Below are 144,179 nucleotides of genomic sequence, written 5' to 3'. Positions count from 1 at the left end.
TAGGCCTTTGACTGGATTCATAAAGGGCTTTCAATCAGCCAAATCCAGCCTAACTGCCTCCTACAACACCCCAGAGAGATAATCTATGCACCTGGTAGTAAAACTGATAAAAACCAAATAGAAAGAGAATAAGACAAGCCTCAGGGGAGTAAAAAGGATTTATTACCTTCAAAGGAACAACAATAAGGCTTACAGATGACTTCTCAACTGAAATAATAGAAGTGAGAAAGCAAAGGAATAATATCTCCTCAGTGCTGTGGAAAAAATACTGCCAATCCAGACTTCTATGCCTTTGAAAACATCCTTCAAAAAATGAAAGTAAAATAATTTGTACTCAAAAAAAAAAAAAGAAAAAAAACCTGAGCTAGCCACAAGAAGACCCACACTAAAGGAAATAAGAGAGTTCTTTGGGCAAATGAAAATGATCCTATATGAAAACATAAAAATACTAAGGAATGAAGAGGTAAATATGCCTGTAAATTTAAATTAATATTGACTACATGTGGCAATAACTAAAGTGTGTTGTGAGGTGATAAATACATGGAGAATTAAATATACATGAAAACAGTACTACAAAATGTGAGAGGGTAACAAATGAATTTAAAGTGTTATGTAGCACTTTCATTATCTTGGAAGTAGTAAAAAAAATATGTATCTTATACTTTAAGAAGACAATTCCTTGTTAGTATAGTGGTGAGAAAAAAAAAAAAAAAGGAAGGCAAGAATGTATAGTGTAATTCCTAGGGAAACCCCTAAAAGAATAACAGAAAACAATACCAAAAAGATTTAAAAAATAATAGAAAATGGGCCGGGCACGGTGGCTCACACCTGTAATCCTAGCACTTTGGGAGGCCGAGGCGGGTGGATTGCTCGAGGTCAGGAGTTCGAGACCAGCCTGAGCAAGAGTGAGACCTCATCTCTACTAAAAATAGAAAGAAATGATTTGGACAGGTAAAAATCTATATAGGAAAAATTAGCTGGGCATGGTGGCGCATGCCTGTAGTCCCAGCTACTCGGGAAGCTGAGGCAGTAGGATCGCTTAAGCCCAGGAGTTTGAGGTTGCTGTGAGCTAGGCTGATGCCATGGCACTCACTCTAGCCTGGGCAACAAAGTGAGACTCTGTCTCAAAAAAAAAAAAAAAGATTTAAAATAAAAAATAATAATAATAATAGAAAACAATTTTACAAACAAGCTAATGAGGGATAGTGAATAAAAATATTTTACAAATCTAAAAGCAAGGACAAAAGAAGAAAAAGAAGAGCATCATAGAACAAATGCAGTAAGTAGAATATAAATGGTAAAATGGTAGACTTACAGATTAAATGCAAATAGGTCAAATATTTCTTTTTTTGATTATTTGTTTTTTGTTTTTTGAGACAGGCTCTCACTCTGTTGCCTGGGCTAGAGTGCCGTGGCATCAGCCTAGCTCATAGCAACCTCAAACTCCTGGGCTCAAGTGATCCTCCTGCCTCAACTTCCTGAGTGGTTGGGACTACAGGCGCGTGCCACCACACCCGGCTAATTTTTTCTATTTTTAGTGGACACAGGGTCTCACTCTTGCTCAGTCTGGTCTCGAGCTCCGGATCTCAAGGAATCCTCCCGCCTCAGCTTCCCAGAGTGCTAGGATTACAGGTGTGAACCACCACACCCAGCCAAACATTTCAATTAAAGATAAAAAATTGTTAGACTGCATTTTTCAACTGGAATAATGTGGACTCTTTGCAAAGGGTTAAATTCGAGGAAATGGCAAAAAATTAGGTGGGAATTAAGTCTAGGAAGAATGCTAGGATATGGTAGACTATGAGAATGAACATACTATTCTAAGGAATTTTAATTTCCTTCTGCTAATGAGAACTAATTCTAGAGGTAAATGCTGCTGTTCCAGGTCTCTATATTGGGAGGTGATGAATAGAAGTATGAAGGAGTAAGAACCAGCCCAGCTGTTGCATAGGCTCTCATTTACTTAATTACCTTGATTAACGTCCTACAACATACTCCTCTCCCCACACATGCCACCTCTGACTTTGTCTGATGCAGTGATTAGAAGCTCGTCCTGTATAATTAGATGACCTGGATTCAAAACCCTCCTTCTGTGTGATTTTCAGCATTTTACTCAGTTCTTCTATGTATCAACTTTCTCAATAACAAGATTTACTGTCTCATAAGGTTGTGGTAACAATCAAGCAAGTTAATTCAGGTAAAACTTAGACAATGCCTGGTAAATAATAAGTAATACAAAAATGATAGAGATTACGGAGCCTCTCACAGCCTCCACTGATAAGAATGCCTCCTGTCTCTGCTCCAGGCTTCTCCCATCTGTTCTGAGCCATGGATCCTACTCTGGTTTGCGAAGATGATCTCATGCAAATTCTATCTTTCAGAAATTTTCCTCAAAATCTATTCTACAGATGGGCAAAGACTGCTTAGATATGATGCCAAAAGTACAAACAAAAGAAAAAATAGATAAATTATATTTTATCAAAATTAAAACTTTTGTGCTTCAAAGCACATCATCAAGAAAGTTAAAAGATAAACCCCAGAAGGAGAAAAAATAATTTCAAATATTGTATCTGATAAAGGACTTATATCTAGAATATATAAAGAACTCTCACAACTCAACAATTAGAAGACAAAATGGGCACAGAATCTGAATAGTCATTCCCAAAGAAGATATACAAATGGCCAACAGGTGTATTAGAAGATGCTCAACATCATTAACCATTAGGAAAATGCAAATCAAGACCACTATGCAATACCACTTCACATCCACTGGGATGACTATAACAAAAAAGGCAGATAATAACAAACGTTGGAGATGTTACGGAGAAATTAGAATTCTCATATATTGTTGCTGGGAATGTAAAATATTACAGCTGCTTTGGAAACAGCTTGGCAGTTCCTCAAAACGCTAAACATAGAGTTACCATATGACCCAGCAATTTCACTCCTAGATATTTATCCAGGAGAAATGAAAACCCATGTCCATACTAACACCTAAACATGAATATAGATAGCAGCATTATTCATGATAGCCAAAAAGTAGAAACAACCCCAAATGTCTATCAACTGACAGATGGATAAATAAAATATGATATCCATACAATGAAATATTATTCAACAATAAAAAGAAACAAAACACTGATATAGATAGATAGATAGATGATAGATAGATAGATAGATAGATAGATAGATAGATGATAGATAGATGATAGATAGATAGATGCTACAATATGGATGAACCTTGAAAATGTTATGCTAAATAAAAGAAGTCAGTCACCAAAAAACCATATGTTTAAATGAAAGTTCAGAATAGGCAGATCTATAAAAATGGAAAGTAAATTAGTGGTTGCATAGGGCTGAGGGTAGGGAAAGATTGAAGGGAAGTGGGGAGTAATAGCTAATACACACAGGAATCTTTGTGGGGCTGGTGAAAATTTTCTAAAATTTATTGTGGTGATGGTTGCACAACTCTGTGACTATACTAAAAATCACTGAATTTCATACTTCAAATAGGTACATTTTATAGTATATGAATTATGTCTCAATAAAACTACTTTTTAAAAATCCAGTCCATGTAACATTTCACTTTCTCAGTGCTATCATGGATTTATTCCTTTTGTGTGACTTTCTTACCATTTTGATGAGAGTTTGGAAAGGGTAGTAAACGTGCTTTCTCAGTTAACTCTCTTGATTAAGACGCCCCGGAGGGATTATTTTTAAAAAGAACTGCCCCAGAAAATATCAGGCACATAGAAGTGATGGAACTATATACATCATACAGGAGCTAGAAATGAGTTCATCCAAACAGAAAAACTCGAGTCATGATGAAGGGATTTATGGAGACCAGCGTGGATTTTCATTTGTCTAAGTTCTAACGCAACTTAATCAGAGAACTTGTCTTCATGGCTCTGCGTTCCTCAGACAGTGTGACACAGTCTTAAGAAGTTTTCTGTTGAAATGTGTAACAGAAAGTTAAAAAAAGAGCAGGGAGATACCAGGGCTGATGTGTACTCTGTTCTCAGGGAAGTATCCATCCACAGTTAAAGGAGCTTGGACTCTTCCAAGAATGGGTCAGGGGGTGACTATAGGACCCCTAACCATGTGAATAGGTGAAGAGGATCAACAGCCTCATAGTAACCAGGGTACTTTCAAATTCAATCCAAAGTCTTCTCAGCATCTTTGCACCTATCTTAAAACTATAACTGATAGTATTCCATGATGTGCACATTAAAAAATTGTTTTAATTGATGATAGGATTTCAGATCTCAGACCCAAAACTCTTGCAGTTAGTGACATTACTCCACTCTCACATGCTGCCTCAATCTGTTTATTATCTGCTAACAAGTGGTGATCCAACCTCTATTTGAGCACTTACAACAGTTCACTACCTTACAAAACACCTTGCTCTATATTTGTACAGCATTGTTGGCTAAAAAGTTCTTCCTTATATTGAGGAAAATTCAGTTTTTCTGTAACATTCACATATGTGGTCCTAAATAGACTTTTTTTTGTTTCCAAAACAGCCTTGTATGACCTTTTCCATATAGTATCCTTCTTGAAGGCAATTATTATGCACTTTTCAACATGTATCCTCTAGGCTAAACATCAAAAGTCTCTTCAGTGGCTCTTTATGTGACAAGGTTTTAAGAAGCTCATTGCCATGTTGGTTATTCTTAAACTCTCTGATAGTCAAGCCAACCTTGTTTTCACATCCATAAAATAGAGATGGGTAGTATTGTCTATGGTCCTGAACTAGTAAAATGAATTTATGTATGTGAAAGTATTTTTACAGTTTAACACACTTTGTAAAATTAAATGCAATTAAAATGTATCTGCTTCCTAGAAGACAATTTGGCAAAGCATATTAGAAACTTGCAACTCAAAAGGTGGTCTAAGGACACACCTGGCATTTCTTGGAAGTTTGTTAGAAATAAAGTATCTCAGGTCCACCCCATATCTATGAAGTCTCCACCTGCACTTTAACAAGATCTCCAAGTGTTTCGTATGCCCGTTAGAGTTCGAGGAGCACTGTAGACTTAAAAATGTGCAAATACTTTCTCTCAGCAATTCCTGCTTTAGATATTTACTCTGAGAAAATTATTAGCTAAGCATGGAAGAAATTTACATAAAGTACACAGCATTTTTATAGTAGCAAAATCTTTGCAAGAACTTAAAGGTTTACTAATGGAAAATAGGCCAGGTGTTTTATGGTTCATTTGTGCATGTACTCAGGTATGCCAAGGACCAACAAGCTTAGGAAACCATCAACTACATGAAATTCTTTTGGGAAGCTTGTTGGTCCTCGGCGTACACCTAGGTACCATTTGCCAGCCAGGGCTAACTCTGTAAAGCAAGCTTCTCAGCTAGTACTGGTGCCAAAAAGATGTCTGCTCCTCATCTGATGGATGCTGCTGTGGACATAGATGTGTTAGACATAACACATGTTTGGGACAAGAGGGCATTAATACTTCCACATAGGTTATCTCTGGGGGAGAACCAGGCCACCTGCCTCTGTCATTTCCCATCGATTCAGTTAAAAAATTTGCTAGCATATCTAGGTATCTTGCTTTCTCTATATGATGGTCAGGTATAGTTATTTCCAACAGGCTCCCACTGATATCATAACTAATTAGAGAAGAGATAGTGAAGATATAGTTGGATAATTTTTCACAGGCTATTTGCAAAATTTGTGACCCAACTGTCAACACAGTAGCTTGCTTGTTTTTTCTTTTTAACTGAGAAATGTTAAAAAGCTCTTTTGTTCCTTAGTCATTGATCATCACTTTTTTTGTGGTTACTCTTGTCATAGAGTTGCTCTATTTATTAAACAGAGAAAGCCTTTTATCACCACCAAATTCAGTTTGAGAAATTTCAGGGAAAATGATGTTTCCTGAACACCTTATTTAACATCATAAAACAACCCTTCACTCCTACACTCCAGAGCTCCCTTCCCTGCTTCCTTTTTCTGCATACCTCTCATTATTTTATTTGATTCATTGATTATCTGGCTCCCTCCACGATAAAGCAAGCTCCACAAGGGCAGAGAGTTTTGTCTTTTGTTCATTACCTAGAAAGTTGCAGGACTTAGAAAGTCCTAGTCTGGCACCTAGGAAGTTTTCAATAAATATTTGTTGAACAAATGTATATAAAACATCTCAGGGTCTTTAGAGCCACTGGCCCTGTTGGGTTGGGGAATGGAGTCCTTCACCTCCATCATTTAGATTATGTCTAAGGTATACAAGGGCTTTATAGTCTCCTAATTTAGTCTTCTAATAAATGTTAATGCTAATAACTGAGATTGTAAGCAAAGGTAAGTTATCCAGTTCTATATCAAACCAAAAATAAGGCAGTGGATAGGAAGATCTTAGAAGTTCCACTAGGGTCATCCAAGCCAGTATACGTACAAGCAGAAAAATCAAGATAAGATATAAGCCTGGGCAGGATAAGCAATCTAGGAACAGGTAACCACAGGACGCTGGAACCCAGAAATCACCAAGTCTGAGACAGCCAGGCCAGAACACAATCTGCCTTGTTCATCCAGGCACAGTGCTAAGCCAGAAATAGTGCCTGCCACGTAGAAATGAATATTTGTTAGACGGATGACTAAACCATCTACTAAGTGAAGTCCATGCAACCTTGAAAAATGATGCTATGCATACAAAGGTATTTATATACTGGAAAGTGAAAAATCAAGTTGGCAATTATATTTACACTACGATTCCATTTTTGTTTGTGTATGTGTATATATATATCAGTTAGGTGAAAGGATATACAAAAAAATATCAACAGTAGTTATTTCTGGGTGGTGAGATTAGCGGTAATCTTCACTTCTTTTTATTTATGTGTATTTGCTCATTTGTTAATGAACATTTATTACATCATTATAAAAAGGGTTTTTAAACTATCTGTGTGCTGTATGAATCTGTTGTTACTATAGACATTCCATTGTTACTCTTGACCTCAGAGCATGGGTCTCTTTCTTTATTTTAGGATTCCTGGCAGTCTTTGGCGTTCCAGCTGGCATAATGCTAAAGGAGTGAGAAGCTCCTCCCAATCTCGCAGCCACCTCCAACTCTTAAAAACATTTCTGCCCGCCTCCCAGCACACAGCCCAGGGAGAAAACCATCCTGTCAAAGGGACGGTGCCAAAAGGCAGAAACAAAGGTAAGGATGACAGCTGAGGAAAGAAGCTGGAAAGAAAAAGCTTAGAACTCTGACCGGGGATTTGGCTCACATCCCTAGCATACTTTTTTATTAAATAGTTTGGCTTTGTTAAATGCGTTGCTTTTAAATATTAAACCAAGATGTTGTAAACAAGGTTTGCAGCAAAGTCCATAAGACAACTTGGCTTTTCTCAAGGGGAAGAAGAGACTGGGATTTGTCTGGCATTTCATTCAATGAGTGCTGCTAATTAAATTACCACTCCTGCCGTGTTTAAAAGCAATTACCTGATCATTCCATAAGGATTCTCTTACCTTTTGTCCCAGTTAAGCAGTATTGATTGATCAACTGCTTGGCAGAAGCCAATGGCTAAAAAGGTAGCAGTGATCGGAGCAGGGGTCAGTGGCCTGATCTCTCTGAAGTGCTGTGTGGACGAGGGTCTGGAGCCCACTTGTTTTGAGAGGACGGAAGACATCGGAGGGCTGTGGAGGTTCAAAGTAAGTGAAATTTTTTTTATGTCTTGACAGGTGGTGCTGCTGTTTCAGGGTGAATCATAGCTATTGATGAGCCTTTTTGAGGGATTTTTTTAAGCAACTTTGATCAGATTTTATTTTTATTTACTTACACAGCCATATAGGAACTGGAGTCTTAGGCTGGCCTGTCTCCCCAGGTCACTGCCATCCCAACCCAGGTGGCCAACCAGGATGTGGAAAGGACTACCTCTTTTGGGTGCAGTAATTGTCCTGCAGCTCATATTTTTGTCATTCTCTAATATATGACTTAAGGAATATACAGACATTAGAGAACATTTTGCAAAATAGAAGTAACAGGGATTATTTTCAAGACGCCATTTCTATTTCAATCATTGAGCCAAATGCTTCTTCAGAGAGTGTGCCCTCAGCACTACTAACTATTTTTCCCTGACAAATGAACCCTGTTTGTTTGCTAAGCTTTAGTCATCAGTAACACTTTGGCATAACTGCTATGAAACTCTTCATCAAATATGTTTTATTAATTAAATTCATTCTAGTAGTCAAACCCAAAGATTGATAATGCTAGCTGTCCTTCACAATTTGCATAAAAATTAGAAAGACAGATACATAGACAGCTATAAAGATTTATAATTATTCCTTCCCACAACATTTGAATGAGTACTAGTTTGCCACCTTCCTACCCATGAGGTCTTGGGCAAGTCACTTATATCCCTGTGTCTCAATTTAGTGAGTTACATGTGGGGATAATAATAGAGAAGTACAATTATCTTATAGTGCTGTTTTGAAGATTAAGGGAGGTAATTCATGTAAAGAACTTAGGGCTTATAATAGAGTTCAATAAATGTTAGCTACTAATAATAACTATATATTTTATACCTGAGCCAACAGAAAATGAGAGAGGTTAAGTGAGCTGGCTGTGATCACACAACTAGAGGAACTGCCATTCAAACCTAGGTATACAGGACCCCAAAACAGCTAAATCCCTCCTTCTAATTATGCCCTAACTTGCACTGTTGCTCAAAAATATTCAACAGAAGTTTAAGTTCAGAACTCAAGAGCAATGACTTTAGGATTATGTATCAGGTGTATCTAAGTGAGATAGTAAAACACCTGAGGATAATCAGATGGGAGCAAAAGATTTGAATACATGAAAAGCAAACTCTCATTTCAGCAGAGACCATCCAAAGGGCTCTCCCTACAGACTGACCAGTTAGAGGGATAGCAAGGTCATCTAGCGCATATGCTTTGCCAATACAAACTAAATCTCATGCCAAAAGGGATGTTTTTAACATTAGGTTTCTAAAATGCCTATGACCATAAAACACACATAGAGAGTTTCTTAAGATGTTAATTCCTGGGCACCAGCCCAGACCTACTGAATCAAAATCTTCTGAGCATTTTTAATGAGTCTCAAATGAATCCTGTGATGATGCAAGTTTGGCAAACATTGCACAAATGCCAAATAAAAAATCTATTCATTCAAGCATCCAAACACACTCAGAGTTGAAGGAGATCCTTGTATGAAACAGGTAGCTTTGCAGAAAGGAAAACTGAAAAAAAATGGCTTGAATCAAGATCATTTCTTACTAACAACTGTTCATTAGAATCATTATAGTTTTCCTGAAAGGGCAATATAATATGGTGGAGGATGGTCATTCTTGTCTTAACCAAAGATATTTTTGTCCACTCTAGGTTCACACATAGATTTAAACCAGGATTTCTTTTGCCCCAGATAGATTTTTAACCTAAGGAAGAAATGTAGAAATAATAGTTGTTCCTCAGCATACACGGGACATTGGTTCCAGGACCCCTTCCCCACCGCCACCCCAGTATACTAAAATCCATGCAGACTCAAGTGCCTGAAATTGGCCCTAGGGAACTGACCTATATGAAAAGTTGGCCCTCTGTATACATGGGTTTTGCATCCCAAAAATACTGTATTTTTCAAAATACTTGTGGTTGAAAAAAGTCTGCCTATAAGAGGACCCATGCAATTCAAACCCATGTTGTTTGTACATTACAAATTTCTATTTAATAATAAATTTATCCCTGTCTTGTTTTATTACCTGATGTGCAATTTAATGTCTGAGAGCCAAATATCCCTTACTTAGTTATGCTTATTGTCAGCAAAAGAAGTGAGAGTTATTTTGAACGGTCTGTCAACAATATGGTTTGATGAATTTCAGGAAGGTATTAATACTTTCTTCCACAAAATATTTCTCCTACTATCCTATTGCCAGTGTTTAAAATTTCAGAATTAGACAGATGCCATCCTATGGAACAGAAAAGGTAGATTAAAATCTGTATTAATTATGCCTTATTGGATATTAAGGGTTAAGTGTGTAACTCTAGAACCTGTAACAACATTACATTTCAAGCCTCTCTTAAAACTATATCAAATAGAGAAATGCAAACAATTTTCTCCACCCAAAGGAGACAAACCATCTCCCTGAAGAGTGAAACATACAAACATGCAGTAAGCAAAATTTCACAGGCACCCACTGGGGCCATGTGAGGGATTTAGTTACCAGGAGACTGGACTGCTGAGAAGAGGACTTTTGAGTCTCACCCCGTTTCCCTGGGCTAGAGTGCAGTGGTATCATTATAGCTCAAAGCAACCTCAAACTCCTGGGCTCAAGCAATCGTCCTGCTTCAGCCTTCCAAGTAGCTGGGACTACAGGTGTGTGCTACGACACTTGGCTAATTTTTCTATTCTTATAATAGTAGAGGCACAGGATCTCATTCTTGCTTAGGCTGGTCTTGAACTCCTGAGCTCAAGGGATCCTCCTGCCTTTGCCTCCCAGAGTGCTAGGATTACAGGCATAAGCCACCACTCCTGGCTGAGAAGAGGAGTTTCTAAAAACATGTTGATGGCCTACACGCTCATCCCTGCCGGGAGTTAGCTACTTTCCCAGCAAAACAGGTCCCAGGCAGAGATTTGGAAATAATAGAGACAGAGAAATAACAGAGACAGAGACAAAGTGTAGTTTAAAGTGATGGGGGAGTCAGGGGTCCTCCAGCATTCCCGTGAGCTGTGAGGCACTGAGTGAAATCCCATCTCAGTATTTATTGTTACAGCAAATAGTTGCCCTTGGTTAAAGAATTATGTGTACAGCTCATTCGTTGAGGTTTCAAGGCTCCCCAAAACTTTCAAGGGACCCTTACCTAATTCTGTCTACAAGAACAGACGGTTACAAAATTTTTCTAAGATAAACATTCTAAGCCCTAAGTTAAGAAAAGACTTAGCTGAGCATACAAATTAAAGATAAAAATGTATAAAGTAGGAACACTGAGTTTGTGTACTAATCTAATCTATTTCTCTAAATACAGAGACATGTGGTCAGAAGTGAAACAGGAATAGCCTTGAAGTTTAAGATAGTTCCAGCTGCACATAGTCTTCTGGGCAGGCATTTCAATCAGCTTCTCAGCCCTGGGCCCAAACCAAGCTAGGCCTTGCAATAAGCTTTAAGCGATAGCTTGCAGCTTCGAAGAAACGTTGCTTTCCAAATGTGTTCTGACAATGCCTCTCTTTTTTGGGAGCAGCTTCTAGTCTGTGAACTAACACACCCACAGATTCCTTCAAGGCAAAGCCCTACAAAACTCCTGGAATCTTTTATGTCTCTTATCCTTATTTCCCAACACACCCCAGAGAAACTTGGTCTCTTCACAACTCTGCCATCAAGAATCAATTTTTTACATGGGTTATTCATTAATTTCTATATTTACAATCCTTCTGAGATCACTTAATACATTTAGTGGGGACAAGCTAATAATCAATAAATAAATTTGACAATTTTGTCCCATACCCAACCCAGACACTGCCAAATTCTTTCAAATTCTCCAATAGCCCTTGGAAGCATTTATGGAACATGGAAAGGGTAGGCATTACATATATGTTTTTAACACTTTTTCCAGCAAAGGGAAGCACTCATTTTCTCTACTCATTTTCTGCACAATACCTGTAGGATGTAGGTATTATGATTATGATTACTTACATATTAAGAAGAAACTCAAGCTGGAAGCGGTGGCTCATGCCTGTAATCCTAGCACTTTGGGAGGAGGATCACTTGAGGCCAGGAGTTCAAGAACAGCCTGGACAACAGTAAGACCCTGTCTCTACAGAAAAAGAAATTACCCTGACATGGTAGCTCATACCTATAGTCCCAGATACTCAGGAGGTTGAGGCAAGAGGATCACTTGAGCCCAGAAGGTTGATGAGCTATGATGACGCCACTGCACTCTAGCCCCAGCAACAGAGTGAGACCCTGTCTCGAAGAAGGAAGAAGGAGGAGGAGGAGGAGGAGGAGGAGGAGGAAGGAAGAAGGAGAAGGAGAAGGGGAAGGGGAAGGGGAAGGGAAGGGGAAGAAGAAGAAAGAAGAAGAAGGAGGAGGAGGAGGAGGAGGAGGAGGAGGAGGAGGAGGAGGAGGAGGAGGAAGAAGAAGAAGAAGAAGAAGAAGAAGAAGAAGAAGAAGAAGAAGAAGAAGAAGAAGAAGAAGAAGAAGAAGAAGAAGAAGAAGAAGAAGAAGAGAAGAAGAAGAAGGAAGAAGAAGAAGAGAAGAAGAAAAGAAAGAAAGAAGAAGAAGAAGGAAGAAGAAGAAGAAGAAGAAGAAGAAGAAGAAGAAGAAGAAGAAGAAGAAGAAGAAGAAGAAGAAGAAGAAGAAGAAGGAAGAAGAAGAAGAGAAGAAGAAAAGAAAGAAAGAAGAAGAAGAAGAAGGAAGAAGAAGGAAGAAGAAGAAGAAGAAGAAGAGGAAGAAGAAGAAGGAAGAAGAAGAAGAAGAAGAAGAGAAGAAGAGGAAGAGGAAGAAGAAAGAAGAAGAACAAAAGAAAGAAGAAGAAGAAGAAGAAGAAGAAGAAGAAGAAGAAGAAGAAGAAGAAGAAGAAGAAGAAGAAGAAGAAGAAGAAGAAGAAGAAGAAGAAGAAGAAGAAGAAGAAGGAAGAAGAAGAAGAAGAGGAGGAGGAGGAGGAAGAAGAAGAAAAGAAGAAGAAAAGAAGAAAGAAAGAAAAGAAGAAGAAGAAGAAGCTGAGGTTTGGGATAAACAATTTTCCCAGGGAAACATAGGTGGGAAGAAAGGAACAAAAATGAAGGTCTGCATGATTCCTGAGCCCTCACACTTAATAACCTTACTGAATTATTGTGAGAGGAAAACTTGATCTTCCTTCAGACACTAACCTGCTCTGCTTCCTTTATTATTCCTAATACCTTATATTCACAAGAAAGTCACCAATGTACATTGCTTTTTTGTTCTGTCTTTTATATTTAGATCCTCTCTTTCGCCAGCTATATCTGCTCAGCTACTGTAATTAATTTTCATATAATAGTCTCTAGACATATCTCTATCTTGGTTTCCTTCCTCTAGATTCAATCTGAAATATCACTTTCTCTCTTAAAATGTGACTTCCCCAAGAACCAACATCCCAAACAAATTTATTTTCTTATGTTCCATGAAAAGATCATATATGAAAAGTGACTCCCCTCAAATGCTGAATGAGTCAAGAAACCAAAGAACAAAGCAAACAAATCCAGTTTTTTGGTATAGGATGATTTACTGGGGGGACCTATGAACAGAAGCATGGTCTTGAGTGGCCACAAGACAGATAGATCTCTGAACTCTCCTGGACCATGAAAGTTAAACACGCTACTCATGGAAAAAGTCCTACAATAGGCATGAGTGAATAAAGGAATAAGTGATGAATGAATAAATAAATGAAAAAAGAAGAAAGAGAAGAGAGTGAGGGAAGAAGATAATTTAGCAAAGATTCTACGTATTGCTATTAAGTGACATGATCTGGGAGCAAACATCATATTAGCTTTGTGACTCATATTGGTGCTAATAAGACCTGAAATTAGGACACAGTGAGGTCTAATACATATAAAGAGCTTTTCTTATAAAAGAGACAAGATACCACAAGTTTATTCTTTTTTAACTCTTTAAAATCAAGTATAAACTCATACATAAAATGTCAGAAAACTCAGGTCTAATAATCATAAGTGTGCCTTTGCCAGGTTAGTTTGGCCTCAAAGAAGCTCCCTAGGTGCCTTTTGACTGCAGTGAACAGGAAGCTATAACTGACAGCTTTGGTGAAGTTTATAGCTTCCTCAATAACAATAAACCCTACTACTGAATACCTAGTACATCCTTATTTTATAGATGAGAGGACTGCAATTCAGGGGCACCACATGGTCCAGGCTCACACAGTCTGAATAAGAAAGATTTAAACTCACATCTAACTCTGAAGACCAACCTCCTTCTGCTAGTCTAGGCTGCCTTGTTCAACATGGTCAAAAATCTAAGGAGCCTTTCTCTAAAGATTCGGCAGGAAAGTAATGATTTTCCATGAATAATGAGAAATGAACATGCATGATTGATTTATTGTGGTGGCTAGATTAGAGGTGAATGTTTACTTTCCTTATTTTACCACTCTATAGAAGAGACTATGGTCTTGATAATGTAAGACTAAGTAATTTATTTCAATTAATGCATTCCTACAAGCTTTCCATCTCTTTACATCCACCCTAATTCTGAGTTAAAAAAGCAACTGCTATTTACTTGGATTATGCCTTAGTCTCTGTATATGCAGAAGCATCTATAGAAGAGTTCTGGAGTAGCATTGTTTAAATATTCTCATACAAGCCTATTTGGTAGTATGCTGATTTCAGAGACACCAAATCACCATACTTGGCTCTTTTTGTGGTTTAATATAAACACATTACACACAGCACTACTTGCAGAGAAAATTATAAACTCATCTATAGCATGCACTGCCTCAAGTTTTACCAATGCACATTCGCTAACAATTAGAATCAAGTTTAAGATTTGATTGGTATGTGCCATTCACCCTTATCGCTTGAAGAAGATTGATTTGTGTAAAGCATAAAGTGAAGACAGAGGGACTCAAGTCAAGATGTGAAAACTCTCGGCCCCCAAAAGTACTCATTTTCCTTGGGATTCTCTATTATGTTGTCTGTCCAGTGTGCCAGAGTTTATGGGTTCCTAAAGAGGTACAGGTAAGAGGTCTCCCCTGGGGAAATTTAGGAGAGGAACTGATTGTCACAAAGACTGACATTAAATAGGTAGAGACCTGGATGCTAAATATAATGTGCCAAAAGAATTGTCCCCACCCCCACCAATGCCAGCATCACCCCCAGTGAGCAACACAGGTAGGCAATAAACAGGTCCCATCACACGGAATGACGGAGTCCACAGGCTGCACCTCATCACCCAAACATTACAGTCTTACTACAGCAATGAAAGACAATCACATTACTCAGGGTTAGATGTAGGAAACCAGGGAATTTTTTTCATGCATAATCATCACTAATTACTTTATTTGATCCTTTAGGAAAATGTGGAAGATGGCCGAGCAAGTATCTATCAATCTGTCATCACCAACACCAGCAAAGAAATGTCCTGTTTCAGTGACTTTCCAATGCCTGAAGATTTTCCAAACTTCCTGCACAATTCTAAACTTCTGGAATATTTCAGGATTTTTGCCAAAAATTTTGATCTTTTAAAATATATTCGGTTCCAGGTATTGTATTTTGGGGGCAAATGGGTTTCTCTACATTAGTTCAGCTCACATTTAAACAGAGAGTTACTCTGATAATGAAAGAAATTGTGAATAAAGTATCCCACTCCAATTCTCTGTCGAAAGATAAGAGCATGATATAAAACCCAAAAACTAGTGTCATTATCCCCAATATTATAGATTGTACACATTAACCAAAGAGGTAAATCGTATGTTCAAATTAAGTTTGAATGATGATAATATTGATGACAAAACCGCATTTAAATTAATGTCTATTACCATTGAATATTCCTCGCCTCATTTCCCCTGAAAAGACATATAAAAATTTTAAACTGCTGTTACATTTTCTTAAATTCTCTATAGAAATAGGATTTCTTAGAAACATGCTGAATAGACTCACTGTTTTCCGTTCATCTTAGAAACCTGTGAAAACTATTTTTTGCTTATAATTTTTTTTCTGGATGCAATCTCTAGCAACATAAAGATGGCCAGATCATTCTGAAATATATTTGGAATTACCTTTTCTTGTGCTTCCTAAATAACAAATAATCAACAAAAAAAAACCACAATAGTCTCATTAAACATGCTGAATTTTTATCAATAACCTATACTCTCAGAACTAGAAACCGCTTAGAAAATAAAATATTAAATTATATTTCTGGATAAATAACTGTTAGTGAGGCTTATTTTTTAAACACATCTCATTTTCTCAGTAAGTCCAGTTGTGTGTATACCAGGCTCATATTATATTAATTTGTAATAGTTTATTTTGATGAATGTCTACATTTGTAAATACCATTACAATGTCTAGTTCTACCTAATGTAGTTTTCCCCAGTTCCTGGTAGATCCATCCTATGATTAACACGTTATTTATACCAGAAGCATTTGTAGCTTTGTCCACTTGGCTATCAATCTACTAAACAAATATATCGCCCTCTTATTATACATAATTTATATTATCTGTTTTTTTAAAGATCATGTTAGAGTTACAAGGGGGTTATTTCTCTTGGTTATTGTGTTACTGCTGTTATTGTTTTCTGGAGGGTGGAGAGGAGTTGGGAAGACATTTCTGTTTATTGCTTTCTGAGTTGGTATAAGTTAGAGATGTTAGGGCTCAACTCAAGAAGCAGGCAAACTGTAAAATCCCTTATTGCCCCTGATTGCCAATGTAATCTACATCCGTGCTTCTCACCCTTTAATGTGCACAGGAATCCTCGGGAGATCTTGTTAAACTGTGGGTTCTGGTTTAACAGGTACAGGATGAGGTCTGAGATTTTGCATTTCTAACAAGCTCCCTGGTGATACCAAAGGTCCTTGTCCTCAAATCATATTTGAGTGCAAAATCTATAGTACTTTAGTTAATATACTGCTCTGAACTACAAATACGAAATTTTTGCTCTCAGCTGAAAAGTGCCCAGACATTTAAAGCCCTTTCTCAACCTTTCTACTAATAGTTCACATATACATTATTTTTTTTATTTCAGCATATTATGGGGGTACAAAAGTTTAGGTTATGTATATTGCCCTTGCCCCCCCCAAATCAGAGCTTCAAGCATGTCCATTCCCTAGATGGTGTGCATCGCACTCATACATACATTATTAAGTTGAGACAGCTTCAAAAATTGCCAGCATTTTGAAAAATATCTGAAAATTTGGAAGCATGTGGAAAATACTCAAATACTTGCAAAGGGGAAGCATGTCATTCTTCTAAAAGTATGACAAAGTTTGCTTCCATTTGACATTATTTCTTATATACAGCAACATGAAACATTTATGTACACTTTTAAAAATTAATAGACCTCCAATAAACTACATTTTTAAAAATCAATGAAACAAGAAATTATTTCATTCAAATGAGATCACGAACTGTATTGCTAACATGATGTACTCCGTTTTAAAAATAATAAATGTTAACAACTACCATTCAGTGGAGTGCTGGCCATGTGCCAGGCACTCTGCCAAGTGCCTTGCATGAAATACCTTCTCTAATACAGAGTCTGCACAGGCGGACACATAAAAGGTTCTTGGTAAATGCTGATTGGTCACTTGAATGATTAGTTGTGTTTTGTATCCTTATCCAGACTGTCAGCCTAAATAACAATCAGAGACCAGCTATCTAAAAGAAAAGGTATTTATTTGGGAATAAGACATTGTAATGGGAACACACGTGCCATAATAAACCATGTGTGTATTCAGGGAGATAAAAGAGGACAAAGATTTTTAAAGGACAAAAATCAGGAGGACTACATGATCATTTTGATATAGTTATCTTTGGCTCTAAAGATCAATGGCAAGGGAGATGGCAGTCTGGGATTGGAGAGGCAGTTGCTGGGCAGATGTCCTTGCAGAAGTATTTTTTGTGAAAATGGCTTGGCTTTCTGCCATGGCTTTTTGTGCAAGGTTGCGGTTTTTATAGGCTATTTTGTTATCAGGCATCTAAGTGTGAGACCCCTCTCTTTCTGGCCTTCCCTGGCTCTATTGGTCAGGGTTTTCTTAACATTAGTGACTCCATTTTTATTCTGGCAACTTTCATAAGACCTTCTTTCCTTTTCTTTTCTCTCTCATTATTCAGTACTTGACACTCTTAACGGACTGGTCCCCCCTGCTGAGGCAGGCCTCTTGCACAAAGCAGCCACGGGAAAGGCACCCTTGGCAGTCTTTGCCTTGAGTGGCTTGAAATCGGACTCAGATGAAACCCAAATGGAGTTATTCATCACATTCTACCCATCCCTACTGCAGTGCCCCGAACAAGGCCCCTGTTATGCCAGAATAATTCTCAATGATACCTTCTCTGTGTTTGTTCAAGACAACCGTCATTAGTGTGAAAAAATGCCCAGATTTTTCATCCTCTGGCCAATGGAAGGTTGTCACCCAGAGCCACGGCAAGGAGCAAAGTGCTGTTTTTGACGCAGTTATGGTTTGCAGTGGCCACCACATCCTACCTCACATCCCACTGAAGTCATTTCCAGGTGAGACCTGTGTGGATTCCCAGGTTTTTGGAGTAGGTTTCCAGGTCCTTTACATGCAGTTTGGATTGACAGGCAGGATTCACTGCTGCAACTGGGCATAATAATAAGATTGGGAGAGAGCTGGAAAGTTGAAAGGCTCCAAACACCATCTTTGTTTCTACTGACCTCTTTGGGTCTTCATTACAGGGACAGTTCAGCCAATATCCTCCAAGGTCACTAAGTCTTCTGCAGAATTTCAGAGAATTCTCATCCAAGCTGGTTCTCTGTTGGAGAGGCCCTTTTAGCCATGTGTCTGCCTTGGCCTTTTTCTATCCTGCCAAATACCTGTGACTTTGTTGCATCCTTACAGCGTTTTCCTCAGAGACATGCTCATGGACAGGGGTTCCTCGGTAAAGTTCTTAGAAAGAAATGCTCCTACAGGTTAGTGGTGGGTAGAGGAGAGCAAGAAAAGAACCTTGCATCCATCTATCTGGTGCCTCCCAGCCCTTCCCACAGAGAACACACTTCCTTCCCAAGGCCTCAGGAAAACAACTAACACAGTGCTTCATAGTGCAGGCCTCACATTACAGTCACCTGTGGAGCTTCTAAAGTCCTAGTACCTGCAGCCCCACCCCCAGAGATTCAAATGCTATGGGGTAGGGCTAGATCAATTAAATTTTGTTCAAGTGATTTAATATACAGTCAGGATTGAGACCTGCTAAGCTAAAGCAGTGGTTCCCAGATAGAATCACCCAGAGAGCCTTTCAAAACACAAACCACTGGGCCCCAGCCCCAGTATTTCTAATGTAATAGGTGCTATGCTTTAAATGTCCCCTCCAAAATTCATGTTGAAATTAATTCCCAATGTGGCAGTATGGAGAGGTAGAGCCTTTAAGAGGGGATTGGGTCATAAAAGTTCTACCCTCGAATGGATTAATCCATTCATGGATTAATGGATTAAAGGGTTGATGGATTAATGAGTTACCATGGAGTGGAACTGGCAGTTTTATAAGAAAAGGAAGAGAGGCCTGAGCATAGCACGTTAGCACATCAGCCCCCTCACCATGTGATGCCCTGCATGGCCTCGGGACCCTTCAGGGCATCCCCACCAGCAAGAAGGCTCTCACCAGATGCAGCCTTTCGACCCTGGACTTCTCAGCTTCCATAACCGTAAGAAGTAAATTCCTTTCCTTATAAAACACCCAGTTTCAGATATTCTGTTAAAAGCAATAGAAAATGGACTAAGAGAGTAGGTCTGGCTGAGGCTGAAAATTTGCATTTCTAACAAGTTCCTAGATGCTGCTGGCCAAGGGACTACACTTTAAAAACTGATAATTTAAAGATTCTTTCAAGCAACTGCATCATCAATGGCAAATACTTTAACATGAAGTCATGTGTTCCTGGGAAATATAAAAGTAGTAACTAGGAACGGACACACAGAGGCTTGTCTGCAATTAACTACCAGCAAGTCACTGACTTACTGCAACATGGAAACCATCCCTCAACTCCTATATGTCTGGTTTTTAGTTTATTTTAGTTTTTGCTTGCTATTGCAAAATAAGAATGCTAAATATTATTCTAATTATTATACAATTACAATAATAGCATTTCATAATGTAGTTAAGAAATATTTAAAAGGATATCTGCTATGTGATATTAAAGTGTCATTGTACAGTCCAAAGTAGTACAATGGGTAGTCAGAAGCCAGCATGTGACTCTGCTGTATTCATCACCATTCATTTGTCTCTGATAAATATGTGAGCTGCAGCCTCTGAAATCACCTCCTTTGGTCCTGTTCTATATGTACAGTACCTCACCTTTCTTATCTGCTTTATACTTTGAGTTTGCCAATTGGCCTTGTTACTGTGACTTTTATAAGAGGAGAAGAGGCAAAACAAATGATTGACTCCAGAGAGGAAAAACTGACAATGCAGTTTTATTTAAATTAGTTTGACATAGTTGCTCAGATGTTCATAGCCTTCTCTCGTCTTCTTCCTGCAGGTATTGAGAGGTTCAAAGGCCAATATTTCCACAGCCGCCAATACAAGCACCCAGATGGATTTGAGGGGAAACGTATCCTGGTGATTGGAATAGGAAACTCGGCCTCAGATATTGCTGTTGAGCTGTGTAAGAAGGCTGCTCAGGTACAATGCTCTCTGCTTAACTTGTACCGTGGGGTAGAGGAAAGAGGGAGGGCATATTGGAGAACCCCAGCTGCAAAATTGCGGATCCATTACTCACTAACTGATTGGTTGGTGGCCCAGTATGCTATCTTAGAAAATCTGGAAGTCAAGAAGCCAAAGTTTACCTCCCAACTGTGTCACTAACAAGCTATGTCCCCTAGAGTGAGTCATCTCATTTCTCTGGGTGATGGTTCCCTCATTTTTTAACAGGGAAGTTTTGACCAGATGATTTTCAGTACAAAAAGCCTTGTTTGTGCCCAGGAGGCTTAATGAGAAGTTGACTTGTTCATATTTTGGGGAGTGCCTTTTAGTAATTTAGTGCATATTTCAATTACATTTGAAACATAGATGATCCTCAGTTACCCAAGTATCATGAAAAGAAAGATTAAACAGAAGGTAAAAGTCTCAGGTAAGATCATAGATACTTAGGTGTTCCCCAAGGCCTTCCAACCACTGTTGTCTTTGCACCTATTCAGGAATGAGGTCAGCTGAGCTGCCGAAGAGTCAAACATTACAAGACACAGATGCTGATAAGGTGGTCAGGAATGGCAGAAAATACATCCTTCTGGAAAGACAGACCTAGGCAACGACGGGAACATAGCTAAGAGTCCCTCTCAACAGGGCTGCACCAAATGGCCTATTATACCTACATGAGCCCCGTCAGCCTGGGATCTCTGGCTACATGGGACTCACCATGGCCACGTCCACACCAGCAAACATTTCCTGTCCTGAGTCTTGCACGTTCAGGACTTGAGATGCCCAGGAGCAAACGTGATAAGCAAGCATGGTGCCTGTCGGCAGCTGAATGAAGGGACTACACTGGGAGGTGTCAGAGTCACCTCTCAGTCAGTGTGACTCAGTACTAGCCTGGGGACAGAGCAGGACACTAACACTAGAAAGAGATTTATAAGACCTGAGAAGCCTTCACATTTTTTTTAATGAAAAGAAACCACTTTTCACTTTTCAAAGCTTTAAGACCTTACTGTGAATAACGAGTGAGGAGGCACTAACTCTAAAAGCTTGGAGCAGAGCAGAGCAGGAAAGTGGGAGCCAGCAGTTGCAGGCTCCTTCGTGCTGGGAATACCTGCAAAGCTTCAGGAAGGGACTACGACAGGGCAGGATGAGAGGAGCTGACATAGCAGTCACCCACGTGAAGACCCATCCTAGACCACTGCCTTTTCTCAGGTCAGTAACTCAGACTTAGAACAGATGTTCCAAAGATATCAAATCTTGGATTGCAAGAGCCAATTCCTTTTATGGATCTTGCTATGTCAAAAGCCTGCTTACAGTGCCAGCTTCATGATTAAAAAACTAACATGGCTATATTTGTGTGCCTTATGGCTCCTTTAAACAATCTTTTGCATAGAGTGTCTCTTCAGTATTTATTAGAGTACTAACATAAATCTATATTATGATAACACCTTTTACACAGAGTAATATACTCTCAAACCTTCTGTGAAAAGACTCTGGTTTTGACCAGAGACGTTACAGGAGCTATGTATGTGAGGGACAGAGCTAGGTGTGTGGGTAGTGCTTGAAATTACAACCTGGACTCACCAAAATCCTGAGTGTGCCCTGCTTTGTTAAATGAAGTTCACCTTCATAAGGATACGGCACCCTCTGCCACAGTCCAAAAGCACCACTCAAGATACTCTGGGTCATCCACACCCTTCCCACCAAAAACCAAATCTCTGGCCCTTGGCCTAAAGCATGCATCTCAGAGAAAGCAGCCTGAGCCTAAATCCCCACCTGTATCTCACTGTTGCAGCTAGTGGAGCCAACCAGGTTAGACTCCCCTGCTGAGGAAAGGGTCACAGCAGGAGAGTAAATAAAATAGGCAGAGAATTCAATTTGCAACATGGATTGATCCTAAGGAAGAAGGGGAGACAGTAAGTAAAGGAAAGAGACACTAATGTAAGTATCTATGTAAGTATAGTCTCTCATACCTAACCAACTTATGGCCATGCCAGCATAAGGCAACAGCAGGAGAAATTCAGAACATAAGTGTATGCCACACACAGACCAGCAATACAAGAATGTCTGGTGCAGGTGCTCCTTCACATGCTAAGGAGCTGAGGCCCTTCCCCACAAAATTATCTTCAAATCCTGGCTCATTCCAGATGTGAAGCATTGTGTGAAACCTCTCTCCTCCAGCCTAGATTTACAAAATAATAACAGCTAGCAGCACTTATCACTTGCCAGGCAATATTGTAAATATTTTATATATATCACCTCATTTAATCTACACAATAATGTCGTGAGGTAGGTACGAGGCATAGAGAGATTGAAATAATTCACCCAAGGCAACACATCTGGTAAGTAGTGGGACTGGGATTCAAACCCAGGCAGTCTGGATCCAAAGTACATGATCTTAACCTCTTAAGTGAATTGGTTTCCTTGTAAGTGTTGTATCAAGTACAGCCTTAAACAACAAAACTCATATTAATATAATCATATGTAAAAATTGAAAAATAGTTCAAATATGCATTTGGATAATGGGAGAATAACAGTACCCAAGGTAAAAAATATTTTTGAGAAGAGATTAAAATATATATTTTGAAGACAAGGGAGATCTTAGTAAACAAGGTAAACGATACATCTGAAAAGGGATTTAGATGTGCACTTTAAGAGAAAGGAAATCACAGTATAAGGTCAGAGTTTTCAACTTTTAAAATATATAACAAAGTTCTTGTAAGTATGGAAGGAAGGTGACTTCCCTTGTTATTCTCTCTCCAGGATTATACAGATGCATACATTTATGCTTACGTAGTCATTAGGCTATTATCATACATTTCCAAGGGTTATAATATTTCACCTGCACTATGAAAGAAACTTATCAGTGTAAATGTCACTGCGTACAGCCTTTTTAGGAGGTACTTCACTTTGAGATCAATCATCTTTAAAGTAGAACCTCAGTAAATTCTGGGGCCACACGCGTGATACATCACACACAAAGGGGACAATGCCCTAATTTAAACTGCACTCCTTTTTGTTTACCAGGTTTTCGTCAGCACCAGGCATGGTTCCTGGGTTATGAGCCGTATCTCTGAAGATGGCTATCCTTGGGACATGGTGTTCCACACCCGATTTAACTCTATGCTCCGAAACGTCCTGCCACGAACAGTTCTAAAATGGATGATGGAACAACAGATGAATAAGTGGTTCAACCATGAAAATTATGGTCTTGAGCCTCAAAACAAGTAGAGTTATTTTGCTTTTTTGTGGTACACTCATTGATAAGCAAGGTTGTCTGAAGGCAGCTCTCTTCACAAAGGTCCAAATTGCTAACATGGCAGTTCAAACTGCAACCTAACAGTATGAGTATCATACTGGATCTTGAATTCCAAATTTGTTTGGTATGCCTTTTAAAAAATACTTACAAAAATGAAGCAGAAGTGTTATAAGCTACTCCAGAAAGCAGAACTAAGAAAGAACTTTCTAATGCCCAGAATTGCCCAACATTGGAGAAAGCTGCTTCAAGGGACTATGGCCTACCTTTCAGGGGGATGGAAGGGAAAACATGTAATTCTCCATCTACTAACTTTTGTTCTTCTAACTCTATACCTTGAGGGTTCTTATGGGCAGCCTTTAAGAATATATTCCTTTCTCTTTGCCAAAAGACATATCTCCATTGGTCTTGAAGTTACATATCATTGATATTGCAAACACAAACCAACCTTATGGATGCTTACTTTGCTTCAGTTGATACAGGCTCCCTCCCTTAAAAAAAAAAAAAAAAACAGAAGAGCTTTAGAATCTTTTAACAAATGTCATGTAACTTCTGTATTCTGAGATCTGATACATGTGTCATCTATTGTCTTATTTTAAAAAAAGAAAAGAAAGAGAAAATGTTCTCAATCTATAAAAAAAGAAACTCCAGAAATATGAGCAGACTTTGTACCAACATCCAAGATATCACAAACAGAGAGTCCACAGCTCACCAAACCTAATTTTATACATTAATTTTCACACTGATTCCTTAGTAGTTTTCAAAACTAGTGGAAACTTAACAAATATTTTCTTTTTCCTTATGATAAGGTAGGGATCAAATAAAACATCAAAAATAATTGAAGCTAGATAACATAAAAAATGGTAGAAACAGAAATGGTGTGATAATCACCAGAATACTCATGGATTGACCCCAAGCACAGGCATTGTGTCTAAGCCCTTGGGGATACTTCCTTCTCTGAAACATCTCTTACACACATCACCTACATGTTTTCCCTTATTTACTGAAGGGAGATATTTGTGATATGAGAATTAAGTTAGAAAATAAGGGTTGGAGCAGGCCAACTGGTCAATTTAGAGTTTTATAGATATTTGATAAACCCTTTTATTTTCAGAGCCACCCCCAAAAAACATCAAGAAGATTCAAGTAAATGATCCTTCTGAGTGTTTTTTATTTTTTCTGTGTATTTCAGATACCTTATGAAAGAACCTGTATTAAACGATGATCTTCCAAGTCGTCTACTCTATGGAGCCATCAAGGTGAAACCAAGAGTAAAAGAGCTCACAGAATCTTCCGCCATCTTTGAGGATGAAACGGTAGAGGAAGACATTGATGTCATTGTCTTTGCAACAGGATATACTTTCTCTTTTCCCTTCCTTGAAGAATCACTTGTTAAAGTAGAGAATAATATGGTCTCACTGTATAAATACATCTTCCCACCTCACCTGGAAAAGTCAACCCTTGCATGCATTGGTCTCATCCAGCCCCTAGGATCCATTTTCCCAACTGTCGAACTTCAAGCTCGTTGGGTGACAAGAGTTTTCAAAGGTAAGTGAGTAGGCAGGTGCATGACTAAGGGCTTCAGACCTGGTGAAGGTTGCCTTAGATAAGAGGGCTGCCAAAAAGTTTGACAACTTTGGCTGCTCTCAAAAGATTAACATTCTAAAAATTTAGTGGAGAATTCAAAGAATAACAAATACAGGAATTTATAATAAGTTCCTGCAATCATCCCTTTAAAATATTAGACAGTTCATGCCAGGCCCAGTGGCTCACGCCTGTAATCCTAGCACTCTAGGAGGCCAAGGCAGCAGGATTGCTTGAAATCGGGAGTTTGAGACCAGCCTGAGTAAAAGTGATACCCCATCTCTACCAGAAATAGAAAAAATTAGCCAGGTGTGGTGGTGAGCACATGTAGTCCCAGCTACTTGGGAGGCTGAGGCATTAGGATCACTTGAGCCCAGGATTTTGAGGTTGCAGCAAACTGCAATGATGCCACTGCACTCTAGCCCAGGGCAACAGAGGAAGACTCAAAAAAAAAAAAAAATTAGACAGTTCAGAGAATTTCAACTAGCATAATGTTAAGTACCTGTTAACCATTCTTTGAATCATGAGAGGTAAGTTTAAGAAGGAAAACATCTAGACTTCTGGTTTTACCTATATGGTATTTATAAATTCCTCAGAATATGGACAAGAGACCTAGGACCTCATCTATACGTAAATCCAAATTAACTCTTAATACCTGAACAGCTCAACCTCACAGATCCTTACAAGTTATAAAAGTATTGAGAAGTTTCTCCCTGAGCATCTGTGTAGCATTTCATCCTCCTCAGAAGGCTATTATCTCCCTGCTTCAAGGCTCAACTCTGTTCAACACAAACTCATTGAATACCCAGCCCTGTGCTGGGACTTGGTGGGACAGAGAGAAATTTAAACAGATCATTTCAACAAAATATGGCAGATGCCTTGATAGCGTAATGCCTGGAGTGCTCTGAGAAAAGAACGGGCATGTAGCAGGGCGGGATGAGGAGGGCACAGGGTCAAGGAAGATCTCCTGGATGACTGCGTGTCTCAGGTGCAGAAAAGGGGATAAGGTGATCAAAGCAGCGAGGCATGCTGCAGTTTGCAGAGTTACAAGCTATTGACATTCCTAGAGCATGATGTATGAGGTGGAGAGGGATGAGAGATGACCCTTAGAGAAGAAGGGGACAGGACACAGGAACTTTGTAAGACATGCTAAGGAGCTTGGATTATAAAATGTGGATCAGTTTTTACTAAATCTGGCTACATACGAAAATCATCTGGTGGACCTTTAAGGACTCTGGTTAAGTCTGGCCTGAGGACCTGGAATCTGCATTTTCAAAAGCTCATCAGCCAAAGGCACCAATAAAGGATTATAAACAAGGAGCAGGCATCATCAGATTTACACTTTAGGTAGATTATTTCAGCAGTAGTGCAGAATATAGATTTGAAAGGGGGGAAAGAATGGATGCTCAGACCAGAGAGGAGGCTTCTGCAATAGTCTATGCTTAAATATGCAACCGGGGCCAAGGCAGAGAGACAAGGTGGAAAATAGGACATACATATGAGAAGCAGTTAAGGATAAAATCAGTGGACATCATAATTTTCTCAATGTGGGAAAATAAGAGAAAGAGAGGAATCCAGGAGGACTTGCAAATCTCTGGCATTGAAAACTGGGTGGACAATAGTGCTGTGAATGGAGGAGGAGTATGCAGAAGAAGCTGCAAGTCTAGACAGGAGGGCTTCAGTGAAGAACTCAGTGTGGACTACTTGACCTGGAGCTGACTGATGACTAACCATATGCAAGGGGCTGGATGTTTTTCAACACATCAGAAGCTCAGCGAACACTTGTGGAGAGGGGATGGAATCATGAACGTACAATACTAACTCTTGCACCAATCTACTTTCTCTATTCTCACTGCCCTGTCATAGTTTGGGCCACTCTCATCTCTCACCAGGTTTACTTCAACAGCCTCTTAACTGGTCTCCCTAACTTTAGGCTTGCCTTCCTGGGGTTCAGTTTTTTAAATTCAGGAGCTTGACAGATCTTTCCAAAAGGCAAGTCTGAGCTTGTCACCTCATGAAGGACATTCTCCCAGAGCTTCCTATCACTTTCAGGATAGAGCCCAAACCCCTGAGTGTGGCTTCCAAGATCCCCTCTTAGCCCTGTCTACCTTGTAGTCCATGCTGTGGACTGTGCGCCCAGCCGTGTCACAGAGAACACTATGGGAGCGCCACCCCCTGGAGCTCAACAACACAGCAGCCCTGACTGGTACATCACAGTCAAATAGCCAGAGTTTAATTTTAGAATCAACTACTAGATAAGGCAATGATACTGAATCAAACTTACTATTCAAACCAACCTTTTATTTTTTAGGCTTGTGTAGCTTGCCTTCAGAGAGGACAATGATGGCGGACATTATCAAGAAGAATGAAGAAAGGATTGACCTGTAAGAATGTTTTTTAAAAAAATTCTTTACATAGAGCAGTGTTTCTTCAAGTACTGGGATCTAAGTACTTACAAGAACCACTTCGCTGCCTAATAAAAATAAAAAGTCCTGGGCTACAGCCCAGACTAATTGAATCAGAAGCTCTGTGGATGAGACTGAAAGTTTGCATTTTTACTTTCTTCTTCAGTGATTCTTATACATACTAGTTTAAGAACCAACTACTTAAAGATAGGAATTGTACCAAATCAGAACATTTTTTTTTCTTCAGTTAATTTCATTTCAGTTTTATACGATGCCCATGTCAGATTCCATATCTTCTCTGTGGTTAGAGAGGGCATGGGATGAGAGCAGTGGTGGTGACAGTAGCTTAAATATCTTTGGAAAGTCAAAATAAATTAGGCAGAGGTGGGTGTGAAGATTCAAGGATTTGTACTTTATGATGAGGTGGGATGGGATTCAACAGTGATCAAGCACCCTGGGAAAGTTGACTTGAGAACCTTATATAAGTTGTAAGGAGTTATCTCATGTCCAAATTCTAATTTATCTAATACTTATTGAGCATCTACTATACATTGCCCACACTACCAGGTACGTTAGTAATTTAAAAGGCAAATGTTAACTATCACCTCTGGACAAAACACTCAGCTATGCTTTCATATATGTTATATTATGAATCTTTGCAGCAATCAGGACTAGTACATACATGTCTGGCATATGTACTTGCAGCTGCTTAATAACTACTAAGTAATAATCATGGTTATCAACCTTGTCATAGTGCTAGAGCTTCCATATGAATTCATGGCTATTTTATGATCTATTCTCAATCTGAGATATGGGTCTCTTGAAGGGATAAACTCAACACTTACCACCAGAGACTCATTCAAAACCCATTCCTTCATTCTTTCAACAACTATTGAATGCCTAATATTCTTATATAACTTAAAACATTTTGTTAATCTTCCCTTTTTACTTTCTTCATTAAGGTTTGGACAAAGCCAGAGCCAGATATTGCAGACCAATTACGTCGACTATTTGGACGAGCTCGCCTTGCAGATAGGTGCGAAGCCAGCCTTTGGCGCTCTCTTGCTAACAGACCTTAAACTGGCTGTAAAACTCTATTTTGGACCCTGCAACTCCTACCAGTATCGCCTGGTTGGGCCCGGACGATGGGAAGGAGCCAGGGCTGCCATCCTCACCCAGAAGCAAAGGATACTGAAGCCTTTGAAGACTCGCACTCTGAAGGTTTCATCTCATTTCGCAGTTTTTTTCCTGTTGAAAATCCTGGGGATCCTTGCTGTTGTTGTGGCCTTTTTTTTCCAACTTCAGTGGTTCTAATCTGTCAGCAGAATGCTTTGGCTTTATTGCCCTGTCAGTCAATACTTTTTAAGAGAAAAAAAAGACTAAAAGAAAAAATATTAAATCTACATTCTAAATGTAGATTTTTAGAGTTAGGAAGAATAAATAAGAGGGGCAATTGTGAATACTAGCAGAATTAGGTCTGTGTATAAAACCAAAATTGAGTTATGAAATTTCTTTGCCATTCCACCCTTACCTCAGTTCAACATATTTTCCAAAAAGTGTGATAAAATAGCGTTGGCCAGGTGGATGGTGCTGCCAGCCCTGACAGAGGGGAGTTGTGTAGGAAAATAGTAGAATGACACAGAATGAAAAGCAGGCCCCATTGTTTAAATTATTGGACAGTTTAAATTGTGGGTAAGTATTTAAAACTCCTTGCAAACTTCCTGATGGTCTTCCTACCCAAACTACATTTCATAACAAAGTTTTCAGACGTTAGGTCATCCTCCATTTGCTTGGTGGGGGATCATTCGAAACTACTGGAGAAAAAAATGAGAGAATAGACTGAGAAAACAACAGCATTGCTAAGACCTTTAGGGCCCCATACTTAAAGCTAAGCAAATAGTCACATCTCCTATATTTTGGCAGAAACACTGCTGGAAAAATTTAAAAAAACAATAGCTAGTTCATAAATAATATATATCTCATGCTTATAGGCCAGACATTGTGCTATGTGCACATCATATATATTATTTCATTTAATTCTCACAATAATTCTGTGAGATAGGTACAGGTATTATACCCGTTTTGCAGATGGTGAAACTGAGATTCAGAGCAATTGGGTAACATGTCCAAGACCACACAGCCAGTCTTGTGATGCAACTGGAATTAGAAGCCAGGTTTATTGGACTCTAGAACTGAAGATCATAACCTTGCCCCATAATATACTTATTACAAAAATCTCTGTTATTAATAAAGTACTTATTAATAGTTTATTTTGTTTATATTCATATATGTGTTACTTTTGGAGGAAATTTACACATAAAATAGCATTCTCTTTGCAAATAGGATCCAGTTACTCTTATTTATAATTTTTGGTTTATATTTCAGCTAGATGTAAAAAGCATTTAAAGAATATTACTATGAAATATATCTATGCAATAACATTTAAGATGATCATTGACATTTGGGAGAAACAAAAATCTAGGAAGAAAATAATATCTTGCTAGTACATGAAAAGTTATTGAGTCTTGCATCTAGTTCCAATCTTACGGATAACCAAGGCAAAAAGCTAAAAATATGTAATGTTTGTCATCTGATAAAATGAAGTATATAAGTCTGTTAGGAGAGACATATTTTCTTAGAACTGAGGTCTGAAACAAATACAAGCTATTCAATGTCAACAGACATTGAGCAACATTAGATAAACATCTGTTTATGGAACATTCATTACAGCTGCTCTTTCCATGAACTGTGTTTTGGTTGATAAGCTATGTCATGAGTTCAGACATAGGCCTTCAAAGAGAAGATGAAGGTCAGAGATGTTAACGATTTTGGCAAATTTCTCCTCTTATTTCTCCCAAGGCTTTGTGGACACTTTTCTTAATTTTGGCCTACATTTCTCCATCAAGAGCCTAGAACAATGGGATGGCAATCTCTGTAGTGGAAACTTTTGTTTAAAGTTCAATGATATTACACCAGCATTTACATGCAAGATTTTTTCTACATTGCTCTTATAAGCAAATTTCTTTTTAAAAAATTGCAAATGATATATATACTTAGTTCTTGATTAAAAACTGATTGTTTTGTTAATTATTAAGGATTATTTGCAAGCCGTTATGTTACCAATAATAAAGAAATGTATCAAGCCTTTATAGTAAGTGTCAGCAAACTTACTATAAAGTGGGCCAAATCCAGCCCAACAACTGTTTTTGTAAATTAAGTTTTATTGGAACACAGCCACACCCTTTTGTTTATTGTCTGAGGCTGCTTTCAAGCTACAATGGTAGAATTGAGTTGTTGCAACAGACACCATGGCCCATAAAACCCAAAATATTTACTATCTGCCCCTTTATAGAAAAAGACAATTCCTACTTTGTAATATGCAAGGCATTGTCCTAATCGTTTTGCATAACTTGCCTCATTTCATCATTACCACTACCCACTGAAGTAGCTATGGTTATTATCCTACTTATACAGTGGAAGAGATTGAAAACATTTGTCAGGTTATTGCTCAACTGCCATGGAAAAATAGCTCTACTTGCACAAAATTATTATTAAATTTATATCCTGGAAAATTTTAGAAAACTCTTCAGATCTTTCCATATATTCTGGTATCTTTTAAAAAACATAAATAGTTCATTTCTAAAGAACCTTGCCTCTGAGGTTGACTCAAGAGCTAAGGAAGGCATTCAGTCTATCCTTCTGCCTCCACACTTCCTAAAACCAAGCTATCCCAGGCAAACCATCTAAAGTAGCATTATTAGTAGTAATATAATGGCCAAAATATTAGCCACAGACCATCTACATCAGAATAACTCAGGGAGCTTATAGAAATGCAGATTTCTGATTATCAATATAATAATAACCCAAACCTCTTGGATAGGAATCTCTGCTGAAATCTGCAGTTTTGATAAGCTTCCCAGAAGATTCTTATGCACATTAAATTTAGGAACCATTAGTTTGCGGTCTCTCAAAAAAATCTGCTTTCAGAGATGAGTCCATGATATTTCCCATCTCTCAGGACCAAATTCTTCCTTATGTTCAGCCTTGGTGCTTCATGCTATAGTTTACAATGTTTGTTCTTCTCCTATAAAGGATGTTAACTGGTTACTACCTATTATGGTTTGAATGTGTCCCCCAAAGTTCATGGGTTGGAATCTTTCAACAATGTTGAAAGGTGGAGCCTAATGAAGGGTGATTAGGTAAGGAGGACTCTACCCTCATGGAAGGATTAATTCCATTATCACAGGAGTGGGTTTATTGTAAAAGCAAGTTCTGTTTCCTCTTGCTCTTGCACACTGTTTTCCCACTTTTGCCTTTGCTGTGGGATGACGCAGCAAGAAGGCCCTCACCAGATGCCAGTCCCTAATCTTGAACTCCCCAGCCTCCACAATCATGAGCAAAATAAATCTCTGTTCATTATAAATTATGCAGTCTCAGATATTCTAACAGCACAAAATGGACTAAGACCACTCCCTTCTCCAAAATTTCTCCTTGTGATGGTCCCTTTCACTAACCATTCATTTTAACTATTCTCTATATTATAGTTCCTTGTTTCTTCCTATCAAAAGCCAATATGTCACATTTTTTCTTTATAGGGGAATAAAGATATTTTTAAAATAAAATATGAGGGCCATGATATGTAATAAAATTTCAAACAAAAATTTTAAATAATAAAGATTTTAAAAGCATAAGCCAGAAATAATCCAGAATCCACATCATAAGTATGAAAAAGGAAGACTCTTCCTTACAATCAGTCTTTCATCCTGGAAGATACTGCCACTGACCCACAACTTCTGGCTGTTTCCCAGGAGGGAGAATGTGTTGACACCAGACAGAACTCACTTTCTTGTTCACTGTGCCCTGTGACTAGGCCATGGATCAATGAAGCTAAGGAAAAGGCTCCTAAGATTAGATTCTACTTAACCCAGTTGAGATGTCAAAATGAGACTAAGCATGCAAGGGTTTTATTAAGGAAAATAAGGAGAGAGCATGCTATGGTTTGAGTGTGTCCCCCAAAAGTCCATGTGTTGAAACCTTAATTCCTCAATGCAGCATTTTAGGAGATGTGGCGTAGGGGGGTGTTTGGGTTGGGGGAGTTCCATCCTCATGAAGGGACTAATAAAGTTTTTGTGGAACTGAGTTCTCACAAGAGCAGATTGTTACAAAGCAGGTGGGACCACTTTGTCTCCTCCCTTTTGCACAAGCCCACTTTCCTTTCCATTTCTCCACCATGTTACAAAGCAGCATGAAATTAGCAATTCACAATGTCAAACTAATTGAATGATTCCTTATGCTTCCTTCATGTTTTTGTTATTCTAACAATAATGAGACAAATTGAAGTATGAAGGATGACTGTGGATAATGATTTAAGACTCTTAAGGGTACACAACACATCATATTGTGATGACTATCAGGACAATAATACCAAGAAACTGAAGTACAAACCAAACTGATCAAAGTCAATCAATTTAAGGTTCAAGAAATAACTGTAGCTCACTGCAACCTCAACAGTATTCAAGTCCTTTTGGTCATGGTCTCTGGGGCCTCATGGCAATTGAGGACCGTAGTTATCTGTAAAATGGCCTGATTTAGAGAGGTATCTATTTTTGTAGTTAGCCTAGCAACACAAGTCATATTAATCTGAAGACCCACTAAAAAAAAATAAAGAAGCACAAAGGTTAAAAAACCTTGGAATAGCCATTGTTGACATCCACCATTCAGGATGCCTACAAACCAATTGTTTTCTGCACCTATAAACACATCATGTGCTCCTTTTCCCTGAGAAATATCCTTGATGTATTCCGTGGCAGAGTCTAGTATCAGCCACCTTTTTAATTAAACGTTCTCTAGTAGTAAAATCACTGGAAAGATAAGTACAGTATTCAGTGTTGCTCAGCACCACACACAAGCCCCGACACAGGCAAAGGGGAGACCTAAAGCTACACGATGTTCCATGAAATGTTTTTGTTGAACACTACTGTTTTCATCCACCTTTTGGAGAGTCGCTTCTACTCGTCTGAAATTTTGGGAGGTCTGATTGGCTACAAAATCCAATATTGCCCCCAATTTTCAAATTAGCTTCAAATCCCATACAACTGGCATCCCACTACTGCCAAGAGTGAGCCCTGGGACCCTAACCTTTCCTCAGTGGAAACTAACTTTTCTTCATCTATTTCAAGATTGGTACTAATCTTGGTTATTGACTGATTTGGCCTCTGATTATGGAAAGTATTATGGCAACTTTCAGGGAAAGCCCTTAGGAAGGCAGCCATGAGCCAGGCCAAATAGCAAAATGAGAACCAACACAGAGGCAACACAGGGGTAAAAAAAATTTTCCACAGACCCAATATGGGCTCTCAGAGGCTAGAAAAGAGGGCCACCTAGCGGCATTTGAGCAGAAGTCAGTTAAATTTGCCCATAAGTCTGCATAGCTCCTCAACATGATACACTGAGAAACTTACTATTTTGTGGTCCCTTTATAGTATGTTGTAAGGGTGCATAACCACATTTAGTGGAAAGGGGACTTCTGGATTTAATCCAGTGACAATATAGAATCAATTATTCATACTCACATTGGTCTTGAGTATGTGATGCCTGGAAGCACAATATACCTTCTGCAGGCATCACTTAAATAGGTTTTCTTTATTTGGTAGCAATTAGGTTATTAATTGAGAAGTTTGAGACACTGTTTACAGTAAGCATAGGAAAACAAGTAGCATTGACGTCTAGAATTTGAAGGATAGCTTTCCACTCTTCCTTTGGGGTTTCAGAGTGACTCTCACTGGGAACATAGAGAAGCACTGGAATAAGTGGAATTGTCCCCTCAGCCTACAAACCCAACAATTGAGCTTATTTCTTTATAGAGCATAAGCTTTTGCTGAAGCCAACCACATATTATGGTCTCCTGGATTTTCTGGTAAGGAAAGGGGAGGATTAGGCCAGCAGGATATAGGAGGGGAACAGAAAAATATAAGGCTTTCATAATGGCAGAGAAGTTTTGATCTGTGACCTTGGGAACGCAGTCCATGCCTATGATACCACCTGCTTCTGGAGAAAACCGCCCCAGGTCAGCTTTACCTTAAGATCTATAATAGACGTACAATCCCAGGAGTCTGCAGCGGCCCTTCAGAGTTGAGAGACTAAGAGAGATGGGTACAAGACTCAAGGTCCTGAAGTTCTGCCACGAAGAAAAACTTGGTATGGTCCCTTTTGACAGAGTTCAAGGGCAGTCTTACCATAGTGTCATTTCCAAAAGACCAAATATCTGGATTTTAGATCACGAGAAGTTTGGTTGTCATAAGTTAGTGGGTCATGAAGGGCTTTTCTTACCTGGTAAAAATATGCTTTGGCATAATGCATTAATACCTGGCATTATTGAGTCATGTCAGAATTTATAAGAGTGAGAGATACATAAGATTTTATTATTAGGCTGGTGCAAAAGTAATTGCAGTTTTGGACCATGAATTAAAATTGATCATTATAACTAGGATCAAACACATCTTTATTAGTCAAAATAGGAACCATTACAATCAACACATTTCTGCCAAGGAGAGCATTTTATGCATCCTGCTGGTTGTGGAAGCGTTCTCCCTGCAAAAAAATGTCGAGATGCTTGACAAAGTGGTTGGCGAGAGGTCAGGTGAATATGGCGGATGAGGCAAAACTTCGTAGCCCAATTCATTCAACTTTTGAAGCATTGGTTGTGCAGTGTACGGTTAGGTGTTGTTGTGGAGAAGAATTGGGCCCCTTCTGGTGACCAATGCTGGCTGCAGGCATTGCAGTTTTTGGTGCATCTCATCGATTTGCTGAGTATACTTCTCAGATGTAATGGTGTCCCTGGGATTCAGAAAGCTGTAGTGGATCAGACCGGTAGCAGACCACCAAACAGTCACCATGACGTTTTTTTGGTGCGAGTTGGGCTTTTGGAAGTGCTTTGGAGCTTCTTCTCAGACCAACCACTGAGCTGGTCATCACCAGTTGTCTTGTTGAATAAAATCCACTTTTCGTCACACATCGCAATCCAATTGAGAAATGGTTCATTGTTGCGTACAAGAAGAGAAGACACTTCAAAACAACTATTTTTTTTATTTTATTTTTGGTTAGCTCAGAGGCACCCACTTATCAAGCTTTTTCACCTTTCCAACTTGCTTCAAATGCTGAACTGTAGAATGGTCAACATTGAGTTCGTCGGCAACTTCTGTCGTTGTAAGAGATCAGCTTCTGTGATTGCTCTCCATTGGTTTTCGTCAACTTCCAATGACCGGCCACTGCACTCCTCATCTTCAAGGCTCTCATCTCCTTTGCAAAACTTCTTGAACCACCACTGCACTGTATGTTCGTTAACAGTTCCTGGGCCAAATGTGTTGTTCATGTTGTGAGTTGTCTCCACTGCTTTATGACCCATTTTGAGCTCAAATAAGAAAATCACCCAAATTTGCTTTTTGTCTAACATCATTTCCATAATCTAAAATAAATATAAAATAAACACCAAATAAGTCACTAGCAGAAAAACATAAAGTGAGAAATGCACATTAAAATGACATATAACATAACCGCATTTATTCAAGAATGTATTCCAACAGCAAACGGCAAATGTTGTTAAAACTGCAATTACTTTTGCACCAACCTTAATATTAAGAGCATAGACCTTCCAGTAACTATTTCATAAGGGATTAACCTGTTTTCTAATGCAAGTGGATCTCGTACCATAATCAGTAATACCTGTGATCAGGGCAATCCAATCGATTCAGTTAGCTTTGCCTAATGCCATTGTATTTGAATACCTTATTTAACTGCTTTACAACTTATCCAGTGAAATGAGTACCTCCATCACTGAAGATTTCCCCAGGAATGCCCTATAAGGAAAATACATTTTCTAATAATCTTTAGCTACTATCATAGCATCTCCCTTCCTGCATGGGAAAGCTTCTTACAACCAGAAAACATGCATTTTTAGGTGGCACTTGGAGGAAATCCATCTGGGAGTGTTCAAATGATCCAGCAGGTGCCAGAAATGTATCACCTGAAGTTTTTATTGTCTTACCAGACTTATGGGTTTGAGAAAACAAACATTGGTTATAATCATTTTGGCAATTCTAGAACAGGCATTCCAATACTTTTTCATACTTTGGATTATTTTTTCTCTTCCATGACTTCCATAGTGGAGTACAGAACTTTTAATAATGGAAGCTTTAAGAACTCAGAAAGGACCAGATGGCTGTCCAGGCTCTCCTTGAATCCATACTTAACATCGGATTTATATCCTCTGAAATACCAATTTTGTTTCTCCATTCAGGTGCATAGCACAGTTTATTAAATAGGTTATCATAGATCATTTGACTTGGATCAATCCTATGGAGTTCATTCAAATTGCATATATTAACAATTTCGGTACTGGCTGACTTAGCATGAAAATCTGCCAAACCATTTCATTGGTACTTAATTAATTTTTGTTCTGATTAATGTTGGGTTAGCAGTTCTTTGAACCAGTTTCTTCATTAGAATTGTGAAATTCCTACCTAGTCCATTGGTATGATCTTGAAGTTATTAAGACCTGTACTTGACAGAGTCCTTTCCATGAATCTCCTTGAAAATCAAACACTTTAGGGTCATAGTTGCTCAGGAAAGTACCAGAGTAAACAACTAATAGTCTGTGAATTACAAGACCTATAATGGCCATGGTTAAAAATCTGACAAGGGTTCATTACAACAATGATGCAATTGACAAGGAAATTGGGTTATTTCTGTTGCACACAACATTTTAAGGTAATAACTAGAATTATGACTAATAGTATTATACCAGGACTATTAGATTTCTACTAATTTCATATAGTTTCTTAAACACATTAATAACACATCCATATAAATATAACTCAGAGAAGATTTAGCATTACTTATTATTCAATAATGCTTCCCATATAATTTAATATATCAAATAAGCCCAAGTAGTTTATTATGTCTCTTTTTATAAAGAGATATATCATTTTGAGATGCTCCAAGTCCCCATCTGGAAAATCTCTAACTTAATTTGAGGTCAAGAAAAATACTTAATTAAAATCTTTTTTTTCCTTTTTTTTTTATTATTTCAGCATATTGTGGGGGTACAAAAGTTTAGGTTACGTATATTGCCCTTGCCCCCTCATGCCCCTGAGTCAGAGCTTCAAGTGTGTCCATTTCCCAGACAATGCACATCGCACTTATTATGTATGTGTACACCCATCCCCTCCCCCCCCATCTACCCGACACCCGATTAATGTTATTCCCAAATGTGCTCTTAGGTGATGATCAGTGAAACCAATTTGATGCTGAGTACAAATTCATCAAAAATATCAAAGTTTTAAAATATTTGATCAAAATAAGATGAGAGGTCACTGTGAAATAATAGTCATTTATTTAACTAAAGTGATAATTTTAAAACTTCAAAGGCAAATACAGAAAGTTACATAGTTGTAGAAAAACTTTAGCTCTTTTAATAGAGGGGACTCAGTTTTCTTAAGTAATCAAAAACCTAATGAAGACAAAATGAAGCATAGGAAATTATCTTGGTAAAACAGAATCTTTATTCCCTAGGCCAGTTACCTAAAAGGCAAAAGAAAACCTTTCACAATTTTCTATTCATAGCAGACCAATACTACAAGAAAACATCATTGTTTAACAGAGATACCAAATTCTAGTTTTGTATTAGTGAACTTTTGATATTAATGTTTGATTTCTACAAAAATTTCTAAGTCCCTTCTAATCCTACAGCCTGATAATCACACATAAAATTTCTTTCACAAGATTCATCCTCCACAAATCTTCTACAGCTTTCTCATCATTTCAGTTTTTGTCCTATACTTTTCCTCTTCTCATTTTGGAACAACTAGTTAATCTACTTTAGGACAATAATTACTCTTTTTCCCTTAAACAGAACAATACATCCTCATACCTTATAGCTTTTTTTAATCATAAGCAAATATTACCTTCCTTGTATGCTCACAAATATTAATAGAATTGTTTTCCTTATGATTTCCAGTAATTTTGGTTACCTATATTAATTAGAATTCTTAACCCTTAGTGACTTCATTGCCAGTGAACACTAGGAAGCAAGCAATTGTGAACTGTCACACTAGCAATCTGTAGATTGGCGAATTCATAAACCATGATTTCTATGATAGACGCATGAGCTTTCTTATAGCACAACTTGTCAATTTGGCACAGAACATGTTTACTAATAGCTTTAGTCTCTCAGTAACAACAAACTGTAGAGGAGTCATAATTGTATGTCTGTCTCTTAGGCTTTGTTCATTTGCTGGGCTCGAGCATTAAATTGTTGTATGCACAGATTTCCCTCAGCCTCAGCTTTCCATTCTTTTTTTTTTTTGAGACAGAATCTCACTCTGTTGCCCAGGTTAGAGTGCCATGGCATCAGCCTAGCTCACAGCAACCTCAAACTCCTGGGCTTAAGCAATCCTCCTGCCTCAGCCTCCCGAGTGGCTGGGAGTGCAGGCATGTGCCACCATGCCCAGCTAATCCTTTTTCTTTTCTAATGCACATTTCAAGTGAACAATTTTATATAGGTTAAAACTTTTCCACAGTGGCCACTAGAATTTAATTCATTTTCCCAAAAATATACAGGTCTAGGACCATAATTTTAGTAAATACAGTTAGCTATAGTCCCAGAAAGTGGATTCCTAGACTTCTTAATTTGAGGGAATCCATTTTTCAAAAGGTACCTACATAAGGCCTCTAACTGGATCCATTCCAGTTAATCATTGAATACAATTTGGTTCTGGACCCAGTCCAGTAAGAAGTGCTCAAATAAAGTTGGACAGTTCAAAACACAAATCCATGGAGCTCAAATCCAATAAGGCCTGGTGAGTACCTCTCCTTGGTCACTTGGTGCCCCTGGGGATCACTGGAGGTCTACTTTGGATTTCACTTCTGATGCCACTAAGTTAACAGAAAAAGTTTAGACAAATTAAATTTAGCAGAGTTTATCTGAGCAAAGAAGCAATTCATAAATCAAGAAGTACCCTAAACCGATAGAGGTTCAAAGAGCTCCACCCAGCAACATGGGCAGGCAATATTTGTAGACAGAAAAAGGAAGTAACAAAAAACAGAAACAGCCTGATTGGTTACAGTTAATCATTTGCCTTATTTGGACATGTCTGAGCAGCTTGCAGCCTATGATTGGCTGAAAGCCCAGCTACTATAATTGGCTGAGACTCAGTTACTTGTTACAAAGACATACTCTCAAGTTAGGTTGCAGTTTGTTTACATATTAGATTAGGATATAGTTTGGTCTGTACAAAGGCAGCATTAGGCCAAATTTAATTTAATTTAACAATCAATAATAGGAATTATGCTTTGGAACCAAAGGATCATTACAAGTCTCTGGATCATTTTCGGTATGGAAGGGACTGAACAGAATGCTCTCTGATAAGAAAACAGAGGCTCAGAGAAGTCAAGGCACTGCCCAGGATCACATGACCAGTCAGAACTTCTTTATATTGGCTGTTGTTCCTTCCACTACAAGTCCACACAAACCATTGTGAGGATGGGCTGCTCTACTGTTGTGGATGATAAGTGTATGTCTAAAACTCATATTCTCATACTTAGATGTCCATCTGTGTATGCTACATATTCTGGGAAAGGGATTTTAATTATAACTGATAGAGTTTTACTGTTGGGTATCACTACACTTTGTGCTCCTGGCCAGTTGTGGTGACAAGAGTGGCTTTATTTTTAAATGCTAATCTTTCTGACTAACCCCAATTCCAGAAATACCTCCAAAATGTCTAGTTGAGGTATTACTCTTTATGTAGGGAAACCTATTCACTAAGAGTTTCACCTTTCCTTCAAAACAACCCTTCATGCATGTGCCCTGTGATGCCGGCAGCGTTCCTTCCAGAGCATGTATACTTTATCTCCCAGACATAAGCGCCGGGTCTAGGGGTTTGCCGTACGGAGAGCTACCTGTCTTGCAGCTGCCCAAGATCATGTTTCTGTCTGTAAGTGCCCCTAATAATTCATCCTATACTGATACACCAGATTTGTCTGCCTCATTCTCAGGTTTCTCAGCTCCTTTGGCATTTGGAGTTGCTTTGCATATACCACACTTTCACAGAACACCAGTAAAAAATAATTGATTGTTAAAGAGCATCACTTTCTCTCGATATTGAGCTATTTCAAGTTTTAGCGACCTAAGGAACCTGGATAAAATACTAAAAGCCACTAGATGTAATAAATAATTCAATTTTATTTAATTCTAACAAGTTACTTTATGCATCAGGAAACTGAGACTCAGAGTAAACAACCTTCCCAAGTTATGTGGCTTATAAGTGGGCCCAGTGGGTTTTACTGCCAGGACTGTCTGACTCTCAAGCTTGTGCTAAATGACAGTATACAGGATGAAGAAATCCTCTTTTAAAATCAGGTATTATCTCTGCATTTTCCAGCGTCTGTTTTATATTCAAGATAGACTATTACATTAATCAGTTTTGTTCCCTCTCTATACACCAAAAGAAATGATCCCCAGCAGTACTAAAAAGTTGACGAACTGCAAGTTGTCAAAGAAAAATTAAAAATTATATCAATTTGTTTGTGTCTAATAACATAAGATAAAATTGTATTAATGTCTACATTAATGAATACTATAATTATTTACGTATTAGAGTATCTGCATAAGAACAGGAACTGCATTTGTTTGGAAAAAAGTATTCTCACAAATGCCTGCAAGAAAAAAGAGAGACTTTGAGGGACCTGGTTTGGGGCAGAATTGGATTCTTTAGGATAAAAGAGAGAAATGTTCAAGTCATTTAAAAGAGGAAGAAAGGAAAGAAAATAAGAACAAAAAGAAAGAGTAGAGCCAGTGGGATAGCAAAATGCTGGGTAGGGTGCAACATTCAGTAAAGTTATTAAACACAAAAAATATTTAGTAGAAGTAGACTTTTTGTGGGACAGAGAAGGAGCTAAGCTCTGTACTTAGGTTGGCATGGGGCAAAACAGTAACAGCACCGTTAGAGGCCAACACAGACATAGAGAAAACCATGAAGTAAACAGAAGTAATGGGGAGAGCTGTGAAACTGAGGGCATGTGCCAGGAACAGGGAGATCCCAGCTGCTGTACAAGTTACATATATTTCTAATAAGTTCTCAGGTTGCCCGAACCTTAGAAAAGTTTCTTACAAGGGTCTATGTATCACATAAGAGACCAGCTTGGAGTCCTCACTTTTACAATATTCATAACATCATGGAAAAACCTGGATATCCCCCTCAAGCAAGAAGATATAGCAGCAGTTTATTCATTTATTAAACATGTATTAAGCACCTACTACATGCCAGGCACTGTGCCATGTCTAGAGATATCAAGATGAATGAGAAAAAACAAGTGCAAATTTTTGAGATTTAATCGAGTTCTGTAACATTTATAAAGAACAAATACTATTTCACCTGATCTCTACCACAACCTTGTGTGTTAGGCAAAGCAAAGATGATCCTCCCACTCTACAGATAAGAATATTAAGGAACTCTGATTCCTTGTCAATGTCTTTTCTGCTTCACCCCACGATACTATTCTAAGTGTGACTCCATGTAAACATTTCCTGTGAATTACAAACTCCTTAGGCAGACACAAGATAGAATTCTAGTGATATAATAGTTTCCAATTCACAGTTTCAGGCTTTCTCAGAAAATTCTTATCAAACTATAAAGACATTTAAGGAAACTCTAAAAGAAAGTGTCCATTATTTGCTCCAATTCTCAGATGGCAGAGAGAGATATGAGTCACTGAATCACCACCACGGGCAGAGGGAAGACCCATTTCAAGCACAGCAATTGGCCTTGAGTAGGCTTGGTGCTTCTTCCACCTCCCCTTTCAGTGCTTTCATTCTGCAGGTGTTTTCTCACAAAAAGAAAAAGAACTACCTCAATGTGTAAGGGACTTAGGGAATTACCCCCTCTTAGGAACATGAACACTCAAAACAAAAAAATACTGCAGAGACAGCCACCTGCATAGAAGACCTATGTAGGTAGGAAGCCTCTTCATGCTTTGGGAAGCCTGCAGGGTACTGAGAGGTAGGGAGTTCTGTTTGTCTTAACTTTGTTTTTTGCAGGGGAAAGAAAAAAATTGCACTGGGTAGATCCAATTTACATCTGGGACTAACACTAAGTAAATTCTGTGCTCTCTTTCAACTCTAAATTCCACATCTCTAAATCTGAATCGGAGCAGGGGAAGGAATAAAGACAGGTTAGATTTAAGAAGATGATTTAGAGATACAAGGAAGGAGTTAAGAAACGTCCCTTGGGTGCCTCATCAGTCAGTAGAGTCTAGGGATGATGCATGAACAACCAATCCCCAAATCTCAATACCTTGAAATAAAACAAAGACTATTTCTCTTTCATGTATGTGTCCATTAGGGGTAGGCTCTGCTTATCACAGTCACTTGGTATCCAGACTAATGGAACAACCACCTTGAAGACTGAAGGAAAAGAAAGTTCTGTAGAATCTTGTCCTGGCAATTAAATCCTGTGGCCCAGAAAGGACACATGTTACTCTGGCTCACAGTTCTTTAACCAGAAACTAGTCGCATATCCCCAAACAACCACTAGAGGGCCAAGAAGTATAATGCAATCCTACCATGTTCCCAGAAGGCAGAAAGTTCAGCATATTTTCTAAAGAGCATTAGTGTTTACTAATCTGGCTTCTTGAGGTCTAGGTCCACTTGAATAAGGGGACTAGATATCTTTCCTCACCCCCCTAACCTGGAGTACAATTAATTAACAATAAGCCCTGAAAATAAAGGAAAATGAAGGTGCCACTGAAGGCCAGTGTTCTCATTTTTAATTACCAAAAGTCACTTACTAATTATGGAAAATGAAGTGATATAGTAAAGTGATCATGTTATGCTCAACTAACATTTTAAAGTCCTTTGATTCCCCTTATGTCAGCAGCATGCCTGCTAAGGCCCAGGGACATCCTTGAAGTGCACCATGTACACATCAAGGTAAGTGGTTAAATACTGTGCTTTTTGGGAACCCTAATGGTGGCCCCCAACTATCAAGGTATCTCTGACTCAATATCAAACATATTTTGATTTTTAAAAACACATTTGAACTAATAGTAGTCTTAAAGGTTTACTTACTGGGTAAAATTAAGTTTGAAATCATCCAAATCATCTTCATAGCTGCAGGAAGGCAGCTGAACTTTGCAGAGCTAACAATGCTGTCTCTGTGCAAAGTGTTTAATAAGCTAGAAGAAGGCAAGGGGTGAGCTCCGTGAGCAAGCAACAGCTCAGTGACACACAGGGCCCTCCAAATGCAGAGCCAAAGGGTGTGGTTACACCATATTGAAAATCAAGGGAAAAGATTTAATCTTTCAGAACGCTCTCCTTGCTTCAGTCCACCAACCTCTCTTGGCGTATACTCTCAGTGCCTGTGGGAGTCATTTCAATATTATGAATCAATAATCAAGACAGTTTATCATCATCATCACAATCATACACAGTGCCTACTATGAACAAGATTCTTAACATAGACTATCTCATCTAACCCCCCTCACAACTCTCTGAGGCAGATATTATTATGTCTATTTTAAATGGAGGAAACTGAAGTTGAAAAGTTATATAATTTTTCCAAGATTATTCTGATAATAACTGGTGACCACAATATTTGAACCCAAGACTTGTGACTCCAAAGGCCATGCTCCTTCCATATATCTACCTGTATTTTCTAAGTGCCAGAGCAATCATCTGCACTTAAAAAGGCTTGAGAAATTGAATTTACTAATGTGGGTGATGTATGATTCTTAAAAAATAATAGTTTTCTCTAAAGGTGAAATTGATCAAAACCTTTAAAAGCAAGCCTTTGGTGTAGTAGCTGTTAACATGATTGTCTTATTTTATTCTCACCCCTTTGAAGAGTGAAATTGATGAACAGTGAGGATGCTGCTGTAACTCCCTAACTCAGTTTGTAGTCTGCAGGCAGAAGACTGAGTCTAAAGTACATACCAACAGACAGCCTTTCTCTTGGCATTTCACTGTTGCAATTAATCAGCAAGTTACTGTATAAACAACAGCTAATTCTACATAACATTCCTTATCTCTTAGACCAGGTTCATCTGGCGTGCTGGGGACTCCCAAGCCAATCCTGGCTCACACTGATGCATTTTGATTTCTGCTTGCTCCGAGTCCTAACAGTGTGGCAGGACCATCGGCACCAGGAGTTACAAGTATGTAAAGTAAGTAACCAGATATTATATCTGACTCCTTTCGATGAGGAAGGTGGGGCCTGGATTGTTCCTCCTTTGTTATTGTGATTCAGAATCACACTATCAGAGAGCAGCTAGCTCCTTCTGCCTGACCCAGGAGGAGTTTTAAAGCTACTCCCTGCCCCAAAGTGCAGGAACAGTAAATGTAGAATATTTGTAATGGGACGGTATAGTCAAGTATTACCACTGTGCATCAGTAGGTGTACTGTTGGTAGATTATTAAGTGGTTGAATGAAAGGGGAAATTTGGATTTCCAATGCAAAAGGAAATCCATTATTTTTCTTAAGTGCTTCCATCAGTAGCTTCTAATGTGGTCTGAGATAATGGTTCAGAGGTGTTGACTACGAAATGCTGGTATTTGGTACAAGTAGGGAGTGAGAGGTAAGCCCCTATTTGGACTTTGACTAATTTGTTCTGGTATGTTATCCTTTTTTGTTGTTGTTGTTATTAAAAGTGTTTCATGCTCCATTCTATGTATATGTCAAAATTTCTTGATTTCCGTGCCATTAACAGGTCTTTTTTACTAATTCCACTCCCAGCTAAATTCACAAGATTATAAATATCAAGTGTTTTGAAAATCAGTTTAACCTATCAAGTTCAGTGCCATCTGTTTTACAGATGAAGAAACTGAGTCTCGGCCCCATTTTTTTTCTTTTTCTTTTTAATTTTTCTTTTAAGAGAGACAGGATTTCTTTGTTGCCCAGGCTACAGTGCAGTGGCTCACTGCAGCTTCTAACTCCTGGGTTCAAGTGATCATCCCACCTCAGCCTCCAGACTAGCTGGGACTACAGGCACATACCACCACTCCCAGCTAATTTTTGAAAAAATTTTTGTAGAGATGGGATCGCACTATGTTGCCCAGGCTGGTCTCAAACTCCTAGGCTTAAGAGATCCTCCTGCCTCACCCTACTGAGAAGCTGGGATTACATGCATGAGCCACTGCACGTAGTCCTTGGTTATTTCTTAGAGCCTTCTATCCTAGAAAACTTGCCATGACCTCATAATTGGCACAGTGGACTTAAAGCCTGGCAGAATTTTTGTCATCTGGTGGTGATGGTTAAGAATGGGCTTGAGGAAATGGGGAGCTGCTGTTAAAGGACAGAAATTCCAAAGCATTGTGGCATAGAGGAACTAAGCTCCGTGCTTAGATTGGGATGGGGCAAAACAATAGCAGCACAGGCAGAGGGCAGTGCAGACATAGAGAAGACCATGAAGAAGTAGGAGGAAGTCATGGGGGAAAAGCTGTGAAATTGGGAGTATGTGCCTAGGGACGGGGAGACCCCCTGCTATCCAACCAAAGTTTCTTACCAGCTTGTGCTCCTTTGTCCCCAGGGACTAAGTGGCATCTTCACCCACCCCCAGTTCCCATCCAGCTGACTCTACTATCTGATTACTCCTGAAATGCCACAGCACAGTTGAGAACATGGTATCATTGTGCAGGCTGTACCAACGAGTATTCTGAAGCATTTTCACGTACTAAGCTGTACGTGTGTGTCTGTCTGTCTGTCTGTCTGTCTGTCTCAGAGGGCAAGAAAGGAGGGAGGGGGCTGGGGAATACATAAATAAAGTGCTGCATATAAGCTGACAGAACCAGGAACGATGGCTTCCTGGTAAATGCATAGGTGAGTCACACTGGAGACAGGTAAACACTGGCTAATCAATACCATGCTGGGCTCAGACATAAGATAACTTGCATTTTCCTGACAACAAGAGATAATGTCTCCAGGTCAATAAAAAATACCCAGAAAGTAAGATTCTTGCCCAAAGGTTTCCAAGCTTCCTAGTTGCAAGGGCCCCTTATTGACCCCAGGCCATAGTTCCTCTGAAGTAGTCAGGCCCACACAACTTTAATAAATATTTATGTTGGCACAACTTTGTAGTCATTTCCACAAATAATATACAAATTGAAAAAAAATGGTAATATTTTTATTTTATTCTGAATCATAATTACTTAATAATGGGGTTTATGTGCCTGCTGAGTACGGCATGACTTCTCAATCCTCGGAATCAGATTGGACATGACCTCTTCTTTTTCTGTTCCACCTCAGTTTTCCTGCAGTCCTTGCTTTTTGTCATAGCAATTGCCAAATACCTAGCTTTGTGAAGATACGATGTCATTGAATGGAATACAGCCTTTTATAATATTAAAACTGTTAACTACCTTGAACTAATACTTGGCTTGGTGTTCAGTGGACATTGAGAATCACTGTGCTTTCCTCAAAAATCTAAACTAACTCGGGCCCCCTCTGCATAGTTTGGGAATGACAGCCATAGCCTCCTGTTCTGACCCTTCATGTATATCATCCTAATAAACTAAAGTGGACATTCAATCTGACTTAGCAAATTACATATTTGCATTTTACTTCTTTGAAGTAGAGGAAGCAGTATAAAATCCACAGGAAAAGCATAGCAGTTTCTAACCCTGTGGTTAAAGATTGGTAACTTTTATGCAAACAATAGTAATTTTCCAACTTATTTAGTAATTTTCTGTTACTTAAGTTATATACTTTTTTTAATTCACTTTCACCCACTGTCATCTATCTTCCCAATTGAGTCATATTTTCCTAATTCTTATTACCTATTTCTTTCATATTTAGTCAACTTTGATGAGTCTTTCTTCATTAAAATAATAATATTACTTCAAAACATTCCAACAAAGGAACAGCCAAATTTTTGTTGAATATCTGCGTAAGGAGCAGTCACATTTTAAATGTTGTTTCTGCGTTTGCATGTGAAATAGCATTCCAATAATCAGTGGCATTAGTGCACTTTTCAGTCTGATAAAATTTCCTATGATGTTATCAGTCACTTTGCCTAAATGTAAAACAGCCACTGACTAGAAGTTATTTTTACTTATAAAAAAGGGGAGGGGACAAAACTTTTTCTAAAAAAGCACACTTAAATTTTTTAAATCATTTTGGTTTCGCATAATTATCAATACTTGAAGGAGTGTTTCGAAGCATTAATTTTTATCTGACAGCAAAGGCGATATTTACACTGGGTGCCACTGTGCTCACATTTTCTCCCGTTTGCTTTTCCAAACAAGGGGAACAACTGGAATGAGGCGATGGCGATATACCAAGCAGATCCGAACCAAAACATTAAAGAAAGAAACAAAACACTGTTCAAGGTGACTTTGAAACCTATTCTGTGCCCTTCTCTTTTCTTTTTCTCTCTTTCTCTTTCTCGCATCATCATTCTTATATTTCCTTCACTTTCTAAAAGACAACTTTTAAATACACATTTCTAATTTTCCCCAGTGGCTCTAATTCCAAATATTCTGTAACTTTGTCTTCATAAACCCAGAATTGCAAGGCAGATATCCACAAAGATATCAAATTAAAGAAAAATCTAATAGAAGCCTCATTATTATTATGAAAATAATATAGCAACATTTATTGAGAGGGCCTAGCACGTCCCAAGTACTGTGGTAAATGCTTTTTATACATTTTTTTTTTATTTTTACAACAAACCTTGGAGACCAATTGTACTTCTAGCTTCATATGTGGGAAAGGAAACTGAGACGTGGAAACATTAAATTACTTGTTTTAAGTCATACTGGTGTTACAGCCAACACTGAACTTCAAACCCAGGCTCTGACTTCCTACCTACCCCTTAGAAAACCCAGAGAGATTTGCTGCTCAGAGAAGCCTCACTGCCTCTGGCCCACACTGAGTCACAGTGGTGGTCTGGGGAGACTTATGCTTATGATACATTTGATAAGAGGTCATTTGAGGAAGGAATATTTAACTCAGGATATTAGCTTCCAGTAAATTTTTGCTCAATTAATTTTTTTAATTGAAACAGATATAAGGTTATGAATAATTCATTTTACCCATGAGGAAATCATATTTGTGCAACAACTATTATAGACCAAACATGTTGCTAGGAAAAAATAAGAGACAAGCCAAAGAAAATGCCCTTGGGAAAATATATAGCCTTATGCAGAGAGACTAACTGATATAATCAGTTAATCAATGATATAATGCAGTCCTTTCTTGTGGTGAACACACTGTAGTTCCTCCAGGAGTCAAGACAAAGGCAAAGTGAGGAAAGGATGGAGCAAGATGGCTGAATAGAAGCCTCCAGCGATTGTCCCTCTGCACAAACACCTAATACAACAATTATCCACCCAAGCAAGCATCTTCAGAAGAACCAAAAATCAAGTGGGTGATCATACTACCTGGTTTTAACATCATACCAAGGAAAGAGGCACAGAAGAGAGTAGAAAAGATAGTCTTGCATTGCCTATGTCACCCCGTCCCCATCCCCCAGCAGTGCTGTACCAGTGTGCCAAGAGGGGAGAGAATCTCTGTGCCTGGGAAACAGAGAGTGAAGTGATTGTGGGGCTTTGCACTGAAACTCAAGGCCACCCTGGCACAGGGAAACACACCACAGGGCAACACAGCACAGGGCAGAATTCTGCCAGTGCTGTGGAGGAAGAATTTTGACCGCCTGACCACTGGGAAATCCTCCACCCCAAAACCTGAGTTCCCGCTCAGGGAACTCCACTGGCTGACAAAAAACAGCCGGGGCCTGGACTAAACTCGTAAGGCAGTCAGGCCACAAAGGTTGCAGCCCTTGGGCAATTCCTGTGGCTGTGCTGGCTCTGAGCCAGTGGACCTGGGGTGCATGTAACCCAGTGAGACACCAGCAGTTGCAGCCAAGCCAGTGCCTGTGTCACTTCTCCCCAAACTACAGACACCATGGCTCAGGGAGTCTTCTTCGACTTGAGGAAAGGAAAGGGAAGAGCTCAGAGGACTTAATTTGGCAACCTGGGTACCAGCTCAGTCACAGTAAAATAAAGTACCAAGCTGTCTCCTGAAGCCCCTGAGTCTAGGCCTTAGTTCATGGATGGCATTTCTGGATCCACCCTAGCCAGAAGGACACATGCTGCCTTGAAGGGAAGGACACAGTCCTGGCAGGATTCACCACCTGCTCACTAAAGAGCCCTTGGCTTTGAAAAACATCGGAAGTAGCCAGGCAACAGTCACCATGGGCTTTGGGCGAGACTGGGCTGGCTTCAGGTGTGACCTGACACTGGTGGCCACAATGGAGTGTCCACATCACTCCTCCCCCAACTCCAGCAGCCCAGCACAAAAAGTAAGAGAAGAGAGCAAGAGATTTTGCCTGGTAATCCAAGGAATTCTGTATCTTACCCAGTCCACCAAAGCAGCATCTCCAAGAGTCTACAAGAGTCACAGCATTAGTGGGCTTGGGGTACCCCCAGTGTTGATATGGCTGCAGTGATCAAAGATTTAGATCATAACACTTAATTCCATTTGCATATCTGGAAAGCCTTCTCAAGCCCAGACTGTGAAGATTAAAATAAATACCTAACTCTTCAATGTCCAAACATTGATGCACATCCACAAACATCAAGAACATCCAGGAAGACATGCCATCACCAAACAAACTAAATAAGATCCCAATGACCAATCCAGGAGTGATGGAGGTAGGTAACCTTTCAGACAAAAAAGTTCAAAATACCTGTTCTAAAGAAGCTTAGTGAACTTCAAGACAACGCAGAGAAGGAATTCAGAAGCCTATCAGAGAAACTAAACAAAGAGATTGAAACAATTTTAAAAATCAAGCAGAAATTCTAGAGCTGAAGAATTCAGTTGACAAACTGAGAAATGCCTCAGAGTCTCTCAGCAGCAGAAATGACCAAGCAGAAGACGTAGTGAGCTTGAAGACAGGCTGTTTGAAAATACACAGTCAGAAGACAAAAAGAAATAAGAATAAATATGAATGAAGCACACCTACAAGATCTAGAAAATAGCTTCAAAAGAACAAATCCAAGAATTATTGGTCTTAAAGAGAAGGTAGAGAGAGAAATTGGGGTAGAAAGTTTATTCAAAGAAATAATAGCAAAGAACTTTCTAAACCTGGAGAAAGATAATAATATCAGGTACAAGAAAGTCATAGAACACAAAGCAGATTTAACCCAAACAAGACTACCTCAAGATATTTAATAATCAAGCTCCCAAAGGTCACAGATAAAGAAAAGGTCCTAAGGGAAGGAAGAAAAAGAAAAAAATAAGACATCAAGGATCTCTGATACATCTGGTAGCAGACCTCTCAATGGAAACCTTACAGGCCAGGAGAGAGTGGCATGACATATTCAAAGTGCTGAAGCAAAAAACCTTAACCCTAGAATATTATATCCTACAAAAATGTCCTTCAAACATGAAGGAGAAATAAAGACTTTCCCAAACAAACAAAACCTGAGAGATTTTATCAAGACCAGACCTATCCTACAAGAAATACTAAAAGGAATTCTGCTATCTGAAAGAAAAGGACATTAATGAACAATAAGACATATCTGAAAGCATATAACTAACTGGTAATAGTAAGGACACAAATATAGAATACTGCTCTTCTATTGCTATAATTGTGGTATATAAACCACTTATATCTTGAGTAGGAAAACTAAAAGAGAAACCTATCAAAAATAACAACTTTTTGAGAGCTAGGTAGTATAAAAAGATATGGATGGAAACAATAAAAAGTTAAAAGTGAAGACAGATGGAGTTAAAATGTACGATTTCTTTTAGATTTGTCTTTGCTTGCTTGTTTGTAAGCAAGGTTGTCATATTTTTAAAATAATTGGTTATAAAAAATTTTTTGCAAGCCTCACAGTAAACTCAAATCAGAAAACCTACAACAGATACACAAAAAATAAAAATCAAGAAATTAAAACACACTACCAAAGAAAATCACTTTTAAGAAAGGAAGACAGGAAGGAAGAATGAAAGAGACAACCACAAAACAACAAGAAATCAAATAACAACATGGTAGTAGTAAGTCCTTACCTAACAATAGTAGCATTGAATGTGAATGGACTAGACTCTCCAATAAAAAGATATAGACTGGCTGAATGGATTAAAAAATAAGAGCAGACTATATGTTGTCTGCAAGAAACCAATTTCACTTGTAAAGATGCACATAAACTGAAAATAAGGGGATGGAAAAAGATATTCCAGGCAAATGGAAACCAAAGAAGAGCAGGAGTATCTATACTTCTATCAGATAAAATATATTTCAAGACCAAAATTGTAAAAAGAAAAAAAGAAAGTCATTATATTATGATAAAAGGATATATGCAGCAAGAAGACATAACAATTCTAAATACATATGCACCTAACACTGGAGTACCAAGATATATAAGGCAAATATTATCAGAGCTAAAGAGGGAGATAGACTCCAATATGATAATTACTGGAGACCTCAACACTCCATTTTCAGCATTGGACAGATCACCCGGACAAAAAAATCAGCAATGAAGTATTGCACTTAGTCTGCACTATAGACCAGATGGACCAAATAGAAATTTACAGAACGTTTCATCCAACAGCTGTAGAATTCACATTCTTCTCCTCAGCTCATGGATCATTCTCAAGGACAGACCACAAAACAAGTCTGAAAACATTTAAAAACATTGAAATCATACCATGTATTTTCTTTGACCACAATGGAATAAAACTAGAAATCTATAACAAGAGGAAAATTGCAAAAAATATACAAACACATGAACATTAAACAATATACTCCTGAATAACCAGTGGGTCAATGAAAAGATAAAGAAGAAAATTTGAAAATTTCTTGAAACAAATGAAAATGAAAACACAACATATTCAAAAGCTATGGGATACAGTAAAAGCAGTAATAAGAGGAAAGTTTATAGCAATAGGATAAGTGCCTACATCAAAAAAAATAGTAAAGCTTCAAATAAACAACCTAACAATACATCTTAAAGAATTAGAAAAACAACAGCAAATCAAACACAAAATTAGTAGAAGAAAAGAAATAATAAAGATCAAGGCAGAATAAATGAAATTGAAACCAAAATTTTAAAAAAAATACAAAATATAAACAAAATGAAAAGATGGTTTTTTTGAAAAGATAAACAAAATAGACACTATTTTAGCCAGAATAACTAAGAAAAAAAGAGAGAAGACCCAAATAGATAAAATCAGAGATGAAAAGGAGACATTACAACTGATACTGCAGAAATCCAAATGATGACTAGAAACTACTATGAGCAACTATATGCCAATAAATTGGAAAACCTAGAAGAAATGGATAAATTCCTAGACACCTACAATCTACCAAGACTGAACCAGGAAAAAAATCCAAAACCTGAATAAACCAAAAACAAGTAATGAGATAGAAGCAGTAACAAAAAGTCTCCCATCAAAGAAAAGCCCAGGACCCAATGGTTTCACTGCTGAATCTACCAAGCATTCAAAGAACTAGTACCAATCCTACTTAAACTATTCCAAAACATCGAGGACAAGGGGATACTCCCATACTTATTCTACAAGACTTATACCACCCTGATACCAAACCAGACCAAAAAAAACAACAGGAAAAGAAAACTATAGGCCAATATCTCTGACAAACATAGATGCAAAAATCCTCAACAAAATACTAGCAAGTTGAATTCAACAACACATTAAAAAGATTATTCATCATGATCAAGTGGGATTCATCCCAGGGATTCAAGGATGGTTCAACATATGCAAATCAATCAATGTGATACATCATATCAACAGAACAAATGACAAAAAAACATATGATTATTTTAATTGATGCTGAAAAAAGCATTCAATATCTCTTTGTGATAAAAACTCTCAAAAAACTGGGTATAGAAGGAACTTACCTCAACACTATAAAAGCTGTATATGACAAACCCATAGCTAGTATCATGATGAATGGGGAAAAACTGAAAGCCTTTCCTCTAAGATTTGGAGCAAGACAAGAATGCCCACTTTTACCACTGTTATTCTACATAGTACCAGAAGTTCTAGTTAGAGCAATCAGACAAGAGAAAGAAATAAAGGGCATGCAAACTGGAAACGAAGATATCAAATTGTCCTTGTTACAGATGACATAATCTTAAGTCTAGAGAAACCTAAAGACTCCACCAAAAAATTATTGGAACTGATATACAAATTCGGTAAAGTTGCAAGATACAAAATCAACATACAAAAATCAGTAGCATGTCTATATGCCAACAGTAAGCAATCTGAATTCCTACAACCTGAAACCAAGAAAGTAATCTCATTTATGATTGCTACAAATAAAATAAAATACCTAGGAATAAACTTAAAGAAATGAAAGAACTCTATAATGAAAAGTACAAAACTTTGATGAACAAAATTGAAGAGGACACCAAAAAATGAAAAAATATTCCATGATCATTGATTGATCATTTAATAATAATTAGTATTATTAAAATTTCCATACTACTGAAAACAATCTACAGATTCAATGCAATCCCCATAAAAATACCAATGACATTCTTCACAGAAATAAAAAAAAATAATAATCCTAAAATTTACATGGAACCACAAAAGACCCAGAATAGCCAAAGACATCCTAAGCAAAAAGAATGAAACTGAAGGAATCACATTACCTGATGTCAAATTATACTATAGAGCTATGTTAACCAAAACAGCATGCTACTGGCATAAAAACAGACACATAAACTAATGGAACAGAATAAAGAACTCAGAAATAAATCCACACATCTATAGTCAACTTTTTTTTTCTTTTTTTTTTTGAGACAGAGTCTCTCTCTGTTGCCCAGGCTAGAGTGAATGCCGTGGTGTCAGCCTAGCTCACAGCAACCTCAAACTCCTGGGCTTAAGCAATCCTCCTGCCTCAGCCTCCCAAGTAGCTGGGACTACAAGCATGCACCACCATGCCCAGCTAATTTTTTTTTCTATATATATTTTTAGCTTTCCAAACCATTTCTTTCTATTTTTAGTAGAGATGGGGTCTTGCTCTTGCTCAGGCTGGTCTCAAACTCCTGACCTCAAGCGATCCTCCCGCCTCAGCCTCCCAGAGTGCTAGGATTACAGGCGTGAGCCACTGTGCCCGGCCTAGTCAACTTATCTTTGACAAAGGTGCCAAGAACATACTGTGGGGAAAGGACAGTCTTTTCAATAAATGGTGCTGGGAAAACTGAATATCCATATGCAGAACTAAACTAGACCCTTTTCTCTCATCATATACAGAAATCAAATCAAATGGATTAAGGACTTAAATCTAAGACCTGAAACTATGAAACCACTAAAAGAAAACACTGGGGAAAAGATTCAGGACATTGGTCTGGCAAGGACTTCTTCAGTAATACCTCCAAAGCATAGGAAACCAAAGCAAAATTAGACAAATGGGATCACATCAAGCTAAAAAGCTGCATAGCAAAGGAAACAATCAACAAAGTGAAGAGACAACCCACATAATGGAAGAATATATTTGCAAACTACCCATCTGACAATGTATTAATAACTAGAATATATAAGGAGCTCCAATAACTCAATAGGAAAAAATCAAATAATCCAATTTAAAAATGGGCAAAAGATCTAAATAAACATTTCTCAAAAAAAAAGACAAACAAATGGCCAATAGGTATACCAAAAAAGCTCAACATCATTAGTCATCAGAGAAATTGCAAATCAAAACTACAATGAGATATCATCTCACCTCAATTAAAATGGTGTTTATCAAAAAGATAGGCAATAATAAATGCTAGCAAAAATGTGGAGAAAGGGGAACCCTTGTATACTGTTGGTGGGAATGTAAACTAGTGTAACTAGTATGGAGGTTCCTCAAAAAACTAAAAATAGAACTACTATATGGCCCAGCAATTGCACTGCTGGGTAGATAGCCAAAGGAGGAGAAATCAGTATATCGAAAAGACATCTGCACTTCTATGTTTATTGCAGCACTATTCATGATGGCCAAGATTTAGAATCAACCTAAGTGTCCATCAATGGATTAATGGATAAAGAAATTGTGGTGCATATATACAATGAAATATTATACAGCCACAAAAAAGAATGAAATCCTGCCATTTGTAGCAACATGGAGAAAATTATGTTAAATGAAATAAGCCAAGCACAGAAAGACAAATCTTACATGTTCTCACTCATGTGGGAGCTAAATATTAAAAGCAACTGATCTCATGGAGACAGAGAGTAGAATGACAGTAACCAGAGGCTGGGAAGGGTAGTGGGGAGGGGAGATATGCTGGGGATGGTTTAGGGGCACAAAAATATAGTTAGATAATTAGATAAAATGAACAATATTTGATAGCACAACAAAGTGACTATAAACAACAATAAGTCAGGGTATGCTCTAAAATAACTTAAAGAGAGGAATGGGAATGTTCTCAACACAAAGAAATGATAAATGCCTGAGGTGATGGATACCCCAATTACCCTGATTTGATTAATTCACATTGTATGCCTATATCAAAACATCACATGTACCCTATAAAAATTTACAATTATTATATACCCATAATGATTAAAATAAAAATATATTTTTGAAAAAAGAGAAAGAAAGGCAAAGTCACCATGGGGTCAAGCAGCCACACACACCTCTATGGACCACCTCGAGCCCTTGCTCTCATTGCTCCCAGACTCTGCAGCCGCCCTCCTCCCTTCTCTGCCCACTGAAGTCCTATTCATCCTTCAAAACCTGGAGCAAATACTATTCCTCTGTGTTGTTTTCCTACTGACCCAGAGTCAGAATTAGCACCTCTTTCTTCATGCTCTTATTACACTTTGTCCATAAGACATACCTCTATCTTAGCACTTTATATGGAATATTGTATTTATTTATTTTCATGTCTCACTTCTCCACTAGACTGATCACTGCTCTAGAGAAGGCATCATGCCTTGCTCATCCTTTGCACTCCCAATACCTAGCCTTGGGCTTAACAGCACAGAAACCACCCACTTGAGTGTCTGATGCCTGAATTAGTCAGAGAATGAATCATAGAATCTGAGTTGACAGGATCCTGTAAGGCAGTGGTCCCCAAACATTTTGGCACCAAGGACTGGTTATATGGAAGACAATTTTTCCACAGATGCAGGAGCCGGGGGGTCGGGGGGAAGGATCTGACAGGAGACAGAGCTCAGGCAGTGATGTAAGCAATGGGGAGCAGCTATAAATACAGATGAAGCTTCACTCTGCTCCCCACCCCATCACCTCCTGCTGAGCAGCCCGATTCCTAACAGACCGTGGACCCGTACTGGTCCATGGCCCAGGGGGTTGGGGACTGAAGCTGTAAGGCATTTGATTCCACCTTCTACCCTTCTACATGATCTATTAGTCTCCTGCTTATGATATCTTCAAAAATTTGTCATCTAGACTCTGCGTGAATAGAGCTGACTTTAGAGCTTGAAATGCTGGAAAGTGCTTCTATTGAGTTAAAATGTGCCTCTTCAGTTCCACAGCTAGCCATAAGTCTAAGCCTTCTCTCTGCAATAACCTTTCAAATGTTTAAAGGCAGATGTTTACATTACTGGATCAGGCCCTTGGATAAGAGCCACCACTTAAATCCTCTTCTGCAAAGTAAACCCAGGGCAGTTCAGTCCCTTGCCCGAGGCCTCCATGGTTAGCTCACAGCAGAACCAGCTCCCTGGCTGGGCCTCTCTCTTCCCCCAGCAATGGGAGCAAATGAGTTCCTTCTTACTGAACCACCCAAGCACTTTCAATCACCAGCATGTACCTGAAACTGCAACATCCTCAGCAAGGAAATACACACCATGCTCCTTTCGACACCAGGAGCCCATTCCTCCTGTCCAGAACACCTCTTTGGCACACCAGGGCAGGATGAACACTACTGGCCTCTCTCCAGGGAAATTACCCCTCTCCTGCTGACTTCCTCTCTAGTTTCAGTGGAGCCATGCTAGGAAAATTCCCTCATCCTCTATCTCAGCCTAGCTCTTGGAAATGGCTCCTCGCCCTCCCCTAGCAAAAGAAGCCTGCTTTGTTTCCTGTTGTCCTGCTGAGGGCATGAATATCATGCTATGATCAGACCTGCTGTCTTTATAGAGCTAGCATGCCTCTGTGCACAGCTACAAATATCATATCTATATCTGCAATTCCCTCCCTTTTTTCCTAGAGTCTTTTTTCCCATAAAAGTGGATATTGTTTATTGAATGCCTATTAGGTCCCACAAAAAATGAATAGCATTATATCTCATCTTGCAAATGAGGAAACTGAGGCCTAAAGTGGATAAGCCATTTTTCTATGTCACTAAGTTGATTCATGATAGAGCAGAGATCTGAAACAGATGTAACCGGCCCCGATACCCACACTTCAGCTGCCTCTCTAAACTAGGGTCACTCTACTCCTCCTGGGCCCAGGAGAGGGAAATTACACAAAGTTCTTGATTCTATAGTGTCCATCAGGGTCTAATGCATGACTTCCCAGAAAGGGAATCTACCAGCTCTTCCCTAGTAAACACAATCCAGATGCTATAGGAAGAAACCAGCCCTACAACAATTTTACGTAACACTTGATTAAAAGAGAAGCTTTTCATTTCATTCAAAAAATGTTTATTGAGTATTTATTATACTATGTTCCAAGTGCTGCCCTAGACACTGGGGACACAGCAGAGAACAAAACAAGTGAAGTTTCTATAGTTGATCTGCTTCTCTCAGTTTCCCAATTCTAAAAACAAAAGATGCATATCCTAAAAAGCAAAAGGAGAGAGTTCATCTGTGAAACGAAAAATAGAAAACATTTAGGAAAACTATGTCTTTGAGGATGCTTCACTGTGCTTTTAAAGTTTACAGACTTGGGAAGATAAAAACTTTGCCACAAAAACATATTAGGGAAAAGCTAACATCACATGACTTAATGCTAAATGTGTGTGCTATTGACCAGAAATGCTACAGAAATTAAAAGAATAGAGGCTTGTTGATGTGAAAGGCAGAAAGAAGACAAAACCAGTTCTGGGAAATGTTTTTATAGTTACAATGACTTATAGTTATTATGCACTTACTATGTGCTAGGAACCATTCTAAAACACTTTACGGGCGTTAACTCACTTGATTCTCACAAAACACAAAGCAAGGAAGCTATTACCGTTTTCTTCATTTTTATGATGCACAGAGGAGTTACATAATTTGTCCAACATCACACAGTAGTAGCTGACAGAACCGAGATGCAACCCAGGCAGCCTGGATCCAGCCCTGGTGGCTTAATCAGTACAATATATTGCCTCTCAGTGTTCTTACACATCCATGTTATTGTACTAACAGGCAATCTCATGTCAGAAGATTCTCCAGCCTGTGCCAGTGGTGACCATGCCATGTGCCCTGGGGATGGATCAGGATCAGGCTGAGGGAGGACGGATGGTTTTCCATGCCTGCCTTTCCACCACAAACCCTCACTGGCAGCTACCCTCCGTCTCCCACTGGTGACCATCACTGGTGACCAGTAAAAGAGGGACACACCAACAGCACAGTGGGGCCCTGGCAGTGTGCCAGGGGCTGGGATCACATAGGGCAGGGCTCCAGCAGCACCTGTGGGCACAAGTGTCTTGGCTCCTGGTCTAGCTCCCCACCACCAGCTGCTGTGTGGCTTCCAGTGTGGCACCTGTATGACAAGGTGACCCTTTCCTGGTTTGCTGCTCTCTTCAGTTCTAGGGCTAGAGAAGGGAGGCTGGAGGCAGCAGCACATTCCAGAATTCAAGACTCTGTCCACTAAAGGGTCCCAGTCCAGCCACTCTGGCAGAAGCCACAGCCTCGACCACAACTGCACTAACACCGTGCTGTGTGAGGGGCGGGAACACACCAAGCACCGGGGTTAACCAGTGACCAGAACATCTCTCTTCTCACATGCACATGCCGGAGACCAGCTACAGGGGACTCAAACTGAGCAAATCCCTTAATCTTCTAAATTCTTTTCCCTGGTTTGTTGAAGCAGCCAAGGATGGGGTGGAGCTTCTGTGACTAAAAAGTTCCACTTCATTTTCCCCACACAGGAGAACATGGCCCAGAGAGTCGCAATTGTGGGAGCTGGGGTCAGCGGCCTGGCTTCCGTCAAGTGCTGTCTGGAGGAAGGACTGGAGCCCACCTGCTTTGAGAGGAGCGATGACCTCGGGGGGCTGTGGAGATTCACCGTAAGTGGGGTTTCAACGGCTTTATTTGTCCATGGGAGAATGACTTAACGGCTGGGAAATGATACCTGTATTTCTTCCACAGGGCTGGTGGCCTTGGGGAAGGTTAGAAATATTTGCTGAACAGGGGGCAGGAGAGGTTACTGAAATTGTAAAAGAAACAGGGCACAGGCTGAGCTTGGGTGGGAGTCACAATAGCCAACTTACAAACTTTATCCAAAGCCAAGAGGGAGAAATGTTTCCAAAGATGCCCACAAAGTGTGGAAGAGAATGGAGTGACTGACACGGGCCAGAAAAGCCCAGAACCAGGGGAGCAGGGCCAGAACCAGGGGTTGGAAGCAAAGCCAGAGACTGCAGTGTTTGGGGCGACAGCAAGGATTTCAGCCTCTGCCTGCAGGACTGGGCTGCTTTTACCGGCTTCTCTGCCCAGCCGTGCTTCATCTGCGTTAAAGCAACACGGGCTCAGTGCAAGATAAGTTCCGTAATCAGGGTCCTGCTGCTCAGGCAATCCCAGTCCAGACCAAGGACAATCAGCAGTAAAGAATGTGAGTTTGGAAGCTTTTTTTTCTTCCCGTAGCAAAAGAGAAGTAATATTTTCAAGTCTCAGCAGGGCCAGAGTCTGGATTGGAGAGGGGAACAGAGGAACGAGGGCTGAGGAGAGGGCATTATGAAGCCCACCCTTGCCTGGCCTGGGGCCCAGTGGGATTGCAAGGTCCCTGTTTGAGGCCATTGAAACCCTGAACCCAGGCAGGGCGAACGCTCTCTGAGCTCCACAGCTCAGCCAGGGAAGCGTTTGCATCCAGTCTCCCCAAAGCTTTTCCCTCCTTCCAGACAAAAGCATTTCCTACCATCTTCAAATGTGCTGAGGAGAAAGCTGTCAGAAACAGCAAAAAGAAGCAAGTTGTCAGATGGCCTGGCCTCAGATCCCCTGAGAAGCTAAGACATTTCTCTGTTACAAAAGGGTGGAATTTGAAAGTGGAATAAAGTAATTATTTTCTAGCTCAGTAAGTGAAGGTCCAGAGAGGCCAAGGTTACTGGTTTAGTCACAGTCCTTCAGCATAGGCAAGCTTGGCTCACATAAAAAACTGCATGTCTTAAAATGTACCTAACCATCATGTGTGATCATCAATTCATGGAGACTTTCCAAAGGGAACTAGGTAAAAGGGCACATCTGTTCCCAGGATTTAAATTGCATGTGTTCCCATAGGATAGCAGAAACCTGACACCTGTGCAAAACTCTCTCCCCTCAAGCCCTTTGAAGACATTACTAATCAAGCATGATACCTTTCTACTAATGAGCCTCAGAATCCTTCTTAACACCATATTGCAGACAAGCATACCTAATGGGTCAGAGTTGGCAGGTGGATTGAAAGATGATACTGCCCTATTAAATTAGCAGAATTATTTGGCTAAAGTAATCTCAGTCAAAGCAAAAAGCAAGCCCAAAGACCAACAGCTCTACGTAGCCTCTTGGGACACCAGACAAACATGCTCCTTATTGAAAGTCATATGCTGTACTTGGAAAACAAACAAAAAAAGAAACAAAAATGTTCCTTATCTAGGTCATAAACACCTCAGTAACACTAAAAGTCATTTATCTAAGAATCAAGAGAAATGGGTCTAGATCCAGCTTTGCCCAACTGGCTGTGTGACTTGAGCAGGTCAAATGCACGAAGCACGAAGCAGTGTGGGGGACACAAAAATGAGGATTCACTCTGCTCTTTGGAGCTGTCAGGCAGGTGAAAGAAGCCAAGGATCTCACAAGGCAGAAATAGTGCTGTGGCCATTTAAAGGAGTGTAGGATGAAAGCCACTCTGGGGAAGCCAAGGAAGCCTTCCTTGAAGAGATGGTGTGATGGGCTTTGAAAAATTTTAACAGGCAGAAGAGACGGAGCAGAAGATACCAAGGAGGGAACCAGTAAAGAAAAAGTGCTGGGTATGTTCAGAAAATGAAAATAGCTTATTGGTGCATGTGGTACCTATAAGAGGAGTAATGAGAGGAGAGAAGGGTAGCTGGATGTTTGGGCAAGGGGTTTACACTCAGTTTAAAAAGCAGTGGGTAATAAGGAGCAAAAATAAGGAGATTTCTTTGTTTTATTATGCTCGTTTCATTTGCATGAGGGAAAGACCCAAATATGTTTGTAGGTAAAGAGAAAATACCTGGATGATAGGAAATGATTAAATATATAAATCCAAATTGGGGAGCGGAACTGCAGGCACGAGTGGAAGGGCCAGCCTTGGAAAGAGGGGGACACAAGAGACACACCTTCCCCAGAGACTGCAGGGGAGGGAAGTGAACGTGGGAGAGAAGTTTGAGGTAGAGGAAAGAAGGTACAAGAGCACGTGCGCCAGAGACCTCAATTCTTTCAGGAAAATATGGCACCTGTGGAGAGGAAAGAGGGTGTGCAAGTGGTGAATGGGGTTGGAGAATTAGAAAAATAGAGAAAGTCATGAAAAAATATTATGGGGAATGTGATGGGACATCAAAAAGATAACTAAGAGGAGTATCGAGCAGTAGCCAAGGTAAAATGGCACCCAATTAACAAGTCATTCCACCTCTATCACTTCATGTATGAAATGAAAACGTGGACCAGTCTGAAAAACAGATAAAAGCCGAATTACTAGGGGGCTTAGGAAAATCCTCCCCCGCTTTCATTAGGCAGCCCTCTCTTGACACAGCAGCCTCTTTAGGCACTGCTATAATACCCTGAGATTTCTCCAGAGCCTGGTTGGAAATCCCTAAACTAGAGTGACCTTGAGGGTGCCTCAGCTCTAACATGCTGTGAGCCTTCTGAGTCTTTCTAGAGACATCCCTTCCTCTTCTTCCCCAACACACACCCACGCACACATACAGACATGCACACATGCACACTTGCACGCACACAACCCACAAAAGATTGGTTAGAGGCGTCTTTGCACTCAAAGTAGGTTGGCCCATTCAAAACCTGCAGAATTTAAAAGTCTGCTCTAGCAATGGCTGTGCTTGCCAGAAAGTATACAAAGGGGGACTGTTGGTGCCTTAGGGGGAAGGGATCATAATGCAAAAGTAGAGAGGCAAAATGCAGAAACCCAGTAAAACACATGTGGAGACAGTTTCCGTTTCCAAGTAGGGAGAGGGCCCAAAGATTATAGAGATTATAAATTCCTGCTCTTAACCAGACACTGACAAGAGCTTGACTCTGGTCTCTCCCAGCTCCCACAGCCTTAAGGAAAGAGGAAGCAGAGAAAAGTTGCAATGGAGAGACAGGACATCATACAGTGGGGAGGGGAAGGGGATGGCAACAGTTACAAAGAAAAGGGACACATTGGTAAGGAGCCACTTCTGACCCAAGTGGAGGCAGAATACACATGTGGAACACTTCTCAGACTCTTGAGAGGGAGGGAAGGCCTAGGAAAGTAATGCTATATGTTGATTATGTCAATTATAATAAAGCAATACTTGGGGAAACAAAATTTGAGAAATCGGCTTGTCACTAAAAATTAATGTTACTTTTAGAGAATTTTAATATAGAAAGGGACCTTGAGACATAGTCTTCAGGTAAAACCATGCTGACATCATCTAGAGGTGATGATGAACTTTGCTGTACTGGTAAGAACACTTTCTGCCTCATCCTTCACATCCCTGTAACATTCTGGAGCCTAATAACTCTCTCTGGAATTATCTCCTTCCTTGTGTACATCAAGGTCTTTTCTTCTGCACATGCATTCCTTCATTTATTCAACAAACGTTTATTGAACACCTACTATGTGCCTTACATACCACATAGGTCTACATTCACTGAAGGTAGTGATGAAGTGTAAGAATCCTTCACCCCTTTAAATCATTGAGGAATGGTTCCTCAGCTATTTCTCCTTTAGATTTGGTAAACCTTATTCTTTCAAAGCCTTATTTCTAAAACTTCAGTATCGTGGGAGGTTTCCTTTTATTTGTATGTTACCACCCAACTGAGTCCTTTGCCCACTGCCCAGTAAAGGACAATTATATTGAGACAGCAGGAGTTGTAGCAGAGAAAGAGTTTAATATCACAAGGTTCCAGGCGAGGAGATAGGAGTAGTTTTTTTAAATCCATCTCCCCAAGAATTTGGGGGCTAAGATTTTTTAAAAAAAAGGGGGGGCCAGGGAATTAGGTTTGTTGATTGGCTGGGGGTGAACTCATAGGGTTGGGAAGCAGAAATTGAGTTCTTGGCTGGGACGCTTCCTGAGTAGGGCGTTGCAAGACTTGTTGGATTGGTTCTCACACATGGCCATTGGTCTGGTTGATGTCAGTTGGTCCCCCAGGGTAAAGAGTCTGGAAGATATCTCCAAGACCAGTCTTATGTTTTGCAATAGCAATGTTATCTATAGAATCAATTAGGGAAGTCACAAATCTTGCATCTGTCAAGGAGACGTGACACTTAAGCAGTGAGCAGTTACAGCAGTAGGGAGGTTAGGGAACAATGGCTGGTTAACCTTTAGCTATATCTATACTTCTACAGAAATCAGATGTTTATCACTATTCCTGCTTTATGGCCTTACATTATTTTAATATAAGTAGTTTCACATACATTCAGTAAACATTTTTGAATTCCTATTATCCATTGTAGGGTACACCTGACAGGCCCCTACCCTCACAGGGCTTACATTCTTGGAGGTTCCCCAAATTTCCTCTGGAATTTCTGCAGCCCTCCTGCTATATAAATCCAAGAACTGGACACTGTCCTCCCATGAGAGTCTGACTCTCACCAGGGAGAAGGGTAACAAAGTAAAATGGGTGCTGGCTATTCTAAAGAAGGAAATAATTATTTTTGGAGACAGGAAGTGTGAATGTCACAAGCATAGAGAGAAGGCCTCTATTTAGGAGCGACTTTTAATATCATTTTACATTTATTTTAAAAACAAGAAAGAAAGGACAAAACTTTCTTCCTATTGACTGTACGGCTCCCTAAAGGACACGAAGCTCAAGAAAGTCAATCTCCATGGTAGTTGTAAAAGAATAACACAAATAATGGTTAACATTTATTGAAACCTTCCCAGGCACTATTCTAAAAGCATGATAGCTATCATTTCAGTTTATCCTGGGGGTGATGTTCTATTGTTGTTCCTACATGAAGATAAGAAAACTGAGACACAGAGAGGTTAAGAAAATTTCCAAGATTACTCAGCTAAAAATGTAGAGGTTGATGGCCAGTCATGGTGGCTCACGCCTGTAATCCTAGCACTCTGGGAGGCCGACGCAGGAGGATCACTTGAGCTCAGGGGTTCGGAACCAGCCTGAGCAAGAGCAAGACCCCGTCTCTACAAAAAATAGAAAAATTAGTCAGGCATGGTGGCGCACGCCTGTAGTCCCAAATACTTTGGAGGCTGAAGCAGGAGGATCGCTTGAGCCCAGGAATTTGAGGTTGCTGTGAGCTAGGCTGACACCACTGCACTCTATGCTGGGCAACAGAGCAAGAGTCTGTCTCAAAAAAAAAAAAATAAATGTAGAGCTTGAGTGTGAACTCAGGCAGTCTGACTTTGGAGTCTGTGCTACTAAGAACTACATCCCAAGCACTTCTAGAGTCTGTTTCACAACTAGAGAATCAGGCAAATCTTGGACTGTGGCTCATGGAGTCTCCCCAAGTGTCCCAGTGGGTGATGGTGACCTCCCCACTGTCCTGCAGGACCAAAGTGGACCAGACAGCCAGAAACCCCTCTGTTCAAGCTCTTTTTCTTTTCCCTCACTCCACAGTTCACCCCTCCTTTCCTCTTTTTTCTCTTCATGAGAACAAAAATCTTCCTCTAAGTGGTCCCGTTAGTGTTCAGGGGGACATGTGCTTCCACACGTGGAGTTCCAGGGTAATTGGCAGACCCACACAGGGATGATGCCCCAAGTGTCCACAGCTGGGGCGTGAAGGGGTGTGCAGGGCGTGAGATCTCACAGGGCCTGGGAGTCACTGGGAACATTGCTTACTGAGGCGAGCACTGGAGCGGGGCACCCCAGACTCACCAAAACAAATCAGAACAGGCATGGACCGTGCTCTCTGTGTATGTGCTAAATACTCCAGACCTTCTATTTTCCCAGAAGAAACAATCAGTGGGAGGAAGAAAAACAAGACCAAAGAGTTGGTCTTGGATTCTACCCTAAGAGCTAAATTTCCTTTAAGCTACAATTTCTCATTAGCTAACATCTGTGATACATTATTTCACAATAGGCTTCAGTGTTTCCTGGAAGCTTTTCTTCCTGCCTTTATAATTATCTTCCTAAATTGTGCAAAACAGAAGTTTTTCTTCCTCTATTTTTGTATTTTTGTTCATTTGCTTTATCTCATACATGGTTTCTGAGATTATTCAGTTCCAACAGGTCCCCAGTGAGTTCCAATAAGTCTCTGATATTTAAACATGCCATTACAAAATGTTTTCAATTTTTTGAACTATTTTTATGGAAAATTTTACAAAGAGTATTATGCATCTCTCTACCTCCTTAATGTCAAATTTAGCTTTGCCTAATTGCTAGAAATTGAGACTATTAACAACGAAGTGTTATTTACTATGTGATATTCTTGGATGCCAGAGAAAGGTGAGGGAACTTCAACTCTACATTAATTGATCCCAAAATGTTTATAATTGATGTTTTTTGGTTTACACTACAATTTCTTTCCTTGCTGTTTGCTCTCATTTATCAGTACTATGGCTCTTTATATCTATTTTCTTTATTCCCATAACCCAGAGGAAACTTGATTACTGTTTTAATTAAATCAAATCAACTTTACACTTAGTTCTAATACCCACCTTCAGGTCTAAGGATGCTCTAAAACTGTGCTATCCAATATGGTAGCCACTAGCCACATGTAGCTATAAAACACTTGAAATATAGCTGGTATGACTAAGGAACTGAGCTTTTTTTATTAAATTTAATTTTAATTTTAAACTCCATTCAGTTATTATAGAACTTCTAAGTATATTTAGATCGACTTGGATATGTGAATCCACTTTTCCCAATGAAAATATAGCATTTGACTATACGTATGTAAAATACACACCAGATTTGGAAGACAGGATGAGAAGAAGAATGTAAAATATCTCATTAATACTTTATATTGATTACATGTTGAAATTACAATATTATGAATATATTGAGTTAAAATATATTCTTAAAATTATTTTCACTTTTTACTTTTTTAATGCAGCTGCTAGAAAATTTAAAAGTACAGATGTGGCTTCTGTCACATTCCTACTGGGCAGTGTTGCTCTAACGCCTTTCACTCAAAGTAGGGTCCATGGGCCAGCAACATCTGCCGGGGAGCTTGTTAGAAATGCAGACTCTCAGGCACACCCAGACTACCGAGTCAGCACTTACATGGTAAGAAGATTCCCTAGGCCATTCTTAACAAGATTAAGAAGCACTGGTCTAGAGAGCTGTGCTTCTCAAACTGTGGAGGCCAACCAGGTTTTTTTAAATTTCCAATTAATTACAGGCTATTGTTTGTCAGATATAATAAAAATAAGTCATTTTTAAAAATAAAAATGACACAAATAAAAATGTATAAAATATAAATTCAGGCCGGGCACAGTGGCTCACACCCGTAATCCTAGCACTCTGGGAGGCCAAGGCAGGATGATCACTTGAGGTCAGGAGTTCGAGACCAGCCTGAGCAAGAGCGAGACCCTATCTCTACTAAAAATGGAAATAATTAGTTGGGAACTACCAAAAAAAAATAGAAAAAATCAGCCGGGCATGGTGGTGCTCACCTATAGTCCCAGCTACTCAGGAGGCTGAGGCAGGAGGATCATTTGAGCCCAGGAGTTTGAGGTTGTTGTGAGCTAGGCTGATGCCACGGCACTCTAGCCTAGGCAAGAGAGGAGATTCTGTCTCAAATATACATATAAATGTATATATGTATATATACATATGTAAGTATATATATAAATTCAAAATTTGTATAGAGTCAGAAGTCATAAAATTAATTTCAACAAATGTCATTAAATACTGTAGAAATAAGAGAAAACAGTTACAAGAAAAGGACACATTGTTCTTTGAAAGTGTGCGCTAGGCAACTAATATAGAGAATCACCACTATACTTGTACCTTTTTGGCAAACAAGCAAAACATGTTTTGTGAAATAGCAGTTCTTCATATTAAGCAATTATAGGCACACTTCGAATACACATTGTTTATATTACTATCTAAGGTTTGTTTTGTTTTTTTTTTTTGAGACAGAGTCTCACTCTTTTGCCCTGGCTAGAGTGCCATGGCATCAGCTTAGTTCACAGTAACCTCAAACTCCTGGGCTTAAGCGATCCTACTGCCTCAGCCTCCCGAGTAGCTGGGACTACAGGCATGTGCCACCATGCCTGGCTAATTTTTTTCTGTATATTTTTAGTTGTCCAGATAATTTTTCTATTTTTTAGTAGATACGAGATCTCGCTCTTGCTCAGGCTGGTCTCGAACTCCCGCCTCAGCCTCCCAGAGTGCTAGGATTACAGGCATGAGCCACCGCACTCCGGCCTTATCTAAGGTTTTTAATGTGACAGTTAAGCTTGCTTCTTGCTTGTCAATTTTTCTAATCTGCATTGGATGGATAACAGTGCTGTTCGGGCAGGGGCAAGATGGCTGACTAGAGACATCAGTCACCACCAGATTGTCTCAGAAAGAAGGAAAAGTTTTAGATTTAAAAAAAAAAAAAAATAGCTCAGGTGTGAATCTGAGGTAAAAGTGCCAGAACCTACCAGAGATTCTATGGGAAAAAGTTGCAGAGCAGAACAAGAAGGAACAAGATTTTAGCAGAGATGGACTCCCAGAAACTTGGAGCCCCATGGTAAGGGTGAGTGGGATTTTGTTTCTCCCCCCTCACATCTTTGGCAGTTGGCAGACTCCTGAGCTGCTAGACAGCTTCTCTACCCTCACGAGCCCCGAAGCTGCTGGTGCCAGTGAACTGGGAGCTTCTTGAGAACAAAGCACTGGGCTGCCAGCCCCCTTGGGGTCACTCCCCCTCCCACAGACCTGAGCTGAGGTGGTGGGTTCCCTACTGCTTCTCCAGCCATTGTGTGCCTTTGTTCTCCCCAGGGTGCTTCAGCCCTTCAGTTTTTGTGTCACTGGTTCCCACACAAACGTTTCCCAATTCCTGTCCAGATTGTAATAAGACAAAGCGTACAACAACCCTCACTGGGAAAAGGAAGCCTATTCAATAAGCGATGCTGGGAACACTGGATAGCCACATGCAGAAAAATGAAATGGACCCCTAATCTCTCACTATATACAAAAATTAATTCAAGATGTATTAAAGACTTAAATATAAAACATGAAACCATAAAAATTCTAGAAGAAAACAGGGAAAACTCTTCTAGATATCAACCTAGGCAAAGAATTTATGATTAAGACCCAAAGGCAAATATAGCAACAACAAAAATAAATAAATGGGATTTTATCAAATTAAAAATTTCTACACAGCAAAGGAAACTATCACCAAAGTGAATAGACAACGTACAGAATGCAAGAAAATATTCACAAATTATGCATCTGAAAAAGGACTAATATCCAGAATCTACAAAGAACTCAAACAAATCCATAAGAAAAAATAACAAACAATCCCATCAAAAAGTGGGCAAAAGGCATGAACAGCAGTTTTTCAAAAGAAGATAGACAATTGGCCAAGAAACATGAAAAAAACACTCAACATCACTAATCATCAGGAAAATGCAAATAAAAACTACAATGAGATACCACCTTACCCTTATCATAATTGCCACTATTAAAAAGTCAAAAAACAATAGACGCTGGTGTGGATGCAGAGAGAAGGGAACACTTATGCACTGTTGGTGGGATAGCAAATAAGTACAACCTCTATAGAAAACAGTATGGAAATTCCTCAAAGAAAAATGTAGACTTACCATTCAATCCAGCAATCCCACTATTGGGTATCTATCTAACCAAAGGAAATGAAGTCATTTTATCAAAAAGACTCCTGCACTCAAATGTTTATTGCAGCCCAATTCACAATTGCAAAGAGTCAACCTAAGTGCCCATCAATTCATGAATGTATAAAGAAAATGCGGTGTGTGTGTGTGTGTGTGTGTGTGTGTGTTTGTGTGTGTGCATATGTACCACCCAGCCATAAAAAGGAATGAAATAATGTCATTTCCAGAAACTCAGATGAAACTGGAGACCATTATCCTAAGTGAAGTATCTCAGGAATTAAAAACCCAATACCATATGTTCTCACTAATAAGCGGGAGCTAATGAGTACACACAAGCACAAAGCGATATGAAGGACATGAGAAACCAAGCAGTGGGGAGGATGAGAGGGTGGGTGTGGGATAAAAACTTACCTACTGGGTACAATGAACACTATTCTGGTGATGGGCACACCAAAAGCCCTGACTTAAGTTTTATAGAAGGTATCCATGTCAGAAAACACTTGTACTCCCTTAATATTTGGAAGTAAAAAATAATAATAATAAATATTTTTAAAAAGCAATGCTCTTTGTGGGGGATAATGTATATCTAAATTATCTACATGGTGATGAATAACATTCAAAGTAGAGAAACTAGATTCAGAGGTATGTTGATTGGAATGGAAGAAGAGATGTTAATGCAGTCTCGGCAAGGTCAGCGTATTTTTTTTAACTGCTATCCAAAATGAAGCAGATAGTGCTGTATTTGTAAAACTCATCTTCAATCTTTTATCAGTAGCCAGTTCAAATAACGTATACTGTAAGGTTATAGTTAAAAATACATTATCTTTCAATGAAATAAAATGATTTCAGATTTTACACATTTTTGGATAACAGTTTTCAAACTAACCTTAAAATATCACATGTTATAATGCAGTCCTACTACACCTGACCAGTACATAGCTCAAACGCTTCTCACAAATTAGACGAAACCAAGACTGATCTATGTTCTGTTCAACAAAAAGGAGTCCACATGCTTGAGTATTGAGCAATGTCAAATTATTGTTATAAAAGTTTCTAAGTGCTTACTCTCAATTTCTGTATTTATCTTGTAACATATTAGCAACAAACAGTTCATATTAGTACTGCTCTGTAGACTGCACATGACTAGCACTGCTTTATATGTTCCAGCAGAATAAAAGATCAAGATTTAGTAGTCCTTCTCAGAAGCCTTTTAGCACCCAGTTTTCGAGACATATTCTGAACAAGTGAGGCTGTCAAATTTGAGGACACAGATACGCAGGTTGTAGTCAAATCCTATCAGTTGGTGAAATCAGTAACAGTAAACCACAGAGATATGCTTATAATTTTATTCTCTATTATGGATGTATATTTTATGCAGATCTAGGTTCAAACCCTTTAGGGAAAGAGGGTAAGCCCACTTCATATGTGAGGTTTATGTTCTTGTTTCCACTTGTTCACATAAATGAAATAATTTTTATTTACAGGAAAAATGACCTATACCTTTCCAAGATGGTAAATAATATTAAAGTACTAAGGACCTTCCCCTTGAAATCAAGAGAATAATTCTCATAATACTACCCAAAAGACACAGGCAATGTATGTTAAATACATTACTAACGCTGCTTATTATTCAACCTTGTGGAAGTCTTATGAGATGTTGATACTTGCTAGTTAACTGAGTCAAAACTAGGGGTGGGAAATTGGTTAGTGTCAAGCCATGCATTCAGTAGTCCAGTCTGAAACCTTTGTTTCCTCTCATAAGCCCTAAATCTAATTGATCTTGCAGTCCTATGTATTCTACCTTACTGCCTTCTCACAAATCCCACCTCCCTGGGTTCTGACTGTCCTTGCCTCTGCTTGGGCCCTCATTAACAATCAAGTGGATTCATGTTTCAGGTTCTTAACTCACCTCCTTCCTTTTCTTCCAGCCCCCTCTAATTCATTTCTTTGTAGAACCAAAATTATCTTTCCAAAATTTAATGTGAATCACTTCCATGTTTAAAACATTCAATAGACTGCCTTAACCTACCTATAAAACCCAAATTCCTTAACTTTGAATACAAGATCCTTCATAATCTGAACCCCTCTTTTCCATAATCATTTTAAGAATACCTCATGAAACCAAAGTACCTACCAATTGTCCATCATCCAAATACTACTTCCTGGCTCTCTTCTATTTCCATATTCTCCTGTACTTTGTAGTGATACTGTGTGAATCTGGACAGGTGAGTTCATCCCAGGTTTACTTCTTCACATTCAATGAATGCTCATGTGTGGGAACTGTTTGTACAGGAACATGTTGAAGAAGGCAGAGCCAGTCTCTACAAGTCTGTGGTTTCCAACAGCTGCAAGGAGATGTCCTGTTACTCAGACTTTCCATTCCCAGAAGATTATCCCAACTATGTGCCAAATTCTCAATTTCTGGAATATCTCAAAATGTATGCAAACCGGTTCAACCTTGTGAAATGCATTCAATTCAAGGTAAGACGTGAAACGTCAGTTAGTAGTCAGAAAGTATTTTCTTCCCTCTTTTCAATTACTTCTCTATAGCCCAGCCATGGACTCCGTAGATGAGACACTGAACTGGCAAGATTAATGACACTTGCCTGGATTTCTTTTCCTGTTGTATTCACTCTCCACCCCAAGTAAATCTGAAGATGGAGGTGTAAAGATTCACACATATAAAATATTAGTTTGTCATATTTACATCCAAGTATTCTAAGGGACCTAAAAAATGTCAAACCACATTTTCAGCTTGGGCCAAATGCCTGCACACATGAACACTGACCACTGCTACCAGCCCCATGGGTACTCTCTCCTTGACTAGACATTTTTAGGAATGGGCATGTGCAATGTTCTGCACACAAGAGAACCTCACTATTAGAAGGAAATCTTTTCTAGATATTTTCAGGAACAGAAAAATCTTTGAATATTGTTCTTCTCCTAAGCCCTCTTTTTTCCCATTTCAGAGGTTAGAGACAGAAGGACAGCAACAAAGGAATATATTCTCTTTCTCCTCTTTCTTTTTTCCTTTTTTTTAGTGGGGGAGGCTCTTTTTCCAAGAAACACATAGAAATCCATGTATTTCCCTTCTCCTATCTCCCTCCCTATCAGAAATGGGGATGATAAGGAATTCATAGGGAATTGCACACAAAAAGCAACATAAATGGAGTCATTGACCAAAACAAGTGGCAAATAAGAGTCACATTCACATTCACAATTTTAAAAGTTTTCCTAAAATGCTCCACTGTCAAGGAGTATTTTATCCCACTTCCTTATTTTCAAAGAGATGCAGTAAAAAGAAAGTACCATTAAGTGAATGGATATAACCCACAAAAACTTTTATGAAAAGTACATCAGAATTCCTGAATCTAAAACATTTTTTTCTGCGTGCTGCCCAAGACCATTCAAAAACAATTTTTAGAAAGCTAGATGTTCAACAAAATGTTTAAAAGTACACACAAGCAGCTGTCTCTGAGAGGTGATCTGAGGTTGATATTTGTGTGGTTTTGTTTATCATTCTTCTCTATGCATTCCAAATTTTGAATGATGAACACTTATTATTTTATAATTACAAATAAATTTTATTTTGAAAGGTTTAAATTAACTGAAAATTTATTTTTAGAAAGACAGAGTTGCTAATACAAATGTAGAAACCCAATTAGCACTTTGAATATTATAAACCAAATAGTGAACCCATTGGGAGGGACTTGAGAAGCCTATCTTCTTTAAAAACTTTGAAAAGAAAGACAGCAAAGCCTCTTGACCAGTGAATAATTTATGCTTTTAAATTTGATTTGTATTAGATTGTTTGTACATATATTTCCTGAATCAAACGATAGTGCTCATGGATATGTACTCAATAAGAACAAAAAGACTATTTGAAATCTGGACTACTCCCAAAAATTCAGGCCATAAGGTTAGCACTTTTCAATAGTTCTGTAGATCTAGGTAAACTTAACAACATATATTGTAAAATCTTATGTAAGCTAAGATACTTGGGACCAAATTCATGTTTTCAATTGTATAATACTCACATCTCTATTAAAGGAATTATTGTTAAAGAAACAGACTATGAGAAATAAAGCTATATAACAGAAAGAATAATGAGAAAGACTTCAGAAACCTAGGTTATCATTCTTGTTTTATCACTTGCTGTGAGAATTTGAGCAAATCACTTAAAATCCTTGGAAGCCATCACTTCTCTTAGATACCCCTCCAAGCTTAGAATACTTCCACCCATGAAATCTAATAGTCTAATAGCCTGATTAGGTTTATAGGATTATGCTTATTCATTATGTTTAGTCTGTGCTCTAGAACTTTTGAAATGCCAAACTGGTACATCAACAAGCCAGCCCTTAATGGAAACTTGACAACTGCTAATCATATCTGCGATTCTTTTTTCTAGACCAAAGTCTGCAGCATAACAAAATGCCCAGATTTTACTGTCTCTGGCCAATGGGAGGTGGTCACTCTGCATGAAGGGAAGCACGAATCAGCCATCTTTGATGCTGTCATGGTCTGCACTGGTTTCCTTACTGACCCTTATCTGCCACTGGATTCCTTTCCAGGTACAGCATTTTCTGCAACTGACCTTGAGTTGTCTCATAAGAGCCACCCTGATACTTGATTGATCTGGGAATAATTCCATTACATAGTTAAAGATGAGAGGTAACCGGAGTTTTTTCTAACCAGCACTTTTTGGCCAGTTTTTGACTTTCATTTGTGCCAGACAACTTATGAGGGTAGAAGAGCAAAATGGATAATTTAATAAGCAGTTTTATGCTTCACTGAGATTCAATGTCCCTCCTTAAGTGACTGGCAGCACTCAGAAACTCTTCTAAGACAGGGTGCTTGGACAAGTTCCTAGCCTCAGCATTAGCTGCACATTGCCAAAGTTGAGTTTAGAGGTCCCAAAGGTCAATCTGTGGAAAAAGGAAAAAGTAATTTGATTTTTTTGCATTTGTTCATTTTATATGAGCCATATCAATTAGCTAGATCAGAGGTTTATGGCACTGGATTAATAGTCAACAGAGAGATTAGTTTTAGGAGACAAGTTAAGACATCTTTGGGTTTCAGTTTCTTTATGTGGCTTTTGCAACCATGAGTCATGGTAATCTATGCCAGATTTTAACTGGGTTTCAACTCAAGGGAATAGAAAATGCAATGGTTTGGTTTATTTCATCTGTAGTAAGCATTCAATGAGTTAAAACTTTAGGAAACTTTTTTCCAAATCATCTAGATATGGCCTAGAGTGATCCAAGTGGATAAGACAACAGGTAGCCTGTACTGGAGGAATGAATAGTGTATGGAGTCCAGTGCAGAAATCACAGTCTACATATGACCTGGAGCGATAGTAATACTCATTTTACAGTAAACTCACATACCTCCTATAATCACAGAAATATAGGATCTGCCCCCAAAAGTCACACAAGTCATGTCATATTAAGATAAAATATACCCTGAAAGCAACTGAGTCAATGTCCTCAATTTGAATAGATGAGCTTGAGACCCAGGAAGGAGGAATTCTAGACTGTACAACAACCTGGCTTATAATCTTGGGTCTCCCACTTAACCTTTCTAAGCCTCTGTTTTTTTACCCATAAATTGAGGAATTTGGATCACCACACCCAATAGTATATGTCACAAATGAAGCAAAAAGAGCTCTACAAGATTTGCAGTCTTTCTTAAAAATCCATCCTTGCGGAGAGACAGGAACACTCATACACTGCTGGTGAGACCAGCAAACTAGTGCAACCCCTGTGGAAAGCATTAGGGAGATACCTTAAACAGATTCAAGTAGACCCACCATTCGAGCCACCAATCCCATTATTGGGCATCTACCCAAAGGAACAAAAGTCATTCTATGACAAAGACACCTGTACCCGAATGTTTATAGCAGCACAATTCACAATTGCAAAGATGTAGAAACAACCCAAATGCCCATCAATTCATGAGTGGATTAGTAAATTGTGGTATATGTATACCATGGAGTATTACTCAGCTATAAGAAATAACAGTGATATAGAATTCCTTTTGTTCCCCTGGGTAGAATTGGAACCCATTCTATTAAGTGAACTATCCAAAAAATTGAAAAACAAGTACCACATGTACTCACCAGCAAATTGGTTTCCCTGATCATCACCTAAGTGCACATTTGGGAATAACACCAATTGTATAAACTTAATGAATGAGGAAATAAAAACTTTTGATTCTTGTTAAGGGGATAAGTCATGGGTTGTAAGTGAAAGGACAGACTGAAACCAAGGTCCTCTTGACAAGGGCAAGAAGGCACTGCCATTAGAGAGGCAGCACTAGAGAAGCAACTTGTGAAGGGCAACTATAGGATTCAATTTTTCCCACACAATGAAACAAGACAGGTGTGTTGCTTTTGTCAACAAATTCACAGACAAATCACCCTCTTTTGATTGCTCCCGCTGAGGCTCTAGTAACTTGCCAACGTTACAGAGGTCACTTACTACTCAATGAGCTTAGGAAAATGACTGAATTGTGCTAAGCCTCAGTTTCCCCACAATAAAAGGATGATTATAATATTATTTACCTTAAAGGATTGCCAGCAAGATGAAATACATAATTTACTTACTGAGCATTTAAGAAGAGTTAGCTATTATTATCAAATAACCTTTTTTTTTTTTTAGACAGGGTCTCACTCTGTCGTCCAGGCTGGAGTGCAGTGGTGCAATGGCTCACTCTAAGCTTGAACTCCTGGGCTCAAGGTCGGGGGTGGGGAGAGGGGATGGGTGTATACCTGCATGATGAGTGCGTTGTGCAGCATCTGGGGAATGGTCACGCTTGAATGTTCTGACTCGGGGGGATGCGGGGTGGGGGGAGGGGCTGGGGGTATAACTACATGATGAGTGCCAGGCGCACTGTCTGGAGAATGGACACGCTTGAAGTTCTGACTCGGGGGGATGGGCGGGACACGGGCAATATATATAACCTGAACTTTTGTACCCCCATAATAAGCTGAAATAAAAAAAAATCCATCTTACCAGCCACTACCAATATAAATCCCTGGATAAATGATTGTTAAGGAAACTTTGAGCTCTAAAATTCTGTGCTTTTAAACTTGAAAAGTTCTCTTAACCCCACCATCTCCCTCCCTCTCTTCAAAACATGCTTAGTCTATACATATTCCTTGAGGGGGTTGTTAACTGTCAAAAAAAATTCAAATTCATGGAAGATATTAAAAACGTGTATCACAAGGTCTAGAAACAATTCCAAAGGAGGCATTCTAAAAAGTCTTAGAAAAAATAATAGGTATCGCAGTTAGAATACATTATTATTTCCCAAGATGACTACTTTTACTCATTCAGGTGTATACATTCTGGTGTTCACTAACACAGTCACATTCACCTAACATAAGTTCTTACTCTGTCCTCCTGTGAGATAAGAGGGGAAAGTATTAGTCTGATAGGAGATTCAGCCACAGAGCCTCATTTTTGTCCATTTGTGACTCAAAACAGTCCTGAGAGATTCTGAAATAATATGAGATCCAGAGATAATTTTATTATTCTCCTTAGGCTTTTCCAGCTCTCCCTTCTCAGCAGTTCTCTGATCCATATTGGGTTCCTGAGCTGAGTTAATATTTGAACTTGGTTGCTTCCTTGGTAAATTCTAAATGCTCTGGACTGTGGTTAGGTTTTAACTAGGATTCATGTTAGATTTCTATTGATTCAAAGTGAGCTAACGAGCCACCAGACCTTGGTAAGGCCACTTCCCACAAGCATACATATTTCTCCCCTGAGAATCTATAGAGGTCTTACCACTTTTTCTAGAAAAAAAAAAAATTCTTTGATTAGCGCATACTACTTCTGAATGTGTAACATAGCCTCAAGAGTATTTCCAAACACTCTCCTTTCACGTCTGATGTCTCAATAATGTTTGGCATCACTGACTGTGATATCCTATCAAATTATTAATCTTTGTGTAACTAATGTAATCCCTTTTTCTCTGAGCCAACTGTGGCCAACTGAGCAAACTCAGCCTGAGTTACCGTCAGTCACCAAGGTGAATTATCAATGAACTTCCCCCCAACTCATGTGAATCTTTGCGAATAGGGACTGCATTTCACTTATCTTATTTCCCCCACATCAACTAGCACAGTGCTGGGCACATAGCAGATGTCCAAAAATGTTTGCTGAATAGAGGCACTAACTCACAGTTCTTGCTCCTTGCTCGTGAAAAGCTTATCTAAATCAAATATTAGTAAATAGATTCTTATTGTCCCATTGACTTCTATCAACCATTAAAATAACGACTCCTTATACTTTTGCTTAATATTTCTTGATGTCATAATATTTTAGCTTAGTTGTTAATCATCTAATAAGTAATACTGGAGGCCTAACTAGTGAGATGGAGTAATTACCCCCATTAAATAAATAAATAAATACCAGCTAATACTTTTTTTTTTAAGAGATAGGGTCTCATTCTGTCACCCAGACTGAAGTGCAGTGCTGCAATCATAACTCATTGTAACCTTGAAATCTTGAGCTCAAGCACTTGTACCACCTCAGCTCAGCCTCCCAAGTAGCTGGAACTACAGAAGCATACCGCCATGCCTAGCTAATTTTTTTATTTTTTGTAGAGACAGGGGTCTCACTATGTTTCCCAGGCTGTTCTCAAACTCCTGGCCTCATGTTATCCTCCCACCTCAGCCTCTCAAAGTGCTAGGATGATTTCAAAGTGTTGGGATTACAGGTGTGAGCCACCATGCTTGGCCATCCACTAATGTCTTATAAAGTTATGTATTCATAATTTAGATTTCCTCAAACTTGAGCATACTAGTAAACACAACCTAAACCATCAGTCAAAAGAATGTTATTGACTAAACAATGTTTATGTTTCATTCAGTTATCCTGTAAATGCTTTATTTCACTTCTCTTTCATTTTTCCTATAGGTATAAATGCCTTTAAAGGACAGTACTTTCATAGCCGACAATATAAGCATCCAGATATATTTAAGGACAAGAGAGTCCTTGTGGTTGGAATGGGAAATTCTGGCACAGACATTGCAGTGGAGGCCAGCCATCTGGCAAAAAAGGTACATTCTTGATACTACTTAATGAAGAGCTTTATCTTAAGATGCATGCCTCGAGCAAATAGTGTTTGACACCATGATAAATGTTAAAGGAATAAAAATATTTAACACACACACAACAGATTGTTATTTATTTTTTGTCAGATTTTCATAAATTTTACTGTGAATTCCACTTGTCATCGTTCCTCCAAAACCAACTTCTCTTATTTCTTTCTGTCATTTTCCCAGCCATCCATCAAGAGCTACAGGACACATATCTTCTTTACTCAGTGTCATAGGTCAGAAAATCCTGGCAATTTTTCCTGGCTACGCTCTCCCATTTGTTCCTTCCTTTCCTTATTAATTGGCACCACCCTCATCAGGTTCACACAGTGAGGCTATTGCATTGTTCGCCTAATAATAACTGTAGGAATCGTTAACATTTATTGGGATTACTCTCCGTGGCAAGCACTGCACTAAATGCTTTTTACTGCATTACTTCAACCAATCATCAGAACAAGCCATTGAAGTAGGTACTACTAGTATCCCTGACTACAGATGAGGAAGCCAAGGCTTAGAGAGGTTAAGGAAGCTGTCTAAAAGTAATACCACTAGCAGATAGTAGAGCCAGTCCTTAAGCCCAAGTTTCTTTAACTCAAAGCCCAAACTCCTAACTCTGCCCTGCACCCCTGCAGGCCTACCCACAGACCATGCTCCCACTCACAAGCCATCCAGACCCAGCCACTGACAAACAAATCCTCAGAAAAGGCTGTTCTCATTATGACACCCTCATATTGAAAAACCTCTAATAACTCTCCTCATCTGAAAAAAATAAATAGCAGATATGTTAGCTCTGCATCATAGAGTTTTCCATAATCTGGTCCAAATCTACCATTTTAATTTTAACTCTATTATTTCCTGCATGGTCGTCAGCTACAGCCAAGCAAGTCTACTCTGTGGCCCTTTCCAGTTCCTATGTCATGTTTCTCCTTTGCTCACACCAGCCCCCTCCCTTCCACAGAGCCCTTTTCTCTTCCATTACAATCTACCTTTGCATTGCCAGATATCTCATCCCAACACCAAGTGATCCCTCCCCATGCAGACTATATGTACTATTATAAGTTGCAGTCCTCAACTGGCACTTTTTAATTCTTAGTATTGCTAATTACCTTTTATAGTATACATTTTCTTTCCAACTATGCTGTAAACTCATAGAGAACCACTCAGCTAACTAACATATATTAGTTGTTGGCTTCTAACGTGCTGAATGTTGTGTCAGGCACTGGAGATAGACTGACAAACACAACAGCAACAAAAACAAGATCCCCATTGTCTTAGAGTATACAGTTTTGGGGAAAACAAATGCAAATAAATAAGTATAAATAATTACACCAATAATTTCAAGAGTAAAAAATAGCTGTGAAGAAAAAAGATTGAGAGTATGTAACTTTATATTGCCTTCTGGGACTTTTCAAAAAGGACTTGATGATTGATTCACTGATTGATAGTTTTATTAACTGATTTGAAGAAACTTAGCAATTTGATGGTGTTATCCTGAAAGAAGAGAAAGGAGGTCTTAAAACAACTATTAACACAGGCCCATCCACTATGACTACCACATGTGGGTAACATATTATTATTTCTATTTCTCTAATCATTTGGAAATTTCTTCAATCAAAAAACATGCGTTGGGGTGTGGTGGTAGTGTGGTATCTCAAGCCTGGAAGATAATAAGTGCTCAATAATATGTCCCAAGGCATTTTAATACTCTAGGTACTCAAACCATTATCTCAAAAAAATAACCTTAAAATAGAAGCTAAAAGAATTCTATACTACAGGGATGTATTTTGAGAGTGGCAGACTTTCCAGTGCCTTTCAATTCATGACACTTCTCAAATCTCTGGCAGGACCGGCCCTGCTCACCATGTCATACTGAGGGATCTCTCTGATTACTTCCAGGTGTTCCTCAGCACTACCGGAGGGGCATGGGTGCTCAGCAGAGTCTTTGACTCAGGTTACCCGTGGGACATGGTGTTCATGACACGATTTCAGAACCTGCTCAGAAATTCCCTCCCAACTCCAATTGCGACTTGGTGGATAGCAAGAAAGATGGACAACCGGTTCAGTCACGCAAATTATGGCTTAATACCAGAAGACAGGTAAATATAATGTATCTGTCTAGGGTTATTAGGAAGAAGGAGCCTCAATCTTTTCAGTGGCCTATACAAACCAGGCAATAACTCAGCAACATGATCCAATGTGAAAGAACACTTGATATGAAGTTGCTTGATAAAGGCCGGGTACAGTGGGTCAAGCCCATAATCCCAGAGCTTTGGGAGGCTGAGGTGGGAGGATCACTTGAGGTTGAGACCAGCCTGAGCAACACAGCAAGACTCTATCTCTACAAGAATATACATATATATTTTTTTTTATTAGCCAGGCATGGTTGCACACACCTGTAGTCCTAACTACTTGAGAGGTGAACACAATAGGATCACTTGAGCCCAGGAGTTCAAGCTTAGAGTGAGCCATTGCACCACTGCACTCCAGCCTAGACGACAGAGTGAGACCCTGTCTAAAAAAAAAAAAAAAAAGGTTATTTGATAATAATAGCTAACTCTTCTTAAATGCTCAGTAAGTAAATTATGTATTTCATCTTGCTGACAATCCTTTAAGGTAAGTAATATTATAATCATCCTTTTATTGTGGGGAAACTGAGGCTTAACACAATTCAGTCATTTTCCTAAGCTCATTGAGTAGTAAGTGACCTCTGTAACGTTGGCAAGTTACTAGAGCCTCAGCGGGAGCAATCAAAAGAGGGTGATTTGTCTGTGAATTTGTTGACAAAAGCAACACATCTGTCTTGTTTCATTGTGTGGGAAAAATTGAATCCTATAGTTGCCCTTCACAAGTTGCTTCTCTAGTGCTGCCTCTCTAATGGCAGTGCCTTCTTGCCCTTGTCAAGAGGACCTTGGTTTCAGTCTGTCCTTTCACTTACAACCCATGACTTATCCCCTTAACAAGAATCAAAAGTTTTTATTTCCTCATTCATTAAGTTTATACAATGAAAATCTATTATCAGTTCACACCACAGCCTGGAGATCCCGTCTGGACTCCCTCCAGATTTCACTCTGGGCCAATATGGGTCGGGTGGCACCCAGGCCACCACTGATGGCATGCAGCCCCCCTCCACCACATGCACTTCTGCTTTCCTCCTGCTTCTTCCCTCTCTTTATTGTCTCCCTTTTTTCCTTCCTTATTCCTTATCTACCCTCTTCTATCTCCTATGTTTAGGCTTCTCAGGGTTTTTGACTCTTTCCAGTAGAGGTTTTGCTACCATAACCTTTATCTAGCCTGGATGGCAGCTCATGGAGCTATAAAGAATTTGGTTTAATCCCATAAATATTAGAACATATGGAAGAAATCTGAGAAATTATAATCCCTTCCCTCTTAGGTTAATCATTTACCATTTCCCAAGTTCTTTGCCTATATACTATTTCCTGTGCTCTTCATCCTACCCGGTGAACTAAGGGTGGAAAGGGCTAGTAGCCTCATCTTATAGATGAATAGGAGAAAGCCTGTGGGAACTACAAGACTTTCCCAAGCTCTGTTAAGTATGAACATCTGGATAAGAAGCCACTCTTACTACCTGCTACTCCAGTGCCAATTCTATTTTACCACATAGTCTCTTTCTGTGCTTTTTCCATAAGCCAAAAATGGCTCAGCTTATACAAAATCAACTCACAAATTGTTTGTCTTGTGATTCCAAAGGTACAGCCAGAAAAAGATGATTCTTCCCTTGTTCCTTTAAACACATGCATGTTTTCCTTACACAATTGCTTCCTAGGAAGAGAAACTACTAGATGGAGCTTCCAGTAGCTTCATCAGATATAGAAGTCCCTGGTTTCTCTTGTAGCCCTTTAGCATTCAGCTCTCGCTAGAATGGCAGTAACAGCTGAATGCTGAAAATCAGCAAGAGAAACAAAAGTGAGAGAAAGCTCTGGCCTCCTCTTTAGGCTTTCAAACTCTAGAAAATGGTGAGCATATTGTGTAATCCTTCTTGGACATTCTTGAATCTCCTTCCACAGAGGTAACTTCTCCCAAGCCTGACATTCTTGTCCAACCATGGGGACAGCCCCAAAATGAAGGGAAGGTGAGGAGGGGGTTGGGGGCTGGCTGCACTGTTCACTGGCAGATCCCTTCCCTGTTGGTGTTTGTTTAGGACTCAGCTGAAGGAATTTGTGCTAAATGATGAGCTCCCAGGCCGCATCATCACCGGGAAAGTGTTCATCCGGCCAAGCATAAAGGAAGTAAAGGAAAACTCCGTCATTTTTAACAACACCCCAAAGGAAGAGCCCATTGATATTATTGTTTTCGCCACTGGATATACCTTTGCTTTCCCCTTCCTTGATGAGTCTGTAGTGAAAGTTGAAGACGGCCAGGCATCACTGTACAAGTATATCTTCCCTGCACATCTGCAAAACCCAACCCTGGCTGTTATTGGCCTCATCAAACCCTTGGGCTCCATGATACCCACAGGAGAAACACAGGCTCGATGGGCTATTCGAGTCCTGAAAGGTAAGTGTATGAGAAATAGGGCATGAGGTTTTGTTTTGCCATGTGACTTTAGATACTGGAAATATTGAGACTGTTAGCTAGCTCCTACTAAAAGAAGAATCTTTTAAAAACAGGGTACATTCTACTGTTCACTGAATTATACCTTCATAATGACTTGTACCGTCACCATCATAAATGATAAAGCAGGGATCAAAAATATAAGTTGTATCTGTGTCTACCTGTTATTTCTTTTTCTTTTCTTTTCTTTTCTTTTTTTTAAAGACAGGGTCTTGTTATGTCACCCAGGCTGGAATGCAGTAACTATTCACAGGCATGATCATGGCTCACTGCAGCCTCGAACTCCTGGCCTCAAGCAATCCTCCCACCTCAGCCTCCAGAGTAGCTGGGACTACAGGCACACACCACTGCACCCAGCTACCTGTTATTTTGACTAAGACAAAGTAATAGCTGAAACCTCTGTCCGTTGACTGAATCAACTGGTTCAATTAAAATTTTAAAATTCAAGCAACTGAGTGACAAAATTCAGGCAAAGCCAGTATGGGGTTCTGCCATATCAAATAACTAAGGAGACATCCAATGCTTATCTTTTCAGCTGATGGTGCTATTACCAGGAATACATCACCAGTCAGCTCAGGCTCCCAACATTTGGCAAGAGAACAGATGAGTAGCTAAGTACTAGAAATTAAAGAAGAGCAGTAGTAAAGCATCTTTACCCATAAGTAAACAGCTAGACCTAAAATTAAATTGCATTTTTTTTGTCTTATAGGTGTGAATAAGTTACCACCACCAAACGTCATGATAGAGGAAGTTAATGCAAGGAAAGAAAACAAGCCCAGTTGGTAAGTTAACTACTAATGCTTTATGAAATTGGTAACACAATAGCAGAGAGGTGAGAGTTACATTGGAGGAAAAAGAAGCATCTGAAACTTAGAGGAAAAATACTAGAACAGCCTGTTTAAGAAGAGAGGGGGGAAACAAAAATTGAGAAGTCTTAATGTCCCCAGAGTCAACACTTCAGACAGACCATGGTCGTCTAGCATCATCTGGAGTTTGGATTCCAAAGCAAGTACTATATTATATAGCTAACCTTCATCTGCTATGCACATTATTCCATACCTTATGCATAATCAGCAGGCAAACAATTGTGCTTATCCACTGTTACACTAGAAGTATCTGCTCATTCTTTCATTCAGCAAGTTTTTATCAGCTCTATGCATTTATTAATAAAATGCAAATTTCCAATATTATAATTAATAAATAATTTGCAATATTAATAATTAATAAATAAATAAACTGCTTTTTGCTTTTCATTTTTAAATGGTTGGAAAAACAGAAAAAGAAGATTTTTGTGATATGTGAAAATTATATGAAATTTAAATCACATTGGCCATAAATAAAATTTTATTAGAACACAGCCATGCTCATTCATTTACATGTTATTAATATCAATGGCCACTTTCGTGTAACAATGCAAAGTTGAGTAATTGACACAGTAATACGACCCTCAAAGCCTAAGGCATTTACCATCCAGCCTTTTTTCAGAGTAAGTTTGTTGACCACTTCTCTAGAGGAGAGGCTTCCACTTGTGCTTTGTTTTGCGGCTACCACTCAAGAGCCAGGGATAACGGGAGGCAGATAGCCAGCGAAGAAGGGAGTCCTGGCCCTCCACTCTGGCTATCAATCGAACCAAAACATTTCTGATTTTATCCACTTTACTGTTTTATCTGTTTTGGGCTTTGATATAAATTTTCACTTGAAAAAAAAGATTCTGTGGCAGAAAAAATGTTTTTAAATCACTGCACTTAGGGAACTTGTTATCACTTCTCTCATTCATATATATTCCCAAACTTCCAAACTTAGAACTATTAATACTACATGATGTAAAATCTTCTTATCACATAGGTCAGCCAATGATTTTAAGGCCTCATGCTAGCATTACAGGGAATCTCACCCTATGGATTTTTGTGGCTTTTTATATTATTTTTACATTAAAATCTATTTAATTTTTGAAAGATTCAGAAATTGTAAAATATGTTTTCCTCTAGAAATTGCTAATCATTTCACAAAAGAACTAAAGAAATTCTACATATGAGTATTCAGAGCACCCACTGAAAGCCATATGTATAAAGTATCTTTTGAAGGGACTCATCTTCTATTTCAGAAATAAAATAAGACAACCAGATAGCTATGGCATAAAGGGGAGAATACAGGAACCATTCCAAATTTTGCAGCAGCATTTGTTTGGGGGGAGGGCACTTTTACTTGTTCAAAGATTATCATTATTTTATTTTTTGTCTTTCCCTTTTCCCCCAATCTTCCTTTTATAAAGGTTTGGCTTGTGCTACTGCAAAGCTTTACAATCTGATTATATAACATACATAGATGAGCTCCTGACCTATATCAATGCGAAACCCAACCTCTTCACTATGCTCCTGACGGATCCACGCCTTGCTCTGACTGTCTTCTTTGGCCCATGCTCACCATACCAGTTCCGCTTGACTGGTCCAGGAAAATGGGAAGGAGCCAGAAATGCCATCATGACCCAGTGGGACCGAACATTCAAGGTCACCAAATCTCGAATTGTACAAGATTCTCCATCTCCCTTAGAGAGTTTACTTAAATTCTTTAGCTTTCTGGCTTTGCTTATAGCTGTTTTCCTCATTTTTCTATAAGTAAAAGATTGCCTAAATGGCAGATGCACAGAGTAAGTTTACAATGCTCTGATTCCTCTGTTACAGCAAGATGGCCTTCACAGTTATAAACCATACCTGAGTAGTGAGGGCCACCCTCTCCCTTCCCTGGCTCACCCCAGGGCTACCTACCACTGGGATTCCTGAGCCTCTCCCAGGTCCACTTATGTCTAACGCCAGAGGATGATAACTAAGATTTCTGTGCACTTGAAGGCTGTTGGAAGGTTCCAGGTCCATTTAAAGAAGAAAGCTGTTCTTGACAGCATTCTGAGCAGTCATAATTATTTTCCATATAAACTATTTTCATAGATCTCAACTAAAACCCTCTACTTTACAAAAGATTGGGTTGTACTAAAATGGTGCTTTTATGGTATTGATTGATTAAAAAAGAAAAAGGAAAAAAAGGAAACCTAAAAATTGATTGTTTCAAGTGGTCTTTTGTTCTCTTTTTAAGGGTTGGGGAAATAGAGATGAGGATGAGGAGTCTAAGAATAAAGCCCATGAAACGAGAGGGGGTTCAATGAGTTCATTTAAGTGTTTCCAAAGGAATGTACCTGCCTGAAACTGTTCATTCCCCTAGAACACTCTCTATAATAAAACAGGTGCTCCAGCCGGCATACCAAAGATCCAAGTCTGATTTACTCCACAGAAAACAATCACCTCCACAGGCTTTTGCAGCCGGCCTCTAGCAGCCACAGGAAAAAGACAGCCTGCTCAGATACTCCTTTACAACACTGCTTTGAGAGGCAGGTAGAGCTGCCTTCTCTTAAAGAGTCAAGCAGAACCAACCAAATTCGATTGGAATTCATTAGAGAAACATCACAGCCAAAAGGTCTTTAATAGAAAGAAAGCAGGAAGGGAAAAAAGGCAGGAAAAAGAGGAGCAAAAGCAAGCATTATGTCAAAAGTACTTTTGACCAAACTAGACCCAGCCTACCTCACAGTTACATCTGATGAAGATGTGATTTGCAGCTAGGAAGGATTTTGCCTTCACTTCACCTCACTGATGGGCTTAGATGGCAAACCTCACCTCCCAGAGAAGTCAGTGGTTTGGATGGAGAGAGGGGATGCAAAAACTGTGGAGTCAGGAAACAGTAAGCTCTGTAGGTAAGTACAGAAACAGATCACTTCTCCTCCAGTTTGGTCTGCTCACTCCTCGGTATCATTGCACTTCTTATCTTTCCCCAATCTATTTCACTTCTTAGCATAGAAATTCATGATGAAAATTTTCCCCACCAAATACAATCTCAATTACTCCTGAAAATGCTTTTCTCTCCACTGAAGCAGAGTTGATTTTCTATCATTCCTCATGAAGCTGGCTGGGAGAAATTTGGTGCCCAAGGTGAGACAGGGCAAGGTAAACTCCTCAGGTCCCAATGTCAAACCAAGAGGACACAAGCTGGCACCTGAACCTAATGCCATCTGCTGTATAGGGAGACTAAATATACAAATGGACAATGGCCAGATCACCTACAGCAATAGAGCTCTGACCCACAACCTCTGCAGCAATGAGCTCACAACAGCCAGGAGTTGGTCAATGAGCACCAGCTTCTCTAATTTTTGCTCCTGCTTCCAACTCAGAGCCAACCACAGAGAGCCCAGTAAGCTCCCCAAACCAGTCCCACATGATGTCTAACTTCTAGTTAGCCCATCTCCCCCTTCCCTATGCCAACAACCTCCAGTGAAAGTACACCTGAAGCCCTCCTTTTTTTATTATTTAAAAAAAAAAAACCTCCACACCTTTGAATCTATGCCAAATATTAGTGATGGTGGCTGAATCTTTTGCTGTAGCAAGCTCTGTCTCTACTTATTTCAGCAGTACAAAATGTGTACTACTATAGCAATAGTTGATGCTGCACATTTTACACTATTTTAAAACTAATAAAGTGCCAACCATTATCTCATTTCATCCTCACAATAATAATTATGTGGTTGGTAAGGCAACTGTACTACACTATTTAACACATAAGAAAACTCAGACAAGGAGATGTCAATTGATTTGTCCAAGGTAACAGAGGTACCAAGTGGCTGAGTCAGAATATGAGTCTCCAGAATATACATCCAGGATTCTATACCATTTAAGCCTATGGTTCCCAATGTTCAAATGACTTCGTAAGTCTTAGTAGTGATATCATGAGAGTCATATTACAAGAATGTTACTCCTTGAAACTATATGTAGGTCTCTCTCTCCTTCTCACTCTCCCTATGAGTGTGTGTGGACTCATCTCTCTGCCTGTCTCTCTGTTGATGTATTACATCTTTCTCACTGTGTCTGGGATTTTGTATCTTTCCTTTATATACACCTATATGTTTCTGAATCCATGGGCCTGAATGTCCACATGCATCTTTTTCCCTGTTTATCCCTCCCTCTTTTTTTACAACTATGACTATGCTAGGCCTACTCTGTGGCCATAGTATAGAACAGACTCAATAGAAAGAAAAGTTTCTCATTTTTGGTCTGGAAATTATTCCAAATACCATACTGAGAAACAGTATCATTTTTCCCATTCAGAAAAAGAAAGAGAACTAATTTAGTTAGTTCCCAGAAATCTAGCAAAGGAGGAAACATACAAAACACTTCAGTGTTGCTAACTGTTTCTTATAAACCTTTTATATCAGAATTTGTTGAGGTCTGATTTGTGGCCTAGTATGTGATCAATATTGGAAAAAGTTCCATGAGCTGATGAGAAGAATGTATATTTGGCTTTATTTGGGTGGAATGCTCTGTAGAGGTCTGTCAAACTCTTTTGTTCTAGAGCTCTGTTTAAGTCCATTATTTCTCTGCTTATTTTCTGTTTAGAAGATCTGTCCAGTTCATTGAGTGGAGTGTTGAAGTCCCAGGCGGTTATGACGCTATTGTTTATCATGCTATTTAGACCAGACAGGGTTTGCTTTATGTATCTGGGTGCTCCTGAGTTGGGTGCATAATGGCCAGCAAACATGTAAAAAAATTCTCAACATCTCTAATCATTACGGAAATGCAAATCAAAACCACAATGAGATATCACCTAACTCCAGTAAGATTGGCCTTTATCAAAAAATCCCAAAGCAACAAATGCTGGCGAGGATGTAGAGAAATAGGAACACTCTTACACTACTGGTGGGACTGCAAATTGGTGTAACCTCTGTGGAAAAGAATTTGGAGATACCTCAAAGAGCTACAAGTAGAACTACCATTTGATCCAGCAGTACCGCTATTAGGCATCTACCGAAAGGAACAAAAGACATTCTATAATAAAGACATCTGCACTCAAATGTTTATGGCAGCACAATTCACTATTGCAAGGATGTGGAAACAACCCAAGTGCCTGTCAATCCACGGGTGGATTAATAAAATATGGTATATGTATACAATGGAATACTACTCAATTGTAAAAAACAATGGTGATCTAGCATCTCTTATATTCTCCTGGATAGAGCTTGAGCCCATCCTCCAAAGTGAGGTTTCACAAGAATGGAAGAATAGGCACCATATGTACTTGCCATCAAATTGGCACTGACTGATCAATACTAAGGTGCTCACACAGTAGTAATAGCAGAGTAAAGTGACTACAGTTATCAACAATGTATTGTGTATTTCCAAGTAGCTAGATGAGAGGATTTGAAATGTTACCAACACATAGAAACATAGAAATGATAAATACTCAAGGTGATGGATTACCCAAATACCCTGACTTGATCATTATACGTTCTATGCATGTAACAAATACATGTGTCCCATAAATGTGTAAAAACTTTAAAAAGAGAGAGAGATCTTAGGTACAGACTTATGTGCAGCATCTTTGGAACAGTATATAATACAAGAATATTACAAATCAGGTAGATTCTTTACTATATGGCTTCAGGTAACCTTGCTCTTTATGTGGAAAAAACTAAAACTGGATCCTTACCACACACAAAGGTGGACTCCAAATGGATTAAAGACCTGAATATGAAAAGTGAAACCATAACAGTAATAGAAAATACAGGATAATATCTTTGTAACCCAGAGATGAGAAAAACTTTTTTAATAAAACCTCAGAAGCACAAACCATAAGGCAAAAGTAAGAAGAACAATCAGTGAAGTTGCTTATATTGAGATAAAGGAATTATGTTCTACAAAGGACACACTAGACAAAATGAACAGAAAAATAACATATTAGGAAACAACATCTTCAATGTCTAAATACAACAAAAAATTAATATCCATGACACATAAGGAGGAAAAACACCCATTCTCTTTGATTCATTCCTAAAACACATGTCTGTCATACCTGAATGCTCATTATTTATATGAGAAGAAAGTAAAGATTATGAAGCCAGTGAAAAAGTAAAGTTTAGCTGAGAAGCATTTTTTTCTATTAAAATGCTTGTGCCAATAGAGAATATTGCATTAACTCAGGTCACAAGTCATTGACACATTCTACATGTTGCCAAAACTTTGGTTAAACAAACTAACTGATTTTTTTTCTTTTCCCATCCATTTTTATGGCACTAAAAAAAATAAACAAAAAAGGTCTATACTTCCCAAAGCAATCTACAGATTCACTGCTATCTCCGTGAAAATCCCAATAGCATCATCTTAGTTCAGGCGGCTATAAAAGAATACCATAGACTGGGTGGCTTACACAGAAACAATTATTTCTCAGATTTAGAGGCTGAGAAGTCCAAGATCTAGGCACTGGTAGATTTGGTGTCTGATGACGGCCCTCTTTCTGGTTTACAGATGGCCATTTCTTATTACATCCTCACATGGCAGAGAAAGTGAGTTCTAATCTCTTCCTTTTCCTATAATCTCTATTTCCATCCTGGGGGCTCTGCCCTCATGACCTCATCCAAACCTAATTACCTCCTGAAGGCCCCACCTGCTAATACTATGCCATTGGGAGTTAATATTATATTTCAACATATGAATGGGGGGGATGCACAAACATGTAGTCCATAACAGGTATTTTTTATAGAAATAGAAAAACAAACCTAAAAGTCATATGGAACCACAAAAGACTCCTAATAGCCAAAGCAATCTTGAGAAAGAAAAACAAAACTGGAGCCATCATACTTCCTGATTACAAAATACATTACAAAGCTACAATAATTAAAACAGTATAGTACTGGCATAAAGACAGACATATAGGCCAATGGAACAGAATAGAGAGCCCAAAATAAATTCATAAATTTACAGTTAATTGATAAAGGTGCCAAGTATATAAAATAAGGAAAGGATGGTGTCACCAACAAATGATGCTAGGAAACTGGATATTTTCATGCAAAAGAATGAATATTGTCTTATGCCATACACAAAAAAATCGATTAATTACTGATCAATTAATCCACTATTAATACAGTGGATTAAATATTTAAGTGTAAGACCTGAAACTTTAATACTACAAAACATTCTTCTTGACATTGGTCTTGGCAACAATTTCTTGAATGTGATGCCAAAAGCACAAGCAGTAAAAGCAAAAATAGACAAGTGGGACTACAACAGACTGAAAAGCTTCTGCACAACAAAGGAAACAATCAACAGAATGAAAAGGCTACCTGCAGAATGGGGGAAGAGATTTGCAAATCATATGTCTGATGAGATGTTAGTGGCAAAACACGCGCACACACACACACACACACACACACACACACACACAAATAACCTAATCAAAAATGGACAAAACATTTGAACAGACATTTCTCCAAAGAAGACTTACAAATGGCCAACAGGTATATGAAAAGGTGCCAGCATCACTAATCGTCAGAAAAATGGAATCAAAACCACAAGGAGGTATCACCTCTCATCTGTTAGAATGGCTATTATCAAAAAAAAAAAAGAAAAAAGATAACAAATGTTGGCAAGGATGTGGAGAAATTGGAACCCTTGTACACTGTTGTTGGTGGGAATGTAAAATGGTGCAGCCTTTATGGAAAACACTATGGAGAGCCCTCAAAAATTAAAAATAGAACTGCCATGTGATCCAGCAATCCCACTTCTGGCTATATATCAAAAAAATTGATATCAGATCTCAAGAATATATCTGCACTCACATGTTTACTGTAGCATTATTCATAATAGCCAAGATATGGAAACAACCTAAATGTCCATCAACAGATAAACAGATAAAGAAAAATGTGGGATATACATACAATGGAATGTTATTTGTCCTTTAAAAAGGAGGAAATACTGCTATATATGATAACATGGATGAACCTGGAAGAACCTGGAAATAAGCCAGTAACAGAAGGACAAATACTTCATGATCCCACTTAAATGACGTACCTAAAATGGTCAAATTCATAGAAGCAGAGAGCAGAATGGTGACTGTCAGGGGCTGGGAGGAGGGGGCATATGGATATAAAGTTTCAGTTGTGCAAGATGAATAAGTTCTGGAGAGCGGCTGTACAACATAGTACCTATAGCTAACAATACTGTTTTGTGTACTTAAATAAATTTAAGAGGGTAGACCTCATGTTAAGTGTTTTCACCATATGCAAAACAAAAACAAAAAACAAAGGGGCATAAGGAACCTTTTTGAAGTGCTGAATTTGTTTATTATTACCTTCATTGTGGTGATGGTTTCACAGGTGTATTCAATGTACAAACTCATCAGATTGTCTAAATTAAATATGTGAGTTTTTATATATCAATTATACCTCAATAAAACTATTTTTTAAAAAAAAGAAAAGAGGGCATGTTGGTAAATGTTTAACAACTGGCCCAGGGTGGGGGGGAGTCAATTTGTACTGTTTGCCAATTTTCATGGTATAAATATTCCCAGCATGACCAATATCATGTGATATTACTGAACTCAGAGTTGAAAGAGATGCACACATTCTCTCTGTACAAGCTAGCGCCAGCATACCACTAGATAATGACATTTGGAGGACAACTGGAGAAATTTGAAAGTAGACCGTATGTTGGATATTATTATATTTATATTGACTTTCTTGGATGTGGTAGTGGTAATGTGATTGTGTAGGATAGTGCCCTTTCTTGTGAGATACATGCTGAAAAATCCTGATGGCATCATGACATTTGCAGATTACTTTCAGATGATTTGGCAAAAAAAAGGGCGTGTGGGTGTGTGGGTGTGTGTGTGCATGTGTGTGTAGGCGGGGGGAGAGAGAGAGAAGGTACCAAGAGGTTAACAGTCAGTAACCTCAATTGTTACAATAAGAATATGGATGAAGGATACATTGGTGTTCATTAATGAAAACTGTTCTCTCAAGTTTTCTGTGGCCTTGATATTTTTCAAAAGAAAAAAGTTAATTTGCTGCCAAGAGAAGATTTTATATTAAAATCTGAACTTTTCAGCTTCTATTGAAAAGAGCCTAAGGCCTTGCAATATTAGGTTCATGCTCTCAAACAACAACATTTAGCTGAACTGAATAGACAGAGGATGTGCCTTCCAGTCAGATCTTATCTGGTTCACTATCCTCATTTATGTTTTCTCACTCCTGTAGGTGTTTGCTTTTGGGACTCCTGGCTTAGAAATTGTTCAATGAACCATGTTGGAAAATGTCCCTAAACATAAAACCTAAGATAGTCTGTTATGTTAGCTTCCAAACATACAGTGAATGAAAAAAAAATTATGCCTACTTAGTGTATTCTATTGCTGTCACTGCTTCTGTAATTATTGCCCTCTGTGGGCCCTAGGTGAATATCTAAAATATATATATAGAGAGAGAGAGAGAGCTTTATGCTTTGTCAAACACAATTTACCAGCTCCCTCTGCTGACCCAATCTGAACGATGAACCTGCTTAAATTCCTTGTAAGTCTTGAATATTAAAATCACACTTCTGGGGTTAGAGAACTCCAGGCATGGAAGAACTTGATGAGGTAATAGTCACCTAAATTACTTTCTCCTTTGGACAGCTCCTATGATGCTTCAGATAGGAGTCGGGATTTTAAGGTTGTTTCCCAAAGTAGACCGCCTGTTTCACTTGAGAAAGGTGACTTGGCGCCCTCTAAAGGCTGCAATGAGAAGAGCGCCGCTTACCACATGCTTTGCCTAAGTGTGAAGGCTTTGCCAGGGCTGTGACGTCTAGGAGGGTGGGGGAAAGGGGCAGGAGGAGTTTATGTCCTGCCAATCCAACAGCTGTGTTCTGACTCATCATTTGGCCCTCCCTTGAGATCACGGAAGTATCAAGCTGTCGAACTAGACAACTTTTTTTCCTTAGTGAGTATACTGTCTGCTGTCATCAGCATGGCAGAAAAGACGAGTGGCTTTTGTTCTAAACTGAGAGCACGTTGATCAAAGTCAGCATTCTGTTTATTTTTCTTTTAGAACAAAGAATTTGGGTTTCGAGTTTTTGTTGTGTTTTGTTTTGTTTTGTTTTGTTTTCCTGAAACAAACACTATCTTTGGCTATTTGAATTTAAGTCAAAGTATCTGCTGTATGAGAACAAGGTAAGTGTCCTGGATTTTTTTTTTTTTTAATGGGGAAATGTTTCCAGAAACTGCTTTTGAAAAGGATGATTATTCTGCTTAGAGAGTGCATTCCTCAAGAAAGAATGTGATTCTCTACTTCCGGAGCCTCTTGATTAGGGTTAAAGCAATAGAATTAAGGAAAGAGTCAGATAGGAAAAGAAAGTTGTAAGGAGACAAAGTTATGTTGTAGAGGGAAACAATCCAAAAGGAAGGTGTCAGTGAGAAAAACAGAATTGTAGGACTTCCAGTGACTCTAGCCTCACCTCTGATTTCATCTTGTGAATGAGATGGGAGTGCCAGGCACTGGGAAACCCAGACCACTCTGCCAATAAAGTGGCAGGTCATCCTGTAGCAAAGTAAGAGCATGGTGGGGTGACAATAAGAAATATAATCAGATTCCAAACTCGAATAAATCATAATTGATTACATGATTTGCAAAGCACCCACGTCTCTCCATGTCTCGTAAAGGAATCATACATTTGCAGGCCAGTCAGGTATGGGGTAGGGTTTTCCTGTTGTTCAGAGATCCAGTTCAATGTCTCCCCACTGCCGTGGAAGTAAATGTAAGCAACCTTTGGGCCACAGAGTTCCTTATGGAGAGTGCTTCATAATTTACGAAAGAGTGTGCACACACCTCTTGTTCTCCCAGTCCTTCAAGCCTGCAATATTCTCTGCTACCCTTGAGTTCACATCTATAGTTGGAGGCGGGGGCAACAAGTACTTGGTTTTCAGACATAAAATGAGTCCTTTCGGCCTAGCGCGGTGGCTCACGCCTGTAATCCTAGCACTCTGGGAGGCCGAGGCGGGCGGATTGTTTGAGCTCAGGAGTTCAAGACCAGCCTGAGCAAGAGCGAGACCCCGTCTCTACTAAAAATAGAAAGAAATTATATGGATAACTAAAATATATACATATATATATGTGTATATATATATATATATATATATATATATATATATATATTAGCCAGGCATGGTGGCGCGTGCCTATAGTCCCAGCTACTTGGGAGGCTGAGGCAGGAGGATTGCTTGAGTCCAGGAGTTTGAGGTTGATGTGAGCTAGGCTGACGCCACGGCACTCACTCTAGCCTGGGCAACAGAGTGAGACTCTGTCTCAAAAAAAATAAAATAAAATGAGTCCTTTCAAGCTATAAGGAAACAGAAAGCAAGCCACTTTAACCCTCCATTTTACAAATGTGGAAACAATGGCTCAGAGAAATCAAGAATTTTGCCCAGGTGTGCATAGCTGGGTAGAGGCTGAAGCAGAACTAGAACTCAGGTCTCTCAATTTCCAGTTTACTCACTCCTTCTTCTTCCTGACTTAAGCAATTTTAAAATGGCTGCCCCTACTTAGAAATTCATAGCCTGTAAATATGGACTAATTTTAAAAGGTACAAATTCCCAATTTGTTTCTACTGCCTATAACAGTCTCTAAGTCAGTTCTTAAAAGACAAGGTGTTTTGCCCAGTACCTTTTTACCCCACAGCCCTCTCAGTGCATCTACCTAGGTCTGCAGGCAGGACTAAACAGAACGGGGGGCTGAGAGTGTACATGCCCAGAACATGCTGCTATTGTGGGACTTAGCACAAGGTAGTGTGTGCATGTCAGCCTCTCTCCATATAGCAGCATCTCCTTGAGAGCAGTCAGTGTGTCATTTTTTTATTTCTAAGACATTATTGCTATTATTTAGTTACCAGGTCTTCTTTTTTTTTTTCCTTTTTTTAGTTTTTAATTTAGCTACAGGGTCTCACTATGTTGCCCAGGCTGGTCTTGAACTCCTGGCCTCAAGCAATCCTCCCACCTCAGCCTCCTGAGTAGCTGGGATTACAGGCATGAACCACCATGCCCCACTAGTTAATTATTAATATCTTCAGGGCCCCGCACTTGGCTCAGTACCTGCACCTAGAGGTACCCAGGACATATCTGTTGAATGACTTACTTTGCTGCCAGCCTATTCTTTTCAGCATATTTTTCACTTTACCAATTCAATTAGCAGCCATTTCTTTTATGTTGTAAATGCAAAGAAAGAGCACAGAAGAGATATGCCAGCTCCAGGCCTCTCTACCTAGTGGCCTGGAAATTCAAGTGTTCTTACTGGTGGAGACCGTTTATTTCTGGTTAGAAGCTGTCTAGACCTACTACTCCTCAACCTGAAGGAAACCACAGGTACATCTGCCTACAGGTATCCAAACTTGTTGATGAATTTTATCTGTGTGAGCTATCTTTTCCAGGGGAAGGAAGGAGAAAAGTACAGAGGTAGAAAATGAACACTGAGTAAATATTTTGTGCTAGGCACTTTTGTGTAAGTAATACCATTTTGTTTAAAGCTCAAACTTTCCTTCACCGTGGGTACCTTTCTTATTTTACAAATAATGTATCTAAGGGTGTTTCAGTAGGTTGCTCAGACTAATACGGCTAGTCAGTAGCAGAGACAAAGTTCAAACCCAATTCTGCTGCTTCCAAAGTCCTTTCTCATTGCAGCCCACATGGCTCTCCCAACTAAATCGAGATTCTCAAACAGTCTAAGAGTCCAATAGGAAGAGCGATACATTTTGCAGTAGATAACAAAGTCAAGTATGGAGATCTCAGTCTTACAAAGGGCAAGATAGCAAATAAATTTGGGAAAAGGCGGCCCTAGGAAATCTTTCTGATCCTCATTACAAGTCCATGAATCTGCTCCAGGATCGGGTGAGTCTGAGAGGTTCGAGGGCTCAGAAGGCTTTTGCTCCCTGTGCTCAATGAATCCATTTTGCTTCTGTGCCTGTGTCTTTTGATCTGATTAGGAGGCAAGCTGCAAAGCCTTGGGGCACAAAGTCCTGCAAGCCCATCCCAAAGGTGCAGCAGCAAACCTGAGCAAAGGAGAGGGAAGAGGCTTAGGGAGGAGAATGACAAGACACTTCAGGCACTCAGACCAACATATGCGCATCTTGGCTTCAGACCCAGAGATCCACATTCAGTGCAAACTCTGCCTCTTATTAGCACTGTGGCCTTAAGTTGTGTCAAATGATGATGCTATGTGTTCCCACATACTCAAGGGGGTTGCAGGGAAAAGCAACATTTCCAATTAAGTCCACTTGATGTGTCAAGGGCTTCAGCATGACATAAACCTAATTTACTGGAATTAACTCATTAGCCCATCTGATCAAGGCAGATGAGATTGAGATATGTGGAAGCCCAAATTATAAATTCAAGAAAAACTAGTTCTAAATCCCCGTGACACATCCTCCAGTCTCCCCGGACAAGTATGAGCACCCTCGTTTCCACCTGACCTCATCTGGGACTCCAGATTCTTCCATATGACTTTCCTTGGAGACTTTGTTTTCTATTATGGTCAGTCTTGCCTCTGTGCGGGGCTAAGAACATCCCCTCAACCCATGTAACAACCTTGTTACATGGCAGCACATGGCTATGACCAGCTATTCTTCAGGACTCTGGATGCTTTGAATAAAAACTAACATTTCTGCTGATTGTAATTCCTAGGATTCAGTGGCCCAAATTGATGGCAAAGGGTTCCTTTAATACCAAGGGGATCTAGGGTCCTGGAGGTGAAGGGGGGAGTCAAGATACTGGCTATGCTAGCTAACAATAATACAGGTGGAATATCCTTTATTCAAAATACATCAGATCAGAAGTGTTTTGGATTTCAGATTTTTTTTTATTTTGGAATATTTGCATTATACTTATTGGTTGAACATCCCAAATCCAAAATCCAAAGCGCTTCAATGAGCATTTCCTTAGAGAGTCATGTAGGTGCTCAAAAGTTTTGGATTTTGGAGTATTTCAAATTTCTGATTTTTGGATTTGGGATCCTCAACCTTTAATAGATAAATTTAATTAAACACTTACTATGTAGCAGGCATACTTATACAACTCTTCCAGCATGTATTAGTCATTTAATCTTCACAACATATCTTTAAAGTAGTTGTTATTATTATTCTTATTGTTCCCATTTATATCACTATAAAAGTTGAGTCCTGTGAGAAGGGATGCCTTCCAACTTTGTCATCTGAAGAAGCTCTGCTTGACCTTCCTCTAACAGAGCACACCATGGCCAAGAGAGTTGCAGTGATTGGAGCTGGTGTCAGTGGCCTGTCCTCCATCAAATGCTGCTTGGACGAAGACCTGGAGCCCACCTGCTTTGAGAGAAGTAATGACATCGGAGGACTGTGGAAGTTTACCGTGCGTGATTCACATCCTCCCATCTCCATCAATCATAATTTGGCCATGTTCTTTATCTCTGCTCAGAGGTGATGGCTTTAGCCTGCCTTGGTGATCAAGTAAGGGAGCAAGCTCACTGCAACAACACCAACAAGTGCCTGGTGCAGTGCTAAACACTGTGCAGGATGCATCCGATCAATCAGTGAGGAACCTTGAAAATGGATAGGGCCAGGGACAGTTGGAAGAGAGAGGAGGAAAGAATAAGTCTGATAGACAAACATGGTTTTGGAAGTTTACAATGATTTCTGGACCATGGACCTTCTATTATAAGATCAAGTAGCAGAGTGTCACATCAGGTTAACTGAAGGCATTGGTGACTGTGGAGCAGATTACACTCCAGGGAGGATAGAGGTTGGCATCAGGGAGTGAAACCCCAGCCCCCTGGCATTGCTCAGGTCTTTGGGAAGAGAACTGGCAAGAGTGAGGCAGGACCCCAGACCTTGGAAGTTCTGAGGGGCAGGGGAGTAGCTTTCATATTATCAGAGTAGAAAGAAACTAGGCACTGACGAATCCTTCTGAGAAGTGGAATATGCACCCTAGGAGGCTACACTCAGGGCCAGGCCAGCTGTTAGGTGACTTGAGCATCGGAAACAGGAGATGTAAGTGGTTAATACCACCTGCCTCTGGGAAGGGTTGGTCCTGGTTACTGGAAGTATTAATAGCAGAGTATTCGGTGGGGACAAAGGGACTTGTCCCATGGTGGAGTATTAGAAGGTGTCGGAAGATGTGAGCCAGGCAGGCACCAGTACTAAACTCCGCAGGGGGAAGAAAAGAACAACATTCATTCAATGCATGTGAATGAGGGAAGTCTCCATAGAAGAGATGGTATTTGATGAATCTTTGAAGGATGGTGAATAAAACAGAATACGCAAATGTGTATAGCCAGGAACGGTCATAACCTTAGGATTATAGCACACTAGAAGGAAAAAAAAACTTTGTCTAGTATACTGTGGGCCTCATCTAGCTACCAAATGTCAATGTGAAGAGTATTGGGTCTGCTTTGTGTACCTTCTGCATTTGACCCAATGGTTGGTTTGATTTCCTTCTCCTATTCTAAAGGAATACAGATTAGTTTTAGAAAATAATATTGAGTTAAACAGAAGGAAAAATACAAATTAAATATCATCACAATACTCATAGGTCAGCACTATTAAAATTTCAACGTAGGCCAGGTGCGGTGGCTCATGCTTGTAATCCTAGCACTCTGGGAGGCCAAGGCAGGAGGATAGTTTGAACTCAAGAATTCCAGACCAGCCTGAGCAAGAGCAAGACCCCATCTCTACTAAAAATAGCAAGAAATGATTTGGACAGCTTAAAAATATATATAGAAAAAAAAATTAGCCAGGCACGGTGGCGCATGCCTGTAGTCCCAGCTACTCGGGAGGCTGAGGCAGAAGGATTGCTTAAGCCCAGGAGTTTGAGGTTGTTGTGAGTAAGGCTGATGCCATGGCACTCTAGCCCGGGCAAGAAAGCGAGACTCTGTCTCAAACAAAAAAATAATTTCAACGTAATTCCTTCTAGTCATACATAGTAGTCCCTCAGTATCTGTGGAGGATTGGTTCCAGGACACCCTCCCTGGCCCCAGCAGATACCAAAATCCATGAATGCTCAGGTCCCTTATATAAAATGGTACAGTATTTGCATATAACCTATGCAAACCCTCCTATATACTTTAAATCATCTCTAGATTGCTTATAATACCTAATACAATGCAAATCCTATGTATACTATAATATTTAGGGAATAATGAAAAGAAAAAATAGTCTGTACATGTTCAATACAGATGCAACCATTCTTTTTTTATTCCAAATATTTTCAATCCTTGGTTGGTTGAACCCACAGATACTGTACTATTTTTTTTAAATGTTATTATAATATTATTTGTCATTCATTCAACAAGTACTTATCATGTTCTTCCACCAGGGTACGATGTTGAACAAGGTAGACAGGGATCCCGCCCTCCTACGGTCTGGTAGGAAACAAACAGAAACAGAAACAATGAACAGATAATTCCAATACCATGTGATCAACTCAGTGTTAGAAGTACAGGGTTCAGTGGGGCCACAACAGCTACCTTATGCAGGGTCACGAAAGGCTTCAAAGTGACAGATAAGAAGGAGACTTGAGGGAGAAATGTGGCTTAAGAAAGATATTGTATTTAATTATTCCAATCCCACCAGTGATTTCTAATAATTAGAGCATGGGCACCCAATGCTGACTTTCCTGAAACTCTTTCAAATTACAAATGAAATACTAACTGCTGTGACCACCCCCCTCGACTGGACTGGCATGAGCCACCCTGATCTCTGTTCTCTTTCCCCTGTCTCCATCACCCCGTCAAGCTAACTGTGCCTTCACCACAGGAATCTTCTAAAGATGGGATGACCAGGGTCTATAGGTCACTAGTAACAAATGTCTGCAAGGAAATGTCATGTTATAGTGACTTCCCTTTCCGAGAAGATTATCCCAATTTCATGAACCAAGAAAAATTTTGGAACTATCTCCAAGAATTTGCTGAGCACTTTGACCTCCTGAAATACATTCGGTTTAAGGTAAGATACTTGGGGTTATGGAACATTGATGAATGGGGGCTGGTCTGTTCAGCAATCTAATGGAAATGTGATGTTTAAGTAAATGTTTTCTTCATTTTATCTCTCTACATAAATAAGGCAGGTAAGAAAGACTCCTCACTTCTGTCTGCTGCTCATGTTTTACTCAAATAAATCATTAAAATACTGAATTTCCTGATGCCTCTTCTAAATGTCAAACTCTTATTCAGGGTAAGGAAAGGAAAAAGAATTTTGTTCATGACATCCATTGGGAAGAAATGACTAGAAGTCTGAACTACAGAAATTATAATGAGGAAGGACTCATTTTCCTAAATTTTCCAAAGCATAACGTATTATAACTCATCTCTTTCTCACTAGGAATAAAAACTGTTTTTTCCTTCCAATAAATAGATTCAAATGTCTTGGGTCCAAGTCTATATTATCACCTTTGAGAATTTGCACAAGTTACTTTATTTTCTGAGGAGATGATAAACCAATATTTATAGACTTCCTATCGTGGGATTGTTAACTAAGTTAACAGACATGGTTATCATACCAGTCATAGCAAGAGGTCTGAAGGCGTTGGTAGGAAGCGAGTGTTTGTCTTTTGCTTTTAGACCACTGTGTGCAGCGTAACAAAGCGTCCAGACTTCTCCAAAACCGGTCAGTGGGATGTTGTCACAGAGACAGAGGGTAAGCAGGATAGCGCTGTTTTTGATGCTGTCATGGTTTGCACTGGACATTTCCTGAATCCCCGTTTGCCTTTGGAGTCCTTTCCTGGTGAGTCATCTCTTCTTCCTTTTTCTTTTTTCTTTTTTTTTTTTTTTGGCTTTATTTTTTTGTTGTTGTTGTTATGTTTTTTTCTTGTGTGTGTATGCCAGTCAAATGTAGCAGTGAGCGGGGGCTGTATACCAACGTTAGTGACACTAATGTTAGTAAGTTCTGATAACCCACTACCATCGGACCAGCCATAGTGAGTCACTTCTATCTGATACTGTGCCTACTCTTCTGGGTTCTTCTAGAAGAAAAGTTATTGATTTATAATTATAAATATTTCCCCATGATGATAAACAACTTTATATTCACTCTCAGAAATAATATGTACAAAATTACTTTGAAAAGTATAAAGCACTATGTAGACCTCAGATCTTATTATTTACTTACTAAGTATAAGTATTATTGTTTAAGCTTTATCATGTGTGTCTAATTTAAAGTCAGTTATCCGTCACATAAGGCTCAAAACTAGCAGAGCTGTCATTAAAAAAAAAAAAATGAGCTTTGGTCTAATGAAAGTGGTTCTGTGGTGACTTTTGAACCACAGGGAGGTCCCTATCCAGATACCATAAAACAAGACCCAGACCATAACCAAGGTTTCTTTTTCTGCTGCAACAAGGGGTCCGGTTATCATCTGTGGTGTATGTATCTAGCTTTGTAAACCTATGTCTTGCTCTTGTTCTATAATCTTATCTTGTTCCCCATCAATAAACTTCACCTCATGCTTGCCTTAAAAAAAAAAACAAGCTTTGATTTTGGGGATCAAATTACAGGTCATTTAAGTCAAGACTAACCTGTAATTCAAAAACTTAAGCTCTTTTTCACTAACCTGATGCTTTAAAAAGAAAAAAGAAGGAAAGAAAAAAGAAAAAAATCAAAAACGTAAGCTGGGTGGAGCGGCACACACCTGTAGTCCCAGCTACTTGAGAGGCTAATGCAAGAGGATCTCTTGAGCCCAGGAGTTTGAGGCCAGCCTGGGCAACATAGTGAGACCTATCTCAAAAAAAAAAAAAAAAAAACAAAAATAAAAACTTAAAGGAGGTAAGAGTATAAGAAAACTTAACAGATTTTTTTAAAAGAAATAAACTGGCAGTTATGCGTGTAAAGGAATATATTCACTCCTTAAAATAGTCAACACAATAATAATCCATATACCTTTTAGACCAGGGCTATCCATAAAAAGGAGTTTTAGAAATTCCCTTTTGGAAATGCTTTTGACTCCAACAGCACATTCTTTCTAATATTAGTGTATTTACTCAAGATTGACAAATCTCTACTTTTTGAGGTCAAAAGGGACTATTTAGAAAGCTAAAAGCTTTCTGATGAGGGAAATAAAATTAGTCAAATGGGGATTATTAACATGTGGTAAAGCTACTCTTCTGTCATGTATTAGTGGCCCTAAAGGCAACTGATTCAGTGAAGTTTTGGAATTTCTTTGAAGAATTGAAAGAACTTTTAAGGAAGAAAGAATGTGAAGAATAAAACTTACAAACTTTGGCAAGAAAAAAAAATGAAAAATAAATCTTATAAACACAATCACAAATTAACAAAAAAATTTATTGATAAACTATGTTTAGGAATCAAGTGCTAATTCAATACATAATTTTGCAAAGAAGCAATATTGCAAATCTGTGGTCCGCAATCCCCAGTCGGCGGCCAGGTACTGGTCTGTAGCATGTTAGGAACCCGCGTGCATCACCGCCTGAACTCCCCACCCCCTCTTCTGCCCCTCCCCCATCCGTGGAAAAATTGTCTGCCATGAAATTTAGGAACCAAGCCATACAGCAAGAGGTGAACAGATGAGCAGCAAAGCTTCATTTGTCTTTATAGCCACTACAGCTGTTCCCCATCCCCCCTGAGCTCTGCCTCCCCACCCCCACCACCCCTCCCCAGGTCCCTGAAAAAATTGTCTTCAATGAAACCAGTCCCTGGTGCTAAAAAGGTTGGAGACCGCTGTTGTAAATGGTGGTTGAGTTTCAGGCTTGCTGCTGGTCGGGGACTAAACACAATTGTACAGTGCTAAAGGAATAGGTAACCACCCTTTGTAACAATGTTCCTATGGGAAAATGTGTTACATGTGCCAAACTATTGATATGGATGCTTTTGGAATTTATTGTTTTGTCAGATTTAGGATGGTGTACTCTTTACATCCCACTACCTTCAGTTCCACATAGGAACTATAACTTCTTAAGATTCCTTTTTTGGTTTTGACTAATCACCACAGTATCTTTCACAAATAGCTTTAGGACCTCTGTTGAAACGAATGTTTTACTTGGGAGCACGAACTCTTCTCTGTCTAGAAAGTATCAGAGCCCTTTCTACCCTGTCAATTGGAAAAAATCCACTGAAAGCACAAGCTTTGCCTATAAGGTGTCACTACAACTATTTGAAAGTTGAAATCATGACAAACAACCTTTTTTAGAATCTCTATTGTTGAGCTAAAGGAAAAAGCTGAGGCACAAAGTATAATTTTAACGAGTTCACTTAAGTCAAAGTGAGGACAGCTGCGTGGGAAACACTTCAAAGCCACCTTGGGAAGTGCTCTGTTCCACCTTTGCTACAAGTAGGGTTTAAAGACAACAGGGGACACAGAGTAGGCTAATACAAAGGTTTTTGACAGAAATTCTCATTGGTTTACAGAAATAACATTGATTAGTCATTGGCTATACATTGTTGAACTATAGGCTATGAATTATGGTGTCCAGTGTATGACATGGTTAGGTTAATTCATGGCTACTCGGCATCAGTAAGTCTAGAGCCTACATAGGAAGTGGCTTCAAGAAGTGGTTAGCTCAAGGGGAGAGTGAGCGGTGACTGCTGTCCCATTTCAATTTCTCTCTCGGCCTGATCATTTAAAGGGGGCTCACATCCCTCAAATAAAAAGTTTCTCTTATTTCTGAATATAAACTATCTTTTTTCTTTTTTCCTGAATTAGTTTTGATTTACCAAATAGATCTCTTTTTTTTTTTCTGGCACTGCATTGACATAATCATTGACTCAGAACTACCTACATATTCTATATTTTTTGGTGCTAATGCAGTTACAGAGAACCTATCATTTGCAAGGCACTGTGTTAGGTCACATGAAAGATACAAACTCCGTGAACCAAAGTTGAGCCCTCAAGTTATTCTCTCCAGGAAAACCTCAACAAATGTCTGAATGCCCTACTCTCTAATGCATTTGATGTATATTCTGTTCCCAGTTCTTGAAACCCTCTTAGTGCTCCCCTTTTCCAATTCCTAATCATCCTTCAGATTTGGTCCTTAAAAAAAAAATTACCTCCTCCAGAATACCTCCCTGGCTCAGTCCATGCTGGATGCCACACGGGAGCCATCACAACACCGCCTGTTCTAAGAGGCAGCGTAGTATCACGCCTGACAGCTGAGCTCTGGAGCCAGACATCCTGAGCTCTCTTCTGGGCTCTGGTGCTTACTCTACGGCAAGTTTCTTCATCTCCCAGCACCTCAGTCTCAGCTTTGGTAAAATTGAATAAGAATATGGCTATGATCACACTACTGCCCTCTAGCCTGGGCATCAGAGCAAGACCTTGTCTCTGGGGAAAAAAAAAAAAAGACCATCGTCCACCCTGTGGTGTTTTCATGAGGTTTAAATTAGTTAATACGTATAAGGCTCTTAGAAGAGCACGTGGGACTGGCATAGCAAGGGCTACACATGTTAGCTATTGTCTGTTTACTTAACTATCTCCCCACTAAAGGACAAATTCCTTGAGGGTGGGGACTGCCCTTTATCCATACATTCCTTAGACCTAACATAACACCTTCGGGTATGTTGAAAGGACAGGTTGTACAATCATTAGCCAACTGCATTTCTTCTTTTAATACCCCTGTGGACCTGGTCTATGGGACGTGTCCTTCTCCTGCCCCTGGATTAAATGAATCTAGTTTCCACTTTGTGCTTCATAGTCTCCAAGGGTCAAGGTCATAGTGTGGTCTCCTTGATCCCCTCAGACCTGACTCCATGGCAACATCACAGAAAGTGACACAGCACTTTAAAAATTCCTTACACGAAATTGTCCAACTTCTAACTCCTAGCAACTGCAACTTCAACCATTTTTTTAAAAAAATTTTTTAATTTATTTGTATTCATTTTTATTTTTTTAGAGATGGGGTTGCACTCTGTCACCCAGGCTGGAGAGCAGCGGCACAAACAGCTCACTGCAGCCTCTGACTTCTTGGCCTGAAGCGATCCTCCCCCCTCAGCCTCTGGAGTAGCTGGGACTAGAGGTGTGCACCACCAGCCAGCTAACTTCAACCATTTTAGACTCTCAAATTGGGTGTGAGGCAAAGGATTGCAAAACTGGCCTGCATACCCGTTCTCTGCAAATTCAGCATAGCCAGTTTAAGGCCTCACTTGGAGTGCAATAACTTGTTATTTTCCCACCTTCTGGGGCCTCACCAGGCAAAGAATCCTATTAAAACATTTTTTTATGTATTGTAGCTATTCAACAGATGTTACTGAGTAAATGAATGAATCAACAACTGAATGGTATATTCTAGAAAAGAGTTTAATCTTTATACATTAAAACTGCAAAACCACTTGAAGCAGTGGGGTAGGAGGCTATCTAGTCCTCTAAACTGCTGAGCTTCCCTTTCTGATTCATCAGTGCTCCGTCTCACCTGTCACTGGCCTCATCACCACTGTTTCCTGTCACCTCTCAATTTCCACTGCTGCTGCCTCCACTGTAAACAGCCCTACTGCCACTGTTACCACCATTCTTAGTGTATGCGAACCCATGGCTTATGTCTGCCAAGGAGATAACTACCAAAAATAAATCAAAAGGAGAAATATTTAGTAGCCTTTCTTACATATATAAATATCTTAATAGCTATGCTTCTGTTGAAAGAGTGCTAGAAGCTTCACAAAAGATTAGTCAGAAACAAGTATAAATAATGTAAGAATAAAGTGCAAATAAGCATATAATGTAAAAAAGCATCAAGCATATAATAAAGCATAAAGTGAAATAAGCAGAAAGTAACATGAGCCCACATCACAAGAATGATTTTTTACAAAAGAACTTGCCACAGAATTTCTTCTGTGAAAAATTTTCGCTGAATTAAAATTCAATTTGTAAACATTATATAAACAAATCACATTCTAATAGAATATATCTACTAGGTAAAATAACAAGCATCGACAACTTATCTTTTGTTTTTTGAGATGCTTATTCAGTACCCAAAATAAGATGTCAAGTAAGTATTTAGATATGAGCATACTGGTCCCTGGGAGAAATCACAATTGGATACAATACTTAATGTAGATGACTATAATGACATGGAACTAGAAACAATCTAATTCTTGTTTAGGATGTTCAGGGTAGTACATAAGATGTTTCTTATTATTTGTGTGCAGTGAGTTTGATTTCTCAAGTAATTGCTTTCAAAGGGAACACTCACATGGAATATAAGATCACCTATATTTTTTAACAAGGCAAGTTATACTAAATTTATATGTGGGCTCACAACATCCCAAGGGAGAAAGAAATCATATTCTTGTTCTACTTCTGCAACTACTGGTAGGAGCAAAGGGCCGCCGTGTTTCCAGGACTTCCTTTTTCCCAGACCCTATCCCTGCATACTGGGAAATTACAACTTTATATATTTTGGATTTTCTGATCCTTCCCTCCCCTCAGGAATCCATAAGTTCAAAGGCCAGACCCTGCACAGTCAAGAGTACAAGATCCCAGAAGGCTTTCAGGGCAAACGCGTCTTAGTGATCGGTCTTGGGAACACTGGAGGAGACGTTGCCGTGGAGCTCAGCCGAACAGCAGCTCAGGTACACTGTCTCGGAATCGGTGCCCTCATGCCTGTCATCATTTATGGTGGCTGGAGAGAGGTATTCAAGACTAGAAAACACACTGGCCAAGTGCTAAATTTTGCAGACACAGACTAAGCGAAAAAATCTCTGAAAGTCATGAAGCCACTCATGGTCCTCCTTGAACTATTTAAAAAGCCACGCTTTATAGAATTGAACCATTTCCAAGAAGGGCCTGGGAAAATTGTATGGATGCCAGACCACTAAGCATTTTTCAGAGGTGCTACTTAAGAAACAAAACTAAATGGGCAAATTGCTCCATCCAGGCCAATTATCTTTTCTTTTAATACTCCCCCTTTGTCATTCTGGCAAAACCTCCAATAAGAATAGAAAGGGGAGTTTGTTTTTCTGAATCTCTCCAAGTTTTCTACTAGACGTCAGATATGTACCTTATTTTAAGATAAAAGCAACCTTTACCTTGCCCAAGAAGTATACATAATAATTTTAGAAAGTCCAAGCTGAGATTCACAAATTAGAAATCTATTCCACTTTAGCATAAATTATAGGACAATGATTAGACCTGTTAAGACTAGATTTTTGGCCGGGCGAGGTGGCGCATGCCTGTAATCCTAGCACTCTGGGAGGCCGAGGTGGGAGGATCGCTCCAGGTCAGGAGTTCAAGGTCAGCCTGAGCAAGAGTGAGACCCCGTCTCTACTAAAAATAGAAAGAAATTAGCTGGAAAACTGAAAATATATAGAAAAAATTAGCCAGGCATAGTGGCACATGCCTGTAGTCCCAGCTACTCAGGAGGCTGAGGCAGAAGGATCACTTAAGCCCAGGAGTTTGAGGTTGCTGTGAGCTAGGCTGACATCACGGCACTCTCGCCCGGGCAACAGAGCAAGACTCTGTCACCAAATATAAAACAAAATAAGACAAGATTTTTATTTAATTCAGTTAAAATTGTTTTCCAAAACTTCACTTCAAATTCTACATTATTTACATGCAAAAAAATTTCTAGCTCAATACCATATTTCTACAAATATTACAATTCTGTGTTTATAATTCTAGAAACATAATAAAAATACTTAACAGATATATAGATCAGGTAAAATGAGTTCAAGAACAATGACATATGAACAAATAGTCATATACTGATTTGTGTACAAATTCACCAGTCCTCTGTTGTCATAAGACCAAAATGTTATAAGACCATTCGAAACACATTGAAAAAAAATACTGCAAAATGATGGACATGTATTTATCCTTCTTGCTTTACTTTTTTAGGTATTTCTCAGTACTAGAACTGGTACCTGGGTTGTCAGCCGCTATTCAGAGGGGGGCTACCCCTCTTCTATGATGGTTATAAGAAGATGCCATAATTTGATTGCACAAGTTCTGCCTTCATGTTTCCTAAACTGGATTGGAGAGAGGCGGATGAATAAGAGATTTAATCATGAGAATTATGGATTAAGTATTACAAAGGGGTACTTAAATCTTTTTATTCAATAGAAAAATTATTAAATCAGTATTTCTCATTCTATTTTATTCAGAACTTAAAATGTTCAATAATTGTAATATTGCTTTTGTTTATCCTGTTCTAAACTTATTACCCTAAGACAATGTCCATCAGGTACCACAGCAGTTCTTGAAATAGGAATATTCTCTGTCTGGTAACAAAAGCAGTAATTTATGAAACTAGAAATGATTCTTGAAAAATCAGAAAACTTAAATTGGCTTTGAGCAATCTTGAAATTACTGCCAGACAGCAGTGATCCCATGCGGCTAAGGGTCCGCTCTAGCTAATCTATAATAAATGTCTATTCTGGCTGAGTGATTTGAGGTGTGATTTTTCTAATAGGAATTCCTAAAATGATATATTTTAATATACATCTGTATAGAGTTGCAAATTGGCAAGAAAAAGAAAACCTTTGAAATGCATGTAAGGTCATTAAATGTGATTTTATTATATGCTTGTATGCTTGACCCAAATATTTTATATTTTCCTCTGGTAAGTTTTTTTGTTTTTGTTTTTGTTTTTGTTTTTTTGCCTGTGTTCTGTTCCTTGAGCTACCTTTCAACTTATAAGGAAAACTAATGACAAAGGATGATTCAATACGTAAATTTTATAGAGATATATGTTTTTATTTAAAGAATTTCTTGCTAATTTCTTCTTAGCCTAACATCATTCCCTGGAGGCCTACGTGACGTGAGACCCAAAATTGATCATCAAACAGATTATTGTATACTCTATCTTGATGCTCTGAGAAAAACATTGCTCCAGAAATTAGTTCCAAGAGATAGAGAATCTTAAACCCCAGGCAGGAAATAGTAGGTTTAGTTATTTTCCACCTGTCTTTTACTGGGAGTGGGAAAACAAAACATGTTATAAACATAATAAGTCAGGTAGATGACTTTGAATTAGACACTGGTCAATTCACTTCCTTGGCTTGGCAGGTGATTTCCCTGAATCGACTAAATAAATCATTAGCTGAAGTTTCTCATAGATATAATGACAGTGAATAATTTTCTCTTCTGTGTCCAAGGAAAAAATCAAAATTTATTGTGAACGATGAGCTGCCAACCTGTATTCTCTGTGGGACAGTCACCATGAAAACCAGCGTGAAGGAGTTTACAGAAACCTCTGCTATCTTTGAAGACGGGACAGTGGAAGAAAACATTGACAGTGTGATCTTCACTACAGGATATACGTTTTCTTTTCCCTTTCTTGAAGAACCTCTCAAAAGCCTCTGTATGAAGAAATTGTTCCTATACAAGCGGGTCTTTCCCTCAAGTCTGGAAAGAGCAACATTAGCCATCATTGGCCTCATTGGCCTTAAAGGGTCCATCTTAGCAAGCACAGAACTCCAAGCACGATGGGCCACAAGAGTATTCAAAGGTACCTTGACTCTATTTAAAGCCTCTCTTTGAATCTTAAAATTAGTGTCCTGCCATTTAGCTAAAATCAAACAGCTGGGAACTAAAATAAACTAACAAAATATTTTTTTAAAGTAGTGAACAATTAACTGTATTTGTAATATGATGGGTGTGCTATGTCATTTAATGGGACTGAGTGGAAAAAGAGGTTTTGACTCTGGATGAAATAAATTTGGACAACAGAACATAATCAAATTTCTCAGAGTAGCTAAAATTATTAGAAGCTTCAGGATCCTGGTCTGTTCCAGGCTATTCTAGTCTAGTCTACTTATTCCTAAGTCTTTTTTTATTGTTTTTTTTTTAATTAAAACTTAAGAGCACCAAAGAGAATACTCCTAAGTCTTTACATTTATTACTAGAGGTATAATCTTATATTGTTTCCAAAGAAAAATATTGGAATAATGCACCATGTAAATAAAATTGAGATCTGAGGTGACAGTAACCTTTAAGAAGTGCCCATAAAAATATTTTAGACACTGGAAACTATTTGCTGTCCGTTATGTAGTAAGAGCTCAGATACTGGAGTGAGAACTACCAGGGTCCAATTCCAACCTTGAAACTCATTAGCTTTGTGAGATCCTGTCTAAATCTCAATCCCTTCATCTGCAAAATGGGGATAATAAACTCTCTTTCTCAAGAATTTTGTAAAATAGGTAATGTCTGCAAAGCAATTAACACAGTACTTGACACACAATAAATGTTCATTAAGTGACCACTGTTGCCCTCACTGTTGCTATCATACCTCTTGACAGTAGGGCAAGGTTTAGATTAGTAAGCATTTTAAAGAATTGCAATTGTATTATTTTAAATATAAACAGCAATCACAATAGAGTCAACCAGCTGTCCCGTAGTAGAATTCTGTCCTTAATAAATAAAAACAATCTCCAATAATTTATAAATAGCATTTAACATAGTACTAAGTCATGTTGACTTCTATCGCACTGTACAAATGTAATAATATCAACCATACTTAAAAACCTCATGTTCTCCTAAATTGACAAAAATTTTATTTGAATAGAGGAGGGGCCAATTAAAGTGCTTTCACAGCATTATCCAATTACATTAAAACCACAAAGACTCTTAAGAATGTGTTTATTTAAAGTATATTATGGTGAGCTCCAAAACAAAATACTAATTAGAATGATAAAGCTAACAAAACAAACTCTTTTTTTTTTTGAGTGATAAAGCTAACAAAACAAACTCATTTAAATAGATATAGATATAGATAGATATTTTTTTAGACAGGGTCTCACTCTGTTGCCCAGGCTGGAGTGCAGTGGTGCCATCATTGCTCACTGCAGCTTTGAACTCCTGGGTTCAAGTGATCTTCCTGCCTCAACCTCCCTAGTAGCTGGGACTACAGGCATGTGCCACCATGCTCAACCATCAAAACTCATTTAGATCACACCATAGAAGTAATTGCATCCTTCTATAGAGAGCTTCCAAGAGGCAATCCAGAAACCACCAATTAAAGTCTCGCAACTGCCTGGGTTGCAAGACCCATCTCTACAGCAAGACCTCATTTCTACAAAAAAATTTTAAAAATTAGCCAGGTGTGGCAGTGCACACCTGTAACCCCAGCTACTCGAGGGGAGGCTGAGGCAGAAGGATCGTTTGAGCCCAGGGGGTTGAGGTTATAATGAGCTATGATCAAGCTATGATCAAGCCTAGGCAACAGAGGGAGACCCTGTCTCTAAAAAGGCAAATAAATAAATAAAGCCTTGCTAGTTTTTTACAGGATAAAGTGAGCTGTACACTACAGAGCTGAGTCAGTCCTATCTTGGGTGAAGGGGTAAACCCACACCCTGGGGTCAGCACTAGGCACCTGGCAACAGCAGGACTGGCCAGAATGGAATGGTGAACAGAGTGGACTAGCAAGGTCACAAGTGGCCTGAGGTTGGGGGTGGGGGGAGGGACAGGGTTCACATTACAAGAGAGGGTATTGAGGTTCCAGGAACCCAGAGGACAGAATGGGATTTTAGACTCTGGGGCAGCTGGGCAACTGTAAAGAATGACCAGGATCCAAACTGTAAGGCAAGAACAAGGTTTAGAATTCAGAAGAGCAAGAAGAGCAGAGTCCAAGTGCTGAGACTGTCTAGGTGGGAGACTGGGAACGAGCTAGTCCTCACGGCAACTCCAGCAGACAGAGGCTCTGTGAGATGAGAGACTGCCAGGCCCTTTCCACACTTGGGGCTCCCCATATAACAAAAATGAAGGTGTGTCAAAGCCGGGTTACAAAATGGGCTCATTTTAAGTGTTTACATTTAGCCAACTAATAACTTTCACATACACACACATGCACAAAAGTATAATATGGGATATGTATACAATATAAATTACATTGGATGGATAGATGATAGATAGATTCATAGATAGATAGATAGATAGATAGATAGATAGATAGATAGATAGATAACAAGTAAATAGATAGAGGGGAGAGACAGAGAGCAGATGAAGAGGGATGGGGCAGACCAGCTGGTGCAGGTGCAGATGACTGGTGAGCACGGCGTAGGCTGAGGGCTGAGCCACGGAGGTGTCTCTCCTCACAATTCTGGCAGTAGAGTATCCTGGTTAAATGAGTTAGGAGGGAGATTTTACGTCCAGAAAACTATCCTCTTCACTCCAATTACATACTGAGCTTTGACTCTCATATGTTCCAAAGGGAGGCCAGAAATGAGAAGGAGAAGAACTTAAATATTGCTAAAAGAAAACTCATGTGTGACTTAAGTGTTGTTTGTGATTTTTCTCATAGGACTCTGTAAGATACCTCCATCCCAAAAATTGATGGCTGAGGCTACTGAAAAAGAACAGCTCATTAAAAGGTATGCAATATAGCTTGCTTTACGGAAAACTTACAAATATATTCTGTTACCCAAAAAAAGGATTCAGAGTATAAAATCCATTCCTAAAAAAGCAGGAAGGCAGGTTGGCAATAACTCTACATTAGGAATCAGAAGAATATGTTCTTAGTCCTAACTCTGCCACCGTTTAGACATGCGGCCTTAGACATGTCATATGGGGACACGGTCTTGTTGGTGGAACACAGAACCTGGCCCTCCTACGGGTGGCAATCCTGTCTTCCATTGACCCCCCCAAAATCCATTCTGTCTTCATTCTCTCCCCACCTCTCAGGTTGTTCTTTCTCTGTATTTGCTGGTATCTCCTCTTCCTCACTCCTAAAAATCAGTGAGTTCCAACCTTTGTCCTGAGACCTCTTCTGACTTTGTTCACACCCACTCCTAGGTGGCCTCATCCAGGCTGGGGCTTTAAATACCATCATATACTCATGGCTCCAAAACTTGTGTCTCTAACCCCAATCTTTCCCCAGAACTCCAAACTCCTAATCCAACTCTCTCTGGATAGCTCCACTTAGATATTTAACAGGAACGTCAAATTTAATGTATAAAAATGAACTCTTGCCTCCCTCCACTCGCCCATGTGCCCTGTAAATGGGCCACTCTGACACTTTCCCCTATCTCAGTTAATGGCTACTCATTCTAGTTAATCAGTCAAAAATCTTGGAGTAATCCTTTTCTCTTCTTTTTCTCTCACATTCCACCTGAGCAAATACTGTTAGTTCCTATCTTCCAAGTGAATCCAGAATTCACCCCAGATCAGGCCACCAACATCTCTTACCAGGACACTTGGTGCTGCCTCTTCTCTGGTCTCCCTTCTTGCACAGTGGCTATTCTATAGTCTAGTCTTAACACAGCAACCAGAATGAGCCACGCCACATTGCCCTTCCCTTCAATACCCTCCGATTGCTTCCCTTTCACCCCAGAAGCCTCCCTGCGGCCTCTGCAGCTCTACAGAGCACCCAGCTATCTGTATGCCCCCACTGCCTACTGTTCTCCCACCTCATCCGCGCTGCTTCAGGCACTGTAGCCTCCTCCCTGTTCCTCAAACACGCCAACCACAACCCCCTCAGGACATTTGCACTTGCTCTCCCTCTGCTTGGAATGTCCTCCCCAAACACCTGCATGGCTCACTCTGTTCAAAAGTCACCTCATAAAAGAGAAGCCTTCTATGACAACACTATATAAAATGGCAACACACCCAGTTTCACCATTGCCCTCCTTTATATTTTTCATAACGCCCATTACCACCTAATATATTACATATCTACTTGCCATTGTTGTTGTTGTTTTTAATAGTCTGTTGACTTCCACCATTAGAATGTAAACTCTTTGACAGCAAGGACTTTGTTTTCTTCACTGTTGCATCCCCAGCACCTAGAATGGTGCCTAGAATGTGACAGCCACTTAATATTTATTTATTTATTCATTGAATGGATGAATGATTGCTGTTCATCATGAAAGTTTACTAACAACAGAAATAAGTGTAAATGAAACCTTCACATACACTATGCCCCTACCTGTAGCAAGCTCAGTCCTGGTGTATCAAATATGGCCCTCTCAACTCACAGTTAACATCAGTAAAAAAATTCAGGTCCTTGTATATGTGATGCTTTTTGATCATGTTCATTCATTCAACAACTATTGCATTTGGACTGATCAGACTTTATCTTCATATCAAATTCAAGAACCTAAAACATTATTTAAAACTTCTCTTCCAACTGCCTCCTTTTATCCTCTCTAACAAAATTAATTACCCTCATAGATACTGTAGATAAATTCCTTTCATTCTTTCTTTCCAACATAGGAAAACTTTCTCAAACATGGTTCAATTCCCAAAAAAGAAACAAACTGGTGGGAGGAGGGGTGGATCTGATAACTTGAGAAATGCAGGGCAGGAGTCATTAATAAGAGTCATCCATCTTCTTCCCTGTCAGGGGTGTGATTGCAGATACCAGTGAAGACAAACTCGACTACATTTCCTACATGGATGATCTCGCTGCATGCATAGGCACGAAGCCCAACATCCCACTTCTGTTCCTCAAGGATCCCAGACTAGCTTGGGAAGTTTTCTTTGGACCATGTACCTCTTACCAGTATCGCCTAATGGGCCCTGGAAAATGGGATGGAGCCAGAAATGCCATCCTGACCCAGTGGGACAGGGCACTGAAGCCTTTAAAAACGCGAATCGTTCCTGATTCCTCCAAGCCTTCCTGCATGTTACATTGTTTGACAGCTTGGGGGGCGCCTGTCCTACTTGTCTCTTTCCTACTCATCTATAAATCACCTTTTTTGAAATTGGTGCGAGATAGACTACAGGATAGAATTCCCCCTTACCTAGCAAGTATTTGGCAAAGATGAATCTGATTGGTCATGAGGGTGGCACCAAATCATATTAATTCTGTCTCCAAGTATCTTGTACATCCCTGCTCTCCTCTCCATCATAGCTGCTATAACCCAAGTTCAGATCCAATCATTTCTTATCTGAATTATCATGTAGTCTTCTTCTTTGTTCTCAGTACCTTCCCTATTGCCACCGACACCATTATTCTAAAATAAATATATGGTCATCGTTTCCATCAAGGTCTGGGTAGGAATAAGGTAGCGCTCACATTAGGCCACGGGTGGAAATTTTAATAGAGAGATTACTATATTTGAAAAGATTTGGGCAGAGTATAGGAAAATCACAGGGATTATGAAGTACTCCCAGACTAGTAACAGTGACGTACCTTTACTATCCCCAGACCTAACGAGGTAAGAGAAGAAAGCAATTACTAAAGAGAAAGCCAGAACTGTGTAGAGGGGGCCACCTAACAAGAGCTGTGACCTTCAGCTGAACGATAAAGGCAGTGCACCGTGATTCCAAAAGTAGAGATCTGGGGGAATACATTGAATAACCATACCCTCTTCCCTCCCTCTGATCCCCTGTCAGTGCTCCCCACTGCCAAACCCAACCAAAAGTCAGAGGCAAAGTTGCCAACTGACGTCGCCCATGGAGGTCAGCCTCGTGGGGCACAGAGCAGAGCACAGATAATGGAGAGTGTATGGAGGGGCAAACAAAGCGATCAGGTTTAGTCATGCTGCCTTCCAGTATAAACTTCCTCAGGATTTCTGTCTTGGTTAGAGATAATACTCCAAATTCTTTAGCCTAGCAGAGGGGGCCCTTCGTGATCTGAGTCCCTTTGCCCAACTCACCAGAGTCCTCTCCTGCATCTTCCCCCCAATTTTAAACCTTACCATCCAGCACTACCGAGCTATTAACCTCCTCACTCTGGCACAAGCTGTTGCCTTTGCCAGGCATGCGGATCTATACCGTACCTGCCTGGGAAGCTCCTGTTTGTCTTTCAAGAGACCCAATTATCTCACTGTGTGCGGCCCCTAAATCCCCAAAGCAGAGTTGATCACCCCTGTGTACCAGGTGCACCTTGTGATGCTCTGGTATTGCTCTTTTCCTACTGTAATATCATTTTCTTTGTGAATCTGTCTCCTAATAAATGGTGAGTTCCTAAAAGGAACCATATCTTGTTCATCTAAAACATTATCTGGTCAAGTCACAATTTGGTAGAATAAATAAAATAAATAAACAAACAAACAAATAAGTAAATAAAACATTACCTGGGCCAAGCACAGTAGCTCACACCTGTAATCCCAGCACTTTGGGAGGCCAAGGTGGGAGGATTGCTTAAGCCCAGGAGTTTGAGGTTTAAGTGAGCTATGATCACACCACTGCGCACCAGCCTGGGTGACAGAGCAAGACCCTGTCTCTAAAAAATAAACAAATAAATAAATAAATAAACTTAAAATGCTTGATACAAAGTATTGTTAAATAACTATATGATAAACAAACAGTGGCTTCGTCGGCTGGCATTCCTTGTCTGCTGGCTCCTACCTACATTCTTTTCTTCTGTCAAGGTGATAAAGTACCTCAAATTCCCTTAGCCTTACAAACAATCAAGGGCAGTCCACCAACAGCTAGTTTTATAAGTAAAAGACAATCCGTGTGGCAATGATAGCAAATATAACTATACAGTCACTGGGTGCCAAGTGTGCCAGTTGAAAGCACTAACTCTAGAATGAGACCTGGATTACGGTCTCAGCTCTGCCATTATCTGCGAGGCCTTGGCTTAGCCTCTTAAGCCTCAGGGTCCTTATCTGGAAAATAGTGGTAATAACAGTATGTACCTTACAGTGAACATTAAGTGAGACAATGCAGGGTGTTTGGTACATGGTAAATTAACTATTAATAGCTGCAAAGTCGGAGAACATTTCCTATGCTCTGAAATAAAAGATTTGTAACTGCCTGGCTCTGTTTCTTGCTGCGTCATCAGGAGGCATGGCCTTTGCTGTTCGTGGATCCTCTGGTAGCACATTCCAGCTAGGATCACTCTTTTGTACTTGTATCCCCTGTCACCACACTGCCATCCCCACAACCACCGCCTCGCACACTCAGCCCATCCAGATTGCAGCAGGCAAGCATTAGCTCAAGTGTTGGCAGTGCACCTCCTGAGTCCACTTGTCCAGGTTTTTACTGACAACTCCCCAGTAGAAGCGTACCTGATTCTAAATCTCCAAAACCAACTAAAGCTAATAGGAGCAATTTCATATTTAACCTATCTATACACGAGTTCATGAGGGAGACAGTAGAACTGAGATGTCTTAATTAGCTCATCATAGGTTAGGTCTATAATGTGCCTATTTTTTCTACATAAAAATTTTCAGATGAGAAATCAAACACTCAGAGAAGTTAAGTAATTTGCCCTGGTTCACACAGCAAGTAAGAGATACAACAGGGTTGTGAACCCAAATATATGCACCTCTAAAGCCCAGGTTGTCTCACTAGTTGCCTTGAGAAACAACTCCCCAGTTTGCTTCTTGACACCTCAATTTGCTTGTCAATAAAGCCCCAACCTGTACACGTCCTCCTCCAGGAAGCCTTCATCTCCCTGCTCACTCCTCCTTCCTCTATACTATCTCTACATCTTGGACAGTCTTCTAAATATTGTATTTATCACATTTGCGGGGACAAGAATGACTTTATTTTAAATGCTAATGCGCTGTGTGACTCCTGACGAACCTTGAGTCTGGGAATGCTTCCCAAACGTCTAGTTGATGTATTACTGTCTATGTAGAAACACCTATCTCCTGTAAGCTTTGCCTTGCCTCCAAACAACCCTTCCTGTTGTCACATACATCACAGGCTTTGACACTGGCAACCACCTACACATTCCTTCCAGAGCACGTTTACTTTCCCCCAAGATATAAGCCCTGGATCTGGGGGATTGTGGTGCAGAGATCTACCAGTCTTGCCATTATCCAAGACCACACTTCCATCTATTTGTTCCCCTAATAAATTAAATCACCCTATATCAAGAAACTGGATTTGTATACCTCCTTCTTTGGTTTCTTGGCTCCCTCTGCATTTGGGGGCTGCTTTGCATATATGGCCTTTTCCTGGAACATCATTCCATGATCCCAGTTTCTCAAAGAACAAATAGTACCAGGAAAAGCCCACTGTAAGTGAATTTATTTTAAATGAGAATCAAAACTTCATAGTAAATAGTAGGGGAAAAATTAGGTTTGATCAAGACTTCAAGTTGAGAAATAAAACCAAAAATTATGAAAATAAGTTTGCTTTGCCCTTTATTTAACCAAAGTTTTATTATAATTGGAACTATATGCTAACAAGAATTGCCTAATTGTCTGACAACTTATATGACAGCAAGATAAAACATCCTCCACCTCATACAACATTCTTTACATTTGACTTTCAAAGCAAGATTACAAGATTGGCCATTTTTTTTATATATTCACAGTTTTCACTAATTTTGCCAAGTAATTCAAATTTATATTCTTTCGTATTCATATCACTCTTTTTTAAAATTCCTCTCTTCTATCACTGCCAATTATCTCTGTGTCATTCTTAATTTTTTACATGATTTAACTCTGCTAGATTCAGATTTGCTGAATGCTTAGCAGTTCTCCAATAGTACCTTCATCAACTTCATAAAATCCTTCCTATTTTGCAGGATATATAACTTCACTTTGCCATTAATTTGCATTGTGTGGTCTGCATTTTCAGATAATCATCAGAGACTGACTGCAAAGGTATATATGAGAATGATATACACACACAGTAGACTCTACTGTTGAACAGGGATATGTGTTTGAGAGAAAATAAATTTTAAGTGATTAGTTCATTAATTCATTCAATAAACATTTATTGAGCAGCAAATGCGTTCCCAGCACTATAAGACCATGGGAAAAAAAGCAGTGAATAAAAAGAGATAAAGCTCTTGACTTCATGGAATTTATAATACAGTGCAAGAGGCAGAAAATAAACAAGAAAATGTTGTATAGTGATCAGTGCCATGAAGAAACAGCAGGTTTGAGAGACAGAGAGTGATACGTAATGCACAGTATATGGTAATACACCTGTACCTAGTTGAGTTCTAAACAGGGTGGGCACGGGGGAAACCTCAGCAGATACTTACTAAAGGAAGAAGTAAATAAAGGAGTGAATAATGTTTCATTTTTTAAACAAAGACAGGACTTAGAGGTTCTACAAAACTCTGACAATTGAGATTTTTTACTATGATTTACAATTCTTAAAATATTTATGTATCCTCAAGAAGCACTCTAAAAGGCTTTTCCTAGAGTAGCATGCTGTCATTCTGAATTTTCTTCTTTATCTGGCCTCCTAGTCCTCTGATCAACCCTCTAATCAGTATAGATCCTTTCCTGGAATCCATAATGGTTACAAATGTCCCCAACGTGTGCTGGTCACTGCCTTAGCTTAGTGGAATCCTTAGTACGTGGCTGGGGAACATTTTCATGTTGGAAAGCCACATTAATTTAGTTACAATCAAATAAGGCCACACTCAAGAAACTTCAATTATATATACTTAAAAATGCACATTATTTTGTAAAAATCTGACTACTATGTACTTCATAATTTCCAAAATTGAAAACTACTGGTTAATTTTAAAGTTAACTAACTTTTTAATGACTTTGTTGTGTCTGCTTTTGTTGGAAAGCATTAGAATATTTGGTTGCAGCATTAAGGTCCACAGTTTCAGTTGATTCTCTAGATGGGTATCAGTCGTTTGTGACCTTAAGGTCATCTTGATTTGGGATAGTAGGAGAATGTAGATTCACAGCAATAAGTGGTTGCAAAGCAAGAAAGCATTTTTCGGGCATGTTGCCAAAGGCATGAATATTCTACTGCATTTTTCCATATTTCAATGGATCTTTCTTAGCAACAAACAATGACTTTAAAATGTCATCTACTGAGAGCTCAATCAATTCCATCTGTAGTTCCTTAGATGCCTTGGTGATATCAACCAGGTGAGGCTGACATGCTCATTTGAGTGTGATGTCATGATTCTCAAAGTCAGTGAAGCTTTCATTGTATTCTCCAATAAATAGGTCTATAACAGCTGCCTATTCTTTAAATGATTCCCATATATCATCCTGCTCATCCATACCTTTGCTAACTAGGGAAAAGCTTCATCCAAAATTTCTTTTTGAAGAACTATTTTTTAAAAAGATAGCTTTTTTGGAAATGCTTGGATTTTTTACCACATATCATAAATTGACTTAGTTTTACCTTGCAAAGAAATATTCAAGTCGTTTTGATTTGACTTGATATCCACAAAAATGCTGCATTCCTATAGAAATCTTCTTTCAATAATTCACATTGCTGTTTTCATAAAATTTAACTATCTGATCTCACAGAGATAAAATTTTGGCTAACACCTGTCCCTGTGATAGCCAACACACTTTAGAATAATATGGCAAATCCACACTTAATACCTCATTGTTCAACTTTAGCATGTTAAGAAACTGACAATGCCATATTGCATTTGCCAGAATATAGTTAACAATACTTATAATTTGTGACAAACTGTCATTTAAAATAGTAGCTTTAGCACAGAGATTTTGCTAATGCAAGATACAATGAAAAGAAATGAGAGCATCTGGATCTATTAATACTTTTTTTATCTGTGCAATAAACCCTTCATGTTTTCATGGCATGGAAGGTTCACCATCTGTACATACACTCACTAAATTTACCAAATTCAGTCCAACTTTATGACATTTATCTTGAAAGTTGTTGACGGTATCTATTCCCTGTGTTCTGTTTGCAAGAGTGCCCAAAGTAAGTAATTCTTCATAGCAAAGAAAAATCTTCTGTTACAACCCAAATGAAGTATAAAACCTGCACCAAGTCAGTAGTATCAGTTTTTTCATCCAAACTGAGTGAATAATATATATTTTCCCTTTAAAGTACTGCATGAAGTTGTTCTGTTAAGTTGAAGGCTAATTCATGCTGCTGATTGGTTATGGCTCTCCTTCAAAGAGGCAGTTGTTTGTACTTTGAAATATTACCAAGGTCTAAGCATCCTACAACTTCAACAATGAGTTCTTTCACAATTTCTACATGACTGAATGGCTTCCCTTTTTCCCCCCGAGTACATAAGCTACTTTATAAGTTGCTTCAGTGGCATTATTTCCAGGTCTTATTGCTGCTTGAAAGAATTGTCTTTGCTTTTGTTTCATCTTTTAATTTCTGCAGTACAACCTTTTGCACCTCTCCCTCCAATTTACTATATTTGTGGTGTGATATGCCTCCCTCTAACTTTTACCATGTTGGCAAATTACCCATCTGACATGAAAAAAAATAATAATAATACTAATAATTTGTATGAGAGGTCAATTAGGTATGTATGCAATCACCTATGTAAATAGGTGACGGTAAATCACCACATTCATGAGACTTTTTAAATGTGTCATCTAGCACTGCAGAATTCTTCCTGGCATTTTTGCAATTTCAACCATATGGCACAAGTATGAACAAAGTTTGACCTGCAGGCCATATGCTGTCAACCTAAACTTACAATGCAGCTTAGTATCCAACTTCAAGAATCCTTTCTGAAGTGGAGAAACTGAGATCTGCTTAGATAAACTCAGCCCAGACCTAGTTTGACCCTTGCTGATCAAGTATTTCTGATCAGGTTTCTCAGACAGGGAAGGACCAGTCAAGTGCAGCAGGCTGCCCTGCTATGTGTATAGTCCGTGAGGAGGAGTAATTAGAAAATTCAGGCTGGGCGCAGTGGCTCACACCTATAATCCTAGCAATCTGGGAGGCTGAGGTGGGAGGATGGCTTGAGATCAGGAATTCGAGACCATCAAGAGTGAGAATCGTCTCTACCAAAAACAGAAAAAATTAGCCGGGCATGGTGGCATGTGCCTGTAGTCCCAGCTACTCTGGAGGCAGTGGGGTCACTTGAGCCCAGGAGTCTGAGGTTGCTGTGAGCTAGGCTGACGCCATGGCACTCTAACCTGGGCAACAGAGCAAGACTGTCTAAAAAAATCAAAATGAAAATTCAGTCTGGGCCTGGACTTGGGCCTTTATGAGGGTTCATAGTTCAAGCTGAAGCTGAAGCAGTTTCTTTCAGAGCAGCCACTATGAGCCTTGCCACCTCCCTGGTTGAGAATGAAACACAGTCCCTAAGGATGATCTATGATCCCATAACATCTTTAATATATTATTAAAGTCATTTTATCTTCTATCACTTATCACAGAATTCATATATTTAAACATAAAATTCTAGTTTAAATGAAATAATGCAATATTAAGAAGGATTATGAGGCAAACCATATTTTGCAAGGTCATTCAAGGAAATTAAAAATAAACCAGCTGTAAAAGTCTCTTGCGCAATATTAAAATGTGTTCAAAGCTCAGCATTATAATTAGAGACTTCTGTTATGCAATTTCTGAAAATTTGTCTCCTAAAAAGGAAACTCTTCAAGTGAAGGAGAAATCATTAAAAAAAAAAAAAAAGACTAAGCTTCACATATTGCACTTTCTAGTTTAATAGTAAAACATATAATAACTTAGGAGGAAATAAATGAAGCTCAAAACATTTTCTTATTTTCTTGGACTAGACATATGCATACATGTGCTAACACATCAACCTCTCCGAACTGAGCTCACAATAAGTGTTCGAGATGACTCATGAGTCCCCATGGGAATAGTAATAAAAGCACCTACCATTCACTCTGTAGGAGAGAAACAGAACTATACCCCCCTCTACAAATGCACAGAGTTCACTGGAACTCCCTTTTACTTGTACCAGACAATCTGGCCTCCCTCGACCACTCTCAATTAATTTTCAGGTATCTGGCGGGTAAGCAACAGTTCAAAAAGTCAAATGTGGTCTGGTGTGGTTGTTAGTGCCTATAATTCTAGCACTTTGCGAGGCCAAGGAGGGAGGACTGCTTGAGGCCAGGAGTTCGAGAGCAGCCTGAGCAAGAAGGAGGCCCCCCTCAGGCCCCCCCTCACCCCCCATCTCTACAAAAAATATAAAAATTAGCCGGGCATGGTGGCGTGCGCCTGCAGTCTCAGCTACTCGGGAGGCTAAAGCAGAAGAATCACTTGAGCCCAAGAGTTTGAGGTTGCTGTGAACTACAATGATACCACTACATTCTAACCCAGGCAACAGAGTGAGACTCTGTCTCAAAAAACAAAAAAGTCAAATGTAATGATCCACCAGCAGCAGCAAATATAATAATAGCCCAAAGCAGAGAAGAGGAGCAACCAAGAAGGAAGACAGAGAGAGGCAGAAACTCCAACCAGAACAGTAGAGGCCTCTAGGTCATGTGGAAGGATTAAACCATCCTCAATAACCCCTGAGAACACCACCAACTTGAAAGAGAAAACCAGCCAACCAAATAACATAGCATTCTGGGGCACCCAGCACGGGACACCTGAACCCCTTGAGCAGTGATTTGGGCCTGAAATGCTGCATTATAGCATAGATGTATAATCAAGGCACTTTAGCTAAAATAAACCATCATCTTTTGAGAATAAATTTGATTTCTTTTTTTTAAATGTTTTATTTATTTTTCAGCATAATACAGGGGTAAGCAGAAATGTGGACATTTTATGAAACAGAATACACTGTTTGCATTAATTTTTAAGGTAAATCAGGAAACTTCAAAGCAATTAGGCCAGTTTGGGGCTTTACTTCCATCTGCTCTCAAGCCCCACTGGAGTACTTTTGCTCACTGCCCAGGGCTGCTCAGACGTTACTAATACATTAATAGTTGAGCCAGAAAGTTTGAGAAGCACCACCCAAAGTACATGAATATTAGCAAACAGCTCCCCCTATTGACCCAGTTTTAAAGCAGCTTTTATTTTTTTTATTTTATTTTTTTTTTATTTCAGCTCCTCATGGAGGTACATAAGTTCAGGTTATATACAATGTCCATGTCCTGCCCATCCCCCTGAGTCAGAGCCTCAAGCGTGTCCATTCACCAGATAGTTCGCCTGGCACTCACCATGTAGTCATACCTCCATCCCCTCCCCCCACCCCTCCCTCCCCGAGTCAGCACCTTCAAGCATGACCATTCCCCAGACGGTGCGCAACGCACTCATCATGTAGGCATACACCCAACCCCTCCGCCCTTCCCCCATCTCAATCCGATATCTAATTGGTACCTTTCCCAGATGTGCATTTAGGTGATGGTCAGGGAAACCAATTTTCTGGTGAGTACATATGATGCTTATTTATCCATTCTTTGGATACATCACTTAATATAATGGGTTCCAACTCTCTCCAGGAGAACCAAAGAGATGCCGGATCACCGTTATTTCTTACAGCTGAGTAATACTCCATGGTATACACATACCACAGTTTACTAATCCATTCGTGGATTGATGGGCATTTGGGTTGTTTCCACATCTTTGCAATTATGAGTTGTGCTGCTATAAACATTCGGGCACAGGTGTCTTTGTTGTAGAATGACTTTTGTTCTTCTGGGTAGATGCCCAATAATGGGATTGCTGAATCGAATGGTAGGTCTACTTGAATCTGTTTAAGGTATCTCCATAATGCTTTCCACAGGGGTTGCACTAGTTTGCAGTCCCACCAGCAGTGTATGAGTGTTCCTGTCTCTCCACATCCATGCCAACATGTGTTGTTTTGGGACTTTTTGATAAAGACCATTCTTACTAGAGTTAAGTGATATCTCATTGTGGTTTTGATTTGCATTTCCCCGATGATTAGGGACGTTGAGCATTTTTTCATATGTTTGTTGGCCATTCTAATATCTTCTTTTGAAAAATTTCTATTCATGTCCTTTGCCCATTTTTTGATAGGGTTGTTTGATTTTTTTCTTGCTGATTTTCCTGAGTTCTAAATAGATTCTTGTTATCAGACCTTTATCTGATGTGTAGTATGCGAAAATTTTTTCCCATTCTGTAGGGTGTCTGTTTATTTTCATGACTGTTTCTTTGGCTGTGCAGAAGCTTTTTAATTTAATCAGGTCCCATTCGTTTATTTTTGTTATTGCTGTGATTGCCTTAGGGGTTTTCTTCATAAATTCTTTGCCTAGACCAATGTCTGTAAGGGTGTTTCCTACATTTTCTTCTAGAATTCTAAAAAAGCCTCCCTCCAGGAGGGAGGATTACCTCGAGTGATCCTCCCGGAACATCAGCTGGTCCTGCCCACCTACTATGCTCATCCCCATCAGCCTCCTATCACTGTGGGCTGTATTAATATCCTGCTAGGTATTTGATGAAATTATCCACTATATCTTTCTGAGGAGTCATTTACAAATGTCTATATGTTAGTAGATGAGTTGTGTGCCTCTGTTTCTCAGCAGGGGACACAACTGTCCCAGGTGGAGGAATTGGACTAGATCAGTGGTTCTTAACTCCCCTGTTATCTCAGATGCTACCTCAGGGGACCAAGGATACTTGGATGGGAGGAAAAACTAAAGTATGGCTTTCCCCAACTAGACCCACACTCCAGCTTTTTTTTTTTTTTTTTTTACATATTGGGGTACCTACTAATATTTTATTGGGAAAAGTGATACCCTGCCAAAAAAAATTGTAAGCCACTCATTCCTACCAACTCTAATAGAGAAGGATTCTATGTATAAATGTTAAGCTCAGCTTATTCTTGTCCCCAGTACTGCATCCAAGTGGAGATGCCCAGTAGGTAGCTGGATATTCAAGTCAGGAGCTCTTAAGAGACAATGAGTTTTCATAAGGAGAGCACTGGGTGATAGAAAACAATGCATTTCTACAATAAATTCAGCAGCAATATGTCTTATTCTGTATTTTAACTGATGGCACAAATCCCTAAAGGCAATTCTAGGAGGAACCGAAATAGCCTAGTACAAGTAAGCAGGTACCTGATGTTCTGGAAGGACTGCATATCATCCTTTAGAAATCTTCCCTGGGCTGATCTGATTAGGTAGTGGGTTATCAGAACTTATTAACATTAGTGTCACTGAAGTTGGTATTCAACCCCCCACTGCTAAATTTGACTGGCTTAAATAAATAAATAAATAAATATAAAAATAAAAAAAGAAATCTTCCCTGAATAGTATTCATCTCAAATGAGATTTTGGAAAGAGTTTGGCTCCCTAGAGATAAGTGATCAATTAAGGGAGTTTCCCTCACACTTTGATGATCAATCCTGCTAATGTATACAAAAACATTTGGACAACTCTGAGAACCCAAACTTCTATACCATAGAGCTTGCCTGCAATATCTTTGGCCTAGAAGATTCTCTAAGCTCATATTACCAATTGCCCAACTATTAAAAGAAAGGAAAAATAATTCAATGATGTGCTTGTATTTTCATTTTTACAGTATACTTTGAGGTGAACCTTCCAGGTATTCTGATTGCAGTATATAATCTTGGGTAATTTAATGAATTTACCTTATTGTTTATTTTGTACAAACCAATTAACTTTTGGAAGGTACCTACTGAAAATAAATATATAAAATAAGCGTGGTCCCTCCCCTCATAGAGCTTACATTTGAATGGAAAGAGGGAAATTAAACAAATCATCCCAAAATAAATATATAATTATAGATTGTGAAAAACATTTTGAAAGAACAGTCCAGTGAGAGAATGACAATGACCTAATTTAAAGTGTGAAGGAGAGTTTCAAGGAAGATCTCTATGAGAAAGTCAAGCTTAAACTGAGACAAAAAGGATGAGTCAAAGCTATCCAGATATATAGTGGAGAATTAAGATGATTCCAGGCAGAAGGACAGGAGGTAAGAACTCCTTGAGGCAAAGGGAGTATATCACAGTGCTCAGAATAGGCCCTGTGGGCTGGAAATCAGTGGGCAAGGAGATTGTCAGCGGAGGATTCTGAAGAGTCAAAGCCAAATACATCAAATAAATTAAGACCTTATAGTAAATTAAGACCATGGCAAAGACTGAAGATTGTACTTAAGTGTTGTAAATAAAAAGGTGACATGATTTGATTTATGTCTCTAAAATTTAAAAAGTACTACAGAGGGATTTTATAACAATCACCCACTTTAAGCCTAAATTTGATGAGTTTTAGTAAATTTATACAGTTGTGCAACCATCATTACAATCACCCAAAAAAGTTCATTTACACCCTTTGCGCCTGTTTGTTCCCACCACCAGCCTGAGGCAACCACTAATCTGATTTCTATCTCAATAGTTTTGCTTTTCTAGAAATTTCATATAAATGAAGTTATACACTATGTAGACTTCTGTGTCTGACTTGTTTTATTTAGCACAATATTTTTGAGGATCAACAATGTCATGTGTATCAATAATTTGTTCCTTTTTATTGCTGAGTAGCATCTCATGGTATGCATATAACACATGTTGCTCATCCATTCACCAGTTGATGGACATTTGGATTGTTTCCAGGTATTGGCTATTATAAAAGGGCTCCTGGAAAAATTCATCTACAAGGCTTTGTGTGGATATGTGCTTCATTTCTCTTGGGTAGATTCCTAATGGTAGAATTGCTAGGTCCTATGGTAAGTTTCTTTTTTAAAAACCTGCCAAACTGTTTCCCAATTGGCTGCATGATTTTGCATTTCTAACAGAAATGCATGAGGATTCCAGTTTCTCTAGATCCTCACCAACACTTTTTATTACCTGTCTTTTCTATTTTAGTCATTCTAGTGGGTGAGTAGTGATATACCTTTGTGGTTTTAATTTGCATTTTCCTAATGAATAAAAGTGTTGAGCATCTTTTCTTTTCATGTGCTCATTTCCCATCTGTATATATTCTTTGGTAAATTGTCTATTCAAATATTTTGCCCATTTTTAAAGATTCAGTTGTTTGTCATATTACTGAGTTATAAGAGTTCTTTATCAATTCTGGATATGAGTCTTTTATCAGATATATGATTGCAAAAATATGCTTCCAGGCTGTAGCTTGTCTTTTTCTTTTCTTGCTGTTTAGAAATTTGAATAGATGGGGATAAAAGTACACATATTATGTAAGTTATAAAGCTATTGCCCTAGTATCAGCAAAAAATGTTGGTTTAAAAATGGAAGCAATGAAGGTGGTGAATTGAGAGATTTCAGATATATTTTGAAGGGAGAATGCATAGGATTTGGTGATGGATTGGATGTATAATGTGAAGGAGGTCTCAAAAATATTCCTATTTTTGGCCAGGCATGATGGCTTACACCTGTAATCCTAGCACTCTGGGAGGCTGAGACAGGAGGATCATTTGAGCTCAGGAGTTTGAAACCTGTCTCTACAAGAAAAATAGCAAAATTAGGAGGCATGGTGGCATGCGACTGTAGTCTCAGATACTTGGGAGACTGAGGCAGGAGGATCGCCTGGGCCCAGGAGTTTGAGGTTGCAGTGAGCTATGATGATGCCACTGCTCTCTAGCCAGGGCAACAGAGTGAGACCCTGTCTCCAAAACAAACAAAAAAACCTCCTATTTTCATACTTACCAGCATGAATACAGATTGAATAAAGGCACCATTTTCTGATATAAGGGGGATAAAATCAAAGTCAGATTTGAGAGTGGGAACGTCAAGAGTACAGTTTAAGAAAATAAGATGGGGGGTATAGTTTTGAGATCTTTGTGAGACATCCAAATGAAGCTATCCAGTTACCAACTGGAAATGGAAATAAGGATCTAGAGCTCAGAGATAACCCCCAAAAAGTATACATAATATTATATACATATACATGTAAATAATTCTATAGGCTAGATTCCTAGAAGTTGGATTGCTGGGCCAATAGATAAAATTTTGCTAGATGACACCAAATTGTCCTCCAAAATGGCTATGACAATTTATACTCCTACTCTTTTCAGTGCCCTTTCTCTTACATCATTACTAAATCTAGATAGTATCAATCTTTTTTATTAGCCCTATTATATAGTTTCTATCCTGTACTATAATTTATAAGTGCGAAAAACAGAATCTTCATTTTGATTCACATTTCCCTGGTTTCTAGTTGAACAACTATTTAATTAAATGGGCCACTCATATTTCATCGTTGTGATTTCACAATTCGTATTGTTTGATCTTTTATTATCATCATTATTATTAATGATCATAGGAGTTCTTTATACCTTGTGAATATTGACCTTTGTCTGTTATATGCATTGCACACATTTTCTCCCAGATTGTCTCTTATCTTTTACTCTGTTCATGATAACTTTCAACATGAAAACACTTTTAGTTTTATGAGAGCACATCCGTTCATTTGTTCCTTTGTGGCTTCTAGGTTTGGTGCCTTGTTTGTGACTTCCCCTCCTGAAAATTACTAAGTTTTGTTTTATTTTAGGACATCATAGTATGGTTTCTCAGGCTTTAGCCTTTAAACAATTTAGAATTTATGTTATGCATGCTCTGAGATAGGAATGAACCTTTTTTCTTTCTCTAAATAATAACTGATTTTCTCAATAGCATTTATTGAATACTTCATCTTTCCCCCATTAATTTGAAATGCCACCTTTAATAAATTAACTTTTCATAAATACATACACAAGTGTTACTCTATTCTCTAAAGTTGGTCTAGGCCGGGTGCGGTGGCTCATGCTTGTAATCCTAGCTCTCTGGGAGGCTGAGGCGGGTGTATCTTTTGAGCTCAGGAGTTCGAGACCAGCCTGAGCATCTCTACTAAAAAAATAGAAAGCAATTAGCTGGACAACTAAAAATATATAGAAAAAATTAGCCGGGCATGGTGGCGCAGGCCTGTAGTCCCAGCTACTTGGGAGGCTGAGGCAGGAGGATCACTTGAGCCCAGGAGTTTGAGGTTGCTGTGAGCTAGGCTGACACCATGGCACTCTAGCCCCAGCAACAAAGTGAGACTCTGTCTCAAAAAAAAAACAAACAAACAAAAAACAAATAAAGTTGGTCTAAGACATTCCTTTTTACAGTAAGAGATTAGAGTAATTAGAAAGTAGTTCCTAATAATAAAATCATAGCATCAGCGTGTGTGTGCTTATCTTTTTTAGCAGAGGGTCATGGACCCAGTCAGAGAGATGTGATATCAAGCCATTATGGAACCACTGCTTTAAAAGGAAAGTAAACTACATCACATAACATTTTACTTCCAACTAAATTATATATCTATTGACCCAGATTTTCATGATGCTATTAAGCAACAGTTTCTGCATTAGCTTCAGCAGCTTCAGAAGCTATATGGAGCTAAACAGCTAAGTTCAATATAGATTCCTGACCACAGAGGTAAATGTCAAGGAAAGATCAATAAAAGCTGCAAACAATTTGATGTTATTTCTAAGAGATTTCATCATAGGGTGATAAATAAGACAGACAATGGTCAATAATGGAAAAGCAGCACCTACGTCTCTCCTGCTTGTCCTGTAAACTATTTACCTGAGAGACTTCAGCTGAAATTTGTCCAGGAGGAAATTTACTAGCAAGTATTTTAGCTTTAATAACTAGTGAATTAAAGGTCTATAATCTGTGAGGAATGGAGAATTGACCTTTAAAAAATGAAATAGATCACACTTTAAGTCCCACCAGATGGGACCATCTTAATAAGGTTAAAATATAAGTAAATGCTACAAATTAGAAACCATTATTCCACAAGCTTTGAATATCTTAGAAATAGGAAATTTCCACCAGACACTTTGTTTATTGGGGCCCTGCTACTCAAAAGTGTGTTCTCAGACACAGTCAGAAAAAGGCTTAGGGTTGATTTCCTTACTTGCTTTGTTTTTTGTTTGTTATTTTGCTTCTTTTAAGATATGGGGTCTCACTGTGTTGCCCAGGCTGGAGTGTAGTGGCTATTCACAAGTGCAGTCATGGCATATTATAGCCTTCAACTCCTAGGCTCAAGTGATCTTCCCACCTCACCCTCCCAAGTAGCTGGGACAACAAACATGTGCCACTGCTCCTTATTTGTTTTCCCCTATTGTTATATTTCTAAGAAAATAAGAGCTAGGATTTTGAGTTAAGTCAGTTCTTCTAGCATTTTCATTTAAACTAGAGCAATTTACTCAATACCTTCTTCTCTAAATCTGTAACATCAAAATAGCTGCCATTTATTGAGCAATTAGTTTATATGTACCACTCAGTATCCTAAATGTTATACATTTCTTCTTATTAATATTTACAACAACCCTATTAAGTATCACAGTTTGCCTTTTATACATGAGAAAACTGAGTCTCAAAGAAGTTAAATTACTTAAAACAAGTGTCTGGCATGGCCATGGTTCAAACTAGGTGCAGCTGGTTCCAGAGCTCATGCTCTTAACCTCTGTACTATAGCAGCTCAAAGAAGGAAAAGAATGCAGGGCTAGGGTAATGGATGTTAGATAAGTAGGTTGTCATCCTTTTGTGGCAAGCAAACTATAAGAAAAGGGATTTTTATCTAAATTTCTCTAGAAAGAAATGAGAGGAATAGATGTTTATTTTTGCTAAGCCCAGGTACATGAATCACCCTACAGCTGTGGTGCTTACTTCACTTTAAGAAGTTGATGAGTAATTTAGATGATATTTTAAGATTTTTTTCTCTTGTACAACAAAAGGCAGGCTCACTTAACCAATCTAAGTTGACAATAGTTTGGAGAAACTTTTCATCCTCCTACCATAATGTCTCAATTTAGTTTCAAACTATAAATAGAAAATAGATTTTGTCATCCCATATTATAGTGAAAGGGGAATAAATATTTGTTTAGTGTTGGCACAGATTACATTAAGTTCATTTTAAGCATTTTTTAATTTAATGTTATTAAAGGTAAGTGACATCTATAGCACAATGTATGATTTGGTTTTGTGATCATACGAGCAGCAGTTATGAGCTGTGGGTGTTAATCAGATCTGCGAAAGAGATCGCGTCGTGTTATGTAGTTGGCACAGGGGAGAGGGTAAATATTCAGAGTGTATCTAATTAAAAACATAAACTAGAAGTCACATTCAATGGAAAAAATTAATACTTTGCTGAGTGGGATGATTTTTTTTTAAGAGTGGAATGATTTTTAAAACACAGGATGAAGTCCAGGACTGTCTAACTACTAATACTTTCAGATAAAAATGCAAAGAGGTTAGAAGAAATAAAGAAAAATGCCAAGATGGATAGGTCTCATAAAGTGGCTGCACCTGTTTCCCCAACTCCAAGTCAGGTATCTGAGCTATCAAGGCTATAAGTAGGCCGAGCACAGTAGCTAACACCTGTACTCCTAGCACTCTGGTAAGGCCGGAGGCAGGAGGATCACTTGAGGTCAAGAGTTCAAGACCAGCCTCAGCAAGAGTGAGACACCCCCTACTCCCCCATCTCTACTAAAAATAGAAAAAATTATATGGGCATGGTGGCACATGCCTGTAGTCCCAGCTACTCAGGAGGCTGAGGCAGGAGGATCCCTCGAGCCCAGGAGTTTGAGGTTGCTGTGAGCTAGGCTGACGCCACGGCACTCTAGCCTGCGTGACAGAGCAAGACTCTGTCTAAAAGCAAAAGGCTATAGGTAAATCCCACCACCACCAGGAGAATGTCCCTTTGCCCGGTAGAACAGCCCAAACTTGTTAAAGAAGAGGTTTGGATTCACACCTCTAAACTGAAACTATTAATAGTTGCAACTGATCTCATTAATCTTTTGTTTTCCTAAACCAGTCAAATATTTGATTCAAAATATCAAATCATATTCATTACTTATCTTAACTGAAACTCTGTTTCTCATCTTTAAAATATGTTAGGTTGAATGATACATTGGTCTTATCTTGCTCAAGAACTATATGATTCTATAACTGTAGAGTTATAGAAAAAAAGTTGGCACAATAGCAAGTCCTGAGGGGAAAAATTATTTCACCCAGAATAATTATTTCACCATGAACTGAAAAGCACAAACAGGTGGATGAATGTAAGAATAGCATCTAAATCGAAGGAGGTAACAAGTTCAGGGCACTCTGTACTTCCCAGCCCACATTCAGAATATCATAATCTGTTCTAAGATATACCTTCTAACATGACACTGATAGAGTAGAATGTGATCAGTGGAGGGTGACAAGGATGATAAGACATCAGGATATCATGTGCTACAAAAAACCTCAGGAGGAGCCTGAAGGGTAGGAATTGTTTGCTTGGAGCTCTTGGTGAGATTGTTCTTCCCACAGCCTTGCCACCAGAAACTACCTAGGAGTCCAAACAAGAGAAAGAGGCTATAAATGGACTGATTAGCCACCTTCTCCTAAGAGATCATCAGGACTAATGTCATTACGCCTCACCTCCCTATTTACCTTAGTCATCCACAAAAGTCCAGTCGTCCAGGTCATCCATCATCACTGGACTTTTCTCCCCACAGGACACTGTCCATGCTGAGGGACCAATCTTTCATCCTTCTTGAACCACACAAACCTTCCTACTGTGTCCTATGAGACTCACAGATGTCATCAGCAAAATCCCCTCTATCCTCCAACCCTTCTCTGAGTGTTCTCTACTTTGTGTGGCCCCAGCAGCCCCTGGAGTATACTGCTGTACCCAGATCCTTCTCAAGTGGATGACATTTTGGTCCACATTCAACATATCACAATGCCTGGGGATGGCATAAGCACCCTTGCTCCTCATTCTCACATAAAAATTAATTCCCCTCCCTACTCCCACAAAAACTCAACTCTTGAAAAGAACATTCCATTAGACTATTGCATCCACTACCCTTTCATTATACAATCATCCATCAACCTCCCATCACCCACCCTCATTCCTTGAAGATTTGAAACTCTTGGATTTTTGGTTCTCTCTCTACCACAATTGCTGTCATCAATCTAGGTGACTCCACAGTCTGAATATGAGCCAACCAATTCCTTGGCCACTCAAGTTCTTGACCACTGATGATCATTTCTGTCTCTGAAATCTTCAACCATCCCCTTCTCAGACCACCACTTTCCAGCCACCCTTCCCCCTCATCAATCCTTCAGCCTTCACCAGAAATCCAGTCTGTGACTCCACTGCTCTCACTGTCCAACCCCACCCTCATTTCTCTGCTGACCTAGCTTGTACTCTACGGTCTGTCATTATAATTACCCCTTGCATATACCATCAACTCGCTTGCCCCTTGCTTTATTTTTCTCAGCTAGACGCAAAACTTGGATCTGGTTAAAACCAAATACCCACCCACCTAGCACCAAGCATTTACACAAACTGGATGGTTAAATTAACACACAGTAGTACCAACTGGTTTCAACTTTAAAATTATGCCCGCGGGTCTCAAAGGGGTCCTCAGCACTGTGGAGCAGTCTCACTTCATGACCTAGTAAATTCACTTTCACTCTCACCCAGATGTCTATATCATATTTGTTTCTCCTCAAATTTCTAAATCCCATTCCTATCTTTGCTGTCTTTTTCTTCTCTTCCTTATGGTTTTTTCCCAGCTCTCTTCTCTCTGTTCTTATCACTCTCTCCTTTACCAACTTACCCAGGCCTATGGTTTTAATTACCAGCTATATAGTGATGGCTCAAAGATTTATTTCTCTTCAGAGCCCCAGATTTGTATATCCAACTTCTTTCTCATCAGCTTCCCTTGGTGTCCAATATGCATCTCAAATTTAATGTAGCCAAAACAGATCTCTCTATTTCCTACACCAAAAACCCGCATTTTCCCCCCATCTCAATTGCTGAGTCACTCAAGCCAAGGACTTAGGAGACATCCTCGGTTCCTTTCTCTCACTTACCCCCCACATCCAATTCACCAGCAAGATCCGTACGCGTCATCATGTATGAATGGAAACTGACTTCTTAAAGTCATCACAACCACCACCTGAGTGCAAGCCTCAGCCTTCATGTCTGACCTGGGCCAATGCGATGGTCTACCTGCTCCCAGACTTGCCGCTTGAAATCCATTCTGCCTTCAGCTGCTGTAAAACATGCACTTCCCTATTCAAAATTCTTCAATAGCTTCCCCACCCACTTAGAATAGATTTCAGACTCCATATAAGGCCCTTCATACTCTAGTAACCAACTTAATGCCCTGACCTCAGCTCCTGCCCCTTTCCAGGCCTCTCACTCCACCGCAGCCTCACTGCCCTTCTGGCAGTGACTTAAACATGCCAAGCTTTCTCCTCCTCCCAGCCACTATACTTACTGTTCTCTCCGCTTGGAATAGTCCTCAAATTTTGCTTGCCATGACACTTTATGTCATTTAATTCTCCACTGATATGTCACTTTCACAGAGTAGTCATTTCTTTTTTTTTTTAACTTTTTATCTTTTTCTTTTGATTCTCCCTGTGCACAGAGTAGTCATTTCTGATCACCACGTGCAAAACACCCCCATTCCCTTTATTCTGATTTATTGCCTGAAAATATCATATGGGTCTATTTACTTTTTTAAAAAAATCACCTATTTGACCCACTAGAATGTAATCTCCATGATGGCAGTGTTTGTATCCCATTCACTACTGTCTCCCACACTTGAGAGGCTGTCTGACACATGGCCAATGTTCAATAAATGCATCTTGAATAGATGAATGGGCCATTATTTGGCGATTAATATGTGGGCACCTTTTTTACTAAGAAAAAGTGACTTCCCCTATCCCCAGTGATAACTACATGAATGAAGCATATGTTGAGTATTTTGACTATCTGGGAAAAAAAAATTTGCCTAAGGGCACATAATCTCTGCAGTGACAATTGTTGGACATTTTGACTGCCTGGTATATTTCCCCTCTTTCAAACAATACCCCCAAATTTCCTTTAGAGAAAGGACCCTCTCCATTCTTTGTTGTTGTTGTTGTTTTGAGACAGAGTGTCACCTTATTGCCCAGGCTAGAGTGTCATGGCGTCAGCCTAGCTCACGACAACCTCAAACTCCTCGGCTCAAGCCATCCTCCTGGCTCAGCCTCCTGATTTGCTGGGACTACAGGCGTGCACCACCACGCCCGGCTAAGTTTCTCTATTTTTAGTAGACACGGGTCTCGCTTTTGCTCATGCTGGTCTTGAACTCCTGACCTCAAGCAATCCTCCAGTCTCAGCCTCCCAGAATGCTAAGATTATAGGCATGAGCCACTGCACCCGGCCAACCCTTTCCAGTCTGTGTAGTCCTGATGAGACCATAAATCTAGGTTCTCTTGTCATCCTATCCCATCACACTATGCTCTTTCTCTTTCTCTCTTTCTCCTCTCCTTTCTCCTCCTCCATTCTCCACCCACCAAAAGAACCTAGAAGGTGGAATTACAGCACAAGCCAGAATAATGAGATTTTTTTTCTTCCAGGACTTTGTCCATTAAGATTTGTGACTGAAAAGATTGAAAATGTGGAAAAAAACAAAAAGAAAGAAAATGTGTTTGGAGGACATTCATTCCAGCCACCACACTAAGGCAACCAGTCCTCCCAACCCTGATTTTCTAGCTTTCCATCATGTATACAGACTATCCAATATCCCTCCAACAAATTGCCTTGTGTCTGAAGTTAGTCAATTTAATTTCTGTTGCTTAAAACCAAAGGACATTATTACAAAATTGCCTGAATTTCTCCAGAGATGAATATAGTATAAAAAGATATTTTCCTCTCAGGTTCCAAGTATCAATATAATTTATTCTTACATTAATACTTTAACTTTCTGATTTCTTTTCCAGAATCTAAATCTTTTCTAGTGTCTAGACTGTTCAAGATGTAAATATATTTAAGAGTCTTCTTAGCCACACTATTAAAGGTTGCTACCAATTCCTTGGGAAGAACTAGATTGACATAAAAACTACTCTTTGTCCTTTATATTTAATTATATATGATAAATACCATATAGAGTTCTCATTAAAATGAACCATAGGGAATTTTTAATTAAAAAATAATTTGCACAATATATTTTTAAAATAAGTACCCCTAAAATAATCTTATGTATTTCCATCAGTTAATTTTTATACATATGTATATAAATACACAAATAAAGGCCCAAAATGACATATGCAAACTAAAAACAATAATTATGTAGAAGGAAAAATCTTGGGAGTCAAGGATAACTGTAGCTTATGTGAACTTAAAAACATAGTTTTAAGGAGAAAATTTTAAAACATGTTCAGAGACAAAAAGTCCTGATTTTGAACTCCTTTAAAACTATGCAAGTGCAGATAGGAAAGCTCCATGGGGTGACAATAAAACTGTAAAGGTTTGTATACTGTATAATGATTATAGGATGACCAACCATAGTGGTTTGCCCAGGATGGCTGGTCATCCTACATAATGGTGTCCCTTAGAGTAAAAAACTGTGCTTCATCTCAAGTTTGGCAGAAGAACTGCTGGTATGTGTAGTAAATAAAGTTTTGGGGGATGTAGTCATTCTTATATCTGGGCATTGACAATTCAATCAGTCTATATGGCATTTATTCATTAACAAATAGTAATTAATCACTTATTGTGTGCCAGTGCAGTGGTATTTCCTACAGATTCTATAATAAGTAAGGAAGAATCCTTGCCCTCGAAGACTTTAACATTGCAAAAAGAAAACAGACAAATAAGCAGGTAATTTGAATGCAGCATTAAGTAACAGATAGGGAAGTAGAAGAAGCTATGGGAGCACCTAGGTGGAGCATATAACTCAGGCTCAGGAGGGCAGGGAAGTTTTTCTGGAGGAAAGCACACAGGATAAAACAAAAATTGGCTGGGCACAGTGGCTTGAGCCTATCATTCCAGCCACTCAGAAGGCTCAGGCAGAAGAGTCACTTGAGCCCAGGAGTTCAAGGCCACAGTGAACTATGATTATGCCACTGCATTCCAGCTGAGGTGACAGAGCAAGACCTTGTCTCTAAAAAATAAAATAAAAGTTTTAAAACTAAAATAAGGCCAGGCGCGGTGGCTCACGCCTGTAATCCTAGCACTCTGGGAGGCCGAGGCGGGTGGATCGCTCGAGGTCAGGAGTTCGAGACCAGCCTGAGCAAGACCTCATCTCTACTAAAAAATAGAAATAAATTATCCGGACAACTAAAAGTATATATAGAAAAAAAATTAGCCGGGCATGGTGGCCCATGCCTGTAGTCCCAGTTACTCGGGAGGCTGAGGCAGTAGGATCGATTAAGCCCAGGAGTTAGAGGTTGCTGTGAGCTAGGCTGACGCTACGGCACTCACTCTAGCCCGGGCAACAGAGTGAGACTCTGTCTCAAAAAAAAAAAAAACTAAAATAAAAAATTGTAAATGATGGAGTATTAAATCATATGACAGAAAGTATTTTTCTTTCTTAGTAGTATATAAGATAATGGTGTATCTAAATTGGTGGCATCTTAGATTCAATTAAATCCAGTATTTTTAAAAGGATCACTCCAGTTATTGTGTTGAATAAAGCCCGTAACGGGGTAAAGGGAAAGGGGGACAATGAGGAAAGCAGAGAGATGATTCAGGATGCAATTACAAGAGAGAAATGATGGTGGCTGGGACCAAAGTTAAAGCACAGTAGAGGGGAGAGACTTTCTGATTCTGGATATATTTTGAAGGCAGTTGATGAAGGACTGTAAGAACTGGAGTGTGAAAGACAGAGAATAATCAAGGATAATTCCAAGAATTTTGACCACTATAACTGAAAGAAGAGAATTGCCATTTCCTAAACCTTCATGTGCACAGTTGTAACTTTGTCACTAATACTCTGAGTGACTTTAGAAAAGTCATTGCCCTTTTCTGAGCCTCAACATTCACATTTGTACAATAAGAGATTTATACTAGATCAGAGGTTCTCAAATTGTGTTTGTTGCCTCAGGCAAAGTGGATTACGGCCTTTATATGTTAGGAGTCTGTGTAAGGTCTTATTTTAAAACTAGAATCAAAAATATTAGAAGTAACTATAGCTACCATAATTTCTTAATGAATTACACAATATAAAAGATGTAAAGTATAATACAATAACATAAAATGGGGGGAGTAAAAGTATAAAGTTTTTGTGTGTGATTGAAGTTAAATTGTTATTAACTTAAATTAGAATATTGTAATTATAATATGCTTTATGTAAGCCCCGTAATAACCACAAAGAAAAAAACTCTAGTAGATACACAAAAGATCAGAAGGGAATAAAAGCATACCACTACAAAAATTCAACAAATCAGAAAGGAAAATACCAAGATTAGAAGAAAGGAACAGAGGAATTACAAAACAGTCAGTAAACAATTAACAAAATGGCAATTGTAAATTCTTACTTATCAATAACTACTTTAAATGTAAATGGATTAAATTATTCAATAAAAAGACACAGAGTTCCCAAATGGATAAAGAAACAAGATCCAACAATATGCTGCTTGTAAGAGACACACTTAGCCTTAAGGACACACTTAGACTAAAAATAAAGTGTTGGAAAAAGATATTCCACACAAATGGAAACCAAAAGAGAGCAGGGGTGGCTATAGCTAGAATAGACAAAATAGATCTTAAATCAAAAACTGTTAAGAAAAGACAAAGAAGGTCAGTATATAGGATAAACAGGTCAATTCATCAAAAGGATATAACAATTTTCTTTTTCATTCATAAACTTTGCAGAGAAGTATATAACAATTGTAAATATATATGCACTCAATATTGGAGCTCCTAAATATATGAGGCAAATATTAATAGATGTGAAAGGAGAGACAGACTACAACACAATAATAGCAGGAGGCTTCTATACCCCACATTTAACAATAGATAGATCATCCAGACAGAAAATCAATAAGGAAATATTGAATTCAAATTACACGTTAGACCAAATGGACCTAACAAACATATGTAGAAGAATACATCCAACACCACCAGGTGCCTCAGAATGCACATCCTTCTTAAGTGCACACAGCACATTCTCCAGGATAGATAATATGTTAGGCCACAAACAAATCTTTAAAAATTTAAGAGCCAGGCACCCGTGACTTATACATGTAATCCTAGCCACTTGGGAGTTGGAGGTGGGAAGATCACTTGGGGCCAGAATTTCAAGACAGCCAGGGCAACATAGCAAGATCCCAATCTCTAAAAAGAAAATAAATAATTATTCAGGTGCAGTGGCAGGCACCTGTAGATCCAGCTACTCAGGAGGCTGAGGCAGGAGGATTGCCTGAGTCCAGGAGTTCAAGGCTGTGGTGAGCTGTGATCATGCCCTACTGCACTCTAAGCCTGGGTGACAGAGCAAGACTCTGTCTCTAAAAGAATGAAAAATCAAAGAAAAGCCCAAGACATGGTTTCACTGCTAAATTCTACCAGATATTTAAAGAACTAATACCAATTCTTCTCAAACTCTTCCAAAAAACTGAGGAGGAAGAAATACTTCCAAACTCATTTTACAAGGAAAATATTACCCTGATGTTCTGATACCAAAGCCAGACAAGGACACTACAATGAAAGAAATTACAGACCAATATCTCTGATGAATGTAGATGCAAAAATCCTCAACAAAATGCTGGCAAACTGAATTTAATAGCACATGAAAAGGATCATAAACCACAATCAAGTGGGATTTAGTCCTGGGAGGCAAAAATGCTTCAACATATGCAAATCAATAAATGTGATATACCACATTACCAAACTGACAGACAAGCATCATGATCATCTCAAGAGATGCAGAAAAAGCATGAAAAAAATTAACACTCTTTCATGATAAAAACTTTTTGTGAATTAGGTATAGAAGGAAATGTACTTCAAGACAATAAAGGCCACTTATTGTAAGTTCACAAATATCACAATCAATGGTAAAAAGTTGAAAGTGTTCCTTCTATAACAAGGAACAAGACAAAGATGCCCACTCTTGCCACTTCTATTCAGCATAGTACTGGAAGTCCTAGTCAGAAAAATTAGGCAAGAGAAAAAATAAATAAAAGGCATCCAAATCAAAAAGGAAGAAGGAAAATTATCTATGTTTGCAGATGACATGATCTCAAATATAAAAAACTCTAGAGACTGCACCCTAAAAAAACCCTATTAGAACTAATAAACAAATTTAGTAAAGTTGCAGGATACAAAATTAACATACAAAAATCAATAGCATTTCTATATAATAACAATGAACTATCTTAAAATGTATCAAGAAATCAATCTCATTTATAATAGCACTAAAAGAAAATATTTAGGTATAAACTTAACCAAGAAAGTGAAAGATCTATACACTGAAAACAATAAAACATTGATGAAAGAATTGAAGAAAACATAAATAAATGGAAAGATTTCCCGTGTTTATGAATTCAAAGAATATTGTTAAAATGTCCATACTACCCAAAGCAATCTACAGACTTAATACAATTCCTATCAAAATTCCACTGACATTTTTAACAGAAATAGAAAAAAACAATACTAAAATTCATGTCGGATCAGAAAAGACCCCAAATAACCAAAGCAATCTTGAGAAAGAAGAGCAAAGCTGGAGGCATCATACCGCCTGGCCTTAAAATCTACTACAAAGCTATAGTAATCAAAACAGCAGACAGGCACTGAGGCAAGAGGATTGCTTGAGGCCAGGATTTTGATGCCAACCTGAGAAACATAAGACACTGTCTCTAAAAAATGTTGTTTAAAAATTAGCCAGGCCTTCCCTGGCTGGGCGCAGTGGCTCACGCCTGTAATCCTAGCACTCTGGGAGGCCGAGGCGGGTGGATTGCTCGAGGTCAGGAGTTCGAGACCAGCCTGAGCAAGGGCGAGACCCTGTCTCTACTAAAAAAATAGAAAGAAATTATATGGCCAACTAAAAATCTATATAGAAAAAATTAGCCGGGCATAGTGGCGCATGCCTGTAGTCCCAGCTACTCGGGAGGCTGAGGCAGTAGGATAGCTTAAGCCGAGGAGTCTGAGGTTGCTGTGAGCTAGCCTGATGCCACGGCACTTATTCTAGCCTGGGCAACAAAGCGAGACTCTGTCTCAAAAAAAAAAAAAATAGAAAAAAGAAAAAAAAAAAGAGAAATTAGCCAGGTGTGGTGGCACACACCATTAGTCCCAGCTACTCAGGAGGCTGAGGCAAGATCATTTGAGCCTAGGAGTTAAGGGCTACAGAGAGCTATGATCATATCACTGCACTCCAGTCTTGGCAACAGAGCAAGACCTTGTCTGTAAACAACAAAACAAATTTAAAAAAATAAATAAAAATAAAAAACCAACATGGCACAAAAGCAGACATATAGACCAATGGATCAGAATAATGAGCCCAGAAATAAATCCACACATTTATGGTCAACTGATCTTCTACAAAGTTGCCAAGATAACACAATGAAGAAAGGAGAGTCTCTTTAATAAACAGTGTGGGGAAAACTGGATATTCACATGCAAAAGAATGAAATTGGACCTTTATCTCACCTTATATTTAAAAATCAACTAAAAAAAGGGACAGGTGCTGTGGCTCATGCCTGTAATCCCAGCACTCTGGGAGGCCAAGGCAGGAGGACCACTTGTGGTCAGGAGCTCAAGACCAGCCTGAGCAAGTGCGAGACCCCTTCTGTACTAAAAATAGAAAAAGTTAGCTAGGCATGGGCATGTGCCTGTAGTCCCAGCTACTCGGGATGCTGAGGCAGGAGGATTGCTTAAGCCCAGGAGTTTGGGGTTGCAGTGAGCTATGATGATGCCACTGCACTCTACCTCGGGCAACAGAGCAAGGCTCTGTCTCAAAAAAATAAAATAAACAAAAAATTAAAAAATAAGAATCAACTAACAATGCATTAAAGACTTAAATGTAAGACCTGAAACTGTAAAACTACTAGAAGAAAATATAGAGTAGATCTTCTCGATATTGGTCTCATGAAGAGTTTCTTGAATATGACCTCAAAAGCATAGGCAACAGAAGCAAAAGTAGACAAATAGGATTGTATCAAAATAAAAGGCTTCTGTACAGCAAAGGAAAGAATCGACAGGGTGAAGAGACAATCTAGAGAATGGGAAAAAGTATTTGCAAACCATATATCTGATAAGAAATTAATAACCAAAAAATATAAGAAACTCAAATAACTCAATAGCAAGAAAACAACCCAATTTAAAAAATGGGGAAAGGACCTAAACAGGCATTTCTCCAAAGAAGACATACAAAGGGACATTAGGTATATAAAAGGGGCTCAACATCACTAATCATCAAGGAAATGCAAATTAAAACCAAGAGATATCACCTCATACCTGTAAAAATGGCTTTTAACAACATCAAAAAAAGATAAATATTGGCTAGGAGAAAAGGGAACCCTAGTACACCATTGGTGGGAATGTAAATTAATAGAGCCATTATGGAAAACAATATGGAGATTCCTCAAAAAATTAAAAATGAAACTATCATGTGATCCAGCAATCCCACTTCTGTGTATATATATCAAAAGCAAATAAAATCAGTATTGACACAGGAAAGGAATTCCCTATGCTGGGAATTACTTGAAGTCCAAATGGGCCATTGGCTTCACATAAGAAAGAAAGAAAGAATTCAGAAATGAGCAGACAGTATAAAGTGAAATCAAGCTTTCTTTTAGGAAATACAGAAAATCTACTCCACAGATTAGAGGCTAGTTCTCCCTGTGGAGGAGAACAGCTCCCATGGTTCCTTTAGTCCCTCTATTTAAGCAATAGTTTAATTATAGGCTAAACAAGAGGAGGAACATTCATGTTATTTCTTGGAAAA

At 39.0% G+C, this 144,179-nt stretch overlaps 3 protein-coding genes across 5 annotated transcripts; all 3 read left to right on the top strand.

Moving 5' to 3' along the window:
- The first annotated feature begins 7,059 nt into the window (after positions 1-7,059).
- Positions 7,060-29,801, top strand: FMO2 (flavin containing dimethylaniline monoxygenase 2). Of its 2 annotated transcripts, XM_045547388.1 has the most exons (9): positions 7,060-7,163; positions 7,487-7,657; positions 14,996-15,184; positions 17,989-18,151; positions 20,132-20,274; positions 23,314-23,513; positions 24,735-25,090; positions 27,438-27,510; positions 28,494-29,801. In XM_045547388.1, exons 2-9 carry the CDS (start codon positions 7,526-7,528, stop codon positions 28,843-28,845), a joined length of 1,608 nt encoding a protein of 535 aa, XP_045403344.1. In that variant the 5' UTR covers positions 7,060-7,163; positions 7,487-7,525; the 3' UTR covers positions 28,846-29,801. The 2 variants fall into 2 exon arrangements, with proteins under 2 accessions (XP_045403344.1, XP_045403345.1); XM_045547389.1 differs by lacking the exons at positions 7,060-7,163; positions 7,487-7,657; positions 14,996-15,184; positions 17,989-18,151; positions 20,132-20,274 and adding an exon at positions 20,792-21,498.
- A 29,609-nt stretch (positions 29,802-59,410) lies between these two features.
- Positions 59,411-86,315, top strand: FMO1 (flavin containing dimethylaniline monoxygenase 1). The gene is made up of 8 exons (XM_045546404.1): positions 59,411-59,710; positions 71,873-72,061; positions 73,989-74,151; positions 78,502-78,644; positions 80,580-80,779; positions 82,843-83,198; positions 83,965-84,037; positions 85,528-86,315. Exons 1-8 carry the CDS (start codon positions 59,579-59,581, stop codon positions 85,868-85,870), a joined length of 1,599 nt encoding a protein of 532 aa, XP_045402360.1. The 5' UTR covers positions 59,411-59,578; the 3' UTR covers positions 85,871-86,315.
- A 7,684-nt stretch (positions 86,316-93,999) lies between these two features.
- FMO4 (flavin containing dimethylaniline monoxygenase 4) lies at positions 94,000-117,025 on the top strand. Of its 2 annotated transcripts, none has more exons than XM_045547386.1 (9): positions 94,000-94,265; positions 98,323-98,462; positions 100,865-101,053; positions 101,668-101,830; positions 107,475-107,617; positions 108,882-109,081; positions 110,141-110,493; positions 113,284-113,353; positions 115,324-117,025. In XM_045547386.1, the coding sequence occupies exons 2-9, from the start codon at positions 98,331-98,333 to the stop codon at positions 115,745-115,747; spliced, it is 1,674 nt and encodes a 557-aa protein (XP_045403342.1). In that variant the 5' UTR covers positions 94,000-94,265; positions 98,323-98,330; the 3' UTR covers positions 115,748-117,025. The 2 variants fall into 2 exon arrangements, with proteins under 2 accessions (XP_045403342.1, XP_045403343.1); XM_045547387.1 differs by lacking the exon at positions 94,000-94,265 and adding an exon at positions 96,237-96,449.
- Positions 117,026-144,179: the final 27,154 nt, after the last annotated feature.

The sequence above is a fragment of the Lemur catta genome, chromosome 3, assembly GCF_020740605.2.
Source record: "Lemur catta isolate mLemCat1 chromosome 3, mLemCat1.pri, whole genome shotgun sequence".
NCBI lineage: Eukaryota > Metazoa > Chordata > Mammalia > Primates > Lemuridae > Lemur > Lemur catta.
Note: the sequence above shows the minus strand (reverse complement) of the source record. Positions and strands in the feature narration are given on the sequence as shown.

Bases quoted from the DNA above. Each gene is read 5' to 3' on its own strand.
- FMO4 (XM_045547386.1), top strand. From the start codon at position 98,331: ATGGCCAAGAGAGTTGCAGTGATTGGAGCTGGTGTCAGTGGCCTGTCC. The intron at 101,831-107,474 runs GTGAGTCATCTC...CCCTCCCCTCAG, and splicing joins GCCTTTGGAGTCCTTTCCTG to GAATCCATAAGTTCAAAGGC. The intron at 110,494-113,283 runs GTACCTTGACTC...TTTTTCTCATAG, and splicing joins GGCCACAAGAGTATTCAAAG to GACTCTGTAAGATACCTCCA.
- FMO1 (XM_045546404.1), top strand. From the start codon at position 59,579: ATGGCCCAGAGAGTCGCAATTGTGGGAGCTGGGGTCAGCGGCCTGGCT. The intron at 59,711-71,872 runs GTAAGTGGGGTT...CTGTTTGTACAG, and splicing joins GGGGGCTGTGGAGATTCACC to GAACATGTTGAAGAAGGCAG. The intron at 72,062-73,988 runs GTAAGACGTGAA...TCTTTTTTCTAG, and splicing joins TGAAATGCATTCAATTCAAG to ACCAAAGTCTGCAGCATAAC.
- FMO2 (XM_045547388.1), top strand. From the start codon at position 7,526: ATGGCTAAAAAGGTAGCAGTGATCGGAGCAGGGGTCAGTGGCCTGATC. The intron at 18,152-20,131 runs GTGAGACCTGTG...TTCTTCCTGCAG, and splicing joins CCCACTGAAGTCATTTCCAG to GTATTGAGAGGTTCAAAGGC. The intron at 27,511-28,493 runs GTAAGAATGTTT...TTCTTCATTAAG, and splicing joins AATGAAGAAAGGATTGACCT to GTTTGGACAAAGCCAGAGCC.